Source organism: Prunus avium, chromosome 4 (genome assembly GCF_965620075.1).
Source record: "Prunus avium chromosome 4, drPruAviu1.hap1.1, whole genome shotgun sequence".
NCBI lineage: Eukaryota > Viridiplantae > Streptophyta > Magnoliopsida > Rosales > Rosaceae > Prunus > Prunus avium.
In genome coordinates, this window is record NC_142287.1 from 31,791,451 (window position 1) to 31,909,649 (window position 118,199).

The 118,199-nt window shown below is 39.2% G+C and overlaps 3 protein-coding genes and 8 pseudogenes across 3 annotated transcripts; 6 read left to right on the forward strand and 5 right to left on the reverse strand.

The window, feature by feature from the left end:
* Positions 1-2,634: 2,634 nt before the first annotated feature.
* Positions 2,635-8,758, reverse strand: LOC110765003 (berberine bridge enzyme-like 7). Its single transcript, XM_088252753.1, has 2 exons — positions 7,531-8,758; positions 2,635-3,182 (listed from the first exon to the last, which is right to left on the reverse strand). Exons 1-2 carry the CDS (start codon positions 8,722-8,724, stop codon positions 2,772-2,774), a joined length of 1,605 nt encoding a protein of 534 aa, XP_088108879.1. The 5' UTR covers positions 8,725-8,758; the 3' UTR covers positions 2,635-2,771.
* A 5,410-nt stretch (positions 8,759-14,168) lies between these two features.
* LOC110765010 (berberine bridge enzyme-like 7 pseudogene) lies at positions 14,169-15,851 on the forward strand (annotated as a pseudogene).
* Positions 15,852-23,889: 8,038 nt separating this feature from the next.
* LOC110764999 (berberine bridge enzyme-like 7 pseudogene) lies at positions 23,890-25,612 on the reverse strand (annotated as a pseudogene).
* An 8,519-nt stretch (positions 25,613-34,131) lies between these two features.
* On the forward strand, positions 34,132-36,885 carry LOC148295240 (berberine bridge enzyme-like 7 pseudogene; annotated as a pseudogene).
* A 2,264-nt stretch (positions 36,886-39,149) lies between these two features.
* Positions 39,150-65,493, forward strand: LOC148295241 (berberine bridge enzyme-like 7). The gene is made up of 7 exons (XM_088252436.1): positions 39,150-39,296; positions 39,522-40,068; positions 40,498-40,613; positions 40,809-41,021; positions 42,938-43,286; positions 45,451-45,454; positions 64,113-65,493. The coding sequence occupies exons 1-7, from the start codon at positions 39,150-39,152 to the stop codon at positions 65,491-65,493; spliced, it is 2,757 nt and encodes a 918-aa protein (XP_088108562.1).
* On the reverse strand, positions 56,838-58,605 carry LOC110765002 (berberine bridge enzyme-like 7 pseudogene; annotated as a pseudogene).
* A 7,885-nt stretch (positions 65,494-73,378) lies between the features above and the next one.
* LOC110765020 (berberine bridge enzyme-like 4 pseudogene) lies at positions 73,379-74,953 on the forward strand (annotated as a pseudogene).
* A 3,460-nt stretch (positions 74,954-78,413) lies between these two features.
* LOC110765021 (berberine bridge enzyme-like 17 pseudogene) lies at positions 78,414-79,940 on the forward strand (annotated as a pseudogene).
* A 421-nt stretch (positions 79,941-80,361) lies between these two features.
* On the forward strand, positions 80,362-82,223 carry LOC110765015 (berberine bridge enzyme-like 14). Its single transcript, XM_021968070.2, has one exon. The coding sequence runs from the start codon at positions 80,376-80,378 to the stop codon at positions 81,969-81,971; it is 1,596 nt and encodes a 531-aa protein (XP_021823762.2). The 5' UTR covers positions 80,362-80,375; the 3' UTR covers positions 81,972-82,223.
* A 13,235-nt stretch (positions 82,224-95,458) lies between these two features.
* LOC110765007 (berberine bridge enzyme-like 7 pseudogene) lies at positions 95,459-96,520 on the reverse strand (annotated as a pseudogene).
* A 15,423-nt stretch (positions 96,521-111,943) lies between these two features.
* Positions 111,944-113,636, reverse strand: LOC110765008 (berberine bridge enzyme-like 7 pseudogene; annotated as a pseudogene).
* Positions 113,637-118,199: the final 4,563 nt, after the last annotated feature.

Genomic DNA, 118,199 nt, shown 5'->3' on the forward strand with positions numbered 1-118,199 from the left:
CAAAAATTAATAACAAAATTTTCTTTGGTTAGTGACAATATTATATTAACACTTTTTTCTGAAGAATTGGAAGTGGAGATTATATGAGAACACATCAAAGCAACTCCTTTTCAGGTTATTGCATAACAAAATTGAATATGAATAAGCAAAATTGAATCTGGTTAAGCATGCATAAATTCAAAGCATGGAAGCCAAAATTGAAATTGGTACTTAGGTGACGAGAGGTAAATTTTACGACACTTAAACAAAACACAACAATCTTCACACACTTTAGACCTTGACCAAATACACTTATGACTAGTCAACTGCTAGTCATGAACAACCACAACATAGAATACACACAGAGCATGCCACAATGTACCTACAACCCTAGAAAATTACTAGTGACAACCTAGGCACTCAGAAGGACCCGTCAATCTAGGCATCCCCTGTGCTAGCAACAACTATGGTGGAAGTGTGTGAAATCATCATAATCAAGTAAATACCAAACATCAAATAATGATGACTAGTCAACTACAAAGACACAAACCCAGAATTCATATGATGCCTAGTCAACCACCAAGAACAAACCCAGAATTCATACAATGACTAGTCAACCACCAAGAATACAAACCCAGAATTCATACGATGACTAGTCAACCACCAAGAACACAAACCCAGAATTCATGCGATGACTAGTCAACCACCAAGAACACAAACCCATAATTCATACGATGACTAGTCAACCGTCAAGAACACAAAACCAAAAAAGTCAGATATGCAAACCAGAAATTTGTTCACCCAGAAACCCACCATTGGGAAAAATTGGGGGTCATCAACTGACCAGGCAATCCACTAAGTAGAAAAAGATTCTTACAAAGAAACACAAGCAAGCTCAAGAAAAACCTAGATCTATTTAGGAAGATGAGCTATACCTCCTTTGTGCAATCTTCTTCTCCAACTTAGCAAAGCTTCAAGCTCAGTTCTTCATGGAAATGGCAGCTCCTTCTCCAGCTCTTTCATCCCATGTCACTAGCTTGCAAGCTCTAACTCAGATTGAAACCAAAATTTGGATTCAAAGGAGAATGACTAATTTCTTCAAAAAATCATACTCTTGAAGAAATCAGTCTTGAATCTGACCTAGATATAAATGAGAGAGTGTTTTAATTAGCTAGATGCAGATTTTCATTTTTCAAATGCAGTTTTCAAAAAGAAACAATTTGGAAAACTCAAAGATGAAAAATATGAAGGTGGCTCTTGAGGAAGAAACGATAGTTTCCAAGAAAACTTTTCAAAACTTGCCTACCAAAGTCACAGCAGCCAAAAGAGGAATACAGAGGTTTTTACACAAAATTCCTTAGGTCAGAATCGACACATGGCAGCAGAGAAGGTATGGAGAATAGGACAAAAAAGTTGGTGGTCCAGCTGGAAATCCTACAGAGCAAGGATGACTAGTCATACGAGAAACAGATGACTAGTCATCATTTTATGAAATCAATTTAATGCAATGTGATGCAATGCACAATTTACCTTTGTCAATTTGCTTGAACCTCCATAGGATAGTTGTTAGTTAAGAACACCTAGAGAAGCTATTCTTAATCTAAACTTGAGCTTGATAAAAACAATAAAAATCCTATTACAAAATTGTCAAGGGAAGCCAAAAGAAATACTCAAAATGCATACATTAACAAAAACAAAGACTTGACCACATAGAAATCAAAACAAAGACTTGACCACATAGAAACCAAAACAAAAAGACTTGACCACATTGAAACCAAGCAAAATTTTTAATACACCTATAAACTCTAAAAAAATTAAAACCAAAACATAGGTTTAATAAATAAATAAAAATCTAAAATTCGTATTGTAGCATGCAGCAGAGTAATGCCTCACCAAATCAATAAGAGAGAGGCTAGTATACAAATCAATGAAATCTTTGGGGAAAAAAAACTTAACGGCTAGTTTAAATTAAATGTAATGGAAAAATTAAAAGGCAAAAATAATGTTCTTCATGTGTCGATAAGAGAGAGGATGTAGAGTTGTAATGGTGGATCAGCTTATTGAAATGAATTTCATTTCAAAATTCATTTTATTAACATCTGAAATGAACTATTGATCCTTGAAATGAAATATTGATCTCTGAAATGTACTGAACTTTAACACTGCAAGTCAAAAGTTCAATTTATTGAAATAAAATTGAATTGACCCTCATCGTTGCAGATGCTCTTATGGTCCAGTCATCTCAACAACAAACTACCATTAATCCCAATAAATGTAATTTTTCTTAACATTGAAATGTTACGGTTTTATTTACTTCAAAATTTTCATGTAAAGAACATTATTGCAAAGTTGTAAGGGGTTTCCTTCAACAAGCCTATACAAATCAAACGTGAATGACAAAGGAATTAGGTTAATTAAGCAATATTCTACTCGATTAGGTAATTAGGTTAAGCAATTCAAATTTTGAGTAATAGCTAACTGCTTACATACAAACCGCATGACATATTGCTTTCCCAATATCGGGCATATAGCCGTCATAGTAGAGGTTGTGTGGATAAGGTGACGTTGTTGGCTGATTGCTAAGAACATTGTCACCTTTTATGAATGAACGTCCCAAAAATAAGTCTTTTGTACATATATATGACGGCTGATGGATAAGATTCAAACAAGTTTGAGGTGTTTTATTCTTATTGTAGACTATGCTTTATTTTCCAATACATCAAATCAATAGCATTATCTAGGATCACTAGCCAGACTCATACATGTTCATTGTTAAACCTTCCAATCTCTCTCTAAATAGGTGGGATACTTTGTTCATGCTTGAAAAAGTCGTGAGGATCAACCATGGTTTTCACACGCACCAATCTTTCGAAGTTACCTTTAAAATACTTGCTTCCGTAAACTCTAGCAGTTAGAAGGTTACTTTGGTTGTACAGATTGGCGCCAATGTCGAGATCCCTATAGTTTTGGAAGGCCTCTCTCGGGTTCCTGGAGACAAACGGAGTCATCTTTTCATAAAACTTTCTTGTTAAGTGAATGTACCTGTTGGTGGCCTCAATCCCTTCATCTTGAAACCACGACGTATAGTATTGAATCATATATAGGTTTCCAGCTCTGTGAGGGTATGGAGTTGCTGACGCAGAAATCTCACTCATTCTTCCACCATGAGGGTTCCATTCCATCCATATATTCCCTATCTCAAGCTGTTGGAAATTTGACTCACATTAAGGTTGCAAGTGATGGAGGCAGCGACCGGTCGCAAGGTTTGGGCGACCGGTCGTTTTGAAGCAGGTTCAATGTCTGAATCGAAAATGACGAGCGACCGGTCGCCAGCTATTTGCGACCGGTCGCCCTAGCACAGATTCAATGTGTTTCGACTCTGCCCAAAAGCGACCGGTCGCCAGTTCCTGGCGACCGGTCGCCCAAATCGTGCTGTGACGTTTTCTTACGTGTTTTCAACTGTGTTTTCGAGGGCTATCGCTTTCCACAAGATTTCAGAGGCTTAGTGGGTCACTTCTGAGGTAAAAGAGGGTTGACTACCTGCTGGATAGTTGGGAGAGCACTCATTGCCAATTGTTTGTCTTGCTTTGAAAGATTCACTCTCCATTTACTGGTGTAGTGGAAGGTGGCTGAAGTGGGAGTTGTTTACTTGCATGATCTGATCTTTAGTCTAAGTGGGAGACTAAAGGAAGGAACGTGGATGACAAGATGGTGCCTTATCTTGTGTCCATTGGCTTGTGTAGGTAATGGGATGAAGTAAGATAACACAAGGGAGAAAACAAGTTGAATAAGAGGAAGTGGCTGAAGCAGAAACAAAGTGTGGTTAATCTCAAGGTGGTCAAGTAGCTGGGTGCTATTGTGTTCAAAAGAGGTTAACTCACCAAGGGAGAACGTGAGGGAGAGCAATCAGTTCAAGTTAGGAGCTGAGTTGGGGTCTTGAGAGTCTAGACACCAAGGAGGGAAACACCAAGGGTTGTGAGAGTGTTCACAAGTGCATCAAAGTGTTGAGCAAGGGGTGTGAGAGGAAAGAGAGCTTGGGGAGAGAATAGAGTTCTAAAGGGGTTTTTCTGTGTAAAACCAAAGTTGTAACTTATTCTTTCATGAAGTGAATTTCTCAAGGGGATCACCAAGAGGATGTAGGCAATTGCTGAACCTCTATAAATTCTTGTGTCACTTTGTGCTTGGTTGTTGTCTCAAGTGTGTGTGTGTGATTCATCCATCATTGTGTGTGTCACAAAGTCCATCAACAACAAGATCATTAGGGGAGTGTGTGAAATTGTTTTGTCCTTTTTTCACAACAAGTGGTATCAGAGCTGTGTTGGAGCAGCAAGTGCTAGTGTGTTGAAGATGGCAAGTGACAAGGAAGCTGAAGGTGTAAGTAGCTCTATGCATCAGAGGCTACCACAATCTGTCAGCATGAAGGTGGAGTTGAAGCCTTTCACAGGGAAGGAGAACTTCACACTTTGGCAAAGGAGGATGAAGTCAGCCCTTACACAACAAAATCTCAGTGTTGTCTTGGAAGGCAAAGAGAAGAAGCCGGTTACCATGACAGATGCGGAGTGGGGTGTGCTAGATGAGTTGGCTAGAGGAGCCATCGAGAACTTCATCTCCGATAAGGTGCTCATCAACGTGATGAAGGACACAGCGCAGCAAACATGGGAGAAGCTCGAAGAGATGTTTGCAGGGAAGTCGCTGACCAACAAGCTCTTCCTCAAGGAGGAACTCCTAAATCTTCGGATGGCGGAGGAAGGAAATCTAATGGAGCATTTGAGCAGCTTCAATAGATGTGTTGCTGACTTGCAAAGAATGGATGTGTTGTATAATACGGAGGATAAGGCACTCATGTTACTAACATCCTTGCCTCCGTCTTATAAGCATTTCCGAACTACACTTATGTTCGGGAAGAGTACTTTGAATTTTGAGGAGGTGGTGCAAGATGTGATGTCGCATCACAGGATGTCTCAACGTTCGGAGGAGAACTCTCAAGATGCTGGTTTGTTCGCAAGGAGTCGTTCAAGCAAGCAAGAAGGCAAGGGCAGCAAAAGGAATACTAAGTCCAAGGACAATGAAGGGTGCTTCGAGTGTGGATCTATGGATCATTGGAGACGAGATTGTCCGGTATGGAAGGAGAAGTTGAACAAGATGAAGAAAGCTGGAAGTTCAGCCCACGTGTGTGATGAGGACACATGTGATGAACTCTTGACGGTTACGGATGAGAGTAACGGGGAAGTCATGGCAAGTTCTTCGTGTAAGAATTCTTCTTCAAGGTGGATTTTAGATTCCGGGTGCTCATATCATGTGTGTGCAACTAAGTTGATGTTTGACACATATGAGGATAAGGATGCATGCAAGATTATGTTGGGAGACAAAACTACATGTGAAGTTTTGGGCATAGGGACTGTGAAGATCAAGTTGCAAGGTGGTGAAGTTTGGACTCTTAGTGAGGTAAGGTTTGTACCTGCACTAAGAACGAATCTAGTCTCTCTAGGTTCTTTGGATAGAGAAGGTTGCTCTTACAAGGCCAAAGGAGGGAAGCTCATGGTCACACAAGGTTCTGTGGTGGTTATGAAGGGGGAGATTCAACCAAACAACACATACAAGCTCTTGGGTGGTGCAGAGATTTGTACCAAGGAAGAGCAAGCAACAAGTCTTAATGTCAAGGAGCCGGTCCAACATGATGTAGCTGCAAGTATGCTCAAGAGAAGTTGGGCAAGGAAGGTTAGTCAAGGTTGTATGACTAACGGTTCATCATCAAAGGTGCTTGATTTCAAAGCTGCAGAAAGTGTGGAGAGGAATATCCACAAAGGTGAAATCAAGACAAGGAATGATGGGGAGGATGTTGTTGAAGAGAAGCTTCTTGCCAAGGTGGTCATGGAAGGGACTCCATTTGAGGTGGAGCTTGACACAAGGGCTGAAGAAGGAGGGCAACAACAACAAACTCACAAAGGGGTTCTACTTGAGGTGGAGCCATCATCAATTGCAAGGTCCAAGCCCAAGGAATCCATCAAACCGTCCCTAGGTTTTGGATGGATGGACCAAGAAGTTCCAACCACGTTTCGGAGTGCTATAGGGAGCATGAAGCGGGAAAGTTGGAGAAGTGCATTGATGAAAAGAAATGTGTTCTTAAATCCAAGAGCAAGAAGTGCTAAATGGGGATTTAGTGAACAAAGGTTTGGTATGGGGTTTGCATATCAAGGGAAGTCCAAGGTTCAAGGTTCCAAGGAGGCAAGGAGCAACGAATTTGGCAAGGGGGAACTCTTTTCTGCACAAGAGGTCCATGTTACTCAAGTTTAGGCTTGGGTGGAGCACCTTCCACCAAAGGTGCATTGAGGCAAGAGGTGTATTGCCATGGTGGAGCTCTTGGAAATTACTAGAACGGTTTCTAAGAGGTTGAAGAGGTTCTAGAAGTCAACAATGGTTCACGGGGTGATTAATGGTTCGCCAAGGTGGAGATTGTTGGAAATTTGACTCACATTAAGGTTGCAAGTGATGGAGGCAGCGACCGGTCGCAAGGTTTGGGCGACCGGTCGTTTTGAAGCAGGTTCAATGTCTGAATCGAAAATGACGAGCGACCGGTCGCCAGCTATTTGCGACCGGTCGCCCTAGCACAGATTCAATGTGTTTCGACTCTGCCCAAAAGCGACCGGTCGCCAGTTCCTGGCGACCGGTCGCCCAAATCGTGCTGTGACGTTTTCTTACGTGTTTTCAACTGTGTTTTCGAGGGCTATCGCTTTCCACAAGATTTCAGAGGCTTAGTGGGTCACTTCTGAGGTAAAAGAGGGTTGACTACCTGCTGGATAGTTGGGAGAGCACTCATTGCCAATTGTTTGTCTTGCTTTGAAAGATTCACTCTCCATTTACTGGTGTAGTGGAAGGTGGCTGAAGTGGGAGTTGTTTACTTGCATGATCTGATCTTTAGTCTAAGTGGGAGACTAAAGGAAGGAACGTGGATGACAAGATGGTGCCTTATCTTGTGTCCATTGGCTTGTGTAGGTAATGGGATGAAGTAAGATAACACAAGGGAGAAAACAAGTTGAATAAGAGGAAGTGGCTGAAGCAGAAACAAAGTGTGGTTAATCTCAAGGTGGTCAAGTAGCTGGGTGCTATTGTGTTCAAAAGAGGTTAACTCACCAAGGGAGAACGTGAGGGAGAGCAATCAGTTCAAGTTAGGAGCTGAGTTGGGGTCTTGAGAGTCTAGACACCAAGGAGGGAAACACCAAGGGTTGTGAGAGTGTTCACAAGTGCATCAAAGTGTTGAGCAAGGGGTGTGAGAGGAAAGAGAGCTTGGGGAGAGAATAGAGTTCTAAAGGGGTTTTTCTGTGTAAAACCAAAGTTGTAACTTATTCTTTCATGAAGTGAATTTCTCAAGGGGATCACCAAGAGGATGTAGGCAATTGCTGAACCTCTATAAATTCTTGTGTCACTTTGTGCTTGGTTGTTGTCTCAAGTGTGTGTGTGTGATTCATCCATCATTGTGTGTGTCACAAAGTCCATCAACAACAAGATCATTAGGGGAGTGTGTGAAATTGTTTTGTCCTTTTTTCACAACACAAGCATCGCCTTCAACATGTATTCTATGACTTTTTTTGGAATTGGTTTCTTCACATAGTCAGACTTAGCTTTGAAGAAGGGTATTGGTTTGGCTGTCTGGTTGAGAAGAATAGTTATTGGGGTTCCAAGTGGGAATTCAGCAAAGAATACAACGGATTCAATCCAACTCATTTCATGACAATCTTTTCGTCGTAAACCCAATTCAGGGAATGTCTCGTTCATCAATGGAAGAAGCTTGTCAGTTTGTCCCAAAAAATGACCAATGAACGATACTTCCGCAGTCTTCTTGCCCTCAGTATTATTCTCGATTTCTGGCCTTGCTCTCAGGAAGAGGTCTTTGGGGAGCACGGGTGCTACAAATTGCCACTTATAAAGGACATCAGTAACACCTTGCTCTAAAGTCTTTGTAACGTTGAAAACGGTCACTTTTTCTGGAACTCGAACAAGCTTGAGTTTCCATGAAAGAATGACTCCAAAGCTAGCTCCTCCACCTCCTCTAAGGGCCCAGAAAATGTCTTCTCCCATAGATTTTCTATCAAGGATTCTACCATTTGCATCAACTAGTTTAGCATCAACGATATTGTCGATGCTAAGGCCGTATTTTCTCATCATATTTCCATAGCCTCCACCACTAAAGTGGCCACCAGCACCGACAGTTGGACAAACCCCAGCAGGAAACCCATGAACCTTGGTTTTCTCAGCAATTTTATAATAAGTTTCGCCAAGAGTAGCTCCAGACTCAACCCAAGCGCTCTCATCCTTGACATTAACATCAACGGATTGGAAATGAAACATGTCCAGAATGACAAAGGGAACATGCGATACGTACGATAGACCCTCATAGTCATGGCCACCACTTCGGATTCTAATTTGCAATCCATGTTGTTTTGCACAAACAATAGTTGCCTGCACATGAGATTCGTGCTTGGCTGCTACAATGGCCAGAGGTTTTGGAGTTGCAGGGCTTGAAAATCTGCGGTTTTTAATGCGTGCCATCAAAACGGATCGAAAAGAGGTGTTTTGAGGGGTGTAAACGGCTTCAAAGATTGGGCGGCCAGAATGAAACTGTTTTGGAAGGCATTCGAGAAAGCCATTAATGGGAACTGGCTCTGAAGTTGCCCATGATAGTGAGAGTGATGAAAGGATTGAGAGGATGAGCAGCGCTAGTGGAGAGTTTGGAAACTTCATTGTCATAATTTGTGGGGGGTTTTGGCTTTTTTAGTTTCAATATTCTTGGCAGTGTGACAAATTGAACAAAACCTTGCAGTATTTATAATGAAACCAAAGCACCCAACTTTGAATATCTACTGATTTTTTCGCATGGTATTTATTCGTCAATGACTTGTATCAAAAGAGAAACCCAAAGGAAAGAGATGGAGAAATTAAGGAAGATGAGAATTTTTGTCTATTACACCACGTGTTTGGTGTACCATCCAATAAACATAGAACATGTGGAATTATTATTCAACTTACTGCATTTCTTTTTATGACATGTGGCGGACTGCATTGGAAATATTCCATATATCTTCCGTCTATTGAATGGTACACCAGCCACGTGGTGTACCGGGAACACCCAAAAATTACTCAAGACTAAGAATTTTATTAACAGAATCGATACATGCCTGACACATGTGTGTCTACTCGTTGAATAATGGTACTGGTGGATGTTGGATGCAGCCATTTCTGGCCATAGAGATTTCATCTTCACCATTGACACAAAATACGTACTTAGGTCGCCACATCAATATATTTGAGTACCAGTTTAGCATTGCTTATTTGGGGTTTGCTTTAAATTTTGTTGTGATTTTGAAAATCATTATCTAGGTTTTTTTTTTTGGTTTTCCAAGGTATCCTCAGGCATGGCCCGGCCTAATCCTCCGAGGTACTATCGGGCGCATATGCGGGGACCTCTCCCAAGAAAGTTTTCTGCATCCACAAGGGCTCGAACCCAAGACCACTTGCTTAAGAGACCAGAGCCCCTTCCACTCTGACCAACCTTCATTGGTATTATCTGAGTTTTCATTTACTGCCTTCTGTTGCCTAAAAACTTTAATTGTTATTGTATTTTGTTTACTTTTAATCGGCTGCTTTCTTTATGTACCGGCTTGCATAAGTTATTTTTTATATTTATTGCTTCCTATTGGGGTTTTACTCTGTATCTAGTAGCTTTGATTGAAAATTTTGTACATTCTTGAATGGTCATGAGTTTGGTTGGTTGAACTTTTGTTTCTCCTTTGATATATTTTTGTTATGACCATATTATTGACAATATATTTATTTTTAATGGAAACTTTATTTATTTTATAATTAAAATAAAATTTAGGGTGTGATGGAACATATTTAATACCAAAAAAATATATATATAAGATAAAGTGAAGTGCTTTTCCTTTTACCAAACAATTGAACAAAAAAGCCAATTCAACATAATGCCCTTTTTAGTCATTATACACAGCTCACAGCATGTTCACAAAAAAAAAAAAAAAATTACCAAACACTCAAAAATTGATTATTGTACAAACAACACTTATAAAAAATTAAAAAAAAGTTTACCAAACGACCAAACTGCTTTCTTTCACAGTTGATTTCTCTCATAGCAAATCTGACAACCATTATTTTCACAGCACAACAATACCAAACTGACCCTGAGCCATATGCAACAACATGGATTTCAAAACCAGTGCACCCCATGGATACCTACGTAGTGAAACTTTCTTATCTTTTTCTTTGTCTTTCCAATGAGTTTTGGAACTATTATCCGGTTTAATTTTAATTTTAATTTTTCTTTTTCTTTGGTTTGATCCAAAAATTGGCTTGATTTAGTAATTACATGAGATTTTGTTTTGAGAATGATTTTTTCTTTTTGAACTTGAGACTACTAATATGCAAGTTAAGATCATTTTCCATTAAGTTAGACCACATTTGTAGCGTGAAGCATTTGAGTTTCAAGTATGACCATATCGCTAGCAAGGCGGAAATTAAAATTTTCTAAAAAAGTAGGCCACGGTCCTTTCTGAAATTTTTTCTAGCCTCACATGTTAAAAAAAGAGTCTGGGCTGTTAAAGTAGGAACGGATGAATTGTGTTGGCTTTTGGCTCAATTTTTAGTCGTGGTCCAAGGGGATATCTTGTAGCCAATGCATATTTCTAGATGAAATATTACATTTTTTTGGGATTATATAGTCGTGGTCCAAGGGGAATGGTTTTTTTTTGTTCGAACATGAGAATACTAATATGTAAGTCAATGTCATTTTTCATTAAATTAGATCCCATTGGTGTTTTGAGAATGATTCTTTAACAATAAAAAATGATGAGTATTTGCTATTGCGTGAAGCATTTGAGTTTCAAGTATGAGTATATCGCTAGCATGGAGGACATTCAAAATTTCTAAAAAGAAAGCCACGGTCCTTTCTGTAAATCTTTTCTAGCCTCACATGTAAAGTATCTGTGGGGTCTTCACCAAAAAAATGAGTATATGTGGCTTTCTTTTGAACGGATGAATTGTGTTGGCTTTTGCCTCAATTTTTGGTCGTGGTCCAAGGGGATATCTTGTAGCCAATGCATATTTCTAGATAAAATATAACATTTTTTTTCTTTCTTTCTGGTATATTTTGACTATTTTTGGTCGACTTTTATTGATGCATTGCTCTCATTGTCATAGCAGCCAAGTTGAAGTTGGTATCAATAAAACAGGACAGGGAGAACCTGTACTTGTGTGCCTTCCTTTATTAGATAAAAATGAATGGAAGCCAAAGGTATACATGATTATATGTCTATAATCATACTTTTGGGATCGTTTTGACATTGCTCTTAATTTAATCACTTTATTATTAATAAATATTCCAAGTAAATCTACTAAATCTTTTGGGATTATATAGTCCAATAAAGTATTATTAATTATGGACACAATAAGCCAAATCCATTTTATATGGGATTGCCTATCTGGTCCAGGATTTCAAATAATTGAATCGCAGGGTTTTTCACCAACTGCAAATGTGCCCATATGTTGAACATAAATTTGCTACCTTGCATAGCTTATTTTCTTCGCTTGATGTGACATCTTCTAAAAAAAGACAGAAAGAGAAGACTTTGCTTTAGCTCGATCTGACAAGTCCAAATCTGCTCTCTCCGTTTTTCTTGTCCTTCTTCTATGTTCCTTTTCTAATTTCTTCACACGTGCTCATTTACTTAACTCCAATATATGCATTCCAATTAATAAGATGTGGATATCAAGAACAAACTATCATTTCTGCAATAAATGTAATATTTTCTTAGCATCAGGATCGGATGACACACCTTATTAACCATTAGATTTAAAGAGGCTGGCCGATTAAGATTGAATATGATATTTAATACTGATTTTAAAAGGTATTAATTTACATTGGAATCAACACTTAAAGCTGTCATGAATGTTTCTAAATTTTATAATTAAAAAAAAAATCTCCATCATTTTAATTTCCTTCTTTTGTTAAGAGGAGTGTATCTAATTCAAACTTTTAATGACAATTTAAAAGTTAGGAGGTATTCAATTTATATTTTTTAAGAGTTTGTAAAAGTATAGTGGTATTCAATTGTGACTTTTAAAAAGTAATTAAAAATTTCATGGTATCCAATTATGACTTTTAAAAAACTTACTAAAATTTGTCCATTCAATCACCCTCCCCTAACATTTACATTTCTACATCCTTCCCTCTTACTTGTCGGAATTTGCTAGAATAAAATATGCATGTTCTTTGCATCTCAAAGCACCACATTGCATTTCAGAATGAATCTGGCCACAAACTTATAACTAGGCATAAAAACAGTTATAAGAATTGAGTGAGAGTTGACATGAAAGGAGATCGTCTGGTTCTGACTAATATTTCAGAGTTGTTAATGGTGTCTCCCATATATATATTTTTTTTTAAAATTACATTCTTTTGTTACCGTTTGGTCGTCCGAAATGCTCACCTGGTTAAGTACTCTGTGTTTTTTTTTTACTAGATGTCCTTGAATTGAAATGTGGAATTGCATAATATCAAAATCTGCTGCCCATGATAGACACGTAAGTAATATTCCAAGGGGATCTTGTAGCCAATGCATATTTCTAAATGAAATATTACTTTTTTTTTCTTTCTTTCTGGTATATTTTGACTATTTTTGGTCGACTTTTATTGATGCATTGCTCTCATTGTCATAGCAGCCAAGTTTGCCCGCTCAATCACCCTAACATTTACATTTCTACATCCTTCCCTCTTACTTGTCGGAATTTGCTAGAAGAAAAAACGCTTGTTCTTCGCATCTCAAAGCACCACATTGCATTTCAGAATGAATCTGGCCACAAACTTATAATTAATGATGTGTTTACTAATCAGGAATTGAATTCCACTTGTGGAGGATTCCTGTGTTTACTTCACATCAATGAATTGAAAAGTAAGTGGGCCCATACAAAATTAGGAATTGAATTCCTGATTTTGGAGGAGTTCAATTCTTGGGTGAGAGGTGGTATTCTAATTCCTGGAGAACTAACTCATTAGGAATTCATCTTTTTTACCCATTATATCCTCACACATTTTCAAAATTCCAAATTTGCCATCTGCTTTAATCAAACAACAAGGACATTTTAGTAATTAGAACCACTCATACCCCAATTCCATATTATTTAGCAAACAACTTCAATAGAACTCCGGAATTTAACTCCCCTCAATCCAGATGGTTTAGTAAACAACTTCAATAGGAATCCAGAATCTAATTCTCCTCAATCCAACTCCTCCTCAATTCAATTTCTCATAATCCAATTACGGATTAGTAAACATGTCATAAGCATAAAAACAGTTATAAGAATTGAGCGAGAGTTGACATGAAAGGACATTGTCTGGTTATGACTAATATTTCAGAGTTGTTAATGGTGTCTCCCATTATAAAAAAATTAAAAAATTACATTCTTTTGTTACCGTTTGGTCGTCGGAAATGCTCCGGTTAAGTATTCAGTGTTTTTTTTACCAAATGTCCTTGAATTGAAATTTGGAATTGCATAATATCAAAATCTGCTGCCCATGATAGATACGTAAGTAATATTTCAATCTGAAATTTATAGGGAAAAAAAATAAAAAGAGAAGACTTTGCTTGAGCTTGATTTGACGAGTCCGGATCTGCTGTCTTCATTTTCCATGTCCTTATATGTTCCTTTCCTAATTTCTTGATATGTGTTCATCTACTTACCTCCCATATTTGCATTACAATTTACAAGATGTTGATCTCAAGAACAAACTACCATTTATCCAATAAATGTAATATTTTCTTAATATTTGGGAGTTTGAATCATAGAACAAATATCATTTTTGGACTGGGAAGGAACTGTGGTATTTACACACTGATTCTCCAATATAAAACACCCTAGCTAATTTTATGCACATATAAGTTGCTTGAATATGTATATATATTATTACGTTGCAATTTCTCAATATCCTTGAACCTGTTTTCTTTGTTCTTTAACCGATGAGTTAATTATGATGTTGCAAGTTTCCAACCAATTAATTTTAACGTTGCAAGTTCTGGACTAATTAATTCTGGTTTTATTATTCTGAATAAAGCTTACTCCATAGGAGCAATTGTTGTTGATTGAGATCAAAATATATTGGAGTTGAAGAAATTTCAAAAACGATGAAGGAACCAAGCTCTGCAATAATACCCTTCATTATTGTTTCATTCCTCTTGCTCTGCAGTACAGTTCATTCTATCATTCCTTTTTGTGCTAGTCTTGATCCACCAATAAAGACATTACCAACATCATGGACAAGTGCTTTCAATGACTCCCTCAAATTTCTTCCCAAAAAATCTCAACAAGTTCTCAATGACTTCATTCAATGCCTTGGAGAAACATCTCAGTCCAACCCTCCAATTTACACCCCTCAAAACACCTCATTTCCCCATGTGTTGTTATCACTCATTAAAAACCGCAGATACTTTACACCTACAACTCCAAAACCTTTGGCTATTGTAGCACCCACGCATGAATCCCATGTCCAAGCAACCGTCATTTGAGCAAAACGACACGGGGTTGCAAATTAGAATCCGAAGTGGTGGCCATGATTATGAGGGCTTATCATACGTATCGGATCTTCCCTTTGTTGTTCTTGACATGTTCAATCTTCAATCCGTTGATATGAATCTTGAAGATGAGAGTGCTTGGGTTCAAGCTGGGGCTACTATTGGTGAACTTTACTATGCAATTGGACAGAAAAGTAAGGTTCATGGGTTTGCAGCTGGATCTTGTCCAAGTGTTGGTATTGGTGGCCACTTTAGTGGTGGTGGGTATGGTCCACTTATGAGAAAATATGGTCTTACAGTGGATAACGTTGAAGATGCTAAACTAGTGAATGTGAATGGTAGAATCCTTGATAGAAATACAATGGGAGAAGATCTTTTTTGGGCCATTAGAGGTGGTGGTGGAGCCAGCTTTGGAGTCATTCTTTCATGGAAGATCAAGTTGATTCGAGTTCCACCTAAAGTGACCATGTTCAATGTTAGAAGGAAGTTGGAAGAAGGCGCTACCGATGTGCTCCATCAATGGCAATTCGTTGCACCTAAGCTCCCTGAAGACATCTTCCTTAGAGTAGGTATACAAGTCAAGAATATAGTAGCCAAGAGGGGAAGAGGACAGTGCAAGTATTATTCACTGGTCAGTTTTTGGGACAAAGTGACAAGCTTGTTCCATTGATAAATGAGCGCTTCCCTGAATTGGGTTTACAACAAAAAGATTTCTTTGAAATGAGTTGGATAGAATCCACTGTGTTCATGGCTGCTTGCCCAATTGGAACTCCAATAGATGTTCTACTTTCTAGGCCAAAGGCGCCAGCAATCTTCTTCAAGAGCAAGTCTGACTACGTGAAAGAACCAATTCCAAAACATGGTTTCAAATCCATATGGAAGAAGCTGATTAAGATAGGGAAGGTGTGGATGCAATTGAACCCCTACGGTGGAAGAATGAGTGAGATTTCTGAGTCAGCAACTCCATTCCCTCATAGAGCTGGAAACCCATATTCGGTTCAGTATTTTATATCTTGGATGGAAGAAGGGATTAAGACCACCAATCACTATATTAAATTGTCGAGAAAATTGTATAAAAATATGGCTCCTTTTGTCTCCAAGAACCCAAGAGAGGCCTTGCAAAACTATAGGGATCTCGACATTGGTACCAACCTGCGCAACCACACAAACTTTCGAAAGGCTAGACTTTGTGGAAGGAAGTATTTTAAATATAACTTTGATAGATTGGTACAAGTAAAAACAATGGTTGATCCTCAGGATTTTTTCAAGCATGAACAAAGTATTCCACCACTTTAGAGAGAGAGAACCATGAATTTTTCGATTTTACTTATGCCGACGCGTAGGTTTGTTGTGACAAATATTTAATTGTTGGAAAAAATAAGCCACCTCTTCCACTGCCACTCCAATACTTGTCGCAGTGGAAGAGGAAAATTATTAATGAAATACAAAGTCTCCAAACAGAATACGACACATGAAACTTATTTTTCATTCAGCATATTTGTTAAGCGTATGCTTCATTACTTTGTGTTATGGGATGACGAAGGAACTGTGACCACCAACAAATATCTCAACTTTTCAAGAAAATTGTACTAAGGAATGACTCCATTTGTCTCCAAGAGTGTCCAAGAGAGGCGTTCCAAAACTACAACTCGGGATTTTCCACTGACCCTCGAATCCGGGGGGTGACAGTTTGAGTCTTATCATCTTTCTCTTCTCAAAATTGAAAGAAACATCTAGAGAAAAAATTTAGTTTGGGACTAATTGGCTTCTCTAAACTTCCAAATTAAATATGGAGAGGTAGACCCTTTGTAGGATATATACCTTAGTGTTTGTGGTGGTGGAGTGATGAATATAGTTATTACCCAGGAAAAAATAAAACCCAAACTCTGCTCCACATTACCACAAGAATTCCGTAGTGAGGGCCTTATCTAAGGTCTTGTGTATGATTGATCAAATTGATTAGTTTAATCCAACAATTGAGAGATATAAGACCTCATTTAATGGCCTTAGATAAAACCATCACTGTACCTTACTACTTACGTACTATGAGAACCAATTTTAAAACATCATGGACGTTCATATAGCACTACCCATTGGACTTAATTATTTGAGCCCATCACGACCTAAGTTCTCTTGATGTGCCTGATACGGTCCACCAACGATCTTGCTTAGCCCATGCGGTTGTCCTATTTAAATGGGTCAGACTTGCATCGCGTTGGGCCAGTTCGACCTATTTAAGACCTCTAATTGTTGCAAAGATATTTCTTAAAAGATTGCAAGATTTTATAGTTTGATTACAGCTTTTTCCAACCTTTGAAAGGAGGATATATATATAGTATCATTCTATTGAGGGATCTTTCAAATAATTTTATTTGAGGGACACCCTTTAGGGACCTTATGTATTTTTTTCAATGATTCAAACCATCTACTTTCAAGTCTTCATTCATATATTAGGCAAATTGAAAATCATTAAGGGATTTAGTTAGGACCAACAAAATAGACGAACGTGGTGTTTCAAGAAAAGACTATAATAACAATCATATTGAGTGGTCAAATGGTTTTGGATTCAAGTGATTTTTTGCAGAGATGATATTTTAGGGAATATATAAAATTAGATGGTTCAAATAATTGAAATACAATGTGTGGTGGGCCCTAGAAGGTGTCTCTCAAATAAGCTTATTTAAGAAATCTCTCAACTGAAACTCTTCTGTATATATATATATAAGGAGATTCTCCAATAAGTATTGAAGTTAAGTATTTGTTATATATTTCTAATCTTAGCTGTTGGATTACATTTATTTGATGTGCTGGTAGATTTAATATGCAACATACATGCAATCCAACAGTCGAGATTAGAAATATATAACTAATTCTTCACATAAAATACTTGTTTGAGAATCTTCATGTATGTATATACCTTTCGTCTCACAAATGATATCCATAATTGTTATTAAAAATCATTATGGCATTGGGCCTCAAGCAATTATGATGTGTAGATATGAGAGGGGAATTGTACAACTGCTACACCAAGTAAATTTTGCATAGCTATAATAAATATTTGGACAATCTTCATGTATTCTAGACGTACAATAACTCATCATTTGCTATTTTCTTCTTCGCTGGATGTAAAGATGAATAACGTGTAAAATGAAGAGGTTTTACTATTTTACTTCAGAGGAGGGAATTATTAGAGCATCCACAATGGTTGCTTAACAGTTCATCTCAGTTCAGTTCAATAGTTCAATTTATTGAACTTTTTTGGCAACTACTGAACTTAATTGCAGTTTTCACTTGCAATGCTGCAATTCAATAGCTTACAAATTGAAATTGGTACTTAGGTGACGAGGGGAAAATTTAACGACACAAACAAGACACAACAACACAACAATCAAGAGAACACACAGAGCATGCCACGAAGTACCTGCAGCCTTAGAAGATTACTAGTGACAACCTAGGCACTCAGAAGGACCCGTCAATCTAGGCATCCCCTGTGCTAGCAACAACTATGGTGAAAGTGTGTGAAGTCATCATTATCAAGTAAACAGCAAACAGCAGATAAAGATGACTAGTCAACCACCAAGAACACAAACCCAGAAAAATTTACAGATATGCAAAACAGAATTTGTTTACCCAGAAACCCACCATTGGAAAAAACTGGGAGTCATCAACCGACTAGGCAATCCACTAAGTAGAAAAAGATTCTTACAAAGGAATACAAGCAAGCTCAAGCAAAACCTAGATCTATTTAGGAAGATGAGCTATAACTCCTTTGTGCAATCTTCTTCTCCAACTTAGCAAAGCTTGAAGCTTAGTTCTTCATGGCAATGGCAGCTCCTTCTCCAGCTCGTTCATCCTATGACATTAGCTTGCAAGCTCCAACTCAGACCGAAACCAAAATTTGGATTCAAAGGAGAATGACCAATTTCTTCAAGAAACCATACTCTTGAAGAAATCAATCTTGAATCTGACCTAGATATAGATGAGAGAATGATTTAAATAGCTAGATGCAGATTCATGTTTCAAATGCAGTTTTTCAAAAAGAAATCAATTAGAAAAACCCATAGATGAAATATATGGTTCACTCTTGAGGAAGAAGAAGAGAAAGATGGCAAGCCATTCTTTCCAAAACTTCCACACAAAAGAGACGGACGCCAAAAGAGGAATTCACTAGCCTTTACAGACAAAAGAATCCCTTAGGTCAGAATGACAAATGGCAGCAGAGAGAGAAAAGAGAATAGGACAAAACAGTTGGTTAACTAGCTGGAAATCCTACTGAGCAAGGATGACTAGTCATCATTTATGAAAACAGTTTAATGCATGATATGCAATGCATGATTTACCTTTGTCAATTTGCTTGAACCTCCATAGGATAGATGATAGTTAAGAACACCTAGAGATGCTATTCTTAATCTAAACTTTGAGCTTGATAAATACAATAAAAATTCTATTACAAAATTGTCAAGGGAAGCCAAAAGAATTAATCAAAATTCATACATTAACAATCTCCCCATTTTTGGCTTTCCTTGACAACACTCTCTCAAAAACACTCAACCCAAAACCAAACCTAAGGAGATGATGAAATGAAGTACCTGCAAAACAGCAACCAAACTTCCAGGCACAAGACAAGCATATTATATCACAGAAATTTTAATTTTAAGCAATATGCAATATGTGCAATAAGGGAGTTGAGAGTGTTCTCCCCCTTGTTGATAAGGAAAGTGCAAAAAGGCAAGGAAGCAGAAACAACACATAGAGGGATTAAACACAGGGCAGAAAATCTGATTTTAACAAGGGTAAAAACACAAGGCATATATTGATTACAAATCACATAACATCTGTTCAAATCAGTACAACACAACTCCCCCTAACAAGATGCACAGACTATCCAAGCAAAAACAAAGAAACCCACAATGTGATTACAAAAATAAACTTCCAACCTGCCCAAAACGGACTCCCCCTATCTAGGACACTACCTATAAGATCAATGTAGCTAGAAAATAAGAGAATCATCAGAGGCATCAGAATCAACAGAAGCATCAGAGTCCTCAGGAGTAGGAGCAGGTTGAGTATCCACATCAGCAGCAGCAGCAGAAGACGTAGAGGATGGAATGAGGCTCAAAAGATGCTGAATGTGCTTCTCCTTGGCAGCAAGCTGAGCTCTGAGAGAGGCATTTTCAGAAGTGGATGACACAGAGGTGTGAAAGGTTCTTGAAACCTTTTGGCTAAGGGCAACAGATGCCTTGCCAAACGGAGCAATGGGAGGATTCCACTGATCAGAATCAAGAAAGGACACCTGGTTGCGCTCACAGAGAAGCTGGATAAAACAGGGGAAGACAAGAGTCCCCTTGTGTTTCGTACCATGACCTATGGTTTTGCCAAGAATAGCATGATAAAGAATATCCCCAAAGGGAATTTTATCATGATTCACCATTGAAATCATAAGTTGACAGGCAGCCAAGGTGGGATTTGAATTATTTCCAGTGGGGAGAACATTATGACGAATAAAATCCCAAAGAAACTTGTAGAATGGTGACAGATAAGACTTAATAGGAAGGCCTTTAGAAGTCAGAGGCATAGACTGATCAGTATAAGCCATGGTTTTAAACAAATCAATATTATACTGAGAAGAAACACCAGCAAACTTCTCAGAATTAAAACCAGGGCAAGACCTAAACCCTAAAACCCGATTGATGACAGATGGTTTCAGAGTAATGGGCACAAACCGAACAACAATCTGATAGTTTGACCCCTTAGGATCAGCAGGAAAATTTGAGTAAAATTCATTAATTATAGAAGAGTGAAACTTACCAGAGAGAGCATTGAGAGAATGAAGATGATAGTGCTCAAAAATCTGAGTGGCAGATGCTTGGGCTGCCAAGGGGAGAGCATCAATTTGGTAAGACCTCTCAGGCACAAATTTCCTTTTAGAGATAACACCATCAAAGAACAAGGCTGCCTCAGGGGACACAAATGGAGAGGATTCTCCAACAGGAATAGAGGAAGAAGAACGGGTCCTAGGAACCCTAAGAATGGAAGGAATGAAATCCACTATGTTATTGGATTTCGATTTGGAGCGACGCTTGTAAGAGAGGAGGGGTTTCTAAGAAGACATGGGTCATGCCGGAAGAGAAGTGAAGAAAACAGAGAAAAGAAACAAAGAGTAGAACGAACACGACAAAGAGAGAGAAAAAGATATGGAAAGAAAGAAAATATTTGTGGACCCAAAAACAGAGAAGAAGGCGACAGAAAGAGAAAGGAAATCAGAAAAAGAAGAAGCAAGGACTCAAAAGGGTTTCGTTTCTTATTTTAGCGGCTGAAAGAGACAAACTGAAAAGAACTGCAAAAAAGAAGACCTAAAAAGGAAAAAGAGAAAACTGACCCAATTAAAAAGAAACGCTCAAACCAAAACAAAGAAAAAAAAAACGCTAAAAGGAAAAAAATAAAAAAATAACCGCTAAAATGAAAAGGTCGTATCGGGTAGGAGAAAAAAAAACTGATGACTAGTCAACCACAAAGATGATGACTAGTCAACTAATGCAATATCAGGACAAGCATCCAACACAACATAACCAGATGACTAGTCAACCATAAGCATAGATGACTAGTCAACTAAAGCAATATCATGACAAGCACCATATTTAGTATCGACCCTGTGAAAGACATGGTTTTCGTCTAAAAACACAAGCATGAACTGGCAAATAACTCAAGTGATCAAAGATGCATTAGCAAAATATCCTAGACCAAGTCTTCAAGCACATGAGTTAAAACAAATAGAAGAAATAAACAGAAAAGTCATATGCAGGGAACATAAGCAAACAACGCTGAGAGAGAGAGAGTATAAAGTGCATCTAATGCTCAGAGACAAGGCACATTTTGGAATATGGGGTTCAGAGCTAAGGGACACACAAGATGATATCTTATCTCTCTTGGAGAGACCAGTATACAATGAAAATTTAAGACATGATCAGAGTAGGCCCAAATGGCAAGTATCATCACTCTCTATTGACAAAATATGGTAAGATTTATGTTGATTCACTTGCACATCCCAGACAAAAGTGCTTAAATGGCCCAATTTTACAGCTCTTTACTCTAGATGCTTCAAACATAACACCTTTTACCTTCCTAGAGCCGTGACTACATTGGTCACACTTCCTTTTATTTTATTTTATTTATGTATATATATATATATATATATATATATATATATATATATATATATTTTGTGAATGTGAAATCACTGAATAGATTGGCTAAGAGAGTGAGATAAGCTAAGAGACAATAACAATGATAGTCCAAAAGAGAAACATAGACACTTGGCTCACCAAGAGGATAAGATAGCACAAGGTAAGTCTCAACTAATAGCTCTAAACAAGAAAGGGGGTTGTGCACAAATCAAGTAAAGCACAAGAAGCAGTCAAACTTCACACTATCATTGCACAAATTTAACGACACAAACAAGACACAACAACACAACAATCAAGAAAACACACAGAGCATGCCACAAAGTACCTGTAGCCCTAGAAGATTACTAGTGAAAACCTAGGCACTTAGAAGGACCCGTCAATCTAGGCATCCCCTGTGCTAGCAACAAATATGGTGAAAGTGTCTAAAGTCATCATTATCAAGTAAACAGCAAACAGCAGATAAAGATGACTAGTTAACCACCAAGAACACAAACCCAGAAAAATTTACAAATATGCAAAACAGAATTTGTTTACCCAGAAACCCACCATTGGGAAAAACTAGGAGTCATCAACCGACTAGGCAATCCACTAAGTGGAAAAAGATTCTTACAAAGGAATACAAGCAAGCTCAAGCAAAACCTAGATCTATTTAGGAAGATGAGCTATACCTCCTTTGTGCAATCTTCTTCTCCAACTTAGCAAAGCTTGAAGCTTAGTTCTTCATGGCAATGGCAGCTCCTTCTTCAGCTCGTTCATCCTATGGCATTAGCTTGCAAGCTCCAACTCAGACCGAAACCAAAATTTGGATTCAAAGGAGAATGACCAATTTCTTCAAGAAACCATACTCTTGAAGAAATCAGTCTTGAATCTGACCTAGATATAGATGAGAGAATGATTTGAATAGCTAGATGCAGATTCATGTTTCAAATGCAGTTTTTCAAAAAGAAATCAATTAGAAAAACTCATAGATGAAATATATGGTTCACTCTTGAGGAAGAAGAAGAGAAAGATGGCAAGCCATTCTTTCCAAAACTTCCACACAAAAGAGACGGACGCCAAAAGAGGAATTCACTAGCCTTTACAGACAAAAGAATCTCTTAGGTCAGAATGACACATGGCAGCAGAGAGAGAAAAGAGAATAGGACAAAACAGTTGGTTAACCAGCTGGAAATCCTACTGAGCAAGGATGACTAGTCATCATTTATGAAAACAGTTTAATGCATGATATGCAATCCATGATTTACCTTTGTCAATTTGCTTGAACCTCCATAGGATAGATGATAGTTAAGAACACCTAGAGATGCTATTCTTAATCTAAACTTTGAGCTTGATAAATACAATAAAAATCCTATTACAAAATTATCATGGGAAGCCAAAAGAATTAATCAAAATTCATACATTAACACAAATTAAAAATTATATATTTTTAAATGATCGAATAAAATAAAATCAATAAAGTTAATTACAATCAGAATTATACAATGAAAGTGGTTTCAAAGAGATCAAATTTGAATATATATAAATAACTAAAATTAATTAAAAAAATTTCTTTGGTTAGTGACAATATTATATTAACACTTTTTTCTGAAGAATTGGAAGTTGAGATTGGATGAGAACACATCAAAGCACGTCCTTTTCAGGTTATTGCAGATGCTCTTATGGACCAATCAGCTCAACAAGAAACTACCATTAATCCCAATAAATGTAACTTTTCTTAACATTGAAAAGTTGTTTTATTTCCTCAAGTTCAAAATTTCCATGTCCCAAGAACATTATTGCAAAGTTGTAAGGGGTCTCTTTCAACAAGCCTATGCATATCAAACGTGAATGTTAAAGGAATTAGGTTAAGCAATATTCTACACGATTAGGTAATTAGGTTAAAAAATTCAAAATTTGAGTAATAGCTAACTGCTTACATACAAACCGCATGACATATTGCTTTCCCAATATCGGGCATAGCCGTCATAGTAGAGGTTGTATGGATAAGGTGACGTTGTTGGCTGATTGCTAAGAACATTGTCACCTTTTATGAATGAACATCCCAAAAATAAGTCTTTTGTACATATATATGATGGCTGATGGATAAGATTCAAACAAGTTCGAGGTGGCTTATTCTTATTGTAGACTATGCTTTATTTTCCAATACATCAAATCAATATTACAAGCATCAATAGCATTATCTAGGATCACTAGCCAGACTCATACATGTTCATTGTTAAACCTTCCAATCTCTCTCTAAATAGGTGGGATACTTTGTTCATGCTTGAAAAAGTCGTGAGGATCAACCATGGTTTTCACACGCACCAATCTTTCGAAGTTACCTTTAAAATACTTGCTTCCGTAAACTCTAGCAGTTAGAAGGTTACTTTGGTTGTACAGATTGGCGCCAATGTCGAGATCCCTATAGTTTTGGAAGGCCTCTCTCGGGTTCCTGGAGACAAATGGAGTCATCTTTTCATACAACTTTCTTGTTAAGTGAATGTACCTGTTGGCGGCCTCAATCCCTTCGTCTTGATACCACCACGTATAGTATTCAAACATATATAGGTTTCCAGCTCTGTGAGGGTATGGAGTTGCTGACGCAGAAATCTCACTCATTCTTCCACCATGAGGGTTCCATTCTATCCATATATTCCCTATCTCAAGCATCGCCTTAATTAAACATGTATTCTATAACTTTTTTTGGAATTGGTTTCTTCACATAGTCAGACTTAGCTTTGAAGAAGTGTATTGGTTTGGCTGTCTGGTTGAGAAGAATAGTTATTGGGGTTCCAAGTGGGAATTCAGCCCAGAATAAAGCGGATTCAATCCAACTCACTTCATGACAGTCTTTTCGTCTTAAACCCAATTCAGGGAATGTCTCGTTCATCAATGGAAGAAGCTTGTCAGTTTGTCCCAAAAAATGACCAATGAATGATACTTCCGCAGTCTTCTTGCCCTCAGTATTATTCTCGATTTCTGGCCTTGCTCTCAGGAATAGGTCTTTAGGGAACACGGGTGCTACAAATTGCCACTTATAAAGGACATCTGTAACGCCTTGCTCTAAAGTCTTTGTAACGTTGAACACGGTCACTTTTTCTGGAACTCGAACAAGTTTGAGTTTCCATGAAAGAATGACTCCAAAGCTAGCTCCTCCACCTCCTCTAAGGGCCCAGAAAATGTCTTCTCCCATAGACTTTCTATCAAGGATTCTACCATTTGCATCAACTAGTTTAGCATCAATGATATTGTCGACGCTAAGGCCGTATTTTCTCATCATATTCCCATAGCCTCCACCACTAAAGTGGCCACCAGCACCGACAGTTGGACAAACCCCAGCAGGAAACCCATGAACCTTGGATTTCTCAGCAATTTTATAATAGGTTTCGCCAAGAGTAGCTCCAGACTCAACCCAAGCGCTCTCATCCTCGACATTAACATCAACGGATTGGAAATGAAACATGTCCAGAACGACAAAGGGAACATGCGATACGTACGATAGACCCTCAAAGTCGTGGCCACCACTTCGGATTCTAATTTGCAATCCATGTTGTTTTGCACAAACAATAGTTCCCTGCACATGAGATTCTTGCTTGGCTGCTACAATGGCCAGAGGTTTTGGAGTTGCAGGGCTTGAAAATCTGCGGTTTTTAATGCGTGCCATCAAAATGGATCGAAAAGAGGTGTTTTGAGGGGTGTAAACGGCTTCAAAGATTGGGCGGCCAGAATGAAACATTTTTGGAAGGCATTCGAGAAAGCCATTAATGGGAACTGGCTCTGAAGTTGCCCATGATAGTGAGAGTGATGAAAGGATTGAGAGGATGAGCAGCGCTAGTGGAGAGTTTGGAAACTTCATTGTCATAATTTGTTGGGGGTTTTGGCTTTCTTAGTTTCAATATTCTTGGCAGTGTGACAAATTGAACAAAACCTTGCAGTATTTATAATGAAACCAAAGCACCCAACTTTGAATATCTACTTATTTTTTCGCATGGTATTTATTCGTCAATGACTTGTATCAGAAGAGAAACCCAAAGGAAAGAGATGGAGAAATTAAAGAAGATGAGAATTTTTGTCTATTGCGCACACTGATTTCAGATAATTAAGCTTATCCTCAGACTAAGAATTTTATAAACAGAATCAATACATGCCTGACACGTGTGTGTCTACTCTTTGAATAATGGTACTGGTGGATGGAGGATGTAGACATTTCTGGCCATAGAGATTTCATCTTCACCAGAGATACAGAATACGTACTTAGGTCACCTCATAGATATATTTGAGTAAGCATTTTTTATTTGGGGTGATAGGTGATTTTAAAAAAAATTTAGGAAGCCCAGTCCGTTTGGTAACATATGAGAAAATCACTTATTATTTAAAATTGTCATTCATTTTGTTTTCTCATTTGGAACCTGGGAAAAGACCACACCCAATTGTTTAAAGTCTGTGGATAACCAGGGAAATAGCTACAATTTGGTAAGCAATTCATTTGGTTTGCTTTAAAATTTGTTGTGATTTTGAAAATCATTATCTGGGTTTTTGTTTACTGCCTTCTGTTGCCTAAAAACTTTAATTGTTATTGTATTTTGTTTACTTTTAATCAGCTACTTTCTTTATGTTCCGGCTTCCATAAGTTATTTTATATATTTATTGCTTCCTATTGGGGTTTTACTCTGTATCTAGTAGCTTTGATTGAAAATCTTGTACATTCTTGAATGGTCATGAGTTTGGTTGGTTGAACTTTTGTTTCTCCTTTGATATATTTTTGTTATGACCATATTATTGACAATATATTTATTTTTAATGGAAACTTTATTTATTTTATAATTAAAATAAAATTTAGAGTGTGATGGAAACATATTTAATACCAAAAAAAATATAAGATAAAGTGATGGGTATGTTTACGTATCAATAATGAGTATGGGAGGAAAGGGAATGATTTCCATTCCTGATTTCCCCTGCCTTTACTTGCCATCAGGAATGAAAAAAGGGAGATTCACTATTATAACCAATATAGGAGCCCAAATTATATAAAAAACCCTATATGAAATAGACTTTAGAAACACACCTAAAGCCCATTTAGAACATAACAAAAAGACTTTTAACTTCTTTTAAATTACAAAACTGCCATTGATTTCTTAAAACAAATCCAACCCCAAAACCTCATAAAAAAATCCCAAAACACTTAATAGGGTATCAAAGTAATTTAATTATCAAAATTAAATTCAATAGGGTCAGCTATCATTTTGTGGGTTTTTTTTGGGTTTTTTTATAGAAATTAAATGGTGTATGGTTTATTTATAGTTTTAGTGCTAAGAATGGGTATATGACTAAATATCTCATGAAAAAATAAGTGGACCCCACCTCAAAATCCGTAATCACATCCCTTCAAAACTAGGTATCAGATCAACTAGAGGGGAGTAGTTGATACGATTCCCATTCCTGTTTTCTCTTAATAACTTCTAACAATACCCTTATCACTTTATCATAATTCCAAAACACCCCAAACCCTAAAAAAAAAATAAAAACTCACGCCAAGAAGTTCCAAGACGCTCCAACTTCTTTTTCACGTTAGCGTTGCAGACACAACCTCTCAGAAGCAGCAGCAACGCATTCTGCTATGTAAGTCATTTTATCTATATATCTATCTTCTTCTTCTTCTATCTTCTGTCTTCACATTCATCACAAAACAAAGTACGGTCATGGATAAAGACTTTTTTGGAGATTATATATCTCTTTTTTGGTAGTATGAAGATTATGCATGTTATTATTATTTGATTGTTTACTATTTACATAGGTGAAAGATGTATATTTATTGGAGTTTTTTTTTTTTTTTTTTTTTTTTTTTGTTTTTTTTTTTTTGAAATTGGCTCTAGACAAAGGTGTTATTAACATTATCATTGAACTAGGCTCTTACTTGTTCAGCATATTGATTCCTCATGTTTACATCGCTTTACTGGTTTGCTGCAGGATTAGTTTGGTCTCCTTAACGAATTTGAGAATTATATATGTGTTGTGATGAAAATGTGCAGGACATTTTAGTAATCAAATTAATTTGGATTCTGATTCATGAAAATTAGTAAACAATCACAATGGGAATCAACCCCATTCTTTTGCTAATTCCATATGTTTAGTAAACAGCTTAATGAGAATGATTCTTCCCATACCGATTCAGTAGTTCCCCGATTCCTAAATTCTTTGATTCCTTACTTTCTCTATTATTGATACGTAAACATGCCCTGAAAGTGCTTTTCCTTTTACCAAACAATTGAACAAAAAAGCCAATTCAACATAATGCCCTTTTTAGTCATTATACACAGCTTACAGCATGTTCACAAAAAAAAAAAAAAAAAAAAAAAAAAAAAACCAAACAGTCAGAAACTGATTATTGTACAAACAACACTTATAAAAAAAAAAAAAAAGTTTACCAAACGTCTAAACTGCTTTCTCTTACAGCAAATCTGACAACGATTATTTTCACAGCACAGCAATACCAAACTGACCCTGAGCACGTGGATTTCAAAATCAGTGCACCCGATGGATACCTACGTAGTGAAACTTTCTTATGTTTTCCTGTCTTTTCAATGAGTTTTGGAACTATTATCCGGTTGAATTTTAATTTTTCTTTGGTTTGATCCAAAAATTGGCTTGATTTTGTAATTACATGAGATTTTGTTTTGAGAAAGATTTTTTCTTTTTGAACCTGAAACTACTAATATGCAAATTAATGTCATTTTCCACTGAGTTAGATCCCATTGGTGTTTTAACAATAAAAAATGATGAGCATTTGTAGCGTGAAGCATTTGAGTTTCTAAGTATGACCATATCGCTAGCGTGGAGGAAATTAAAAATTTCTAAAAAAGTAGGCCACGGTCCTTTCTGTAAATTTTTTCTAGCCTCACACGTAAAGTATCTGTGGACACAATAAGCCAAACCCATTTGATATGGGATTTGCCTATGTGGTCCAGGATTTCAAATAATTGAATCGCAGGGTTTTTCACCAACTGCAAATGTGCCCATATGTTAAACATAAATTTGCTACCTTGCATGCATTGCTTATTTTCTTCCTTTGATGTGACATCTCCCCCAAAAAGACAGAAAGAGAAGACGAGTCCAATCTGCTCTCTCCATTTTTCTTGTCCTTTTTCTATGTTCCTTTTCTAATTTCTTCACACGTGCTCGTCTACTTAACTCTAATATATGCATTCCAATTAATAAGATGTGGATCTCAAGAACAAACTATCATTTCTGCAATAAATGGAATATTTTCTTAGCATCAGGATCAGATGACACACATTTTTGACACACATCATGACACACCTTATTAACCATTAGATTTAAAGAGATTGGGCGATTAAGATTGAATATGTTATTTAATACTGATTTTAAAAAGTATTAATTTACATTGGAATCAACACTTAAAGCCGTCATGAATGTTTCTAGATTTTATAATTAAAAAAAAAATCTCCATCATTTTAATTTCCTTCTAATTCAAACTTTTAATGACAGTTTAAAAGTTAGGAGGTATTCAATTTATATTTTTTAAGAGTTTGTAAAAATATAGTGGTATTCAATTGTGACTTTTAAAAAGTAGTTAAAAATTTCATGGTATCCAGTTATGACTTTTAAAAAACTTACTAAAATTTGTCCATTCAATCACCCTCCCGTAACATTTACATTTCTACATCCTTCCCTCTTACTTGTCGGAATTTGCTAGAATAAAAAATGCATGTTCTTTGCATCTCAAAGCACCACATTGCATTTCAAAATGAATCTGGCCATAAACTTATAACTAATGGTGCGTTTACTAATCAGGAATTGAATTCCATTTATGGAGGATTCCTGTGTTTACTTCACATCAAAGAATTAAAAAGTAAGTGGGCCCATACAAAATTAGGAATTGAATTCCTGATTTTGGAGGAGTTCAATTCTTGGGTGAGAGGTGATATTCTAATTCCTGGAGAACTAACCTATTATGAATTCATCTTTTTTACTCATTATATCCTCACACATTTTCAAAATTCCAAATTTGCCATATACTTTAATCAAACAACAAGGACATTTTAGTAATTAGAACCACTCCTACCCTAATTCCATATTGTTTAGCAAACAACTTCAATAGGACTCCGGAATTTAACTCCCCTAAATCTAGATGGTTTAGTAAACAACTTCAATAGGAATCCGGAATCTAATTCTCTTCAATCCAACTCCTCCTCAATTCAATTTCTCATAATCCAATTACGGATTAGTACATGTCATAAGCATAAAAATAGTTATAAGAATTGAGCGAGAGTTGACATGAAAGGACATTGTCCGGTTCTGACTAATATTTCAGAGTTGTTAATGGTGTCTCCCATTAAAAAAATAATAAAAAATTACATTCTTTTGTTACCGTTTGGTCGTGGGAAATGCTCCGGTTAAGTACTCTGTGTTTTTTTTACCAAATGTCCTTGAATTGAAATTTGGAATTGCATAATATCAAAATCTGCTGCCCATGATAGATACGTAAGTAATATTTCAATCTGAAATTTATAGGGAAAAAAATAGAAAGAGAAGACTTTGCTTGAGCTTGATTTGACGAATCCGGATCTGCTGTCTCCATTTTCCATGTCCTTATCTGTTCCTTCCCTAATTTCTTGATATGTGTTCATCTACTTACCTCCCATATTTGCATTACAATTTACAAGATGTTGATCTCAAGAACAAACTACCATTTATCCAATAAATGTAATATTTTCTTAATATTTGGGAGTTTGAATCATAGAACAAATATCATTTTTGGACTGGGAAGGAACTGTGGTATTTACACACTGATTCTCCAATATAAAACACCCTAGCTAATTTTATGCACATATAAGTTGCTTGAATATGTATATATATTATTACGTTGCAATTTCTCAATATCCTTGAACCTGTTTTCTTTGTTCTTTAACCGATGAGTTAATTATGATGTTGCAAGTTTCCAACCAATTAATTTTAACGTTGCAAGTTCTGGACTAATTAATTCTGGTTTTATTATTCTGAATAAAGCTTACTCCATAGGAGCAATTGTTGTTTGATTGAGATCAAAATATATTGGAGTTGAAGAAATTTCAAAAACGATGAAGGAACCAAGCCCTGCAATAATACCCTTCATTATTGTTTCATTCCTCTTGCTCTGCTGTACAGTTCATTCTGTTGGAAAATGGCTCACATTTAGTATGCAAGTGAAGGAGTGAGCGACCGGTCGCAAGGTTTGGGCGACCGGTCGTTTTTACACAGATTCGAAGTCTGGAGCAAATGCATGGGGCGACCGGTCGCTAGTTCTTTGCGACCGGTCGCAGGAAACATGAGCGACCGGTCGCGTGCCATTTGCGACCGGTCGTAAAGAAGCAGAATCGAAACTGAAGCCTCAGTCCAAAAGCGACCGGTCGCCAGTTCCTGGCGACCGGTCTTCCCAGTTGTGCTGTGACGATTTCTTACGTGTTTTCAACTGTGTTTTCGGTGGCTATCGCTTTCCACACGATTGCAGGTGTTTAATGGGTCACTTCTGAGGTAAAAGAAGGTGGACTACCTGCTGTATAGTTGGGAGAGCACTCATTGCCAATTGGTTGTCTTGGTTTGGAGAATCCATTCTCCATTTTCTGGTTTTGTTGGAAGGTGGCTGAAGTGGGATTTGTTTACTTGCATGATCTGATCTTTAGTCTAAGTGGGAGACTAAAGGAAGGAACGTGGAAGACAAGATGGTGCCTTATCTTGTGTCCATTGGTTTGTGTAGGTAATGGAGATAAAGCAAGACATTATAAGATGAGAAAGCAAGTTGAAGTTAAAGGAGGTTAATCTCAGGTGGTCAAGTAGCTGGGTGCTATTGTGTTCAAAGGAGGTTAACTCACCAAGGGAGAACGTGAGAGAGAGCAATCAGTTCAAGTTTAGAGCTGAGTTGGGGTCTTGAGAGTCTAGACACAAAGGGGGGAAACACCAAGGGTTGTGAGAGTGTTTCACAAGTGCATCAAAGTGTTGAGCAAAGGGGTGTGAGAGAAAAGAGAGCTTGGGGAGAGAATAGAGTTCTAAGGGGGTTTTCTGTGTAAAACCAAAGTTGTAACTTATTCTTTCATGAAGTGAATTTCTCAAGGGGATCACCAAGAGGATGTAGGCAATTGCTGAACCTCTATAAATTCTTGTGTCACTTTGTGCTTGGTTGTTGTCTCAAGCGTGTGTGTGTGTGTGTGTGTGTGATTCATCCATCATTGTGTGTGTCACAAAGTCCATCAACAACAAGATCATTAGGGGAGTGAGTGAAAGTGTTTGTCCATTTTCACAACAAGTGGTATCAGAGCTGTGTTGGAGCAGCAAGTGCTAGTGTGTTGAAGATGGCAAGTGACAAGGAAGCTGAAGGTGGAAGTAGCTCTATGCATCAGAGGCTACCACAATCTGTCAGCATGAAGGTGGAGTTGAAGCCTTTCACAGGGAAGGAGAACTTCACACTTTGGCAAAGGAGGATGAAGTCAGCCCTTACACAACAAAATCTCAGTGTTGTCTTGGAAGGCAAAGAGAAGAAGCCGGTTACCATGACAGATGCGGAGTGGGGTGTGCTAGATGAGTTGGCTAGAGGAGCCATCGAGAACTTCATCTCCGATGAGGTGCTCATCAACGTGATGAAGGACACAGCGAAGCAAACATGGGAGAAGCTCGAAGAGATGTTTGCAGGGAAGTCGCTGTCCAACAAGCTCTTCCTCAAGGAGGAACTCCTAAATCTTCGGATGGCGGAGGAAGGAAATCTAATGGAGCATTTGAGCAGCTTCAATAGATGTGTTGCTGACTTGCAAAGAATGGATGTGTTGTATAATACGGAGGATAAGGCACTCATGTTACTAACATCCTTGCCTCCGTCTTATAAGCATTTCCGAACTACACTTATGTTCGGGAAGAGTACTTTGAATTTTGAGGAGGTGGTGCAAGATGTGATGACGCATCACAGGATGTCTCAACGTTCGGAGGAGAACTCTCAAGATGCTGGTTTGTTCGCAAGGAGTCGTTCAAGCAAGCAAGAAGGCAAGGGCAACAAAAGGAATACTAAGTCCAAGGACAATGAAGGGTGCTTCGAGTGTGGATCTATGGATCATTGGAGACGAGATTGTCCGGTATGGAAGGAGAAGTTGAACAAGATGAAGAAAGCTGGAAGTTCAGCCCACGTGTGTGATGAGGACACATGTGATGAACTCTTGACGGTTACGGATGAGAGTAACGGGGAAGTCATGGCAAGTTCTTCGTGTAAGAATTCTTCTTCAAGGTGGATTTTAGATTCCGGGTGCTCATATCATGTGTGTGCAACTAAGTTGATGTTTGACACATATGAGGATAAGGATGCATGCAAGATTATGTTGGGAGACAAAACTACATGTGAAGTTTTGGGCATAGGGACTGTGAAGATCAAGTTGCAAGGTGGTGAAGTTTGGACTCTTAGTGAGGTAAGGTTTGTACCTGCACTAAGAACGAATCTAGTCTCTCTAGGTTCTTTGGATAGAGAAGGTTGCTCTTACAAGGCCAAAGGAGGGAAGCTCATGGTCACACAAGGTTCTGTGGTGGTTATGAAGGGGGAGATTCAACCAAACAACACATACAAGCTCTTGGGTGGTGCAGAGATTTGTACCAAGGAAGAGCAAGCAACAAGTCTTAATGTCAAGGAGCCGGTCCAACATGATGTAGCTGCAAGTATGCTCAAGAGAAGTTGGGCAAGGAAGGTTAGTCAAGGTTGTATGACTAACGGTTCATCATCAAAGGTGCTTAATTTCAAAGCTGCAGAAAGTGTGGAGAGGAATATCCACAAAGGTGAAATCAAGACAAGGAATGATGGGGAGGATGTTGTTGAAGAGAAGCTTCTTGCCAAGGTGGTCATGGAAGGGACTCCATTTGAGGTGGAGCTTGACACAAGGGCTGAAGAAGGAGGGCAACAACAACAAACTCACAAAGGGGTTCTACTTGAGGTGGAGCCATCATCAATTGCAAGGTCCAAGCCCAAGGAATCCATCAAACCGTCCCTAGGTTTTGGATGGATGGACCAAGAAGTTCCAACCACGTTTCGGAGTGCTATAGGGAGCATGAAGCGGGAAAGTTGGAGAAGTGCATTGATGAAAAGAAATGTGTTCTTAAATCCAAGAGCAAGAAGTGCTAAATGGGGATTTAGTGAACAAAGGTTTGGTATGGGGTTTGCATATCAAGGGAAGTCCAAGGTTCAAGGTTCCAAGGAGGCAAGGAGCAACGAATTTGGCAAGGGGGAACTCTTTTCTGCACAAGAGGTCCATGTTACTCAAGTTTAGGCTTGGGTGGAGCACCTTCCACCAAAGGTGCATTGAGGCAAGAGGTGTATTGCCATGGTGGAGCTCTTGGAAATTACTAGAACAATTTCTAAGAGGTTGAAGAGGTTCTAGAGGTCAACAATGACTCACGGGGTGATTAAATGGTTCGCCAAGGTGGAGATTGTTGGAAAATGGCTCACATTTAGTATGCAAGTGAAGGAGTGAGCGACCGGTCGCAAGGTTTGGGCGACCGGTCGTTTTTACACAGATTCGAAGTCTGGAGCAAATGCATGGGGCGACCGGTCGCTAGTTCTTTGCGACCGGTCGCAGGAAACATGAGCGACCGGTCGCGTGCCATTTGCGACCGGTCGTAAAGAAGCAGAATCGAAACTGAAGCCTCAGTCCAAAAGCGACCGGTCGCCAGTTCCTGGCGACCGGTCTTCCCAGTTGTGCTGTGACGATTTCTTACGTGTTTTCAACTGTGTTTTCGGTGGCTATCGCTTTCCACACGATTGCAGGTGTTTAATGGGTCACTTCTGAGGTAAAAGAAGGTGGACTACCTGCTGTATAGTTGGGAGAGCACTCATTGCCAATTGGTTGTCTTGGTTTGGAGAATCCATTCTCCATTTTCTGGTTTTGTTGGAAGGTGGCTGAAGTGGGATTTGTTTACTTGCATGATCTGATCTTTAGTCTAAGTGGGAGACTAAAGGAAGGAACGTGGAAGACAAGATGGTGCCTTATCTTGTGTCCATTGGTTTGTGTAGGTAATGGAGATAAAGCAAGACATTATAAGATGAGAAAGCAAGTTGAAGTTAAAGGAGGTTAATCTCAGGTGGTCAAGTAGCTGGGTGCTATTGTGTTCAAAGGAGGTTAACTCACCAAGGGAGAACGTGAGAGAGAGCAATCAGTTCAAGTTTAGAGCTGAGTTGGGGTCTTGAGAGTCTAGACACAAAGGGGGGAAACACCAAGGGTTGTGAGAGTGTTTCACAAGTGCATCAAAGTGTTGAGCAAAGGGGTGTGAGAGAAAAGAGAGCTTGGGGAGAGAATAGAGTTCTAAGGGGGTTTTCTGTGTAAAACCAAAGTTGTAACTTATTCTTTCATGAAGTGAATTTCTCAAGGGGATCACCAAGAGGATGTAGGCAATTGCTGAACCTCTATAAATTCTTGTGTCACTTTGTGCTTGGTTGTTGTCTCAAGCGTGTGTGTGTGTGTGTGTGTGTGATTCATCCATCATTGTGTGTGTCACAAAGTCCATCAACAACAAGATCATTAGGGGAGTGAGTGAAAGTGTTTGTCCATTTTCACAACACATTCTATCATTCCTTTTTGTGCTAGTCTTGATCCACCAATAAAGACATTACCAACATCATGGACAAGTGCTTTCAATGACTCCCTCAAATTTCTTCCCAAAAAATCTCAACAAGTTCTCATTGACTTCATTCAATGCCTTGGAGAAACATCTCAGTCCAACCCTCCAATTTACACCCCTCAAAACACCTCATTTCCCCATGTGTTGTTATCACTCATTAAAAACCGCAGATACTTTACAGCTACAACTCCAAAACCTTTGGCTATTGTAGCACCCACGCATGAATCCCATGTCCAAGCAACTGTCGTTTGCGCAAAACGACACGGGTTGCAAATTAGAATCCGAAGTGGTGGCCATGATTATGAGGGCTTATCATACGTATCGGATCTTCCCTTTGTTGTTCTTGACATGTTCAATCTTCAATCCGTGGATATGAATCTTGAAGATGAGAGTGCTTGGGTTCAAGCTGGGGCTACCATTGGACAGAAAAGTAAGGTTCATGGGTTTGCAGCTGGATCTTGTCCAAGTGTTGGTATTGGTGGCCACTTTAGTGGTGGTGGGTATGGTCCACTTATGAGAAAATATGGTCTTACACTGGATAACGTTGAAGATGCTAAACTTGTGAATGTGAATGGTAGAATCCTTGATAGAAATACAACGGGAGAAGATCTTTTTTGGGCCATTAGAGGTGGTGGTGGAGCCAGCTTTGGAGTCATTCTTTCATGGAAGATCAAGTTGATTCGAGTTCCACCTAAAGTGACCATGTTCAATGTTAGAAGGAAGTTGGAAGAAGGCGCTACCGATGTGCTCCATCAATGGCAATTCGTTGCACCTAAGCTCCCTGAAGACATCTTCCTTAGAGTAGGTATACAAGTCAAGAATAGTAGCCAAGAAGGGAAGAGGACAGTGCAAGTATTATTCACTGGTCAGTTTTTGGGACAAAGTGACAAGCTTTTGCCATTGATAAATGAGCGCTTCCCTGAATTGGGTTTACAACAAAAAGATTGCTTTGAAATGAGTTGGATAGAATCCACTGTGTTCATGGCTGCTTGCCCAATTTGAACTCCAGTAGATGTTCTACTTTCTAGGCCAAAGGCGCCAGCAATCTTCTTCAAGAGCAAGTCTGACTACGTGAAAGAACCAATTCCAAAACATGGTTTCAAATCCATATGGAAGAAGCTGATTAAGATAGAGAAGGTGTGGATGCAATTGAACCCCTACGGTGGAAGGATGAGTGAGATTTCTGAGTCAGCAACTCCATTCCCTCATAGAGCTGGAAACCTATATTCGGTTCAGTACTTTATATCTTGGATGGAAGAAGGGATTAAGACCACCAATCACTATATTAAATTGTCGAGAAAATAATATAAAAGAATGGCTCCTTTTGTCTCTAAGAACCCAAGAGGGGCCTTGCAAAACTATAGGGATCTCGACATTGGTACCAACCTGCGCAACCACACAAACTTTCGCAAGGCTAGACTTTACGGAAGTATTTTAAATATAACTTTGATAGATTGGTACAAGTAAAAACAATGGTTGATCCTCAGGATTTTTTCAAGCATGAACAAAGTATTCCACCACTTTAGAGAGAGAGAACCATGAATTCCGGATTTTACTTATGCCAACGTGCAGGTTCGTTGTGATAGATATTTAATTGTTGAAAAAAATAAGCCTCCTCTTCCACTGCCACAAGCACTCCAATGCTTGTGGCAGTGGAAGAGGAAGATTTTTCATTAAGCATATTTGTTAAGCATATGCTTCATTACTTTGTGTTATGGGATGACGAAGGAACTGAGACCACCACCTCAACTTTTCAAGAAAATTGTACTAAGGAATGACTCCATTTGTCTCCAAGAGTGTCCAAGAGAGGCCTTCCAGAAATACAAGGATCTTGATATTGGTGCCAAACTTTATGGAAGCAAGTATTTTAAATGCAATTTCGGAAACTTAAACGTGTATTGGAAAGTAAAGTACATTTTTTAAATATTTTATTATTGGGGAAAATTAGAAAGTTACTTTTAGATCATATGTAATCATATGTAATAAATAAATTGAAATGTGAGAGAGTTAAACACGAATAAATAATGGTGACAAGCAAGCAAAATCAATTTGGTGACTAAAAAACGTGACTGTTGCCTTTTTTTATTTATTTTTTTTGTAGTGCTGTATTTATTTCGAGAAGAATAGCAACAGCCGAAATGCCCACCATTTGTCTTCTTCACAATTGGTTTTTGGGTTCAAGGTTTGTAATTGGTACAATTTGTCTCATTTTCTTTGTTTTATGCAATTTAATTTCAAAGACTAACTTTCTCATTTGGAGAATTTTTTTTTTATAAAATCATCGATCTTTGGATGAAAAATCAATGAAACTAAAGGTGTTTTGTGTGACAACAATTTACAACCTCAAAGGGTGTTCGTGTAATTTCAAAAACCTCAGGAAGTTTTGTGAAAGAGCCAGAAATCTCGTTTGGTTCACGAAACGGATTTGATGGGAAATCATTTCCCATGTTATTTCCCAAGGAATGGGAAATAGTGATTCCTTTCCCATGTTTGTTTTGAGTAGGAATGGAAAACAAATTTTGTTTAGTTTCCCAATTGTATCCCTATTAAAAAAAACTAAAAAGAATACCAATAGTTGTTAGATAAAAATTGTAATTATGAATTGTTAGTAAGGACAAATTAGTCAGAAAAAAAGTGTATTTAATGCTAGCCTTACTTTATCATGGGAAGGGAAAGTAAAACCCAAGAAGGAAGGAATGTTTCACTTTCCCTCCTACTTTCCCATGTGTCAGGCAATGATTTCCCATGCATGACTTACCAAACATGGAAAAGCAATTGATTTCCCATCCTCAAGATTCCTTTCCCATGAACCAAACGGGGCCTAAGAGTGTTAGTGTAAATAATTAAGTAATATTTAATTCCAAAAAGTATACGATCTATTTCATAGTTACATAAAAATCAGAATGAGAATTCAAGTAATTAACTCTGATATAATTTACTTAGGGGAAAATGTTATGTTTAAGGTACGGCAAGAAATCAAATAGATTCGCAGAAAGAAATAAACAATGATTATACATGCACTCGCCATCTGATTTGGCAAGAAAACCAATCGTTACTTTTCAACTTTATTGTGTTACCCTAATTACTTGGTCAGGGTGGCCTTAATTGGGAAGGAACTTACTAGTTGCTAAAAAAATTTATATTCCAGGCCAATCACTTTATTGTGTTAGTCAAGACATAAACAAGACATAGACAGCTTTCCTAAAACAAGGAAAAGCTTGTCTATCACATTTCCACTTTTCCATGTTTATAGAAACACTTTTCCATGTTTACATTTCCATGTTTTAGGGAAACACAAATCCTGGAAATAATCCTTGCTTTGTGATCTTGTTTGTAACTAATAGTTAGCTAGCTACATTTGTATAAATCTCCTCAAGATAGTAATACAAGCAGCTGATTGGAATTCTCTGCAAAACATATCATATCTCATATTCTCCACACTCTCAATTACACTATCTTTGGCATGGTATCAGAGCAATCGATTTTGGTTGCCTCTACATAACCTTGTTCTTCCCTAATCTCTACCTATCCTTGCCCATAATTTGCTGTTATATCATTCCTATCTCATACTTTGCCTTACCTTAAAATTGGTTGTGATCACAATCCTAATTTGTGCTCTTGTTTGCTGAAGTTCTAAGCTTGTTTGCTTAAACCTTGTCTCTACTTAACCTTGTCCCTGCATAATTCAAACTTGTGTTCCTTTGATTACTTGGTTCTGTTGTACCCCTGTTGTGTTCCAGAAAACTTCCGCTGCATTTACGTATCCATACTTTCACACAAGACCCACAACATGGCACCCAAGACTGCTTATGTCATGACTATCGGTGAGTCTCCATCTCCTGCCTTACTCTCCGACTCCGACCCCGACTCAGGTACACGCTCTACTACATGGATAATTGATACTGGTGCCACTGATCATATGACTTTTAACTCTACTGTTTTTTCCACCTTATTTCCTAAATCTCATTATCCTTACATCACTAGTGCCAATGGGGCTCCTTCTAATGTTGCTGGAGAAGGGACTATATCACTTTCCCCTAAATTGTCCTTACCTCATACACTACTTGTCCCCTCTATTAAATGCAATTTGTTGTCTGTTGGGAAATTCCTTGACTCACATAATTGTTATGCCACATTCTATCCTTCTCATTGTAAATTTCAGGACCTTACGACTCACGAGACGATTGGGCATGGTAAACGGAGAGGGGGGTTGTATACCTTGATGGTCTCATCACCACCACGAGCTGCCCATGTTCAAAACTCACGTGCTCAACAACAGATTTGGCTATGGCATCGTCGCTTAGGACATCCATCGTTTGGCTACCTTCGACGGTTGTTTCCATCTTTATTCCAAGGTTTAGTTGATTCTCAGTTTAAGTGTGAAACATGTGTGTTGGCCAAGAGTCATCGCACTGTATTTCCCTCAAGTGATAGTAAAACAGAATTTCCTTTTGAGTTGATTCACTCCGATGTTTGGGGCCCTGCTAAAGTCTCTTCTACTGGCAAGAGGTGGTTTGTTACATTTATAGATGACTGTACCCGCATGACATGGGTATATTTGCTCGCCCATAAAAGTGATGTTACCACCACAATCCGCAAATTTCATGCTATGATCACCACTCAGTTCCAAGCATCCATCAAAGTGTTTCGATCTGACAATGGTGGGGAGTATGTGAATGGTGCCTTGGCTCAATTCTTCAAGGACCAAGGTATCATCCATCAAACCTCCACACCCTTCACTCCACAACAAAATGGTGTCGCCGAACGAAGGAATCGCCAATTACTTGAAGTTGCCCGTGCCTATATGCTTGATAAATCTGTTCCTCATCACTTATGGGGTCATGCTCTTCTCTCCGCAGTCTATGTGATTAATCGGGTGCCTAGTAGCGTTCTGAATTTCCAAACTCCACTAGATACCTTGGCTCATCACATCTCTCTTCCTACCATTCTCAAGTTGCCTCCTCGTGTGTTCGGTTGCGTTGTTTATGCTCATGTTCCTTCTCATCAACGGAGTAAGCTGGATCCGTGTGCCCTCCGATGTGTGTTTATTGGATATGGCTTGAATCAAAAAGGATACAAGTGTTACCATCCTCCTACTCAAATTTTTTTTGTCACTATGGATACCACTTTTCATGAAGATTTGGCCTACTTTATGGTTTCCAAGACCCCTTCTCTTCAGGGGGAGAGGGGGAGTGAAGAGAAGGACTTGTCATTTGAAGAGAATATCGAAAAAAATGCTCAAGAAAACGGAGAAGTACCCCAGGCGACCGGTCGCCACCCTACTTGCGACCGGTCGCTTTTACACAGAGTTGAAGAATCTCATGAAGTGCCCTAGGCGACCTGTCGCGATCCATTGACGACCAGTCGCGAAATGCCCCATGCGACCGGTCGCGACACATTTACGACCGGTCGTTTTTACACAGAGACGAATACAACTCAAATTCCCCAGGCGACCGGTCGTGAAGAACCCAGCGACCGGTCGCTGTTTCACAGAGTCGAAAATTCTGAAGAAAATCATGATCTGTCCAGCCCTGACATCAGTGAAGACCTTGAGACTATGGAACCAGAAGGTGATCCAGATGCCCCTGATGATCAACTACAAAATACAACCCCTCCGGCCCTGCCATCGCATCATTCGTCTAGTGATGAAGAAGTACTTGAGGTAACCACTGAACCACCTAATGTTGCACCATATACACTTCCACCTAGATCCACTAGGGGAAAACCTAAACCTCAATATTGCCCTGACCTTAATGCTAAATCTAAATACCCCATCAATAACCATGTGTCCACTCATAGATTGTCAAAGTCATATGCATCATTTGTCAATCAATTATCTACTGTATGTGTTCCAAGTAAATGGCAGGATGCTGTGACAGATTCTAGATGGACTGAAGCAATGGCAATTGAAATGGAAGCTTTGAAAAAGAATTCTACATGGGAAATGGTTCCTTTACCACATGGGAAGAAACCAGTTGGATGTCGATGGATATACACTGTTAAATACAAAGCTGATGGATCCATAGACCGATACAAAGCTCGATTAGTGGCCAAGGGATATACACAAACATATGGAATTGACTACTAGGAGACGTTTGCACCAGTTGCCAAAATCAACACTGTACGTGTTCTCATATCCTTGGCTGCAAATCTTGACTGGCCACTACTGCAATATGATGTAAAAAATGCTTTTCTTCATGGGGACTTACAAGAAGAAATATATATGGATCCACCACCAGGGATTCCTATGACATCCGATCCTAATACCGTATGCAAGCTGAGAAAATCTCTGTATGGGCTAAAGCAATCACCCCGAGCCTGGTTTGGGAGATTTACTGATTCCATGAAACGATTTGGGTACACTCCAAGTAGCTCAGATCACACATTGTTCTTAAAGCGTCGTGGTGGAAAGCTTACGGCCCTGATCATCTATGTTGATGATATGGTGGTTACTGGTAATGACAATGAAGAAATGCAGAATCTATAGAAGCTCCTTGGAAGTGAATTTGAGATGAAGGAACTGGGTGAGTTACAATATTTTCTTGGCATTGAGGTTGCTAGATCTAAACATGGCATATTTTTATCCCAAAGAAAGTATGTGTTAGATTTGTTGACAGAAACAGGAATGCTGGATTGCAAGCCAGCTGACACACCTATTGAACAGAATCACAAATTGGGAATGTATCCAGATCAAGCTCCTACTGATAAAGAAAGGTATCAAAGGTTAGTTGGGCGATTAATTTATCTATCCCACACACGCCCTGACATAGCTTATGCTGTGAGTGTGGTAAGCCAATTCATGCATCAACTGAGTGAAGCACACATGAATGAAGTAATACGAATAATGCGATACTTGAAGACTGCCCCTGGAAAAGGATTGATGTTCTCCAAACATACACCTATGGATCTTGAAGGATACACTGATGCTGATTGGGCAGGGTGTACCACGGATAGACGCTCAACTTCTGGATATTTTACATTTGTGGGTGGCAATTTAGTTACTTGGAGGAGTAAGAAACAAAGAGTTGTAGCAAGATCCAGTGCTGAAGCTGAGTTTAGAGGAATGGCTCAAGGAGTATGTGAATTGCTTTGGTTGCGAAGATTGCTAAAGAATCTTGGCATTAAACAAGTGAATGCCACAAACTTATATTGTGACAATAAAGCTGCCATCGAGATAGCACATAACCCAGTACAACACGACCGTACCAAACATGTGGAAGTCGACCGACACTTCATCAAAGAGAAACTAGAAAGTGGTATAATTAAGTTTCCGTTTGTAAACTCGGAAAACCAACTTGCCGACATTCTGACGAAGGCCGTATCGAGTAAAGTCTTTCATGACTCAGTTGACAAGTTGGGCATGCGTGATATCTTTGCACCAACTTGAGGGGGAGTGTTAGTCAAGACATAAACAAGACATAGACAGCTTTCCTAAATCAAGGAAAAGCTTGTCTATCACATTTCCACTTTTCCATGTTTATAGAAACACCTTTCCATGTTTACATTTCCATGTTTTAGGGAAACACAAATCCTGGAAATAATCCTTGCTTTGTGATCTTGTTTGTAACTAATAGTTAGCTAGCTACATTTGTTTATCTCCTCAAGATAGTAATACAAGCAGCTGATTGGAATTCTCTGCAAAACATATCATATCTCATATTCTCCACACTCTCAATTACATTATCTTTGGCATATTGTAAATACGAAGAAGAAGCGAAAGAGCCAGAAAAAAAAAAGAAGGTACGAGTACTCTTCGTTCTCTCAATCCTTTCGCTTTTAGTGTCATGGACAACTTCAGATCCAGTTCTCACTGGCTTCCTCCAATGCCTTCCCAAGCAACCTCAATCTGCCTACCCAATCTTTGAAGCCATTTACACCCATGAAAATACCTCATTTCAATCTGTTTTGTTGGGATACATTAGGAACAGCAGATATTCTACACGTGCAACTCCAAAACCGTTGGCTACAATCTTTAAAGGATTATATATGTCAACCATACGTGATCGTTTTGACATTGCTCTTAATTTAATCACTTTGTTATTAATAAACATTCCAAGTAAATCTACTAAATCTTTTGGGATTATATAGTCCAATCAAATATTATTAATTATGGACACAATAAGCCAAACCCATTTGATGTGGGATTGCCTAAGTGGTCTACGATTTCAAATAATTGAATCGCAGGGTTTGTTTCCAACTGCAAAATGTGCCCATATGTTAACATAAATTTGCTACCTTGCATGGCTTATTTCTTCGCTTGATGTTACAATGTTAGCTGAGTTGTTTGGGGTGTTTAACCATCCCACCTAAAAAAAGATAGAAAGAGAAGACTTTGTTTTAGCTTGATCTGACGAGTTCGGATTTTTCTTGTCCTTATATGTTTTTCTTCTAATTTCTTGATACATGCTCATTTACTTTACTCCAATATGCATTCCAATTAATAAGATGTTGATCTTAAGAACAAACTATCATTTATGCAATAAATGTAATATTTTCTTGAATAATGCTACTCTTATTTATCACATTTGTATACCACACTTCCGTACCACCTTATGTGGCAGATCTGGTGGACATCCACATAAATTAAAATTAATTTAACATTTTCTTTTCTTTTATGACTTGTTGACACTTTTTAATTGATGTGATTGTCCATTTCATCTGCCACATAAGATGGTATAAGATGTCCACTTTATTATTCCAAATGATAGAAATAGATGCTGATATTTGAAGATGATAGTACATAATCAGTTTATATGAAATTGCTGACATCTCACTTGAGGTGGAGGAGACTTTTTTTTTTTTCCCATCTCAGCAAAACAAAGGGCATGAGTAAATGTCAAAATCTATAATAGAAATGCAATATCCAAAGAATGAAAAGCATGCTAAAATATGAATACGGGTTTTCAATATGTTCAGATGATTTATTCTTCTCCATAAGGAGGTATATATAAGAGTTTACAAGAGTGCTATACAAGGAATTAGATACAGGAAAGAATTAGGAAAGTATCTCCTAATTATACAAAGATTTATCAATTATATAAAATAGGAAAGTAAATCCCTTAATTAATCAAGGAAATAAATCTCCTTGATTAATTAGGAGACTCACGTCAACACTCCTCCTCAAGTTGGTGCATATACGTCACCAATGCCCAACTTGGTAAGTGAGTCATGAAATACTCTTCCACAAACAGCTTTGGTTAAGATATCTGCCAATTGATCTTCTGATTTTACGAATGGTAGGCGAATGATCTTCTTCTCAATTTTTTCCTTGATAAAATGTCTATCCACCTCAACATGTTTAGTTCGATCATGTTGAACTGGATTATGGGCAATATCGATGGCTGACTTGTTATCACAGTGTAACTCCATTGGTTTTTCTGGCTTGAAACCCAATTCTGTCAACAATCTTCTGATCCATAGTAATTCACAAACTCCGTGAGCCATTCCTCGATACTCTGCTTCAGCACTAGACCAAGAAACCACATTTTGTTTCTTACTACGCCAAGTGACTAGGTTACCTCCCACAAACGTGAAGTAACCTGAAGTAGAGCGTCTATCAGTAATAGAGCCAGCCCAATCAGCATCTGTATATCCCACAACTTCGAGATCTCTATTTTTTGAGAACATTAATCCTTTCCCAGGTGCTGACTTTAAGTATCTTAAGATCCGATCAACTGCATTCCTATGTGACACACTGGGTGAATGCATAAACTGACTAACCACACTCACAGCATATGCAATATCTGGTCTTGTGTGGGCTAAATATATCAACCTTCCAACAAGGCTTTGGTACTGTTCCTTATTGGTTGGTTCTTGATCCATGTCTTCACATAACTTGTGATTCATCTCGATGGGTGTATCAGCAGGTTTGCATCCAAGCATTCCTGTTTCAGTGAGTAGATCTAATACATACTTCCTTTGAGACAGACATATACCAGTTGTGGATCTGGCTACTTCAATTCCTAGAAAATACTTCAGATCACCTAAATCCTTCATCTCAAATTCCTGAGACAAATACTTCTGCAGTTTTATTTGCCCTCCTGTGTCGTTTCCAGTTACGACTATATCATCCACATACACAATTAATGCAGTAAGGTTTCTTCCATCACGCTTCAGAATAAGGTGTGATCTGCATTACTCTGTATATATCCAAAATTCTTCATGGATTTAGTGAATCTGCCAAACCATGCTCTGGGGGATTGCTTCAACCCATACAGTGACTTTCTGAGTTTGCAAACTTGATTCTCCTTTTCACGGGCTAAGTTACTGTTGTGAAAAATGGACAAACACTTTCACTCAATCCCCTAATGATCTTGTTGTTGATGGACTTTGTGACACACACAAAGATGGATGAATCACACACACACACTTGAGACAACAATCAAGCACAAAGTGACACAAGAATTTATAGAGGTTCAGCAATTGCCTACATCCTCTTGGTGATCCCCTTGAGAAATTTACTTCATGAAAGAATAAGTTACAACTTTGGTTTTATACAGAAAAAACCCCCTTAGAACTCTATTCTCTCCCCAAGCTCTCTTTTCTCTCACACTCCTTGCTCAACACTTTGATGCACTTGTGAACACTCTCACAACCCTTGGTGTTTCCCTCCTTGTGTCTAGACTCTCAAGACACCAACTCAGCTCTAAACTTGAACTGATTGCTCTCTCTCACGTTCTCCCTTGGTGAGTTAACCTCCTTTGAACATAATAGCACCCAGCTACTTGACCACCTTGAGATTAACCACACCTAACTTCAACTTGCTTTCTCATCTTATAATGTCTTTGCTTTATCTCCATTACCTACACAAACCAATGGACAAGAGATAAGGTATCAGCTTGTCCTCCACGTTCCTTCCTTTAGTCACCCACTTAGACTAGAGGTTAGAACAAGTAGGTAATATAATCCCACTTCAGCCAAAAACCAAAAAATGGAGAATGGATTCCTCAAAGCAAGACAACCAATTGGCAATGAGTGCTCTCCCAACTATTCAGCAGGTAGTCCACCATCTTTTAACTCAGAAGTGACCCATTAAACACCTGCAATCTTGTGGAAAGCGATAGCCACCGAAAAAGTAGTTGAAAACACGTAAGGAAAACATCAGCACAGCACAGGGGCGACCGGTCGCTGATACCTTGCGACCGGTCGCTACGACCATTTGGATACATAGCGACCGGTCGCTGATACCTTGCGACCGGTCGCTTTCTGTGATTTCTTCAGACTTCGAATTTGTGCCAGGGCGACCGGTCGCAAATGTCTGGCGACCGGTCGCTCGTCGACTTCGTTCCAGACTTCGTTTCTGCTTTGAAACGACCGGTCGCAAATACCCAGCGACCGGTCGCTTCCTCCTTCACTTGCAACCTTAATGTGAGCCAATTTTCCAACAATCTCCACCTTGGCGAACCATTTAATTACCCCGTGAACCATTGTTGACCTCTAGAACCTCTTCAACCTCTTAGAAATCGTTCTAGTAATTTCCAAGAGCTCCACCATGGCAATACACCTCTTGCCTCAATGCACCTTTGGTGGAAGGTGCTTCACCCAAGCCTAAACTTGAGTAACATGGACCTTTTGTGCAGAAAAGAGTTCCCCCTTGCCAAATTCGTTGCTCCTTGCCTCCTTGGAACCTTGAACCTTGGACTTCCCTTGATATGCAAACCACATACCAAACCTTTGTTCACTAAATCCCCATTTAGCACTTCTTGCTTTTGGATTTAAGAACACATTTCTTTTCATCAATGCACTTCTCCAACTTTCCCGCTTCATGCTCCCTATAGCACTCCGAAACGTGGTTGGAACTTCTTGGTCCATCCATCCAAAACCTAGGGAAGGTTTGATGGATTCCTTGGGCCCGGACCTTGCAATTGATGATGGCTCCACCTCAAGTAGAACCCCTTTGTGAGTTTGTTGTTGTTGCCCTCCTTCTTCAGCCCTTGTGTCAAGCTCCACCTCAAATGGAGTCCCTTCCATGACCACCTTGGCAAGAAGCTTCTCTTCAACAACATCCTCCCCATCATTCCTTATCTTGACTTCACTTTCTGCAGCTTTGAAATCAAGCACCTTTGATGATGAATTGTTAGTCATACAACCTTGACTAACCTTCCTTGACCAACTTCTCTTGAGCACACTTGCAGCTGCATTATGTTGGACCAGCTCCTTGACTTTAAGACTTGTTGCTTGCTCTTCCTTGGTACAAATCTCTGCACCACCCAAAAGCTTGTATGTGTTGTTTGGTTGAATCTCCCCTCTCATAACCACCACAGAACCTTGTGTGACCATGAGCTTCCCTCCTTTGGCCTTGTAAGAACACCCTTGTCTATCCAAAGAGCCAAGAGAGAGTAGATTCATTCTTAGTGCAGGTACAAACCTTACCTCACTAAGAGTCCAAACTTCACCACCTTGCAACTTGATCTTCACAGTCCCTATGCCCAAAACTTCACATGTAGTTTTGTCTCCCAACATAATCTTGCATGCATCCTTATCCTCATACGTGTCAAACATCAACTTATTTGCACACATATGATATGAGCACCCGGAATCTAAAATCCAACTTGAAAAAGAATTCTTACATGAAGAACTTGCCATGACTTCCCCGTTACTTTCATCCGTAACCGTCAAGAGTTCATCACATGTGTCCTCATCACACACGTGGGCTGAACTTCCAGCTTTCTTCATCTTGTTCAGTTTCTCCTTCCATACCGGACAATCGCGCCTCCAATGATCCATAGATCCACACTCGAAGCACCCTTCATTGTCCTTGGACTTAGTATTCCTTTTGCTGCCCTTGCCTTCTTGCTTGCTTGAACGACTCCTTGCGAACAAACCAGCATCTTGAGAGTTCTCCTCCGAACGTTGAGACATCCTGTGATGCGTCATCACATCTTGCACCACCTCCTCAAAATTCAAAGTACTCTTCCCGAACATAAGTGTAGTTCGGAAATGCTTATAAGACGGAGGCAAGGATGTTAGAAACATGAGTGCCTTATCCTCCGTATTATACAACACATCCATTCTTTGCAAGTCAGCAACACATCTATTGAAGCTGCTCAAATGCTCCATTAGATTTCCTTCCTCCGCCATCCGAAGATTTAGGAGTTCCTCTTTGAGGAAGAGCTTGTTGGACAACGACTTCCTTGCAAACATCTCTTCGAGCTTCTCCCATGTTTGCTTCGCTGTGTCCTTCATCACGTTGATGAGCACCTCATCGGAGATGAAGTTCTCGATGGCTCCTCTAGCCAACTCATCTAGCACACCCCACTCCGCATCTGTCATGGTAACCGGCTTCTTATCTTTGCCTCCCAAGACAACACTGAGATTTTGTTGTGTAAGGGCTGACTTCATCCTCCTTTGCCAAAGTATGAAGTTCTCCTTCCCTGTGAAAGGCTTCAACTCCACCTTCATGCTGACAGATTGTGGTAGCCTCTGATGCATAGAGCTACTTCCACCTTCAGCTTCCTTGTCACTTGCCATCTTCAACACACTAGCAATTGCTGCTCCAACACAGCTCTGATACCACTTGTTGTGAAAAATGGACAAACACTTTCACTCAATCCCCTAATGATCTTGTTGTTGATGGACTTTGTGACACACACAAAGATGGATGAATCACACACACACACTTGAGACAACAACCAAGCACAAAGTGACACAAGAATTTATAGAGGTTCAGCAATTGCCTACATCCTCTTGGTGATCCCCTTGAGAAATTTACTTCATGAAAGAATAAGTTACAACTTTGGTTTTATACAGAAAAAACCCTCTTAGAACTCTATTCTCTCCCCAAGCTCTCTTTTCTCTCACACTCCTTGCTCAACACTTTGATGCACTTGTGAACACTCTCACAACCCTTGGTGTTTCCCTCCTTGTGTCTAGACTCTCAAGACACCAACTCAGCTCTAAACTTGAACTGATTGCTCTCTCTCACGTTCTCCCTTGGTGAGTTAACCTCCTTTGAACATAATAGCACCCAGCTACTTGACCACCTTGAGATTAACCACACCTAACTTCAACTTGCTTTCTCATCTTATAATGTCTTTGCTTTATCTCCATTACCTACACAAACCAATGGACAAGAGATAAGGTATCAGCTTGTCCTCCACGTTCCTTCCTTTAGTCAGAAGTGACCCATTAAACACCTGCAATCTTGTGGAAAGCGATAGCCACCGAAAAAGTAGTTGAAAACACGTAAGGAAAACATCAGCACAGCACAGGGGCGACCGGTCGCTGATACCTTGCGACTGGTCGCTACGACCATTTGGATACATAGCGACCGGTCGCTGATACCTTGCGACCGGTCGCTTTCTGTGATTTCTTCAGACTTCGAATTTGTGCCAGGGCGACCGGTCGCAAATGTCTGGCGACCGGTCGCTCGTCGACTTCGTTCCAGACTTCGTTTCTGCTTTGAAACGACCGGTCGCAAATACCCAGCGACCGGTCTCTTCCTCCTTCACTTGCAACCTTAATGTGAGCCAATTTTCCAACAGTTACATCCTGGTGGTAAGTTCATATATACTTCTTCTTCCAAGTCTCCATGTAAGAATGCATTTTTTACATCAAACTGATGTAATGGCCAATCGAGATTTACTGCTAGAGACAGAAGGACTCTGATAGTTTTGATCTTGGCTACTGGGGCAAAGGTCTCTTGGTAGTCTATCCCATATCTCTGTGTATATCCCTTCGCCACCAATCTAGCTTTATATCTTTCAATGGATCCATCTGCTTTGAGTTTCACAGTATAAATCCACCGGCATCCCACTGTCTTCTTTCCATGGGGTAATGGCCCGAGTTCCCATGTGCCATTCTTCTGGAGAGCTCGCATTTCTTCATTCATGGCTTGTTTCCATTTTGGGTCTTCTAGTGCTTCGGTTACACTGTTGAGAACATGTATGTCGGCTAACTGCTTCACAAAGTGTACCCGTGACTCAGATAATCTGGTGAGGGATACATAATAATTATGTAATATTTCCCCTTTGCATTAAGATCTGCTTCGTAGTGAACTGGGGGTTTACCACGATTCTTCCTTTTTGAAATCTGATATGTAGGCTCTGCGCCTTTTGAAATGCAATCAGTTATTTCATTAGTGTTATCAGTTTCAGGTAGAGAAGTTACCTGAATGACGTCCTCAGCAGGTGATTGGTGTGGAACTGGAGCTGAAGAATTCTCCGGAGCAGGCACAAACTCTTCAATTCTCTCCTCCTGAGTGTGATGGCCGGGATCGGACTGAAGCGGAACAATTTCAGAAAAAACTGGGGGGAGCGACCGGTCGTTAGGGTCAGGCAACCGGTCGCTTTCAGGCAGAGTCGTGGTCGTGCATTGCGACGTGCGTGGCGATAAGTCGTTAGAGACATGCGACCGGTCGCTTTCAGGCAGAGTCGTTTGCGACCGGTCGTGTTCATCTGGCGACCGGTCGTTTGCGTTGGGCGACCGGTCGCTAGAGGTCTGCGACCGGTCGTTCTGAGTCTGGAACGAATCTGGAAAAAAACCTGAAGGGAAAACTTCTGAATTTGGAGAAGTGTCCTCCTGTGCATCTGAAAAATAGATCTCGTGTTCCCGGAATACAACATCCATCGAAGTATAAACCTTCTGACTAGGAGGATGATAACACCTGTAACCTTTCTGATGAGGTGCATAACCAATGAAAACACACTTGTCGGCACGGGGATCCAATTTGCTGCGTTGATGATCATGTAAGTGGACAAACACCACACAACCAAAAATGCGGGGTTCTAGGTTTTGGGTTGCAGGTATTTGGGTATGGTGGTGGGGTGTTTGAAGGGGGGTTTTGAATTGGAGGATACTGGAGGGAATCCGATTTATAAGGTATGCTGCAGAGAGGACGGCCTCTCCCCAAAAAGACCGAGGCATATTTGCACCAAAGAGTGAGGCACGAACTACGTCCAATAAGTGTCTATTCTTTCGTTCTACCACACCATTCTGTTGAGGAGTGTAAGGACATGAGCGTTGATGTATGATGCCATGATCTTGAAAGAACTGATTCAGATCATGGTTGAGAAATTCTCCGCCATTATCGGAACGAAGAATTTGAATTCGAGTATGAAATTGAGTTTCTACCATGTGATAGAACTGTTGAAATTTGGAACTGACTTCCCCTTTGGTTTGGAGAAGGGAAACCCAGGTCATACTTGTGCAATCATCGATAAACGTGACGAACCATCGAGCGCCCCCTGGAGTGGGAATTCTAGTCGGGCGCCAAACATCAGAATGAACAAGAGAAAAGGGAACCAGACTTTTAGCTGAGCGTAAGGGAAAAGGAACACGATGGCTCTTGGCCAGTTCACAGTTGTCACACTGAAAACTGGAAATATCCAACTTTGAAAAAAAGGAAGGAAATAGCTTCTGTAAGTATCCAAACGAAGCATGTCCAAGACGGTGATGCCATAACCATACTTTGGAAGTGTGCTTTTCAACACTCGCACCCCCAATTTTGTAAGCTTGACTGAGGCTGGCTTCACTTTCAGAAGCCAAGTCCAGATAGTAGAGTTTGCCCCTCCTAGTACCACAACCAATCGTCTTGCTGCTGAGAATGTCCTGAAAAACACAATGAGTAGGCCAAAAAGTTACAGTACAATTCAAAGCCGTAGTAATTTGGGCAACAGACAAGAGATTATGATGTAAGGATGGAACAATCAACACAGAATCCAAAGTGAGGGAGTTAGAGAGAGAGAGGGAACCCTCCCCAATTACTGGGGAGGGGGTACCATTGGCATTAGACACCACTGATTGAGAAGACGGTGTATGAGAGTAAATTTGTCCAGGATCAAAGGTTATGTGATCAGTGGCTCCGGTGTCAATGACCCATGTGTGTTTCTTTGAAGAACTATGCAAAACATAACCTGGGGAACTAGTAGTGGCAATTGTGGAGGAAGAGACGATATCCATTGCAGCGGAATGATTGAAGAATACGAGGAAAAATGTTTAGGGTTTCGGGTTTGTGTTTAGGGTTTCGGGGTTGTGTTTAGGGTTTCGGGATTCAGGATACGAGGATAAGGGTTCGTGTTTCAAGGAATTCGATACAAGGGATTCGATACGAGGAATTCGATACGAGGGATTTAGAGACAACCTAGGATCGATTGCTCTGATACCATGCTAAAATATGAATACGGGTTTTCAATATGTTCAGATGATTTATTCTTCTCCATAAGGAGGTATATATAAGAGTTTACAAGAGTGCTATACAAGGAATTAGATACAGGAAAGAATTAGGAACGTATCTCCTAATTATACAAAGATTTATCAATTATATAAAATAGTAAAGTAAATCCCTTAATTAATCAAGGAAATAAATCTCCTTGATTAATTAGGAGACTCACGTCAACAAAGCAGTCCAACCGAGAAGAACCATCAATGGATGAATATTGAATAATGCATGAAGATTTATCAAGTCTCAAGAAGAACCAAACCAATCAATCTATTGCTTAACCAAACCAGAAATAAATTGTTAGAATTTGAGTTTGGGGCCTAAAAACTGAACCTTGTTATTGGCAAGACCATAGAAACTCCATGATAGGATAGCTTCATCATTTCCTTCCACTGAAGACAGACACCAAGTCAAAAAAATTTGTGTTTTTTTATTTTGCACCATGTCGTCAGTGCAAAGAGAAGAGAATAAGGCGGAGTTGGCAGAGGGGGGAATTGTTGTCGTTGTTGTTGGTGTGGTAAGGTGAACATGTCACATCCCGGGATCGGCTCCTCCGTAGCACGATATTGTCCGCTTTGGGGCCCCCTCTTTGCCCTCACGGTTTTGTTTTTAGGAGCTCACGAGCAACTTCCCAGTGGGTCACCCATCCTAGGATTGCTTTAGCTCCCAACTCGCTTAACTTCGGAGTTCCCATGACTCCGAAGCCAGTGAGCTCCCAAAAGGCCTCGTGCTAGATGGATGCGGGCATGTACATATAAGGCACATCAACCCCCTCTCCGTTGGTCGATGTGGGATCTTACAATCCACCCCCCTTAGGGGACCAACGCCCTCGTCGGCACACTCGCACCACACGGCAGAGTGGCTCTGATACCAAATTGTCACATCCTGGGATCGGCTCCTCCGTATCACGATATTGTCCACTTTGGGGCCCCCTCTCTGCCCTCACGGTTTTGTTTTTGGGAGCTCACGAGCAACTTCCCAGTGGGTCACCCATCCTGGGATTGCTCTGGCCCCCAACTCGCTTAACTTCGGAGTTCCTAAGAATCCGAAGCCAGTGAGCTCCCAAAAGGCCTCGTGCTAGGAAGAGAAGTGCCCACACATTTAAGCACTTCACCTTTCCCTCCCCGAGCGATGTGGGATTGCTCACCGTTCTTGTTTTCCCAAGACACGGGTCTTACAATCCACCCCCCTTGGGGCCCAGCGTCCTCGCTGGCACACTTCCGGTCGGGGTCCAGCTCTGATACCATTTGTCACGACTCGACTCTCCTAGCACGATATTGTCCGCTTTGGGCCCCCCTCTCTGGCCCTCACGGTTTTGTTTCTGGAAGCTCACGACCAACTTCCCAGTTGGTCACCCATCCTGGGATTGCTTTGGCCCCCAACTCGCTTAACTTCGAAGTTCTTACGACTCCGAAGCCAGTGAACTCCCAAAAGGCCTCGTGCTAGATGGATTCGGGCATGTACATATAAGGCACATCAACCCCCTCTCCGTTGGTCGATGTGGGATCTTACAGAACATGTCGTTTGGGAGAGAGCCAAGAGAGAAGAGAATAAGGCGGGAAACAGGGAGAGGAATGGAATTAGATGAATTAAGAGTCTCATGATCTCTTCTTCTCTGGTTTTGCAGGAAGAAACATACCTGACTTGTGCTTCACTTCTTCGGCTTCCCAATCTCAATCTCAACCTCAAATTTGTAGCTAAATTTTTTCAATTTCGAGTTTCAGGCGCTAGGCAGGCGACTAGGCTCTAGGCGGGTTGGGTGTTTTTTTATTATTATTTTGTTTTCCTTTTTTTGTCAGAAAATTTTGTTACCTAGGTTTTATGCCTAACTTTTTCCCATGTTTTATATTAATTATGGTACTTTATCATTTATATGTCCTTCTATTTTTGCATTATTTATGTATAAATTAATAATTAATAATACAAAATAATTATAAATAAATAAAACACCTAGGCTATTACTCCTCTAGGCGCTAGGCCTGTGCCTACCGCCCGCTTACCGTGTAGTGATTTTTCAAACATTGGTCAATTGATGCAATCTTCAATTAGTTACAATTTACAGGGCCCTAGAAGGGTGTCCCTTAAATAAGTTATTTGAGGAATCCTTCAACCGAAACTTTTCTGTATATGCATATATAGAGAGATTCTCCAATAAGTATTGAAGTTGAGTATTTGTTACATATTTCTAATTTCGGCCGTTGGATTACATTTATTAGATGTGTTGGTAGATTTAATATGCAACATACATGCAATCCAACAGTCAAGATTAGAAATATATAACTTATTCTTCACGTAAAATACTTATTTGAGAATCTTCCTGTATGTATATACCTTTCGTCTCACAAATGATATCCATAATTGTTATTAAAAATCATTACTGGCATTGGGCCGCAAGCAATTATGATGTGTAGATATGAGAGGGGGCTTGTACAACTACTACACCACGTAAATTTTGCATAACTATAAGAAATATTTGGACAATCTTTATGTATTCTGGACGTACAATAGCTCATCATTTGCCATTTTCTTCTTCGCTGGATGTAACGATGAATAACGTGTAAAATGAAGAGATTTTACTTCAGGGGAGGGAATTATTAGAGCATCCGTAATGGTTGCTTAATAATTCATTTCAGTTCAGTTCAATAGTTAAATTTATTGAACTTTTTTGGTAGTTATTGAACTGAACTGCAATTTCACTTGCAATGCTGCAGTTCAATAGCTTACAAATTTAAAAATATTTTTTTAAATGATCGAATAAAATAGAGTAATTACAATAAGAATTATACAATTAAAATGGTTTCAAAGAGATCAAATTTGAATATATATAAATAACAAAAATTAATAACAAAATAGGTGTAAATTCAGGGGTATAAAGCCACTTTTACATCCCCTTTACACCTCCGGGGGGTGTAAATACGTTTTTTGCTCCAATGGGAAAAGATGTAAAAGATGTAAAAATAGATGTAAATCAACTTTTTCTTCATTTTTCTTCTCTTTTCTCGGGTGGGTCCCGCCTGCAAAAGATGTAAAAATAGATGTAAATGTACATTTTATTTTACATCTTCATGGTGGTGATGTATATTTACAACCCTTTATATCTCCCCATTGGAGACGATTCTGGTGACAGGTGTATATTTAACATATACCCCCATATACACCCTCCCATTGTGGATGCTCTTAGTGACAATATTATATTAACACTTTTTTCTGAAGAATTGGAAGTTGAGATTATATGAGAAAGCACGTCCTTTTCAGGTTATTGCATAACAAAATTGAATATGAATAAGCAAAATTGAATCTAGTTAAGCATGCATAAATTCAAACATGGAAGCCAAAACAAAGACTTGACCACATGGAAATCAAAACAAAGACTTGAGCACATAGAAATCAAATAAAAAGACTTGACCACATTGAAACCAAGCAAAAATCTTAATACAACTATAAACTCTAAAAAAATTAAAACCATAACATAGGTTAGGATGTAATCATTAAAAAATAAATAAAAATATGAAATTCAAATTGCAGCATGCAACAGAGTAATGCCTCACCAAATCAATAAGAGAGAGGCTAGTATACAAATCAATGAAATCTTTGGGGAAAAAAAACTTCACGGCTAGTTTAAATTAAATGTAATGGAAAAATTAAAAGGTAAAAGTAATGTTCTTCATGTGTCGATAAGAGAGAGGATGTAGAGTTGTAATGGTGGATCAGCTTATTGAAATGAATTTCATTTCAAAATTCATTTTATTAACATCTGAAATGAACTATTGATCCTTGAAATGAAATATTAATCTCTGAAATGTACTGAACTTTAGCACTGCAAGTCAAAAGTTCAATTTATTGAAATAAAATTGAATTGACCCTCATCGTTGCGGATGCTCTTATGGACCAGTCATCTCAACAACAGACTACCATTAATCCCAATAAATGTAATTTTTCTTAACATTGAAACGTTACGGTTTTATTTCCAAAACTTCAAAATTTTCATGTAAAGAACATTATTGCAAAGTTGTAAGGGGTTTCCTTCAACAAGCCTATACAAATCAAACGTGAATGACAAAGGAATTAGGTTAATTAAGCAATATTCTACTCGATTAGGTAATTAGGTTAAGCAATTCAAAATTTGAGTAATAGCTAACTGCTTACATACAAACCGCATGACATATTGCTTTCCCAATATCGGGCATATAGCCGTCATAGTAGAGGTTGTGTGGATAAGGTGACGTTGTTGGCTGATTGCTAAGAACATTGTCACCTTTTATGAATGAACGTCCCAAAAATAAGTCTTTTGTACATATATATGACGGCTGATGGATAATATTCAAACAAGTTCGAGGTGGTTTATTCTTATTGTAGACTATGCTTTATTTTCCAATACATCAAATCAATAGCATTATCTAGGATCACTAGCCAGACTCATACATGTTCATTGTTAAACCTTCCAATCTCTCTCTAAATAGGTGGGATACTTTGTTCATGCTTGAAAAAGTCGTGAGGATCAACCATGGTTTTCACACGCACCAATCTTTCGAAGTTACCTTTAAAATACTTGCTTCCGTAAACTCTAGCAGTTAGAAGGTTACTTTGGTTGTACAGATTGGCGCCAATGTCGAGATCCCTATAGTTTTGGAAGGCCTCTCTCGGGTTCCTGGAGACAAACGGAGTCATCTTTTCATAAAACTTTCTTGTTAAGTGAATGTACCTGTTGGTGGCCTCAATCCCTTCATCTTGAAACCACGACGTATAGTATTGAATCATATATAGGTTTCCAGCTCTGTGAGGGTATGGAGTTGCTGACGCAGAAATCTCACTCATTCTTCCACCGTGAGGGTTCCATTCCATCCATATATTCCCTATCTCAAGCATCGCCTTAAACATGTATTCTATGACTTTTTTTGGAATTGGTTTCTTCACATAGTCAGACTTAGCTTTGAAGAAGGGTATTGGTTTGCCTGTCTGGTTGAGAAGAATAGTTATTGGGGTTCCAAGTGGGAATTCAGCAAAGAATACAACGGATTCAATCCAACTCACTTCATGACAATCTTTTCGTCGTAAACCCAATTCAGGGAATGTCTCGTTCATCAATGGAAGAAGCTTGTCAGTTTGTCCCAAAAAATGACCAATGAATGATACTTCCGCAGTCTTCTTGCCCTCAGTATTATTCTCGATTTCTGGCCTTGCTCTCAGGAAGAGGTCTTTAGGGAGCACGGGTGCTACAAATTGCCACCTATAAAGGACATCTGTAACGCCTTGCTCTAAAGTCTTTGTAACGTTGAACACGGTCACTTTTTCTGGAACTCGAACAAGCTTGAGTTTCCATGAAAGAATGACTCCAAAGCTAGCTCCTCCACCTCCTCTAAGGGCCCAGAAAATGTCTTCTCCCATAGACTTTCTATCAAGGATTCTACCATTTGCATCAACTAGTTTAGCATCGACGATATTGTCGATGCTAAGGCCGTATTTTCTCATCATATTCCCATAGCCTCCACCACTAAAGTGGCCACTAGCACCGACAGTTGGACAAACCCCAGCAGGAAACCCATGAACCTTGGTTTTCTCAGCAATTTTATAATAAGTTTCGCCAAGAGTAGCTCCAGACTCAACCCAAGCGTTCTCATCCTTGACATTAACATCAACGGATTGGAAATGAAACATGTCCAGAACGACAAAGGGAACATGCGATACGTACGATAGACCCTCATAGTCATGGCCACCACTTCGGATTCTAATTTGCAATCCATGTTGTTTTGCACAAACAATAGTTGCCTGCACATGAGATTCGTGCTTGGCTGCTACAATGGCCAGAGGTTTTGGAGTTGCAGGGCTTGAAAATCTGCGGTTTTTAATGCGTGCCATCAAAACGGATCGAAAAGAGGTGTTTTGAGGGGTGTAAACGGCTTCAAAGATTGGGCGGCCAGAATGAAACTGTTTTGGAAGGCATTCGAGAAAGCCATTAATGGGAACTGGCTCTGAAGTTGCCCATGATAGTGAGAGTGATGAAAGGATTGAGAGGATGAGCAGCGCTAGTGGAGAGTTTGGAAACTTCATTGTCTTAATTTGTGGGGGGTTTTGGCTTTCTTAGTTTCAATATTCTTGGCAGTGTGACAAATTGAACGAAACCTTGCAGTATTTATAATGAAACCAAAGCACCCAACTTTGAATATACTTATTTTTTCGCATGGTATTTATTCGTCAATAACTTGTATCAGAAGAGAAACCCAAAGGAAAGAGATGGAGTGTTGAAACCAATTGTGTCCCACATCGGACAGAGAAAAGGAGATAGAGTACTTTAAATAGAATTACCCCACTCTAACTAAGAATTCTATTAACAGAATCAATACATACCTGACATACCCATTTGGAACCTGGGAAAATACCACATACCCAATTGTTTAAAGTCTTTGATTTTCTGTGGATAACCAGGGAAATAGCTACAATTTGGTAAGCAATTCATTTGGTTTGCTTTAAATTTTGTTGTGATTTTGAAAATCATTATCTGGGTTTTCGTTTACTACCTTCTGTTGCCTAAAAACTTTAATTGTTATTGTATCTAGTAGCTTTGATTGAAAATCTTGTACATTCTTGAATGGTCATGAGTTTGGTTGGTTGAACTTTTGTTTCTCCTTTGATATATTTTTGTTATGATCATATTATTGATAATATATTTATTTTTAATGGAAACTTTATTTATTTTATAATTAAAATAAAATTTAGGGTGTGATGGAAACATATTTAATACCAAAAAAAGGAAAAAATAGAAAAGATAAAGTGAAAGTGCTTTTCCTTTTACCAAACACTTGAACAAAAAAGCCAATTCAACATAATGCCCTTTTTAGTCATTATACACAGCTCACAGCACGTTCACAAAAAAAAAAATACCAAACACTCAGAAATTGATTGTTGTACAAACAGAACTTATAAAAAAAATTTACCAAACACCCAAACTACTTTCTCTCACATGTGATTTCTCTCACAGCAAATCTGACAATGATTACTTTCACAGCACAGCAATATCAATGGGTTTTGGAACTATCATCCGATTGAATTTTTTTTTAATTTTTCTTTGGTTTGATCCAAAAATTGGCTTGATTTAGGAATTACATGAGATTTTGTTTTGAGAATGATTTTTTTTTCGAACATGAGACTACTAATATGCAAATCAAGGTCATTTTCCACTGAGTTAGACCCCATTGGTGTTTTGAGAATGATTCTTTAACAATAAAAAATGATGAGTATTTGTTATTGCGTGAAGCATTTGAGTTTCAAGTGTATGAGCATATCGCTAGAATGGAGGTACATATTCAAAATTTCTAGAAAGAAAGCATTTGAGTTTCAAGTATGGTCCTTTCTGTAAATCTTTTCTAGCCTCACATGTAAAGTATCTGTGGGCTGTTAAAGTAGGAACGGATGAATTGTGTTGGCTTTTGCCTCAATTTTTAGTCGTGGTCCAAGGGGATCTTGTAGCCAATGCATATTTCTAAATGAAACATTACATTTTTCTTCTTCTTTCATTCTGGTATATTTTGACTATTTTTGGTCGACTTTTACTGATGCATTGCTCTCATTTGTCATAGAAGCCAAGTTTAAGTTGGTATCAATAAAACGGGACAGGGATGTGTGCCTTCCTTTATTAGATAAAAATTAATGGAAGCCAAAGGTATACATGAAGGACGTAAAGGATTATAAGTCAATAATCATACGCGATCGTTTTGACATTGCTCTTAATTTAATCACTTTATTATTAATAAATATTCCAAGTAAATCTACTAAATCTTTTGGGATTATATAGTCCAATCAAATTTTATTAATTATGGACACAATAAGCCAAACCCATTTGATATGGGATTGCCTATGTGGTCCCGGATTTCAAATAATTGAATCGCAGGGTTTGTCACCAAAATGTGCCCATATGTTAAACATAAATTTGCTACCTTGCATGGCTTATTTTCTTCGCTTGATGTGACATCTCCAAATTTGCTCTCTCCATTTTTCTTCTCCTTCTTGTAATATTCCAAGGGGATCTTGTAGCCAATGCACATTTCTAAATGAAATATTACATTTTTTCTTTCTTTCTTTCTGGTATATTCTGACTATTTTTGGTCGACTTTTATTGATGCATTGCTCTCATTGTCATAGCAGCCAAGTTGAAGTTGGTATCAATAAAATGGGACAGGGAGAACCTGTACTTGTGTGCCTTCCTTTATTAGATAAAAATGGCGTAAAGGATTATATGTCAATAATCATACGTGATCGTTTTGACATTGCTCTTAATTTAATCACTTTTATTAGTAAATATTCCAAGTAAATCTACTAAATCTTTTGGGATTATATTGCCCAATCAAATATTATTAATTATGGACACAATAAGTCAAACCCATTTGATGTGGGATTGCCTATGTGGTACACGATTTCAAATAATTGAATCGCAACTGCAAAATGTGCAAAATGTGCCCATATGTTAAACATAAATTTGCTACCTTGCATGGCTTATTTTCTTCGCTTGATGTGACGAGTCCAGATCTGTTCTCTCCATTTTTCTTCTCCTTCTTGTATATTCCTTTTCTAATTTCTTGATACGTGCTCATCGACTTAACTCCAATATATGCATTCCAATTAATAAGATGTAGATCTCAAGAACAAACTATTATTTATGCAATAAATATAATATTTTCTTAGGATCAGGATCGGAGAACACACATTTTTGGCACACATTATAACACACCTTATTTTTGAGAAATTCTAGGATTGCATTCATAATTCAGACAAACAAACCATTAGCCACAAGGGGCCAAAACAAACTAGCCACAAAGGGCGATTACAATAATGGAGCGGTCTAACGTCAAAATTAAGACAATCTGGTGCGCCTCCACTAACGATCACGCAGGATCGAATAAACTCTGGCATAGGCATCCCAACTAAAATTGCAAACTCAGAATAATCAAAAATAGATAAAGCTTGAAAAAACCAAGCCATAACAATACAAATAAAACTCTCACAAAGGAGAGATAAAAAGCTCTCACAAAGGATAGGTGAAAAGCTCTCACAAAAGGATAGGTGAAAAGCTCTCACAAAAGGAGAGGTGAAAACTACACAGAGAACTCAGAGTCTCTGTGACTTATTTCGAACATAAAACCGCAAAAAAGATGGTGGTGGAGATCCGTCGCCGAAACACAGATGGAGATCCGATGCCGAAATGCCGATGGAGATCCGATGTCGAAACTCAGGTGGAGATCCACCGCTGAGACGCCGTCGCCTATGATGGTTGGAAGAAAATCATAACAAAACGAAGACAAGTAAGGAAAACCTTTTGTCTCTGAAAATGAGGGGAGAAAGAGAGGGAGGAAGAGAAGGGGGGGAGAGGAGAGGAAGAACAATGGCTTCCTCCCCCCTCAAAGTGAAAACGGCTCTAGAAGGGTTTTTTGGGAAAGAGGGGGCTATAACACACCTTATTAACCATTGGATTTAAAGAGATTGGATGATTAAGATTGAATATGATAATTAATATTGATTTTATAAAGTATTAATTTACATTGGAATCAACACTTAAAGTTGTCATGAATGTTTCTAAATTTTATAATTAAAAAAAATTATCCATCATTTTAATTTCCTTCTCTCATTAAGGGGGGTGTATAGTTTAAAAGTTAGGAGGTATTCAATTTAGATTTTTAAAGAGTTTATAAAAGTATAATGATATTCAATTGTGACTTGTAAAAAGTAGTTAAAAGATTTAAAAGTTTGATGGTATCCAAAAAGTTACTTTTACAAAACTTACTAAAGTTTGGCGTGATTTTAAACTATTTGGCCGCTCAATCACCCTAACATTTACATTTCTACATCCTTCCCTCTTACTTGTCGGAATTTGCTAGAAGAAAAATGCTTGTTCTTTGCATCTCATAAAGCACCACATCACATTTCAAAATGAATCTGGCCACAAACTTATAACTAATGGTGTGTTTACTAATCAGGAATTGGAATTCTCATCAAGAATTGAATTCCACCTGTGGAGGATTCCTGCGTTTACTTCACATCAAGGAATTGAAAAGTAAGTTGGGCCACACAAAATTAGGAATTGAATTCCTGATTTTGGAGGAGTTCAATTCTTGGGTGAGAGGTGATATTCTAATTCCTGGAGAACTAACCCATTAGAAATTCATCTTTTTTACCCATTATATATCCTCACACATTTTCAAAATTCCAAATTTTCCATCTACTTTAATCAAACAACGAGAACATTTTAGTAATTAGTACCACTCATACCCCAATTCCATATGGTTTAGTAAACAACTTCAATAGAAATCCGGAAATTAACTCCCCTCAATCCATATGGTTTAGTAAACAACTTCAATAGGAATCCGGAATCTAATTCTCCTCAATTCAACTCATCCTCAATTTAATTCATCTTCAATTCAATTCCTCCTAATCCAATTACGGATTAGTAAACATGCCATAAGCATAAAAACAGTTATAACAATTGAGTGAGAGTTGACATGAAAGGACATCATCTGGTTCTGACGAATATTTCAGAGTTGTTAACGGTGTCTCCCATAAAAAATAAAATTGAAAAATTACATTCTTTTGTTACCGTTTGGTCGTCGGAAATGCTCCTGGTTACTCTGTGTTTTTTTATTTATTTACCAGATGTCCTTGAATTGAAAGTTGGAATTGCATAATATCAAAATCTGCTGCTCATGATAGATACGTAAGTAGTATTTCAATCTGAAATTTATAAGGGAAAAAAAAAGAGAGAAGACTTTGCTTTAGCTTGATCTGACGAGTCCGGATCTGCTGTCTTCATTTTCCATGTCCTTATATGTTCCTTCCCTAATTTCTTGATACGTGTTCTACTTAACTCCAATATTTGCATTCCAATTAACAAGATGTTGATCACAAGAGCAGGCTACCATTTATCCAATTTATCCAATAAATGTAATATTTTCTTAATATTTGGGAGTTTGAATCATACAACAAATATCATTTTTGGACTGGGAAGGAATTGTGGTACTTACACACTGATTCTCCAATATAAAACACCCTAGCTAATTTTATGCACATATAAGTTGCTTGAATATGTATATATATTATTACGTTGCAATTTTTCAATATCCCTGAACCTGTTTTCTTTGTTCTTCAACCGATGAGTTAATTATGATGTTGCAAGTTTCCAACCAATTAATTTTAACGTTGCAAGTTCTGGACTAATTAATTCTGGTTTTATTATTCTGAATAAAGCTTACTCCATAGGAGCAATTGTTGTTGATTGAGATCAAAATATATTGGAGTTGCAGAAATTCTAAAAACGATGAAGGAACCAAGCCCTGCAATAATACCCTTCATTGTTTCATTCCTCTTGCTCTGCAGTACGGTTCATTCTATCATTCCTTTCTGTGCTAGTCTTGATCCACCAATAAAGACGATACCAACATCATGGACAAGTGCTTTCAATGACTCCCTCAAATTTCTTCCCAAAAAATCTCAACAAGTTCTCAATGACTTCATTCAATGCCTTGGAGAAACATCTCAGTCCAACCCTCCAATTTACACCCCTCAAAACACCTCATTTCCCCATGTGTTGTTATCACTCATTAAAAACCGCAGATACTTTACACCTACAACTCCAAAACCTTTGGCTATTGTAGCACCCACGCATGAATCCCAAGTCCAAGCAACCGTCATTTGCGCAAAACGACACGGGTTGCAAATTAGAATCCGAAGTGGTGGCCATGATTATGAGGGCTTATCATACGTATCGGATCTTCCCTTTGTTGTTCTTGACATGTTCAATCTTCAATCCGTTGATATGAATCTTGAAGATGAGAGTGCTTGGGTTCAAGCTGGGGCTACTATTGGTGAACTTTACTATGCAATTGGACAGAAAAGTAAGGTTCATGGGTTTGCAGCTGGATCTTGTCCAAGTGTTGGTATTGGTGGCCACTTTAGTGGTGGTGGGTATGGTCCACTTATGAGAAAATATGGTCTCACAGTGGATAACGTTGAAGATGCTAAACTTGTGAATGTGAATGGTAGAATCCTTGATAGAAATACAATGGGAGAAGATCTTTTTTGGGCCATTAGAGGTGGTGGTGGAGCCAGCTTTGGAGTCATTCTTTCATGGAAGATCAAGTTGATTCGAGTTCCACCTAAAGTGACCATGTTCAATGTTAGAAGGAAGTTGGAAGAAGGCGCTACCGATGTGCTCCATCAATGGCAATTCGTTGCACCTAAGCTCCCTGAAGACATCTTCATTAGAGTAGGTATACAAGTCAAGAATAGTAGCCAAGAGGGGAAGAGGACAGTGCAAGTATTATTCACTGGTCAGTTTTTGGGACAAAGTGACAAGCTTCTTCCAATGATAAATGAGCGCTTCCCTGAATTGGGTTTACAACAAAAAGATTGCTTTGAAATGAGTTGGATAGAATCCACTGTGTTCATGGCTGCTTGCCCAATTGGAACTCCAATAGAAGTTCTACTTTCTAGGCCAAAGGCGCCAGCAATCTTCTTCAAGAGCAAGTCTGACTACGTGAAAGAACCAATTCCAAAACATGGTTTCAAATCCATATGGAAGAAGCTGATTAAGATAGAGAAAGTGTGGATGCAATTGAACCCCTACGGTGGAAGGATGAGTGAGATTTCTGAGTCAGCAACTCCATTCCCTCATAGAGCTGGAAACCTATATTCGGTTCAGTACTTTATATCTTGGATGGAAGAAGGGATTAAGACCACCAATCACTATATTAAATTGTCGAGAAAATTGTATAAAAGTATGGCTCCTTTTGTCTCCAAGAACCCAAGAGAGGCCTTGCAAAACTATAGGGATCTCGACATTGGTACCAACCTGCGCAACCACACAAACTTTCGAAAGGCTCGACTTTATGGAAGGAAGTATTTTAAATATAACTTTGATAGATTGGTACAAGTAAAAACAATGGTTGATCCTCAGGATTTTTTCAAGCATGAACAAAGTATTCCACCACTTTAGAGAGAGAGAGAGAGAGAGAGAGAGAGAGAGAGAGAGAACCATGAATTTTCCGGATTTTTACCTATGTTGACTCACAGTGGCAAAGTCAAGATTTCATGTTTGTGGGGGCCTCTCACAAAATATAAACAATAACAAATTTGAATTCACAAGACATAACAAAACATCGAAAATTATATACTGCCTATTCATTAGCATCATAATTGTCCTCGACGAATTTTCATTTTTTGACATCGTTGCATAACAACCTCATCATCTATATTATAAAACTATCTTTCTCAATATATGCAACCAAACAATCAACATCCATAAATTCCCCATTTGGTTGCGTAACCAATTCTTTACAATATTCATAGTACTCTCTAGGGTTGGGCACGGTCGGGTTTGAACTGGTTTTCTCAAAAAAATGGAACCTGAACCGAAAATGAAGATCGGTTCGATTTGAACCAATTTTGCCAAAAATTCATAGGTAAATCCGAACCAACCCAGACCTATTCGGTTTCGGTTTGGTTCTTGCCGTTTTCGGTTTAGGCATGAGCCCAAAATTTTATTATATAATCTTTTACAGACCTGCTCAAAATGTTATTATATTACTGACCTACCCCAAATTTGAACTTCCAACAAGCTTTTAACACTTCAAAATGAATCCAACTTCAGCAAAATATAAATTACAATCCAAATTGAATCCAACTTCAGCAACATATAAATTACAACCCAAATTGAATCCAACTTCAGCAAAATAAGTTCCAAAATAAATTATAACCCAAATTCAATCCAAATATATATTACAACCCAAATTCAATCCAACTTCATTAAATTCCTCCTAACATTGAAAAGTAGCTGGAGCAGACTTGTTGCCTTCTTTTTTTGTAGTGCCATATTTATTTCCAGAAAAATAGCAACAGCCAAAATTGTAACATCCCGACCCAAAATATAACCTTCCGTTAATTTATTTAATTTTATAAAAAGTGAAGTTACAATTTTGCCCTCGGGTAGGGGCAAAATGGTCATTTTTGTACGAGAAGATTTTGGGGCAAAAAATGGTATTTTTAGGAAGGTCGTACCGAGACGAGTTCGTAGACGTGCGGTAGGCTTGAATGGGAATTATAACGAGAAAGATACGAGATAAAAACCCTCAGTGGCACAATCGTAATATTTTTGAAGTTTGATTTTAATAAAAAACAGAAACCCTCACTCTCTCTCTCTCTCTCTCTCTCTCTCTCTCTCTCTCTCTCTCTCTCTCTCTCTCTCTCTCTCTCTTTCTCCACCCCACTACAGAACCCCATCCCCCTTCATTTTTCAGCACAGCCGGCAGCTTCCAAGAGCTGTCGCCGCCGCCACATCACACCACCAACTGTGAGACTGGCCAAGAACGAACCGCCTATCCACCCCCCTCAATTCCCGACCAACCTCAGCCATCACCATCCATGGAACTTGCCGGAAATTGCCAAAAACCACCCGGTTTTCAGTTGAATTTTCAGTCCTTCGATCTCCGTCCTCCGGCCACCGTTTCTGACGAGCAAGGTATGGAAATTCATCTACTCTTCGTGTTCTAGCTGCCTGTTGGGTAGGATCAAGGTCTTAAATATAGATAGTTTTGGAAATATCGGTGGTTCAAAAACACGAAAATATCGATGGAAATATCGGGAAAATATCGATATCGATAAAAAATGAATAAAAACCACGAAAATTATGATAAATACATGGAAATTTTTAATGTAACTTTAGAAGAAGTTTATTTAGTCAATCATCTATTATTTTGACACAAAAAATTGGAAGGAAATGCATTGCATAGTGGGTTTGAGTGATTTAAGTTGATTATATTGCGAGCTGACAAACTCTGTGACTTAGAAAATCTAGAGTAATTAATGAAAGAGAATTAAACACCCCCTAGTAATTTATTTATCATTTTTTAGTACAATATTTTATACTTTATAAATTGCATTGTAAGATACATGAGTAACCTTATTTCACAAACGTCATTGGACATGGTACACGTTCTTATATTTATTATTTATAAAAAAATTGAAAAATAATTAAAGATGTAAACCAACTTGATTCTTCATGAAAATTAGGGACTTTACCATGCTTAAAAAATAATAGTGAAGATTGAAAATTAACTAAGAACATAAATAAATTTATGAAAATGGTACTTAGGTGACGAGGGGTAAATTTAACTAAACAAACAAGACACAAGAACTCAACAATCAAGAGAACACACAGAGTATGCCACAGAGTACCTGCAGTCCTAGAAGATTACTAGTGACAACCTAGGCACTCAGAAGGACCCATCAATCTAGGCATCCCCTGTGCTAGCAACAACTATGGTGAAAGTGTGTGAAGTCATCAATATCAAGTAAACAGCAAACAGCAGATATAGATGACTAGTCAACCACCAAGAACAGAAACCCAGATAAATTTACAGATATGCAAAACAGGTTTTGTTTACCCAGAAACCCACCATTGGGAAAAACTGGGAGTCATCAACCGACTAGGCAATCCACTAAGTAGAAAAAGATTCTTACAAAGGAATACAAGCAAGCTCAAGCAAAATCTAGATCTATTTAGGAAGATGAGCTTTACCTCCTTTGTGCAATCTTCTTCTCCAACTTAGCAAAGCTTCAAGCTCAGTTCTTCATGGCAATGGCAGCTCCTTCTCCAGCTCGTTCATCCCATGGCACTAGCTTGTAAGCTCCAACTCAAATCGAAACCAAACTTTGGATTCAAGGGAGAAAGACCAATTTCTTCAAGAAACCATACTCTTGAAGAAATCAGTCACGAATCCGATCTAGATCTATATGAGAGAATGATTTAAATAGCTAGATGCAGATTCATATTTCAAAAGCAGTTTTTCAAAAAGAAATCAATTAGAAAAACTCATAGATGAAATATATGGTGATGGCTCTTGAGGAAGAAGCAAAAGTTTCCAAAGAAACTTTCCAAAACTTGCCTACAAAAGTGACGGCCACCAAATGAAGAATTGTTTGGCTTTTACACGCAAAAATTCCCTAGGTCAGAATCGACACATGGCAGCAGAGAGATAAAATAGAATAGGACAAAACAGATCGTTAACCAGCTGGAAATCGCACTGAGCAAAGATGACTAGTCATCTTTTATGAAAACAGTTTTAATGCATGATATGCAATGCATGATTTACCTTTGTCAAATTGCTTGAACCTCCATAGGATAGATGAGAGTTAAGAACACTTAGAGATGCTAAACTTAATCTATCCTTGAGCTTGATAAATACATATAAAAATCCTATTACAAAATTGTCAAGGGAAGCCAAAAGAATTAATCAAAATTCATACATTAACAATTTATCCAAGGAAGAATTAAATAGTAAATAAAGAAAATAATTATAGAGATTTAAGTAATTAAGCAACAATTTGAAGGGGAATTTAGTAATGTAAGTACTTATAATGAATAATAAAATAATCAAGAACATTAAATGGATTAAATAGAAAAGAAATAAATTATATTAAGTAATTAAGTAACTGAACAACAAAATAAAACAATAAGTAATTATGTTAATTTCTATTTTGAGAAACAGCTCGCAAGTATTATAAATACATATTCCATAGCTTATTATCACAAAGTGATGACTGGCGCGGTGGTTGAGTGGCTGCAGATCTTCGAATTGGGAAGGGGTTTGAACCCCAGCATGCGTGAAGTAAGTTTTCTTTAATTTTTGAAAGTTCATATTGCGATATTATCGATATTATCGATAATATCGCGATATATTAACCACTTCATATTGAATTTGAACGAAAATATCGGTCCCGATATAATATCAAAATTTAATTCCTTGGGTAGGATTTGGTTGATTTCTAGATTTAGTAACTCGATTTTGAAACCTAAGTTTGGCCGATTTTCAAATTGAAATTCCGGCCACTTCCGTTGACTTTTTAGTGTAGGTCCAAGAACAAAAGTGGCTCCAAATAGTGTCTTTTAGTTAGGGTAGGAAGCTTGCCTTGCGGTTTCAAGTTTTTCTGACCGCCAAAATTTGGTCAAGCCACCCACGCGCCGGCAGCGCGTGAGTAGTATGGTGGGGTCACATTTTATCCTAAAATGACGCTTGTGTTGTCACGGCCGTGTACGCATGCTTGGATCTCAATTCGAATATCGTTTGAGCCCCGAACGGATTTTTCATATTGTGTGATTTCCGGGTTTGATATGTTTGGACCGTTGGATCAAACTCAAATTCACGATGTTGTTCCCTGTATTCCTAGGATCGTGTAGGTTTTCGCGGATCATGAATCGAAGCCCCGGATGTTCCGATTCAAAATTTAAAGTTTATGTTTTACGGTAATCGTCCGATCGTGAGCTATCCAACCGTCCGATCTGGAATAAACTTGCAAGACGTATATCCTAGACCTTGTGGAACTCTTAGGAACTTCCGGATCGTAAAACTGACTTCGTGGGTCCCGTGGGCCAGGTTGACCAATTTGGAAAGTTTGACCGCCCGAATGACTGAGCGTCTTCCGAGACTATTCCAGCACTCGAAACCCTTAGTTGGACCTTAGGAATGTGTCGTTCCTCATGCTTACTTGAAACCTGAGAAATTAGGATTTTTAATTTAAAGTTCTCGTTCGAAGAGTTTGATTTTAATGTCGTGCTTGTATTCTGAAATAGGTAATCCGACTCTGCATACATAGTAGGCGGGACCCTCTCAGGGTCATGTAGCATGGGACTACTTGTGAGTGGACTTTGTTTTCAAATAAAAGCATGATTTCATGATGGAATTTCTATGCTTAAGAATTTAAAGGGTTTATTGAAATTCACCTTATACTTTATACTTGAAACCATTATTTTTGGGTAAAGTATTTGTGATATAATTGGGTTTTGACATATTTAAGTATCTTGAGCATATATAAGTGATATTTGAGAAATGGCTATCTATCTTGTGGTGTATGTGTGGGGAGTACTGGGATATTGTTATGAGATGTGGAAAGTGGTGAGATTTAGAATGTCGGGTTGAAGTGCTATAAGCACTACCCTGTGTATCTCCCTTGGAATGGAACTTGATTATGGAAATGTGAGATACTTGGAAATGTCTGGACCCGGGGCATACCTTAACGGGGTGTCGCTGTAGACCCTTAATTGGGTAGTCTGCGCGCGTAGGGTTGTTTCAGGCGTACAGGTCTTGATTCTTCGTCCGTAAATGCTGGCTGAGAGTTAGTCCCCTAGTTGGACGGCTTGTCCCTAGCCACATGGTCATTTAAGGACGGAGACTTGTGAGCTAGTCAACAATCCCCAGTTGGATTGTTTCCCCGGTACAACTAGGTGTGTCATATACATATATATTATATCTCTTATATTATATACATAGTTACATATCTATACATATATAGCTACTCTTTCGTTTTTGTTTCTCAGTGAGGATACTTCTTCGCTCGTCGTGCCACGGGGCACGCATTTCGAAAGTTTGATTTGAGTTTTATAAGGGAAGGTTTGGATGGGTTGATTTTGTAAGTATCACTATGGATTTCGAATTTAGCTCTGATTTGAGCATACTTCATATAATTATGAATATGATGGTTTTTAATGCATTGGTTTCATGCATGGTTTTCTAAACGGTGGGGTTATATTACTTTGATTTAATTGGAACTAAACTTTGTTTTGTCCACTCACAATTTTCTGTTTTGTGCCCCACAGACAGTAATTGACTGTGCTGAGCAGCTGTCTGCCGCGCAAATCTCACAGCCTGGAGTTCCGGGCTGAGGGGATGTGCGTTAACACGGGGTTTCCTGCTTTTGGGTGCGGTGCGGTTGTGCGCGGGCGTGCCAGCACGGTTTACCGTGCGTTGATGTTTAGGTGAGTGTTGGATGGGTGAATGGTGCGCCTGTTTGATCTGTCTTCCTGGTCAAACGATTGTAGTCGAGAGAGGAACTGGTCTCGGCTGTTAGGTTCACGGCCTGAACTACAAGGCCGTCGAGTGATGGTGTTGGTTGTGGGTTTTGGGCGGTGCTCCGGCGCGCTGCTCAGGGAGCGACGGTCGTGTGATATATGGGGTGAGTGAGCGAACAACAAGGATGGTGCTCCGGCGCCTTGAAAATCAAGGGTCGTATGATATATTGATGAATGGATTCTGCTTACAATCTAACACTACTCCTAGGAAAGCAAGTAAAGATATTGAAAGTGCATTACAGAAGAAAATAAGTTGCTCCGTGGGAGGCTTGTTTTGGTGTTTGAACCCTTTGAATGTAGCTCGAGCCTTGTATTTATAGGAAGAGTCCCTGGATGAGTAATCGAGGCTGAATTTACGCATAGTGGAGTCTGATTAGCGCAAGTGGGTAGTCCAATCGACATTTGGGATCGTGAAGTATGGTGATGAGACCCCAGAAATCCCGGTGAATCTCGGCCGCCGCGCTCAATCGTGGGTTCTGAACCTCTGGCCGTGGAGACGCATTTATGGCCTGGATAGCTGGTGAACCAACATCTCAAGCTGTCAGAATTCTTGTGAGAATGTCCACGTCTAATCACTCTGATCTTCATCACCAAATCCTGACTTCAGTCACTTCCCACCTTCCCTCATGCATTAAATGCTACTTTGTGGCCAATGGGTCTTGCTGCATTAAACATGCACTACTTCATTAAATGAAGCCTGGGACCCTACTGTCACGTGATGATTTGCCTTTAATGTCTTGGCCGCAATTTTGTTCGGCCTCGGCCTCGGCCTATGCTTGAGGCCGAGATGGCCGAGATGATCATGCCTTAGCATTTCTTCTTTTATTCTTCAAGGAAGGCGAATATGCCCTGGCGAAACGCTGCGTTTCAGCCTCTGTGAACAAGTGCCAGGGCCGAAAAAAAGGGCTCCTTCGGCCAGCTCGTGGCCGTGATTTATCAGGCACAAACAGCAGCCGAGCCGAGCCTTGAGTACTGAATCTCGAGCTTCTGTAGGATAAGTTGGTTTCATTTCTGTTAAACTTCGTTTCCGTTGTAAATCTTGAATTCTGTTAGATATGCTCTGTTATTGCCCTGTTAGGGTTTGATTGGTGAGGCTGAAGGCCATGGTTTGTAAACATTATGTTCTGTATAATGCATGCTGGCTGTTGGGTTGTAATTTGTGTTTTTAACAGGTTGAAAATTTGGGATATGTTCATTTTACAAGGGAGACTTTGCCAAAATTTTGGTAGAAGTCTCGGTTTTTAGTAAGTGGGCCCGGCATCGGTAAGGTGCCGGAATCTTAGACGGGATCCATCCTGGTTTCCGAGGAAATCCGGGGCGTGTCCTGTCAGAAATGCCCACCATTTGTCTTCTTCACAATTAGTTTTTGGGTTCAAGGTTTGTAATTGGTACAATTTCTCTCATTTTCTTTGTTTTATGCAATCTAATCTCAAAGGCTAACTTTGTCATTTGGAGAATTTTTTGTATAAAATCATCAGTCTTTGGATTAAAAATCAATGAAATTAAAGGTGTTTTGTGTGAAAACAATTTACAAACTCAAAGGGTGTTCGTGTAATTTCTAAAACCTCAGGGAGTTTTGTGAAAAGGCCAGAAACCTCAGGAGTGTTTGTGTAAATAATTAAGTAATACCTAATTCGAAAAACAGTATACGATCTATTTCAAAGTTACATAAAAATCAGAACGAGAATTCAAGTAATTAACTCTGATATAATTTATTTAGGGGAAAATGTTATGTTCAAGGTACGGCAAGAAATCAAATAGATTCGCTGAAAGAAATAAACAATGATTATACATGTACTCGCCATCCGATTTGGCAAGAAATCCATTCGTTACTTTTCAACTTTATTGTGTTACCCTAATTACTTGGTCAGGGTGGTCTTAATTAGGAAGAACTAACTAGTTGCTAAAAAATATATATTCCGGGGCAATCAGGTCATTGTAAATACGACGAAGAAGTGAAAGAGCCAGGGAAGAAAAAATGAAGGTACGAGTACTTTTCGTTCTCTCAGTCCTTTCGCTTTTAGTGTCATGGACAACTTCAGATCTAGTTCTCACTGGCTTCCTCCAATGCCTTCCCAAACAACCTCTATCTGCCTACCCAATCTTTGAAGCCATTTACACCCATGAAAATACCTCATTTCAATCTGTTTTGTTGGGATACATTAGGAACAGCAGATATTCTACACTTGCAACTCCAAAACCATTGGCTATTGTCACAGCACTGCATGAATCTCATGTCCAAGCAACTGTGATTTGTGCCAAACAACAAGGGTTGCAGATTCGAACCCGAAGTGGTGGCCATGATTATGAAGGCCTATCATACGTATCCGATGTCCCCTTTATCATTCTTGACATGTTTAATCTTCGATCTATTGATATTGATGTCGCGGATGAGAGTGCTTGGGTTCAGGCTGGGGCTACTATCGGTGAACTTTATTATGAAATTGCAAATAAAAGTAAGGTTCATGGGTTTCCAGCGGGAGCTTGTCCAACTGTTGGAATTGGTGGTCATTTTAGTGGTGGCGGGTACGGGCCTATGATGAGAAAATATGGCCTTACAGTGGATAACATAGAAGATGCTAAACTTGTTAATGTGAATGGGACAATTCTTGACAGGAATTCAATGGGAGAGGATCTTTTTTGGGCCATTAGAGGAGGTGGCGGAGCAAGCTTTGGAGTCATTCTTTCATGGAAGATCAGGCTTCTTCCAGTTCCAGCCAATGTGACTGTATTCAACGTTAAAAGAACTTGGGAGCAAGGTGCCCTAAATGTCATTTATAAGTGGCAATACGTAGCACCAAAGCTGCTTGATGAAATCTTCATCAGAGCAATTATGCGACTGAAGAATAGTACTGAGGGCAAGAAGACTGTGGAAGTATCATTCGTTGGTCTCTTTCTGGGACAAAGGGACAAGCTTGTGCCATTGATGAATGAAAGTTTCCCTGAACTGGGTTTGCAACTAAAAGATTGTTTTGAAATGAGTTGGGTAGAATCCACTCTATTCTGGGCAGACCAGCCAATTGGAACTCCCGTAAATTTTCTACTTAATAGGCCACAGGGGCCACCAAATTTCTTCAAAAGTAAGTCTGATTATGTGAAAGAACCAATTCCAAAACAAGGAATTGAATCCATTTGGCAAATGATGCTTAAGATGGACAAAGTGTTGATGCAATGGAATCCTTACGGTGGAAGAATGAGTATGATTCCGGAGTGGGAAACTCCATTTCCTCATAGAGATGGAAACCTATTTTTGATTCAATACGTGACGTATTGGGTGGAAGAAGGGGCTGAAACCCTCAAACAACATCTTGGGTTTGTAAGAAAATTGTATGAAGGAATGACTCTGTATGTTTCCAAGAGCCCCAGAGAGGCCTTCCAAAACTATAGGGATCTCGATATTGGTGCCAATCGGCAGAATCATACAGAATTTGAAACTGCGAAAGTTTATGGAAGCAAGTATTTTAAAGGAAATTTTGATAGACTGGTACGTGTGAAAGTCATGGTTGATCCTTGTAATTTTTTTAACAATGAACAAAGTATCCCACCTCGTTAGGAGACAGAAAAAAAAAAAGGGGGGGAATATGGGTAGCTCATCACAGAGCATAATTTCTTTCTTTCACTATTTTCTTAGAGTGATTGTGTTTCTGCTCAGATTTGAGGAAATTTTAGTCAAACGAAGTAGCTCTTGAAGTTTATGGTACTTCATTGTTAAAAAATAAAAACAAATAAAAATGGGTATAGCCGCGCGGCTAAACTATTTCGTTTAAAAAATTAGAGAACCGTGTATGGCCGCCCGGCTATACTATTTCTTTTCAAAAATAAAGGAAAAACCCAGTATAGCCGAGATACCATTTCATTAAAAAAAAAATTAACCCAGTATCGCCGCGCGGCTATACAATATCGTTTAAAAAATGAGAGAAAACCGAGTATAGCTTCGCGGCGATACTATTTCTTTAAAAAAAAATTAAAAAGCCTTGTATAGCCGATCGGCTATACGATATCTTTTCAAAAAAAATTAGGAAAAAACCCAGTATAGCCGCGCTGCTAGACTATTAAATAAATAAATAAAGGACCCTCCTAGTTGTTGCATTGGTTTGTACTTTATAGATACCAGCCTTTCCACATGCGCTTCCGCGCCTGCGAAATGCTTTTAAAAAAAAATTAAAATTAAAATTTATTTTAGAATTAAAAAAGATAGTGGGTAGTTGTGTTCCATAAAACTATGATACATTGTCTGATTTTTCTTTTAATTTTAATTTTTTTAAATATAAAAAAGTGTGAATTTACCATATTATCCTCATTTAATTAATAATTTCAATTCTTAATGTTTGCATTAAACAAGGGCATTTTTTGGTATTTTGAATATTTCACCATTCTCTACCTTTTGCTTTATATATATAGATTAATTTGGTATAGCCGCACGGCTATATTCGGCAAAATTTTGGAAAATTACAACTTAAAAGTTTGATCTCTATATAATATTTTTATTTAATTTTTAAATTTTTTTTTTTAGAATTATGGGTGTATTATTGAAAATTTGGTAAAAAAAATACGTAAGTACAAGTTCAATATGAGTATTGTATGTTTGATTTTTAAAAAACATGAATTTTACCGAGTCTTTAAGACGTATACAAGACACGAATGTATTATTCAAAAATAGGTACGTAAGTGTATAATATTGTATTAAATGTGAAAGTGCTAAATTCTTTATACGGGTAATAACTTTGGAAAAATGAAAAATAAAAAAGGGACAATAGAGACTCGGCCAATGGCCTAATAGTAATGGATAATGCTCTAAGCTACTCTTATCGATAAACGAAAATCGGTGAAAAAAATATAAAGGAAAAAGAGAATCCCACTATATATATAAAGAGCAAAGCCGTTCGGCTATAGTATTTTTTTAAAAAAAATTGAGTATAGCCGGGTGGCGGTACTATTTCTTTTTAAAAAATTAGGAAAAACCGAGTATAGCCGCTTGGCTGTACTATTTCTTTTTAAAAAAATTAGGAAAAAACCGAGTATAGCCGCCGGGCTATACTATTTATTTTTAAAAAAAATTAAGGAAAGCCAAGTATAGCCGCGTTTTGAAGTGGACTTAAACAATGCGACATATCAAAACGACTACATAGAATATACATGATTTGAAATTAATGTATTCCTTTTCTTTTTCTTCCAATCCTACATTAATGTTAATAATTTATAGTATCTCATCAAGATTGCTGTAAAACCCAAAGAACTAACCGGCCCCATTATGAAGTATCTGTATATATACTAACGAAAATATTTAACATTTTCATGTTATATATTTCTTAATATTTTTTGATGTGAAATATTTTTTATTATATATTTCATTCTCCAAAAGGAGGTATTTATCTCCACTTCTCTACTATTATAAACGAAAGCGAAAAGCAATTGGGATCACATGCTTCACCAAAGCAGTGGCCTTCATATCAGACCCATGTCGAAATGAAACGGTAAATTACAGTTGGTAAGAGATTTTTGAGAAACTTACTCCTTTTGCTGCATGCTCATCCATTTATCAGATTTGTTTTTATTTGCTATATGAATTTTCTCTTTCTATTTATTTGCTCATACATACATATAAATATACTGCTAATTACATGTAATTCTTGGTATAGGCCAAGTCCTGTACATGGACTCCGCCACCGCATTGAAGTAATTGAATTAAGCGAGGTTGCAAATATGTTTTTGTTGGAAGTTTGGTTATTATATTTCATGAGAGAACAATCATTGGATTTCTTGAATTTTTGAAAGTTTTAGATCTGACACTAGCGATACCCATGTCAATAAGAATAAAGCAAAAAGAGTCGTTAATCTCAACCTTGTTTGCTTGGTGGAATCTTCCTGTTCTTGGAATTGAAAAATGAATTCAAACTAATTTGTTTGTGATAATACATCCTAGGGTTTTTCAGAAGGGACCTTTAATGGAGGGACTGTATATTTTTAGGGTTTTACAGAGGTGAAGGGGAGGAAGGAGGGGAATGAGTTTAACGTTGAATCTAAAATTGTTGGGTGTTCTATTTATTTCTTTTCTTAATTTTTTTGTTTTTGCTGGGTGAAATTCTTTTTGTTGAAACAAAAAGATGATGGCAAAAAAAAAAAAAAAAAAAAAAGAATGAGATGGCATATGATTTGGACAGCCATTTCATGTGCTACATGTGCTGGTATCAATAAGTTGGTAAACAAGTTGGTGCCCGTAGCATTATTGGGGTTCAATTCAATAACAAGGAAACAAATAAAGTCATAATTGCACAAGATCTGTACAAAAGAGAAAGAAATAAAATAATAAGAATATGAATTTTTTTTGGTGAAAACCAAGGTATCCCCCGCGCGATTGCGGGGACTAACCCTCGAGGTACTGTCGGGCGCAAAGCGGGGACCTCTCCCAACAAAGTCTCCTAATTAAAGTCAATCTCGCCACAATTTATGTTAACAACTCCTTAAATTCTAAATTAATGTTATTTTTTAAAATTCGTCTATGAAATTTATTCATGTTTGTAACTCATGTCCAATGTGAAAATACAAAGCCCTCTTATATAATTAAGACAATGCTTTAGCCAACTAGCTTTGAATTACAAGGTGAATGGCATTGTACAGCATTACTAAGATCCAACATTTGACCTGTACTAATTTTTGCTCCAATATTTCTCACGATTTGATTTGACCTAACCCCAAAAACACATCCTTGTGCATTTGGAAGCCACTTCAAATTCTAAATTTTGTTCCTTGGAAATTTATAAGCCTTCCAATTCAATGAAACTAATTTCTTCATTTGGCCAGATTTTCTTATTGGTAAGCAGATCTAGCAAGGCGTTCATGGTTTCTCTCTTTTAGCCCATAAAATTCTTTGGTAGCATATCTATCTATGTACATGGTTTTGACCAAAATAAAAAACTGTTCTCAGTGGTTTTGACTTCTCTAGAAATACTGCCAACCAAGTGAAGAAGAGCCATAACCTGCGGTTTAGTTTTCAACGAAAAATAATAATATTTCGACAGATGATGAAGGTGCCAACCTCTAAAGCAATATTATTCTTTGTTCTCTCAGTCCTTCTGTCCTCAGTCTCATTGGCAACTGCCTATGCGGATCTCAATGACTTCCTTCAGTGCCTTCCCAAATTTTCTGAGTCCTCCTACCCAATCATTGAAACCATTTACACACACAAAAATACCTCTTTTCAATATGTTTTGAATGCATACATAAAAAACCGCAGATATTCAACACCTACGATTCCAAAACCAATGGCTATTATTGCAGCCATGCATGAATCTCATGTCCAAGCAACTGTGGTTTGTGCAAAACAACATGCTTTGCATATTAGAATCCGGAGCGGTGGCCTCGATTACGAGGGCCTATCATACGTTTCATCTGTCCCATTTATCATTCTTGACATGTTTAATCTTCGATCAATTGAAATAAATGTCACAGATGAAAGCGCTTGGGTTCAAGCGCTTGGAGTTTGCCCAACTGTTGCGACTGGTGGCCTTATTAGTGGTGGCGGGTATGTTCCTACAATGAGAAGATTTGGGCTTTCAGCGGATAATATTGAAGATGCTAAGCTAGTTAATGTGAATGGCACAATTCTTGATAGAAATTCAATGGGAGAAGATCTTTTTTGGGCCATTAGAGGAGGTGGTGGAGCAAGCTTTGGAGTCATTCTTTCATGGAAGATTAAGTTAGTTCGAGTTCCAGCTAAAGTAACTGTGTTCAATGTTACAAGAAACATTGAACAAGGTGCCCTAGACGTCCTTTACCGATGGCAATACGTTGCTCCTAAGCTGCCTAAAAACACCTACATAAGAGCGACTTCGCAAGTCAGTAATGGAGAGGGGAAGAAAAAGGCCGTGGAAGTCTCATTCGTTGGTCACTTTTTGGGACAAATTGATGAGCTTCTTCGGTTGATAAATGAGAGCTTCCCTAAACTTGGTTTACAGCGCAAAGACTGCTTCGAAATGAGTTGGGTAGAATCCACTGTATTTTGGACTGTCTACCCAATTGGAACTCCCATCAATGTTCTACTTAACAGGACAAATATGCCAACATTCTTCTTCAAAAGTAAGTCCGATTATGTGAAAGAACCAATTCCAAAAGAAGGAATAAAATCCATTTGGCAAATGGTGCATAAGATCGAGAAAGTGTATGTGCAATGGAACCCTTATGGTGGAAGAATGGATGAGATTGCTGCCTCAGCCACTCCATTCCCTCACAGAGCTGGAAACCTATTCAAGATTCAGTATTATATGTCTTGGACAGAGGAAGGAATTGATACTACCAACAAGTACCTCAGCTTCTCGAGAAAATTGATGACTCCATTTGTCTCCAAGAACCCAAGAGAGGCCTTCCTAAACTACAGGGATATTGATATTGGCGCTAATCTTCATAATCAGACAGAGTTTGACATTGCTAGGGTTTATGGCAGCAAGTTTTTTAAAGATAATTTTGATAGATTGGTACGTGTGAAAACCGTGGTTGATCCTCAAAATTTCTTCAGGAATGAACAAAGTATACCACCTCTTTAGACAGACGAAGTGAAGCTTAGCAGCAGAGCACAGTGAAAACACCGTGGTTGATCCTCAAGATTTTATTCCTACAGTTTTCTTTTATTCAGTTCTTTTCTATAATTGAATTGGGGCCTTGTGCAATCACACAGTTGCTTGCTCCCCTTGAGAACCGGCACTCAGTCTACAAAAATTCTATCATTAGGAACCTTTTTTTATCATACAAAAATAAATCCACTGAAAGTCATGAACCTTACAAATTCAACCACAGCTTTTTTTACCATTTTAATTACTTCTAAAAAATCATATGCTAATCCTAAAGAGATGAGCTCCAACAGCCAACCCTAAAACCATGCAAGTTTTCTCATCCTCTTCTCTTCAAAGGCACATTTAGCTTAAAAACCCATCTCCATCCCAACCTTGAGATCATTAGAAACATCAACATTGCCCGGAAAAATGAAGGCTTTAGAATATGCAACACTACTCTCTGCAGTTTTTTCAATCTTTTGTGTGATATCAGTCTCATGTACCAATTCATCGTCAGTTGAATACAATTTTCTCCAATGCCTTTCCAACCATTCTCAGCGATCAAATCCAATCTCTGAAGCAATTTACACCTCCAAAAGTGCCTCCTTTTCCTCTGTTCTGCAGTCATATGTGAGAAACCTCAGATTTATATCCCGGACAACCCCGAAACCACTGCTAATTGTAGCAGCCAAGCATGAATCCCATGTTCCAGCCACTGTCATATGTGCCAAAAGCCTTGGCCTGGAAATCAGGATAAGAAGCGGTGGACATGACTATGAGGGTGTCTCCTATGTGTCCCGAAATACAAAAGATTTCATCGTTCTCGACATGTTTAATCTCCGGTCCATCAATATTGATATGGCGGATGAAAGTGCATGGGTCCAATCTGGGGCAATACTTGGTGAAATTTTCTATGCAATTTCTATGAAAAGCAAGAACCATGCCTTCCCTGCTGGTGTATGTCCTAGTATTGGTGCTGGTGGACATTTCACAGGAGGTGGTTATGGTAACATGATGAGAAAATATGGACTTTCAACTGATAACATTGTGGATGCAAAAATAGTAAATGTAAATGGTGAAATCCTTGATAGAAAGGCCATGGGTGAAGATCTATTTTGGGCCATTAGAGGAGGTGGTGGATCTAGTTTTGGAGTCATTCTTGCCTGGAAAATCAAGTTTGTTAGGGTTCCTGCCAAGGTGACAGTGTTCGATGTAAAAAGGACATTGGCACAAGGTGCAACAGACATTCTTGTGAAATGGCAACAAGTTGCTGATAAGCTAGATCACGATTTGTTCATAAGAGCAATTATTAAGCCAACGAATGGAACGATCGAGGTGTCTTTCACGTCCTTGTTTCTCGGAAACTCTGAAAGACTTCTGAAGCTGATGAGTCAAAGATTTCCTCAATTGGGTTTGCAGAAAACAGATTGCCATGAAATGAGTTGGATTCAATCAGTTTTATATTGGACAAACTACCAGAATGGAACTACTTCCCCTGAGGTTTTGCTCAACAGGGTCCCCAAGGGGCAAGTGTTTCTGAAGCGAAAATCTGATTACGTGAAACAACCAATTTCAAAGACAGATTTGGAGGCCTTATGGAAGGTGATGATTGAGATTGGAGAAGTTATGATGCTGTGGAATCCTTATGGAGGAAAAATGAGTGAGATTCCAGAGACAGCTACTCCATTTCCACATAGAGCAGGCAACTTATTCAAGATTCAGTATTCAGTTAACTGGAAAGAGGAAGGGTTTGAGGCCACCAAAAGGTACTTGAGTTTGATGAAAAAACTTTATGTAGCAATGACTCCTTATGTGTCCAAGAATCCCAGGATGGCTTTCTACAACTATCGTGACCTTGACATTGGTACGAATTCGAAAGGCGGGTACGATGAAGCAAAAGTGTATGGGACTAAGTACTTCAAGGGTAATTTTGAAAGATTAGTACGTATTAAAACAGAGGTGGATCCTGAGAATTTTTTCAGAAATGAACAGAGCATTCCAACTCTTCCGTCTAAACAACTATAAAGGAGGAGCCGAGGGAGCTTTAGGTTTTGGTTTTCTACAGTCATAAATAAGAAAGTGCAGAAGATTTTGTCGGGATTAGATAATTCTCTTGTTTTGCGTTCTTTCTGTTTTTCCAGTTTTTGTTATGTACAGGATGGAGGCTTGGCCCATAGTTGTAGTTATCTAAAGGTTGGACTTAACTGAAGATCACAAAGCATTTTGTTTTCATGTTGCAACATCAAACAGATTTTGCTGAATTTTTAGCCAACATGTCTCATGTACCAAACAAGTGAAGTTTTAAGTTTAAAAACTTCAAAAATTCTTAATAATTTCACATATTTTAAATTAACTTTAAATTTGTATCATAGTTTCCTTCCTGTGAACGCCATAAAGATCGATTTCTTCAACTATATAAAGGATCAACACCAAAACAAGAAATCAAAATACAAAAAGGCCAACCCCAAAGGTTAGCCAGATAGCAAAACATAGGAAATTGCAGAAATCCGAGCTGTTTTTGGACAGATTTTGACAGATTTTTTGGAAGTGCGTTCGGGTGATTCCGGCAACCAAATCTTGCGATCCAGGTATGGATATTGAACCTCTCGAGCTGTTCTTGCTGCTGGTTGTGTTAGTTTTGAGAAATTTCTGCGTTTTGGTAGTTAAATAAGCGATTAAAAATCTGCCAGTTTTCGGCCTCCGATCCGGCCACTTCCGGCCATTTTTTGGGGTAGGCCCAAGAACAAAAGTGATTCCAAATTAGGTGTATTACCTAGGGTAGGAAGCTTGACCGGCAGTTTGGGAATTTTTCCGGCCGCTGGAAATTTATCAAGCCACCCACGCGCTGCCAGCACGTGTAGTGGCACGTGGGCAGTGTGGTGGAACCACCTTCTGGCCTAAAATGATCTCCTAGTTGCCACGAGCGCATAGGAATTTGCGGATCTCAATTTGGATAATGTTTGAACCCCGAACGGATTTTACATATTGTGCGATTTCCGGGTTCAATATGTTAGAACCATTGGATCGCTTCCAAATTAATATATGTTGATCTAGGTATTCCTAGGATTGTGTAGGATTTCACGGATCGTGAATCGGAGCCCTGGATGTTCCGATTAAATAATTAAGGTTTGTGATTTTCAATAATCGTGCGATCGTGCGATCGTGAGCGATTCGACCGTCTGATCTAGACCAAACTTTCAAGACGTGTATCTTAGACCTTGTGGAACTCCTAGGAACTTCTGAATGGGAAATAGGAGGTCATGGGCCCCGCAGGCCCGGTTGACCAAGTTTGGACAGTTTGACCCTTGGTCGACCGTGAGTCTTCCGAAGTAGTTTTACCCTTCGTGAAGTGCTAGCACGACCGTGTGAACGAGTCTTAACCGTTATTTGAGTTATTTGAGTTATTTTTGATTATATTGGGAGTATGAGCTTGTTTATAATATCTTATTGAATTCTTAGATAATATTTCGATAATTGAAATTTATGGAATAGATGAGTATGGGGATACGTGAATTATTGGTTGTGAAAGTAAGTCATGAAACTCGACTATGATTATTAGGAAGTGAGTAGACACTGTTGTCAAATAAATGGCATGGTTTTGTGATGGAAATGTTATGCATATGAATTTAATGGTTTATTGAAATGCACTTTATATTTTATTGTTGAAATTATTATTTTTGTAAAGTATTTGTGATATATGTGGGTTTTGACATATTCGAGTATCCTATATATATAAAATACTTAAGGAAGTGCTGTCTGGGTTGATTATGTGTAGGATATTTGGGTTGTTGATGTGAGATACTAGAAAGACGTACGTGAGTTAGAAGGTCAGTTTGAGTGCTATTAGCACTACCTTAGGTACCTCCCTGGATATAGAATATGCTTGAGAGTTTATTGTCTATACTATGAATAGGTATTGTGGGAAAACTGAATTAAGGAGGGGAATATTATTTTTATAATATTTATATAAGGGATTACGAACTCCGCCATCATATGTACCTTCCCTTGGATGATGATACTTGGAAACAGTGGAAATGGACACTTGGAAACAATGGAAATTGGTATTTGGAAACAGTGGATATGGACACTAGGATACATGAAAATGGATATATGGATATGGTTTGGATATGACGGGACCCGGGGCTTACCTTAACGGGGTGTTGCTATAGACCCTTAATTGGGTAGTCTGCGCACGTAGGGCTGTTTCAGGTGTACGGGTCTTGATTTTTCGTCTATACGTGCTGGCTGGGAGTTAGTCCCCCAGTTGGACAGCTCATCCCTAGCCACATGGTCATTTGAGGACGGTTTCATGTGGACTAGTCAAACGATCCCCGATTGGATTGTTTTCCCCTGGTATATGATGATGGTGAGAGGTGGGTGTTATTATATATCTATGTATATATATATATATATGTATATTTATTCATGTATAGGCGTACACATTACATATATGTATATGTGGATTTGATTTTGGATTGAGATCAGTGAGATTGTGCTTTGTGAGTACCCTATACATGTATGAATGTTTAAGTCCTGGATTGGGAAGTGTTGTTCAGCAACATATGCCTTGGATAGGGTATGGTTGCGGGATTGAACTAATATAAAAGGAAGAGATTGAGAATGTGTTCATCGGAATTGGAGTTGTGATAAATCTGAAATGTATCGTTGGTTCTGCTTTAAATAATTGTTTGTTATTGGAGTTGTGACTATTAATGATAAGAACTACGTGTGGCTTGATCCCTTGTCTAAGGGTACGTAGGTAGCCTGGGGTCTCACCTAAGTGCAGCCGCGAAATATACTATGTTTAAAAGGTTTGGTTGATTCTGAGTATGTGATTGGATTTTTATGTGGTTATTGGATTTGAATCCGGTTTAATGGTTTTGGGGGTATTCATATAGTTGTTTGAGATCATTAATTGTATGGTTTGTGTTTTGTTCGACTTAAGAGCATTGCTGGTTCTGTTTCGAATTATTTGAAGGCCGGAGGCCTATTATGCAATTGCATATTGTTAACTTGTGCATGCTACCAGTTGGTGTTTTAAAATGTGCTTTTAACAAATTGAACTTTTTGGGAAAAAGTCAAATTTTCAGGGGAGACTCTGCCAAATTTTCGGCAGAAAGTCTCATGCCCTTTTTCTTTAATTAGGAAAAGATGCTAAATTTTTAGTATGTGGGCCCGGCATCAGTGTGATGTCGGAATTTCCACAGGACTCGTCTCGGGTTCTGAGGAATTCGGGGCGGGTCCTGTCATTAAATGAGGATGTAAATTCACACTTTTTCATATTTAAAAAAATTAAAATTAAAAGAAAAATGAGATAATGGATCCTATTTTTATGGAACACAACTACCCATTATATTTTTTAATTCTAAAATAAATTAAAATTTTTTTAAAAAAAAGCCTCTCGCAGTCGCGGAAGCACGTGTGGAGAGACTAGTAATAATAATGATACTAATAATAATAATAATCACTTTGCTATAGGCTATCTAGTAGATTTTTTTCTAATTGTATTATGCTTGATTCTTTTTTCTTTTATTTTTTGAGCAAATTAACCCATTTACTTACTTTCTTTGGGCCAAATCTATTTAAATTATTGTTGCCTTGAAAGTTTTCTTTGGGCAAATGGATGCTTTGTTCTGCTTTGCCCAGTGTGGTGATACCATAGTCGTCTGAGCAGTTATTAGCGGTTATTTGGTTTTCAAGATTTACGGAAGCAGTTGGAGGAGTTTGTGAAATTTCGGTTACCAACAGTTGGCTTTCTCTTTTTAAATTTAATAGATACTTTAGGTCTGATTTGTGAGTGATTCTGGATATGCCAAAATCACTTATGGAGAAAAGCACCTCCCACGTGGTTATCCATATCTCGTTTGGGAGTGATTCTGGATAATAAGCCAATAATCACTTCTCCATATAATCACTTCAAGTGGTTTTAAGTGACTTTATGGAGAAGCACATGGGAGGTGCTTCTCCCCATATATAATCACTTAAAATCACTTTTAGTGATTTTATGAAGAAGCACATGGGAGACTTGCCTTTGTAAGTAGAAGGTTGGCTTGTCGAGAAGAACATCAGTGGAAGTTCCAATAGGATTCTCAGCCCAAAATACAGTGGCTTCCACCTACCTCACTTCATGGCAGTCTGTTGTTGTAAACCCAATTCAGGGAAACGCTCATTCAGCAATGCAACAACCTCCTCACTTTGTCCCCAAAACTGGCCAATGAATGATACTGCCAGAGTCATGTTTCCCTTGGTATTAATATTCTTCACTTGTGGCATTGCTCTGAGGAAGAGATCTTCAGGCAGCTCAGGAGCAACAGTTTGCCACTTATAAGTGACATCTGTAGAACCTTCTCTATGGTCTTTGTAACATTGAACAAGATAATAGACTTGGGGCTTTTTCTTTGTTCTTTCACCCATATTGTTTTGTTGATTGCAGAGTACGTACCTAGTTTTATTCTTTTTTAACATGAGAGTAGGTTTAGCTTGGGCTTTTCATTTTCTAATATCAGTATTTTTCCTGACTTTTTAAACATTAGCATTTATTTTTCAAAGTTTGCACAAAGGCGGCTCTGATGAGGAGGGGCAATCTTTGCAGTCGCACATGGTACCTTTAAAAAAAATGACCCCGAAATTTGAAGAAACAAACAATACCATGTTTTTCACATGTACAAATAGAATCATGTTTGATTGTTAATTTGGCACTGGGACCATCCGCTGCATATTGGCATAGAATATGGGCACTAAATCCATTGCAACAAATGGATATTTATAATATTATAAAAGTCTCCAACAGAATGCCAGATAGATTATTCAAAGCCCTATTATTTCAATCCTAACGCTGTCGAGTATAGCCTGCCCAGATTTCAATCCTGCAGACGATGGACTGTTTACCAACGATATTATCATCCTCTTTTGATTATTAAACTCATCCTGAAGGAAATCGACGAGTACATATACATGAAGGACCTAATCAGAAGGCATTATTTTGATGTCGGCCATGTGGTATCATTCCCTTGATTATTTTATATGCATGGATGGATAGGGTACAGTTTGTTTGAACATGTTTGCTGGGCTATTATTGCTGCATGGATCTCATAGTTTGTATTAATAAAATGGAAACAGATAGGGTTCGAAATAGTTTTGTTTTCTAAATTATTAGGGTTAGAAATCGTTTTGATCAATATTGTAGCCAACTGACGATAAATACCATCAACCATGTAACGCAGGCTATTTCCTTTGATGTCATATGCTGAAGGAAGTTGGGGTGGAATCTCAACTTTCTTCATGTTATCATAGTCATGTTTCACATGTTGGGCCCAATGGCCACACGTGCTCCAACGTCATCAAATATGTATTATCCATGTGTTAGGCTTAAAGTTCACCACACCTGCGAGGGCGTGTTAAGATGTTTCTCCTCACATTAAAATTTTTTGGGTTTATAAGGACTTGGGCTACTTCCCCCATTGCCAATCGATTTTGGAGTGGAACCTTAACTTCCATCACATGCATCCCTTATTATGCCAAAATTGCAGAACTACAATACGAATAAATAATTAATATTATTTAAAAGAAAAGGAGAAATGATACTAAATTTCCCAATTTAGTATCATTTCTGGCTTAGTTCGAATGCGAATTTGGATGGTTGTGGTGGCTGGACGTCGATATGGAGGACCTAAAGACTTAGTTATGTATTTTATTGTTTTTCACATGTTCCCAATTTTGAACCAAAAAAAAAAACATTTAATCTTGCTTAGTTCTTTCTCAAAATTTTATTATGATGGAGAATTCTTTTTTTTTTTTTTTGCAATCTTGTTGCTAGGTCTTGCTTTTGCATTATGGTGTGTAAATATAATTTCATTAGATGCCCCTTCGTTTGATAGTTGTGTGCTTGAACTATGTCATTTAGGGTAGTTTCTTTTTTGTAACGTTTACACGTATAATTGAATTTTTCAGTCACATGATTCTCACTGAAGTTCTGATGCTTTGTTCCTTGCATTCCTTGATCTCATGTCTTGTCAATTTTTGATATAGGGGGAGTTTGCTTATGTCAGAAGTTAATGCTTCTTTGTGATCTTATACTCAATGGGTGTACGCTTTTGTAACCATTGTATTTGGTTAGGGGGAGTATTTTGTTTGACTCAATGCTTTCTGGTAGAAATTTCATTGCTACTATTTGCCTTCTCTTATTTGAACTCAAATGGTTGCATTTGTTCTTTTACCCTTTTTCACTATTGTTTTCTTTTTGTTCTTTCCTTATCAACAAGGGGGAGATAATTCCCAACCCATGATTTTATTTTTCTGCAAATTCGGTAATTTTATGCTGATTCTATGTTTGGGGTGGTGTGCCTGGGAAGAATCTCATTTTCAATTTTTGCCTTTGCCCAATCTTCGAGTTTCGAGAGGACCCAATTGAAATTCGGGTATAAGTTTAGGGACCACTGATGTTAAAACCCCTTAAAAAAATAGAAATCATTGCAAATAAATAGAACTTCAGTTTATTCATCATCTTTAACAATACATTAAATCAATGTTGGTTACATCGATATCATAATAAAGCATGACACACACCTCATAAGATGATACATCTAAACCTTTTACTTATTCTCTCTCTCTCTCTCTCTCTTCCACTTATCCTCACAATATATATATATGAGGTGGAATTTATTATCCATACATCCCTCTCTCTCTCTTTCTCTAAAAAGGTGGGATACTTTGTTTATGCCTGAAAAAATTATGAGGATCAACCGCGGTTTTCACCCGTACCAATCTAGCAAAATTACCTTTAAAGTACTTCCTTCCATAAACTGTAGCAACTCTGAGGCTAGTCTGATTATCTTGATTCACACCAATGTCGAGATCCCTGTAGTTTTGGAAGGCCTGTCTTGGACTCTTGGAGACATATGGAGTCATCATGTCATACAGCTCTCTTGTTAAGCGAACGTACTTGTCAGTGGCCTCAGTCCCTTCATCATACCACGAGCTATAGTATAGAGCAAAAAATAGGTTTCCAGCTCTGTGAGGGTATGGCGTTGCAGACTCAGGAATCTCACTCATCATTCCACCGTAAGGGTTCATATCCACCCAAATATTCTCTATCTCAATCATCTTCTTCCATAAAGCTTCTATAACATATTTTGGAAGTGGTTCCTTCATATAGTCTGCCTTGCCTTTGTAGAAGGTTGCTGGTTCAATTGGCTTGTCGAGAAGAACATCTATGGGAGTTCCAATAGGATTCTTGTTGATGCTCAAAATGGTTGGGCCAAGATTGAGTCCAACTTAGTGATGAGGTGTGATGGATGATGAGTGAAGGTTTGGACCTTCTGCGTGTATGTGAGGACTTAGCCAGTTTATGAATATACAAAAGACAAGATATATGTGGTTCACCCTTAATGAATGGGCTACGTCCACAGAGAAGATGTTCTCATTATGATATTGTTTACATTTGTACAAGGGGATTAGACCCAAAGATAAATGGAAGAAGGCCTAGGGTCTAAGGTACAAAGTTTGGAGTCTGGAGCCCAGGGGTCAAGTCCCCGGGTCTGGAGACCCAGGACTCGAAGGCCAGACTAACAGGAGAGTCCTGAAGAGGGAGCCCAGCTCAGTTTCCAATCCCCTCTTAAGTGGAGAGTGGTATGCTTTTCTAGGTGAGAGGGAGTCTTCACTTCTTGTAGATTTCCGATGTGGGACTCCTCTTGCTTTGCTTAGAGTTTCTTCTAGTTGCTTGGTCAGTTATGGTGTCAACAGTAGTCCCCCAAGTTCGCGAGTAAGAAGGTACTTCTTGCTTGGGGATTTGTAATCTTAAGTGCACTGGCCGAGCAACACCGTAGTTTGTCTTCCAAGTCGTATAGTGCACTATCCCCAGTCCCCCAAGTCCCCGGGTAAGAAGAACTTTGGAGGGAGAGAAGTTGCAACAAAAAACCAAAGTGGTTTGGAGGGAGAGAAGGGTTTTTTTTTTTTTTTTGGGCTAGGTCAACCAAAAATTGGCAAGTCCCCATTTTACCTTCTGCATGCTTCCTGCCGTTCGGCAGTTTTTTTTTTTTTTTTTTTTTTTTTTTTTTGAGGGCTAGGTCAGCCAAGTAGCTAGCCAAGTAGGCATTTTCACTTCCCAAATTCCTTCTGCATGTTGCCTACCGTTCGGCAGGTGCAATTTTTTTTTTTTGGTGGCTAGGTCAGCCAAATAGCTAGCCAAGTGGGCAATTTCACTTCCCAAATTCCTTCTGCATGTTGCCTACCGTTCGGCAGGTGCAAAATTTTATTTTTTTTTATTTTTTTTTTATTTTGTGGGTTGGCTGGAGCCAAGTCCTCCTCAAGTTGATTCTGCATGACACCTTCGGCAGGTTCAAATTTTTTTTTTTTTTTTTTTTTTTTTTTTTTGGAGGGCTAGGTCAGCCAAGTGGGCATTTTCACTTCCCAAATTCCTTCTGCATGTTGCCTACCGTTCGGCAGGTGCAATTTTTTTTTTTTTTTTTTTTTTTTTTTTTGGTGGCTAGGTCAGCCAAATAGCTAGCCAAGTGGGCAATTTCACTTCCCAAATTCCTTCTGCATGTTGCCTACCGTTCGGCAGGTGCAAATTTTTTTTTTTTTTTTTTTTTTTTTTTGTGGCTAGGTCAGCCATTTGCTTCGGTAAAGGAGCAAAGCTTGAGGGTTTAGCTTCCTTGCCGAACGGTAGGGAGCGTGGAGAGAAAAATAGAGTCCCACACGGGCTTGGCTTTTGAGGCTTCAGCATGGAATTGGGCCCAACATCAAGAGCTGGCCTCTTAATGTTTCAACAGGAGAGCCGGGCACTTTAGGAAGAGCCGGGTCATGTGGGTTTAGCCTGGGCATTTAGCAAGGGCTGGGCCGCAATGGTTTTGGCAAGGAGTCTAGTTATAGTTTGGGCTGGCATGAGTGTCCAGAGGCTGGGAGTTTTGGAATTTGGAAGGAGGCTAGGCTTCGCAAGGAGCTAAGCTGCATATTTGGCTAGGCCTGAGTGTTGGGCTAGGCGGGGGACCAAGGTGCCGATCAGTAAGGGCCATCTATGGCTTTTATTGAGCCTGTTTTGCTCAAGATATGGCTAGGCAAGGGCTAGGCCTAAGTACTCAGCTTGGCCTTAGGAGTTTGTTTTGGAGCTGAGCCTTCGGAAGGGGGCTAGGTCCCTTGGATACTGACATAATTTTGGAGTTGGGATGGCGAAGGCGATACAAAGCTTTGCATGTTGCAAGGTAATGTTCCTAGGCTCGGGGTGCCGAATGTGGGCTTAGGCATGGGGGGTGCTGAAGGCATGTTGCAAGAGATGGGTTTAGGCACGGGGGTGCCGAAGGCAAAGGGGATGCTAAAGGCACAAGGGTGCCGAAGGCAGAGTGGTTTGCCAAACGCACAAGCTCGCATGTCACAAGGCATTGTGCCTAGGCACGGGGGTGCCGAAGGTGAGCTTAGGCATGGGGGCGCCGAAGGTGAGCTTAGGCACGGGGGTGCCAAAGGTGGGCTTAGGCACGGGGGTGCCAAAGGTGGGCTTAGGCACGGGGGTGCCAAAGGTGGGCTTAGGCACGGGGGTGCCAAAGGTGGGCTTAGGCAAAGGGGTGCCGAAGGTGAAGCTAGGCACGAGGGTGCCGAAGGCAAATGAGATGCCAAAGGTGACACAAAGCTTGCATGTGGCAAGGCAATGTGCCTAGGCACGGGGGTGCCGAAGGTGAGCTTAGGCATGGGGGTGCCGAAGGTGAGCTTAGGCAAGGGGGCGCCGAGGGTGAGCTTAGGCACAGGGGTGCCAAAGGTGGGCTTAGGCAAAGGGGTGCCGAAGGTGAGCTTAGGCATGGGGGCGCCGAGGGTGAGCTTAGGCACAGGGGTGCCAAAGGTGGGCTTAGGCAAAGGGGTGCCGAAGGTGAGCTTAGGCAAAGGGATGCCAAAGCTTGGATGTTGCAAAGCATGGAGGTGCCAAAGGTGGGCCTAGGCACGGGGGTGCCGAAGGCGAAACAAGCTTGCATGTGGCAAGGGGAAGAGCTAGGCACGAGGATGCCGAAGGCACAAGACTTGCATGTCGCAATATAAAATGCCGAAGGGCATAGGGTGCCGAAGGTGCCAAGCTTGCATGTCGCAAGAGGAAGTGGCTAGGCACGAGGGTGCCGAAGGCATGATACTTGCTTGTCGCAATATAAAATGCCGGAGGGCATGGGGTGCCGAAGGTGCCAAGCTTGCATGTCGCAAGAGGAAGTGGCTAGGCACGAGGGTGCCGAAGGCATAAGACTTGCTTGTCGCAATAATGCCGGAGGGCATGGGGTGCCGAAGGTGCTAAGCTTGCATGTCGCAAGAGGAAGTAGCTGGGCATGAGGATGCCGAAGGCATAAGACTTGCATGTCGCAATAATGCCAGAGGGCATGGGGTGCCGAAGGTGCCAAGCTTGCATGTCGCAAGAGGAAGTGGCTGGGCATGAGGATGCCGAAGGCATAAGACTTGCATGTCGCAATAATGCCAGAGGGCATGGGGTGCCGAAGGTGCCAAGCTTGCATGTCGTAAGAGGAAGTGGCTAGGCACGAGGGTGCCGAAGGCATAAGACTTGCTTGTCGCAATAATGCCGGAGGGCATGGGGTGCCGAAGGTGCTAAGCTTGCATGTCGCAAGAGGAAGTAGCTGGGCATGAGGATGCCGAAGGCATAAGACTTGCTTGTCGCAATATAAAATGCCGAAGGGCACGGGGTGCCGAAGGTGCCAAGCTTGCATGTCGCAAGAGGAAGGGGCTAGGCATGAGGATGCCGAAGGCATAAGACTTGCGTGTCGCAATATAAAATGCCGGAGGGCATGGGGTGCCGAAGGTGCCAAGCTTGCATGTCGCAATAATGCCGGAGGGCATGGGGTGCCGAAGGTGCCAAGCTTGCATGTCGCAAGAGGAAGTAGCTGGGCACGGGGGTGCCGAAGGCATAAGACTTGCTTGTCGCAATATAAAATGCCGAAGGGCACGGGGTGCCGGAGGTGGGCTTAGGTAAGAAGATGCCTAAGGCGAAACAAGCTTGCATGTGGCAAGGCATGGAGGTGCCAAAGGTAGGCTTAGGCACGGGGGCGCCGAAGGTGAGCTCAGGTACGGGGGTACCGAAGGTGAGCTTGGGCACTAGGGTGCCGGAGGTGGGCTTAGGCACGGGGTGCCGGAGGTGAGCTTAGGCACGGGGTGCCGAAGGGGAGCTTAGGCACTGGGATACCAAATGTGAGCTTAGGCACGGGGGTGCCAAAGGTGGGCTTAGGCACGGGGGTGCCAAAGGTGAAGCTAGGCACGGGGGTGCCGAAGGTGAAGCTAGGCACGGGGGTGCCGAAGGTGAAGCTAGGCACGGGGGTGCCGAAGGCAAATGAGATGCCAAAGGTGACACAAAGCTTGCATGGGGCAAGGCAATGTGCCTGGGCACGAGGGTGCCGAAGAGAAGGAATGCATATGTGCAAATTTTATTATTATTTTAAGAAATTTGGGTACCTTGTGGATATTTGAGCTTGTGGCATGTCCTTGGAGCTGGGCCTTCAGAGCTTCGGCAAGGGCTTGTCCTTCGGCAGGAAGAATGAGGGGCTTGATCCCGCGAGTTTCCAAGTTCTTGGTAGGTGAGCCTCATGAGCTGGGCTTTGGCAAAGGCCTGGGGTTTGTGCTATGTGGAGCTGGGCTTCAGCGGGGGCTGGGGGCTTCCAGATTTGGAAAGGGTGTCTTGGGGGGCACTTTACGAGCTGGGTCCATGGGGGTCCGAGTGTTCGTTTAGTAGAAAGGCCAAGGTGGCGCGAAGGTGTGTTTGAAACTTCAGCAATGGAGTTTTATGCGATGTTGGGCTTGAGCAATGGCCTTGGGGCCGGGTTCCAAAGCTGGGCTTCGGCAAGCCTCCTTGACCCAGGTGGTGGCTAGGGTTTTGAGGGTAGATTCGGATTTTTAGAGGCTGGGTCCTTCCGTTTTTGAAACGTAGCTGGGGCCTTTTTGTAGCTGGGCCCTTGTGCTTTTATAGCTAGGGTTTTTATACCTTCGGTAAGGGAGTCCAAAGATTGGAGATAAGGGCCAGGGTTTGGGGAGAGGAGGTGCAAGTCCCCTATTAGCTTAAGACATGTCGTCACCTTTTAGCTTGAGGGGCTGGGTCAGCCAAAAATTGATAAGTCACACCTTCACCTTCTGCATGCTCCCTGCCGTTCGGCAGGGAAGCTAGGCTCCAAAATATATTCGGAGCTGGGTCCGTAGTTCAGCTCGGAGGAGGTGCCGACCGGCAAGAGATATTCGAAGGTATTTTGGTGAGGGGCTGATCTGTCTTCGGCGAAGAGTGGGTCTAAGTGCCTAGTTTTTGCATCGAGTTGGAGCTGGGTCCGTGGTGTCGTTCATCATTTGTTCGTGGAGGGGGGTTCATCCAATCTAGGACCGTCTAGGGTCTGGGTCCTTGACTGACGGCAAGGAAGTGATTGGAGCCTTTCGATCCTTCTGAAGTGTGGGCAAAGTTTTTAGCTGGTCCTTCAAGGCGTTCGCGATTTCTCTTGGCTTCAATTGGTGCCGTGAGGTTTCAACTGCTTTTGCCAGAGCTGGGGTGTCTTTGGCAAGAGCTTTTGAAAGATAGATAGATGGCTGCAAGGGTTTTTGCAAGGAGAAGACTCAAGTTCGTTCGGCAAGCTCCGACTGATAGACCTTCGGAGCTAAGGCTGGGGTCTCTTGTACTGTTGTAAGGAACCTGGGTCAGCCAAGCAAGGGTGTCGTGACCATGGCAAGGGTATGGTGGGGTGCCGAAGGCAGCGCACGCCGAATGATGGAGCTTGTGGGACAAGCTCAAGTCCCCATATTTTTACTCTTCAAAGAAGTGTCGGTCGGTACTTTGAACTGAGATGTTGGGTTGGCCCTGCAAGCCATGCAAAGTATAGCCACACTGATTGGCTTTTTCTTAAAATATCATCTTCTGCAATTTGTTGACCTGGCATTCAAGGTGGCTCCAGTAAGGCATTGCCTAACGGCAGCCTAGGTGATGTTGATTGTATGGGTGCCGAAGAGCACTGGAGAAGGGGAGAACGACAGAAGCCTTTTGTGTCAATTCCCACAGACGGCGCCAAACTGTTGATGCTCAAAATGGTTGGGCCAAGATTGAGTCCAACTTAGTGATGAGGTGTGATGGATGATGAGTGAAGGTTTGGACCTTCTGCGTGTATGTGAGGACTTAGCCAGTTTATGAATATACAAAAGACAAGATATATGTGGTTCACCCTTAATGAATGGGCTACGTCCACAGAGAAGATGTTCTCATTATGATATTGTTTACATTTGTACAAGGGGATTAGACCCAAAGATAAATGGAAGAAGGCCTAGGGTCTAAGGTACAAAGTTTGGAGTCTGGAGCCCAGGGGTCAAGTCCCCGGGTCTGGAGACCCAGGACTCGAAGGCCAGACTAACAGGAGAGTCCTGAAGAGGGAGCCCAGCTCAGTTTCCAATCCCCTCTTAAGTGGAGAGTGGTATGCTTTTATAGGTGAGAGGGAGTCTTCACTTCTTGTAGATTTCCGATGTGGGACTCCTCTTGCTTTGCTTAGAGTTTCTTCTAGTTGCTTGGTCAGTTATGGTGTCAACAGATTCTCAGCCCAAAATACAGTGGCTTCCACCCACCTCACTTCATGGCAATCTGTTCGTTGTAAACCCAATTCAGGGAAACGCTCAGTCAGCAATGCAACAACCTCCTCACTTTGTCCCAAAAACTGGCCAATGAATGATACTGCCACAGTCTTTTTTCCCTTGGTATCAATATTCTTCACTTGTGGCATTGCTCTGAGGAAGAGATCTTCAGGCAGCTCGGGTGCAACAGTTTGCCACTTGTAAACGAGATCTGTAGCACCTTCCTCTATGGTCTTTGTAACGTTGAACACAGTCACTTTTGGTGGAACTGGAACCAGCTTGAGCTTCCATGAAAGAATGACTCCGAAGCTAGCTCCACCACCTCCTCTGATGGCCCAAAAAAGGTCTTCTCCCATTGACTTTCTATCAAGTATTTGACCCTTCACAGTAACTATCTTAGCATCCACCACATTATCGACGCTAAGCCCATATTTTCTCATCATAACCCCATAACCGCCACCGCTGATGTGGCCTCCAGCACCAACCGTTGGACAAAGCCCAGCAGGAAATCCGTAAACATTGGTTTTTGTACCAATTGCATAATAAACTTCTCCAAGAGTGGCTCCAGAGTGAACCCAAGCGGTGTGATCGGCAAGGTTAACATCAATGGAGTTAATATTAAACATGTCGAGAATGACAAAGGGGATATCCGACGTGTAAGATAAACCCTCAAAATCATGGCCACCACTTCGGATTTTAAGTTGCAATCCATGTTGTTTGGCACAAACCACAGTTGCTTGTACATGGGATGTATGCTTGGCTGTTATTATGGCCAAAGGTTTTGGAGTTGTAGGTGTAGAAAATCTGCGGTTATTGATATGTAATAACAAAACAGATTGAAAGGAGGCATTTTGAGGGGTGTAAATTGCTTCTTGGATTGGGCGGGCATGAGAATGTATTGTAAGGCATTGGAGAAAGCCATCAATGGCAACTGTTTTTGAAGTTGTCCATGATACCGAGAGTGAAAGGACTGAGAGAATGAAAAGCAGAGTTTTTCGGGACTTCATTGTGGGGGGTTTTGCCTTTCTTGCTTTAAGTCTTGGCTGTGTGACAAGATAATAGACTTGGGGCAGTATTTATAATGAAGCCAAAGTACCTGACTTTAAACTTTTTATTTTTTTCTTCACCAACTTGTTTCATTTTTTTAACATGAGAGTACATAGCTAGTTAGCTTAGGCTTTTCATTTCTTAATATCAGTATTGTTCTAGCCAACAAAAATTTGTTATCTGAGTTTTTCAATATTAGCATTTATTTGAGTTTCCACAAAGGCGGCTCTGATGAGGGGGGGCAATCTTTGCAATCGCACATGGTAGTTTGCTACAGTCCAACTACGTATTTTGTTATATTTCTTTAATATAGTCATAGTGCAGCACTTTTTAGGATTCGGATCCTCTGCTTGGTTTTGCTCTATTAATCAGGATCTTGCTTGATTTTTATTATAAGGGCATCACCTCATTTCAAAGGCATCCAAAAGCTAAAAAGTATACCAAATTTAATTCCTCTAAATTTATTTTTTAAAATAATTGCTGAATAGGAAGTTTTGGTGATAGAGTTATCTTTTGCTGATGGAGTCATCATCCCTTGCTGACCAGATCAAGTTTTCTTCTTCATCTAAATTCTCATTGTTTCTTTTCTTTCATTTTAATGGGAAAGGCTCACCTTTTGGGTGGGATTCAATTTTTAACAATCCTCATCAAGCCTATTACTCAAGAAAACTTATATTTGGATACAATTCAAATCATGACACAAAGTTCATTTGTTTGTAACGGGAGATTACCCAAGATCAGAGAGACCTTGTAATGGGAATTATAATTTTTGTTGAAGAATATGAAAGATGAAGACGCCTAATTTGGGTGCAATAGTTCAACAAAATTACTTGCAACTAGAAAACTCCTGTTTTTTTTTTTGGGTGAAATGCAACTAGGAACCTTAGGGTGCGGATGATTATGCAAAAATAAATAATACAACTTGCATCCTTTTTGGGATTGAGACTCTTCATCTGCAAGTGGTGTGGTGAATGAAGATTCATTTCCAAAGCATGAAAGTTGATGTTTGCATAATTTTTTTTAACCCTTAGATGTTAATGTCATTTGCAAAAATTACCCCAAAACGTACCAAAATTTTGAACGGCAAGCAACTGGATGTCATTCTCATTTGAGTCCTTGTTTTTAAGAGAGGTTGTATGAGGAAGAGGAAGAACCCGATTTAGGGAACATTTTTTCAAAGATTTTTCATCTTATTAGTAAAATACTTCTTGTCAATTCTCCAGCCTTTATATGCCTTTTAATTCCTTTTTTTTTTTTTTTTTTTTTTGAGAAATAGAGAACGATTAATAATAAGGGTTAAATACTTATAAATAAAATAAAATAAATTCCATTTTTTTATATAAGAAAATACATTCCGTTTAAAAAATAATAAAGAGAACCTATATATCTATAACGTCAACATTTAACAGATCTACTAACTACATAATTCTCGAAGGAGAAGAGATTGAGTGTAACCATTTTTTGAGTTTGTTATGAGTTTGTAAGGTCTTACAACTTCGGATGCCCATTTAAAAATTACCCTGAAATTTGAAGATACAAACAATACCATGTTTTTCAGATGTACAAATAGAATAATCTTTGATTATTAATTAATTTAGCACAGGGACAAATGCAGGGACGGCGGACCATCCGCTGTATATTAGCATAGAATATGGGCACTAAATCCATTGCATACTGCTCTAATATTAAGAAAAACAGATGGGCTCGTCTAATATTAACAAAAACAGATGGATATTTATAATATTATAAAAGTCTCCAATAGAATGCCAGATGGATTATTCAAATCAATCCTAAAGCTGTCGAGTATAGCCTACCCAGATTGCAGAGCCCTATCTCAATTCTATAATATTGGGTGTCTCCTTCTGCAGACGACGGACTGTTTGTTGGAAAATGGCTCACATTTAGTATGCAAGTGAAGGAGTGAGCGACCGGTCGCAAGGTTTGGGCGACCGGTCGTTTTTACACAGATTCGAAGTCTGGAGCAAATGCATGGGGCGACCGGTCGCTAGTTCTTTGCGACCGGTCGCAGGAAACATGAGCGACCGGTCGCGTGCCATTTGCGACCGGTCGTAAAGAAGCAGAATCGAAACTGAAGCCTCAGTCCAAAAGCGACCGGTCGCCAGTTCCTGGCGACCGGTCGTCCCAGTTGTGCTGTGACGATTTCTTACGTGTTTTCAACTGTGTTTTCGGTGGCTATCGCTTTCCACAAGATTGCAAGTGTTTAATGGGTCACTTCTGAGATAAAAGAAGGTGGACTACCTGCTGTATAGTTGGGAGAGCACTCATTGCCAATTGGTTGTCTTGGTTTGGAGAATCCATTCTCCATTTTCTGGTTTTGTTGGAAGGTGGCTGAAGTGGGATTTGTTTACTTGCATGATCTGATCTTTAGTCTAAGTGGGAAACTAAAGGAAGGAACGTGGAAGACAAGATGGTGCCTTATCTTGTGTCCATTGGTTTGTGTAGGTAATGGAGATAAAGCAAGACATTATAAGATGAGAAAGCAAGTTGAAGTTAGGTGTGGTTAATCTCAAGGTGGTCAAGTAGCTGGGTGCTATTGTGTTCAAAAGAGGTTAACTCACCAAGGGAAAACGTGAGAGAGAACAATCAGTTCAAGTTTAGAGCTGAGTTGGGGTCTTGAGAGTCTAGACACCAAGGAGGGAAACACCAAGGGTTGTGAGAGTGTTCACAAGTGCATCAAAGTGTTGAGCAAGGGGTGTGAGAGAAAAGAGAGCTTGGGGAGAGAATAGAGTTCTAAGGGGGTTTTTCTGTGTAAAACCAAAGTTGTAACTTATTCTTTCATGAAGTGAATTTCTCAAGGGGATCACCAAGAGGATGTAGGCAATTGCTGAACCTCTATAAATTCTTGTGTCACTTTGTGCTTGGTTGTTGTCTCAAGTGTGTGTGTGTGATTCATCCATCATTGTGTGTGTCACAAAGTCCATCAACAACAAGATCATTAGGGGAGTGAGTGAAAGTGTTTAGTCATTAATTCTCAACAAGTGGTATCAGAGCTGTGTTGGAGCAGCAATTGCTAGTGTGTTGAAGATGGCAAGTGACAAGGAAGCTGAAGGTGGAAGTAGCTCTATGCATCAGAGGCTACCACAATCTGTCAGCATGAAGGTGGAGTTGAAGCCTTTCACAGGGAAGGAGAACTTCACACTTTGGCAAAGGAGGATGAAGTCAGCCCTTACACAACAAAATCTCAGTGTTGTCTTGGAAGGCAAAGAGAAGAAGCCGGTTACCATGACAGACGCGGAGTGGGGTGTGCTAGATGAGTTGGCTAGAGGAGCCATCGAGAACTTCATCTCCGATGAGGTGCTCATCAACGTGATGAAGGACACAGCGAAGCAAACATGGGAGAAGCTCGAAGAGATGTTTGCAGGGAAGTCACTGTCCAACAAGCTCTTCCTCAAGGAGGAACTCCTAAATCTTCGGATGGCGGAGGAAGGAAATCTAATGGAGCATTTGAGCAGCTTCAATAGATGTGTTGCTGACTTGCAAAGAATGGATGTGTTGTATAATACGGAGGATAAGGCACTCATGTTTCTAACATCCTTGCCTCCGTCTTATAAGCACTTCCGAACTACACTTATGTTCGGGAAGAGTACTTTGAATTTTGAGGAGGTGGTGCAAGATGTGATGACGCATCACAGGATGTCTCAACGTTCGGAGGAGAACTCTCAAGAAGCTGGCTTGTTCGCAGGGAGGCGTTCAAGCAAGCAAGAAGGCAAGGGCAGCAAAAGGAATACTAAGTCCAAGGACAATAAAGGGTGCTTCGAGTGTGGATCTATGGATCATTGGAGGCGAGATTGTCCGGTATGGAAGGAGAAGCTGAACAAGATGAAGAAAGCTGGAAGTTCAGCCCACGTGTGTGATGAGGACACATGTGATGAACTCTTGACGGTTACGGATGAAAGTAACGGGGAAGTCATGGCAAGTTCTTCATGTAAGAATTCTTCTTCAAGTTGGATTTTAGATTCCGGGTGCTCATATCATGTGTGTGCAAATAAGTTGATGTTTGACACATATGAGGATAAGGATGCATGCAAGATTATGTTGGGAGACAAAACTACATGTGAAGTTTTGGGCATAGGGACTGTGAAGATCAAGTTGCAAGGTGGTGAAGTTTGGACTCTTAGTGAGGTAAGGTTTGTACCTACACTAAGAACGAATCTAGTCTCTCTTGGTTCTTTGGATAGAGAAGGTTGCTCTTACAAGGCCAAAGGAGGGAAGCTCATGGTCACACAAGGTTCTGTGGAGGTTATGAAGGGGGAGATTCAACCAAACAACACATACAAGCTCTTGGGTGGTGCAGAGATTTGTACCAAGGAAGAGCAAGCAACAAGTCTTAATGTCAAGGAGCCGGTCCAACATGATGTAGCTGCAAGTGTGCTCAAGAGATGTTGGGCAAGGAAGGTTAGTCAAGGGTGTATGACTAACGGTTCATCATCAAAGGTGCTTGATTTCAAAGCTGCAGAAAGTGTGGAGAGGAATATCCACAAAGGTGAAATCAAGACAAGGAATGATGGGGAGGATGTTGTTGAAGAGAAGCTTCTTGCCAAGGTGGTCATGGAAGGGACTCCATTTGAGGTGGAGCTTGACACAAGGGCTGAAGAAGGAGGGCAACAACAACAAACTCACAAAGGGGTTCTACTTGAGGTAGAGCCATCATCAATTGCAAGGTCCAAGCCCAAGGAATCCATCAAACCGTCCCTAGGTTTTGGATGGATGGACCAAGAAGTTCCAACCACGTTTCGGAGTGCTATAGGGAGCATGAAGCGGGAAAGTTGGAGAAGTGCATTGATGAAAAGAAATGTGTTCTTAAATCCAAGAGCAAGAAGTGCTAAATGGGGATTTAGTGAACAAAGGTTTGGTATGGGGTTTGCATATCAAGGGAAGTCCAAGGTTCAAGGTTCCAAGGAGGCAAGGAGCAACGAATTTGGCAAGGGGGAACTCTTTTCTGCACAAGAGGTCCATGTTACTCAAGTTTAGACTTGGGTGGAGCACCTTCCACCAAAGGTGCATTGAGGCAAGAGGTGTATTGCCATGGTGGAGCTCTTGGAAATTACTAGAACAATTTCTAAGAGGTAGAAGAGGTTCTAGAGGTCAACAATGACTCACGGGGTGATTAAATGGTTCGCCAAGGTGGAGATTGTTGGAAAATGGCTCACATTTAGTATGCAAGTGAAGGAGTGAGCGACCGGTCGCAAGGTTTGGGCGACCGGTCGTTTTTACACAGATTCGAAGTCTGGAGCAAATGCATGGGGCGACCGGTCGCTAGTTCTTTGCGACCGGTCGCAGGAAACATGAGCGACCGGTCGCGTGCCATTTGCGACCGGTCGTAAAGAAGCAGAATCGAAACTGAAGCCTCAGTCCAAAAGCGACCGGTCGCCAGTTCCTGGCGACCGGTCGTCCCAGTTGTGCTGTGACGATTTCTTACGTGTTTTCAACTGTGTTTTCGGTGGCTATCGCTTTCCACAAGATTGCAAGTGTTTAATGGGTCACTTCTGAGATAAAAGAAGGTGGACTACCTGCTGTATAGTTGGGAGAGCACTCATTGCCAATTGGTTGTCTTGGTTTGGAGAATCCATTCTCCATTTTCTGGTTTTGTTGGAAGGTGGCTGAAGTGGGATTTGTTTACTTGCATGATCTGATCTTTAGTCTAAGTGGGAAACTAAAGGAAGGAACGTGGAAGACAAGATGGTGCCTTATCTTGTGTCCATTGGTTTGTGTAGGTAATGGAGATAAAGCAAGACATTATAAGATGAGAAAGCAAGTTGAAGTTAGGTGTGGTTAATCTCAAGGTGGTCAAGTAGCTGGGTGCTATTGTGTTCAAAAGAGGTTAACTCACCAAGGGAAAACGTGAGAGAGAACAATCAGTTCAAGTTTAGAGCTGAGTTGGGGTCTTGAGAGTCTAGACACCAAGGAGGGAAACACCAAGGGTTGTGAGAGTGTTCACAAGTGCATCAAAGTGTTGAGCAAGGGGTGTGAGAGAAAAGAGAGCTTGGGGAGAGAATAGAGTTCTAAGGGGGTTTTTCTGTGTAAAACCAAAGTTGTAACTTATTCTTTCATGAAGTGAATTTCTCAAGGGGATCACCAAGAGGATGTAGGCAATTGCTGAACCTCTATAAATTCTTGTGTCACTTTGTGCTTGGTTGTTGTCTCAAGTGTGTGTGTGTGATTCATCCATCATTGTGTGTGTCACAAAGTCCATCAACAACAAGATCATTAGGGGAGTGAGTGAAAGTGTTTAGTCATTAATTCTCAACACTGTTTACCAACAGTATTCTCATCCTCTTTTAATTATGAGAATGTGGAAAGCCTGGTCTATTATTCAACTCATCCTGCTCCATTATCAAGAAAAACTGAAAGAAATCGACGAGTTTATACATGAAAAACCTAATCATACGGAATTATTTTTATGTTGGCCATGTGCTATCATTCCCTTGATTATTTTATATGCATGGCTGGATAGGGTACAGTTTCTTTGAGAATGTTTGCTGGGCTAGATATTATTGCTGCATGGATCTCATAGTTGGTATTAATAAAATGGAGGAAATGGATAGGGTTGGATGCGATTCGATTTGGATCGGTTTCACCTCAAAATCGCAGTCTGACCAATTAACCGTTGAATAGTGTGGTTAGAGCTCAAATGAGAAGAGAAACCAACCAAATCTTATAACTATTGGGCGGTTTTGTTCCACCAGTTTGGCGGTTTAAGTCTAAGCTCAATACTAGTTTTTATAGTGATCAGTCTACAATATTAAATCATTTTTTCTATAACTTTCATTTACAGGCTTTTCAAATCTTATACTCATGTGAAATGAAACAAAACAATTTCATACTTCAAATATGAAACAAATGTTAGCTGATGTTACTATTGACACGTGTCCTTGCTGAGGTGGCAAGTTTGTTAGCTCTTCACGTGCTTATTAGTGTGATTAGTTAGTCTGTTAAGCAGGTTAGCTTAGTAAAGAAGTCATCATTACACAGCTATATAAGCTTGGGACTGGTTCATTTCATTATGATGTAACAGATACTATTTCTGAGAATATACAGAGCTTTACCTTTCTCTCTTTTATCACTTCTTCTTCTCCATAGTTATCATGGTATCAGAGCTACGGCTCTTGATCTCCAGCTTCCGCTCCGCTTGAAAAGCTTGAATCTGTACCTTTCATGGTGATTTTCATGGAAATTTCTTTCGTGCTTGATGGCTATACTTTGCACAATCTTGCGATTCTGGATGCGACTCTCCGATTGTGTTTGAGCTTCTTCCTCTTTCAATAAATTCAGTTCTGGTATGAATTCTAAACTTGTTCTCTGCATCAACATTGAATTTAGGTCAAATGATTCGGTGAATTGAGGCATAAAGCCCCTATTACGGCACGAAGCCTATATTGAAGCACGAAGCTGTTTAATTTCTGATATTTTCATTTTTCTGAGGCACAACGCCATTGTTGAAGCACGAAGCTTTTATTGAGACACAAAGTCCATTTCTGAGGCACGAAGCCCCTGTTTTCTTGAAGCACATAGGTTTTCTTGCTTATTTTTCATCTCTTCAGTTGATTGCCAATCATGACTTTTACGATGCCTAAAATCGAAGGTTTATTAGGAGTCTTAACTATTAAGCTGTCAGAAGATAACTTTGTCAAGTGGCAGTATCAGTTGCAATCAGTGCTCCAAGGATATGATTTGTATGGACATTTTGATGGCACTACTGTGTGTCCATCAAAATTTATAATTTCTGAGTCAGAGGGAGTCACAACAGAAATTACTGAAGGTTATAAGTCTTGGATTCAAGCTGATAAGGCACTTTTAAGTCTTCTTATTGCCACATTATCCGATGATGCTATGGAATATGTCATAGGTTGTAAAACGGCAAGAGATGCTTGGCTGAATTTAATTGACCGATATGCCTCAGTTTCTAGAGCAAGAGTTAATCAACTCAAGACTGAGTTGCATACTCTACATAAGGGCAGTGATTCTATTGAAAAATTCTTGCTTAAGTTGAAACACATTAGGGATCAATTGTCTGCAGCAGGAGTTCACTTAACTGATGATGACATTATCATTGCTGCACTTAATGGTTTACCACCTGAATTCGACATGATTAAAACGGTGTTAGTGGCAAGAGAAACACCAATCAATCTCAAGGAATTCAGAGCTCATCTTTTGTCTGCAGAACGTAATATTGAAGCTAGAATGGTAGCAATGTCTCACTCTATGCAGGGTATGATGGGTGTAACCTCGTTTGAATTGGGGTCTTCATCTACTGCTAATAATGTGCATATGTCTTCTACCAATTCATCTGGCAATTCATCTGCTACAGTGGGAACCATAACTGGTCATTCTCCACCAAGTACTTCACCAACTATGGGGTTTAATGCCAGGTTTCATTCTCAATATGTGCCTCATTCTCAACCAACACAGCACTATTCTCAAGCAAGTCAACTTCCTAATTCACACTCCAATAATAGAGGTCGAGGCTTTCACGGAAATAATAGTGGTGGCCGTTTAAACTCCCAACCAAGGTCTTTTGTTCCCAAGTTTTCTTCTGGTCCAAAAACACAGGCAATTCCTGAATGTCAGATCTGTAATAAGAGAGGTCACACAGCTACAAATTGCTTTTATCGAATCCCTGACAATTCTGCTCATCCTCCTGTTGTGGAATGTCAAATCTGTGGGAAACGTGGACATATTGCTTTAAATTGCTATCACAGAGCGAATTTTGCTTATCAGGGAGCCACTCCACCTTCTTCTATACAAACTATGACAGCACACATGCCTTCTGTGTATACTCCTGATGATTTGTGGATAGCAGATAGTGGAGCTTCACATCATATGACTCCACATGTCTCCAATCTGATGACTGCTACTCCATACTCTTCTGAGAATAAAGTGACTGTAGGAAGTGGAGAAGGTTTGGTTATTTCGAACATTGGTACTTCTAAGTTGACAGATCTCCCTGGTTCTTTACATTTAAATACTGTGTTCCATGTTCCTCATCTTGCTGCCAATCTCTTATCTGTTTACCAGTTATGTAGAGACAATCACTGCAGGGTTATCTTTGATGAACACTACATCTATGTGCAGGACAAGCAAACCAATCAGATTCTGTACCAAGGGCAGAGTAAACAAGGCCTCTATCCCATTCCTCAATTTGAGAACAATGCCTCTTCTACTTCCAAAATTCAATCTAATAAATCTGCAATAGCTTCTCAGCCTTCCCCAAAGGCTTTTCTAGGACAACAAGTAAAGTCAAAGCTATGGCATCTTCGATTGGGACATGTCTCCAATGAAGTGCTGCATCATATGCTTAAGACCTCTTAGATCACTTGTCATGCAGATACTAGTTCTGAAGTTTGTGTTGCTTGTATTCAAGGCAAAATGCATAGATTACCATTTTCTCATTCCCAATCCACAACTGTAGTACCTTTTCATACGCTTCACAGTGATGTTTGGGGACCTTCAGCTTGTATAGCAGTAGGAGGTTTTCGATATTATCTTACCATCATTGATGACTGTACAAGATACATGTGGATTTTCCCACTTATTAATAAATCTGATGTTTTGCCAACATTCATCAAGTTTCATGCCTATGTAGTTAATCAATATCAAGCTCATATCAAGATTTTTCAATCAGATGGAGGGGGTGAGTATACTAGTAAAGCTTTTCAGGAGTTCTTATCATCTAAAGGTATCAGTCATCACCTATCTTGTCCTTACACTCCTCAGCAAAATGGAGTTGCTGAGAGAAAGAATAGACATGTGATAGAGACAGCTCTTACTCTCCTACAGACAGCTGAATTGCCTACTAATCTCTGGTATTATGCAGCAGCTCATGCAGTTTTCCTCATCAATAGAATGCCTTGCAAAGGCTTGAACATGACTTCTCCATATTATAAGTTCTTTGGTCATCATCCAGTTTTAAGTGCCATGAAGGTGTTTGGTTCAGCTGTATATCCTTTGCTCAAACAGTATAATGCTCATAAATTGGAATCTCGATCATCCCAGTGTGTTTTTCTAGGATATTCATTGAGTCATAAAGGAGTTTATTGCTATAATATGCTCAATCAGAAACTTCACATTTCTAGACATGTGATTCATGATGAGAGTCTCTTTCCCTTTAAGTTGTTAAAGTCGCCTACAATTTCTACTCCAGTTGCTTCATCTAATGCAAGGCCAGTCAATATCTCAGTTACTTTGCCTCATACATCTTCCCAACAATCTACCTCTTCTGCTCAGTCTTCTATGGAAACTCATTTAGATCTTCCAATGTCCGATAATACTGAGTCCTTGGAGTTCTCATCGGGTTCTGTTTTACCTGTTACTTCACCCAATCAGTTGGAGGTAGTGTTACCTATTTCACCTGACTCAACTATTCATGAGTCATCAGATGCCTATGCAATGCCTTATTCTACTAACTGTCATCCCATGCAAACAAGACTCAAGTCTGGAGTTGTTCAGAAAAGACAATTTCCCGAATTCTCATGCTTTGCAACTATGCTTACTTCCGTCATAGAACCTGAGGCTCCAACTTATTTTAAGGCAGCAGCAGCTCAACCAGAATGGCAACAGGCTATGGCAGAGGAAATTCAAGCTCTCCAATTGCAAGGTACATGGAATCTTGTTCCTCCTCCTCATGACAAGAATATTGTAGGATGTAGGTGGATATATAAAATAAAAAGAAATTCAGATGGAACAATTTCACGATACAAAGCTAGGCTGGTAGCTCAAGGATTCAGTCAAGAGCATGGTTTGGATTATGATGAAACCTTTAGTCCTGTAGTGAGACACACCACAGTCAGATTAGTACTCAGTTTAGCTGCTATGTTTAAATGGGATTTACGTCAATTAGATGTAAAAAATGCTTTCCTTCATGGGGAATTACAAGAAGAGGTTTATATGCGGCAACCTCAAGGTTTTATTGACTCTACATGTCCTAATTATGTGTGCAAATTACAGAAATCCCTATATGGTTTAAAACAGGCTCCGCGTGCATGGAATGCCAAGTTTACAGGTTATTTGCCTTCTTTGGGGTTTCAATCTTCTCACTCAGATCCTAGTCTGTTTGTCAGACAGAATTCTACCTCTGTGGTTATCCTATTATTGTATGTTGATGATATCATCATCACTGGATCAGATACACAAGTGGTACAATCTGTTATTGATTCTTTGGGAGAGGTATTTGATATGAAAGACATAGGTCGTCTTACCTATTTTCTGGGATTGGAGGTTCATTATCAGGACAATGGTGATATCTTTGTCAATCAAGCTAAGTATGCTCGAGATTTGTTTAAGAAAGCAGGCATGGACACTTGTAAATCATGTTTGACTCCAATTAAACCTCATCAGTATATGTTGAAAGATGAAGGTACTCTTCTTTCTGATCCAACATTGTATCGAAGTCTTGTTGGAGCATTACAATATTTGACCTTTACACGACCAGATATTGCCTTTGCAGTAAATACAGTATGTCAGTTCATGAATGCTCCCACTGATACACATTTTGCTTTAGTAAAACGTATCTTGCGATATCTGCAAGGTACTCTTCAATATGGGATCACATTCTCTCCGGGCTCTATGCTTTTATCTGGCTATTGTGACTCTGATTGGGCAGGTGATCCTAACACCAGACGTTCTACCACAGGTTATGTTGTATTTCTTGGTGATAATCCAATTTCATGGTCATCCAAGAAGCAAGCTGCAGTTTCTCGTAGTTCCACTGAAGCTGAATACCGTGCTCTAGCCAATTGTGCAGCAGACATTGCTTGGATTAGACAGATAATGTGTGATTTGCATATGACACTGCCAGAGGCACCTATTATTCATAGTGATAATATGTCTGCATTGGCTCTTAGTGTCAATCCAGTTTTTCACTCTCGTATTAAACACTTGGACATCGATTATCATTTTGTTAGAGAACGAGTTCAATGTCGAGATCTGGTTGTGCAATATATTCCCACAGATGGTCAGGTTGCAGATATTCTTACCAAGGGCCTTCATAGTCCAGTGTTCATTCGACATCGTTCCAATCTCAGGCTAGGTCTGTACCCAGCTGAGATTGAGGGGGAATGTTAGCTGATGTTACTATTGACACGTGTCCTTGCTGAGGTGGCAAGTTTGTTAGCTCTTCACGTGCTTATTAGTGTGATTAGTTAGTCTGTTAAGCAGGTTAGCTTAGTAAAGAAGTCATCATTACACAGCTATATAAGCTTGGGACTGGTTCATTTCATTATGATGTAACAGATACTATTTCTGAGAATATACAGAGCTTTACCTTTCTCTCTTTTATCACTTCTTCTTCTCCATAGTTATCAACAAACACATAATATTTACACGCTATGTCGTTAGATTCATCTCCTATTTACTCGTACTCATTCTCAACAATCATGTTGTTCAAAACAAGCATGTAATATCTAAAAGGCTGAATATTTAGGTGAAGGGGGTAAATTAAAACCCCAATGGACAAATCTAAGATAACAATAATTAACTGTTCCTAGTAATAATATGACTAGTCAACAACTAGTCATAGACCTATGAATAGACAACAGATACATAGATCCAAATCAAATACATTCACAAAACATGAACACCTAGAAAATTACTAGTGACAACTAGGCACTCAGAAGGATCCGTCAATCTAGGCATCCCTTGTGCTAGCAACAACTAGAGTGAAAAGAGTGTGAACATTCATTAGCATTTCAGAGATAAAACATACAGTATGACGAGTCATAAAATAGCACACCAGAAATGTTCACCTAGAAACCCACCATTCGAAAAAAAAAATGCGGTTCATCACTCTGACCAGACAATCCACTAAGTTAATATATTTTTGCAAAAAAAGTAACCACAAGCTCAAGCAATCCTAGGTCTATTAAGGAAATGAGCACTATCTTCTTCTCCAAACTTAGTTGAGCTAGTAGTTTGTTCTTCATGGAAATGACAGCTAGTTCATCAGCTTCTTCACCCCCATGGCACCGCAACTCAGCTCCGGATAGTAACAGATGGATGAAATGTCGATTTGATGAAAGAAGGAATCGACTTCTTCAAGAAACCATTCTTGAAAAAATTGATTCAAGAATCTTACCTAGATATTAATGATGTAAATTTCTAAACCAAAGCAGATTTTAAAAACTAAAACCTCATTTTAAAATCACAACCCCGCTCAGAGAAGAAAATACAAAGGAAGAAGAAGCTCTCAAAATTCTCTCTCTCAAGGAAGTAGATTTCAAGCATAAAAGCATATTGTAAAAATCATTTTTTTTAAAAATCTCATAATGAACAACACAAACTTCACAAAGTAGAGAATACAGAATAAAAGTTTTACTAAAAAAAAAACTCTCAAAGGGCGAAGAAAGTTTCAAAGATCAAAGTAGATTTTAGAAAAACATTTTTCAAAAACTCATAATGAAAACCCAGACTTCATTAAGAAGAGAAATATGCAGAGCTCTCAAACTATCATTTAAATGCATGTAATGTACGATTTTTACCTTCAACGATTCTTGATTCCATTTGAGCCATGACAAGGTTGATCTCAATTTATGTAATCATCTTGACTACATACTTAAACTAGCCTAAATTCCTTAAGCTTGATTGATTACAAGTTTGTCAAGAAAAGCCAAAAACATCAGCTAAACAAAACATAACAAAGCCTCTATCAACATGTTTTCTTAAGTCTTCTTTTTTAGCAAATAGTTTTGTTTTTTAAATTATCAGGGTTAGAAATCGTTTTGATCACCATCAGCCATGTAAGGCATGCTATTTCCTTTGATGTCACATGTTGAAGGAAGTTGAGATTCCACTTCAAAATCAATTAGTTTTGAAGGTGGAACTTAACTTCCTTCATGGTATCATAGCCAGGTTTCACATGTTGGGTTTAACAGCCACACGTGCTCCCACGTCAACCAATATGTGTTGTCATATTAGGCTTAAAGTTTGACACATGTGCGGGAGCGTGTTAAAAGTGTTCATCCCACATTAAAAAGTTAAGGGACTTAGCCTATGTTTATAAAAAGTTGGGCTACTCCCACATTGCCAATTAGTTTTGGGGTGGAACTTCAACTTTCATCACATGCATCCCTTATTATGCCAAAATTGTAGTCGAAAGAAAAAGTTAAGTTGCATACAAAACAGCGTGAAAGACCGAAATCCAAAAGAAAATAAATAAAAAAACACCATCAAGGGATTGGAATATTGCAGAACAATGACAACTTGCGAGAGAAACTCTGCGTTCATCCGACATTAATTATTGAGAAGTCGGTGCGTGTTCAATTAACAAACTACCCCCACAGCATGCATAGAAGGAAAGAAGAGAGCAAATCGTAAAATAAAATAAAAAATAAAAAACAAGAAACTACCCAGAAACGATGGTTTAGTCTAGAAATGTACAAATTCCCAATTGTTTTATGTTGGTATGATCTAACCGATTCTCATAGTTCTGGAATTTTCGAGTTGTATTCGGATTGGGGCCTAAAACTCGTTCTAATCTAGGGTTAGAAGTAAAGGATTTTCCTCCTATGTGTTCGTTCAAATAAATTTTTAATTTGGATTTATGGATCCAGTCGGGGTAATTTACCTTTCATTTTTCGTTACGTCTCCCCAAAAAAAAAAAACAGTTTTCTTTCCTATTCATTTCATCAGTATTAGTTTATTTCACTTTGGTTATATATATTTGTTTGAGATATTTAGTCATATACTCATTCTTAGCACTAAAACTATAAATAAACTCTATATCATTTAATTTCTATAAACAAACCCAAAAAATAATAGTTGACCCTATTGAATTTAATTTTGATTATTAAATTACTTTGATGCCCTATTAAGTGTTTTGGGCTTTTTTATGAGGTTTTGGGGTTGAGTTTGTTTTAAGAAATCAATGACAGTTTTGTAATTTAAAATAAGTTAAAAGCCTTGTTGTTATGTTGTAAATGGGCTTTGGGTGTGTTTTTAAAGTCTATTTCATATAGGTTTTTTTTATAATTTGGGCTCCTATATTGGGTATAATAGTGAATCTCCCTATTTGTTTTTATCTTTTCACATCTCCAACTCTCTCATTTGTTCCGATTGAGTCATTCGGTCAATTTTAGGGTTAAAATAATCCATCTGAATTAAAATATGAATAACTAATAAAATATATATATATTTTTTAAAGGATTTTTTTAAAAAAAGAGAAAACTCTGCCCAATCTTAGAGGACCCAATTGAAATTCAGGTATAAATTTAGGGAGGTTAAAAACCCTTTAAAAATGTACAAATCATTGCAAATAAATAGAACTTCAGTTTATTCATCATCTTTAACAATACATTAAATCGATGTTGGTTACATCGATATCATAATCAAGCATGATACATCTAAACCTTTTACTTATTCTCTCTCCCTTCCACTTATCCTCACAATATATGTATATATATGAGGTGGAATTTATTATTGATACGTCCCTCTCTCTCTCTCTCTCTCTCTCTCTCTCTCTCTCTCTCTAAAAAGGTGGGATACTTTGTTTATGCCTGAAAAAATTATGAGGATCAACAGCGGTTTTCACCCGTACCAACCTAGCCAAATTACCTTTAAAGTACTTCCTTCCATAAACTGTAGCAACTTCAAGGCTAGTATGATTATCCTGATTGGCACCAATGTCGAGATCCCTGTAGTTTTGGAAGGCCTCTCTTGGACTCTTGGAGACATATGGAGTCATCATGTCATACAACTCTCTTGTTAAGCGAACGTACTTGTCAGTGGTCTCAGTCCCTTCATCATACCACGAGCTATAGTATAGAGCAAAAAATAGGTTTCCAGCTCTGTGGGGGTATGGAGTTGCAGACTCAGGAATCTCACTCATCCTTCCACCGTAAGGGTTCATATCCACCCAAATATTCTCTATCTCAATCATCTTCTTCCATAAAGCTTCTATAACATATTTTGGAAGTGGTTCCTTCATATAGTCTGCCTTGCCTTTGTAGAAGGTTGCTGGTTCAGTTGGCTTGTCAAGAAGAACATCTATCGGAGTTCCAATAGGATTCTCAGCCCAAAATACAGTGGCTTCCACCCACCTCACTTCATGGCAATCTGTTCGTTGTAAACCCAATTCAGGGAAGCGCTCATTCAGCAATGCAACAACCTTCTCACTTTGTCCCAAAAACTGGCCAATGAATGATACTGCCACGGTCTTATTTCCCTTGGTATCAATATTCTTCACTTGGGGCATTGCTCTTAGGAAGAGATCTTTGGGCAGCTCAGGTGCAACAGTTTGCCACTTATAAACGAGATCTGTAGCACCTTCCTCTATGGTCTTTGTAACGTTGAATACAGTCACTTTGGCTGGAACTGGAACCAGCTTGAGCTTCCATGAAAGAATGACTCCGAAGCTAGCTCCACCACCTCCTCTGATGGCCCAAAAAAGGTCTTCTCCCATTGACTTTCTATCAAGGATTTGACCCTTCACAGTAACCATCTTAGCATCCACAACATTATCGACGCTAAGCCCATATTTTCTCATCATAACTCCATAACCGCCACCGCTGATGTGGCCTCCAGCACCAACCGTTGGACAAAGCCCAGCAGGAAACCCGTAAACGTTGGTTTTTGTACCAATTGCATAATAAACTTCTCCAAGAGTAGCTCCAGAGTGAACCCAAGCGGTGTTATCCGCAAGATTAACATCAATGGAGTTAATATTAAACATGTCGAGAATGACAAAAGGGATATCCGACGTGTAAGATAAACCCTCGAAATCATGGCCACCACTTCGGATTTTAAGTTGCAATCCATGATGTTTGGCACAAAGCACAGTTGCTTGGACATGGGACTCATTCTTGGCTGTTATTATGGCCAAAGGTTTTGGAGTTGTGGATGTCGAGTATCTGCGGTTATTGATATGCAATAACAAAACAGATTGAAAGGAGGCATTTTGAGGGGTGTAAATTGCTTCTTGGATTGGGTGGGCATGAGAATATTTTGTGAGGCATTGGAGAAAGCCATCAATGTCAACTGTTTTTGCAGTTGTCCATGATACTGAGAATGAAAGGACAGAGAGAATGAAAAGTGCTAGAGTGTTTCGGAACTTCATTTTCAGGGGATGTGGCTTTCTTGCTTTAATTCTTGGCTGTGTGACAAGATAACGGACTTGGGGCGGTATTTATAATGAAGCCGAAGCACGCCACTTTGGAATTTTTCTTTGGGCTTTCATCGAGCTACTGTAGGCAACATGGTCTCCTTCCATTTTTTTAATATCAAGTTTGCTTCGCCATGACTATTACATAATAATAGACCATACTTCGCATATCTGATGAGTTATAATTATAAATTTCAACAGATTAAGACAAATAAGTCTATATTCTCGCCAAAATGGCCCTTCCATGTGAGTGATTATAAAATACTACGGTAGTACGATCACGTGGTACATCTAGTACACGTGTTATAATATAAGTGGATATTTATTGATACTATTCCCTAAAAATGGGGAAAATAAACTTTGTCGTCCATCCATATTATAACATGTGTATAAGATATACCACGTGGTCATAATACCGTAGTATTATATAATTTCACCGAAAGAAATAAGTCTACATGTTTCACATGCTTTGGATCATCTTTTAATTGTTAATTTGGTAGTAAATATGTATCAAATATGGATGCACTATAGCCATCGTAGACTACTCTAATATTAGCAAAAACAGAGTGACATTTCTTAATAAAAGTCTACAACAGATTGGCAGATGGAATTTTAAAAGCCCCCTCTCAATCCTAAAGCTCGAGTATATCATGCCCGGATTGCGAAGGCCTCTCTGAAATTCTATAATATTTGGTGTTCTGGACGCGATGGACTGTTTTGACAGGTTTTGTCCGGAAGTCCCATAAACAGCGATGCTTGACTCCTGTTTCAGTTATTAAACTCATCATACGGAAAGCATGGATCTATTATTAAGAAAAACTTGCGGAAATCGACGAGTTTGCATGGAGAACCTTATCATAAGGGATCAATTCTGATGTTGGCCATGTGATTTCATTCATTTTATATATGTAGGATAGAATTTGTTTGGTGCATTAATTGCTCTCGTAGTTGGTATTTATAAATTGTCCGATGCGGTTTTGACGACCAAATCATTTCATCGTTGAAAGGTACAATTTGAGCTAATATCAGGGGAGAAAACCAAACCAAATCAAACAAGTATTCGATTGTTTGGTTCGATTAGTTTAAGCCTGAGCTCAATACTAGTGATTTTCTTTAGTATTTTGTGAAATGAAACACAACAATTCTATACTTCAAAGTTGAAACAAACACGTCAAATTTTGTAAGTTCAGATTTATGGACTTTTTCTATGGCTTTTCACCCCTTAATCCATTTTATTAATACCAACTTTGCTGTGCTATGATCTATTACATAATATATAATAGACCAGCAGGCTCGCTTTCCATATGGTGAGTTATTCTAAGTTTCAAACCGATTAAACCAGACACCTATTAAGACAAATAAGTCCACGTTTTTCCAATGCACAAATAAGATCATGTTTTAACTATACATATTAGCGGTAGTTAATTTGACAAACTCATCAACTCTTGTAATAAACAGATTTATACTTCTAAAGTTATCAAATCTTTGAGTGGTTCGGAATCCATGGCACTTTGGTAGTGTGTGTATATGAGATGGAGAAAACCCCTTTTCCATTCTAACTTTGGCAAAAAGAAAAAAACACCTACAACCGCTGCCCAACTCTTCAAAAACCCACAATTGAATTTGGGTTTTGAAGTAAAATTCATTGGGCTAGTGGTCGATGAACTTGTAGTGCAGAAAGTGGCCGATCAAGGCCCAACCCTGGAATGGTTTAGTCAAAACAGTAACCCGCAATTGATAAGGCCAAACTCCAACGGTTAATGGATGTGTGAAAAGAGACATCCATCTACAATAGCTTCAAATTGCAAATCTTTGTTGTAGCCTACGAACTTTGGCCGCCGTGGTTCTCCAAGGTTGTCTTGCAAGTGATCCTCACAACCAACACCACAAGACAAAAATAATTTTTATTTTTTTGAGAACCTTTCCTATTGAGAGGGGCGATAGCATACTAAACTCACACACACTACACGAATGCTAGGACTCAAACACAGGACCTTGCTTAAGGAAGTAAATACTCCAAACCACTGCACTAGTAGTCTAGTGGGTCCTTTGCAATCAATTTGCTAACTGTTTAAGAGAAGGAAATAAAATATGAAATGATTGGTGGCCAAAACTAAACCATAGTAAAAATAATAAAAAAGTGAACCAGACATGTAGAAAATATAAAGTCTGTAAGTGTATGCATTTTGTGATTTTCTTTTAGCTTTCCTTGATAATTTTGTAATAGGATAATCATTGTATTTTCCCAAGCTCTAGTTTAGATTAAGAATTACATCTCTAGGTGTTCTTATTTGGCTACATTATGATGGATAACGATGTGTTTGACAAAGGTAAATTTTGCATTGCATTCACTAAATTCCTAAAGATTATGACTAGTCATCTTTCCTTCGTATGACTAGTCAACGTTTGTATTAGTAGGATTTTTAGCTCATTGTTTCCAACTGGATCCTACCCATCTGTTTTGTCCTATTCTGTGAAATTCTCTGCTGCCTTGTACGATTATAACCTAGGAATTTTAGTGTAAAAACAAAACAATTCCTCATTTGGCAGCCATTTCTTTTGTGGGTGAGTTTTGGAAAGTTTCTTAGGAACTTTCTCTTCTTCTTCCTCAAGAGCAAACCTTCATATTTTTCATCTTTGAGTTTTCCAAATTGATTTTTTAAAAACTGCATTTGAAATATGAAAACCTCATCTTGCTAGATCAAACACTCTCTCATATATATCTAGGTCAGATTCAATATTGATTTCTTCAAGAGTATGGTTTCTTGAAGAAATTGGTCATTTAATCCTTGAATCCAAAGTTCGTTCTTGTCTGTGTTGGAGCTGGCTAGCTAGTGCCATGGGATGATAGAGCTGAAGAAGAAGCTGTCATTGCCATGAAAGACTAAGCTGCTGGTTTTGCTAAGTTGGAGAAGAAGATTGCACAAAGGAGGTATAGCTCATCTTCCTAAATAGACCTAAGATTTGTTGAGCTTGCTAGTGTTTTTTTGTAAGAATCTTTTTGCTTAGTGAATGGCTGGTCGGTTGATGACTCCCAGTTTTTCCCAATGGTGGATTTCTGGGTGAACAATTTCTAGTTTGCATCTCTGTAATTTTCTGGATTTATGTTCTTGACAGTTGTCTAGTCATCGCATGATGTTCATGTATTTATGGGTTTGTGTTCTTGCGGTTGACTAGTCATCCTTTTCTGTTGTTTGGTGTTTACTTGATTATGATACCTTTACACACTTTTATCTTAGTTGTTGCTAACATAGGGGATGCCTAGATTGACAAGTCCTTCTAAGTGCTTAGGTTGTCACTAGTAATTCTCTAAGCTTGCAGGTACATACTGATATGCTATGTGTATGTTCTTGGTTGTGGTTATTCATATCTGACAGTTGACTAGTCATCATAAGCGTATTTGGTCAAGGTTTAAAGTGTGTGAAGTTTGTGTGGTTTTGCTTAAGTGTCAAGTAATTTTACCCATCGTCACCTAAGTACCAATTTCAAAGTCATGCACTTTTAACAGAAGTCAAGAGCATGTATATGAAGTAACAAGAAATGGTGCAAAGCATAAACTGGTAAGAGTATAAACTGGTAAGAGTATTATCCTACGTTGAAAAGTTTAGAGATCTTGCATGGGCTTATAAGTAGTTTGGCTACTCCCCCCTAGAGCCAAACTATTCACGTGTTGGGCCCAACAAACATATGTGCTCCCACGTCACCCAATGACTTGTATTTAACTTTTTATTTTTTAAATATCTCTCTTTTAAAAGAATATTGTTTTACGCATTTTTTATCTTTAAAATGAAGCAATTCTATTAAATAAGGGACATTTTTTGTTATATGATGTATGCTTAACCAATTGGTTTTTAGCTTTTTTTGACACTTGTATTTTTCCTTGTAATAATCCTACTCAATGGATCTAGATTAGAATAAGGATGCTAGCTTATAGTGGACCGCCAAAACGATTATCAAGATAGCTTTTGCTCAACAAGGAGGCACTTTTGATCAAGGTAAAATAAATCATGCATTGCAATGGTAGGTTGGTCCACCTTGGTGATCCGTCATCCTGCTTGTACGATTTTATCTTTTTTGCCAGCTTTTGCTCCTCTGTCCAAAAATTTCTTTTGTCTTATTGTGTTGCCAATCATTTGCTGATAACGGTAGGAATTTTAGGGCAACCTTTTTGCTCTCCTTGGTATAAGTAGGCAAATTTTTTATGACTAGGATATTTTAGCTTTTTTAAAAAGTTATGTGACGCAGCATGACAATTGATCCGCTAAAATCTTAGCCTAAAACATGTAATTCTAGAATCCACCAGGAAGATATGAGAAAACCTCAAGATTTATTTGATAAACTAGAATAACAAAACATAACCCTAACCACGGGTAAAGTTTGTTTAAATACTCCTAGAAACCCTAGGAATAACAAAGGAATTGAAATAGGAAAATAACAAAGTTTCCAAAAACTGTAAAAACTTTAAAATTGGAATGCGAGCTAGTAAATTATCTCGGATGCCCAAAAAAGCCCATTCGTCATGCCAAAAC

Excerpts from the sequence above, each read along its gene's own strand:
- LOC148295241 (XM_088252436.1), top strand. The coding sequence starts at position 39,150 with ATGGCACCCAAGACTGCTTATGTCATGACTATCGGTGAGTCTCCATCT. Across the intron at positions 40,614-40,808 it reads ATGCTCAAGAAAACGGAGAA|GCGACCGGTCGTGAAGAACC; the intron begins GTACCCCAGGCG and ends CAAATTCCCCAG. Across the intron at positions 41,022-42,937 it reads GTGATGAAGAAGTACTTGAG|CTAGCTACATTTGTTTATCT; the intron begins GTAACCACTGAA and ends ACTAATAGTTAG.
- LOC110765015 (XM_021968070.2), top strand. The coding sequence starts at position 80,376 with ATGAAGGCTTTAGAATATGCAACACTACTCTCTGCAGTTTTTTCAATC.
- LOC110765003 (XM_088252753.1), bottom strand. The coding sequence starts at position 8,724 with ATGACAATGAAGTTTCCAAACTCTCCACTAGCGCTGCTCATCCTCTCA. Across the intron at positions 3,183-7,530 it reads ACATGTTGAAGGCGATGCTT|CTTGAGATAGGGAATATATG; the intron begins GTGTTGTGAAAA and ends AATTTCCAACAG.